General features: G+C 41.6%; 4 protein-coding genes across 7 annotated transcripts; 2 read left to right on the top strand and 2 right to left on the bottom strand.

Annotated features, from left to right (window-relative positions):
* The first annotated feature begins 25,038 nt into the window (after positions 1-25,038).
* Positions 25,039-26,605, top strand: noto (notochord homeobox). The gene is made up of 3 exons (XM_033643513.2): positions 25,039-25,780; positions 25,869-26,056; positions 26,173-26,605. The coding sequence occupies exons 1-3, from the start codon at positions 25,390-25,392 to the stop codon at positions 26,377-26,379; spliced, it is 786 nt and encodes a 261-aa protein (XP_033499404.1). The 5' UTR covers positions 25,039-25,389; the 3' UTR covers positions 26,380-26,605.
* Positions 26,606-43,239: 16,634 nt separating this feature from the next.
* On the top strand, positions 43,240-57,074 carry emx1 (empty spiracles homeobox 1). 2 transcript variants are annotated; one of them, XM_033641835.2, is made up of 3 exons: positions 43,240-45,218; positions 49,024-49,211; positions 56,004-57,074. In XM_033641835.2, exons 1-3 carry the CDS (start codon positions 44,870-44,872, stop codon positions 56,169-56,171), a joined length of 705 nt encoding a protein of 234 aa, XP_033497726.1. In that variant the 5' UTR covers positions 43,240-44,869; the 3' UTR covers positions 56,172-57,074. The 2 variants fall into 2 exon arrangements, with proteins under 2 accessions (XP_033497726.1, XP_033497727.1); XM_033641836.2 differs by having other exon boundaries at positions 43,249-45,218; positions 49,027-49,211.
* On the bottom strand, positions 48,859-92,616 carry sfxn5a (sideroflexin 5a). Of its 3 annotated transcripts, none has more exons than XR_013493424.1 (15): positions 92,397-92,616; positions 88,285-88,353; positions 84,634-84,711; positions 84,079-84,105; positions 81,403-81,457; positions 80,891-80,916; positions 80,655-80,708; positions 80,255-80,311; positions 80,104-80,169; positions 77,425-77,515; positions 73,655-73,770; positions 73,400-73,485; positions 66,201-66,318; positions 63,473-63,623; positions 48,859-49,200 (listed from the first exon to the last, which is right to left on the bottom strand). XR_013493424.1 is itself a non-coding variant. In XM_033641834.2 (14 exons), the coding sequence occupies exons 1-14, from the start codon at positions 92,442-92,444 to the stop codon at positions 63,546-63,548; spliced, it is 969 nt and encodes a 322-aa protein (XP_033497725.2). In that variant the 5' UTR covers positions 92,445-92,616; the 3' UTR covers positions 63,066-63,545. The 3 variants fall into 3 exon arrangements, 1 of the variants encoding a protein (XP_033497725.2); XR_013493425.1 differs by lacking the exon at positions 48,859-49,200 and adding an exon at positions 61,952-62,896; XM_033641834.2 differs by lacking the exon at positions 48,859-49,200 and having other exon boundaries at positions 63,066-63,623.
* Positions 92,617-95,145: 2,529 nt separating this feature from the next.
* rab11fip5a (RAB11 family interacting protein 5a (class I)) lies at positions 95,146-140,084 on the bottom strand. Its single transcript, XM_033643457.2, has 6 exons — positions 138,839-140,084; positions 112,219-112,730; positions 109,295-109,889; positions 103,565-106,012; positions 102,154-102,310; positions 95,146-100,689 (listed from the first exon to the last, which is right to left on the bottom strand). The coding sequence occupies exons 1-6, from the start codon at positions 139,213-139,215 to the stop codon at positions 100,432-100,434; spliced, it is 4,347 nt and encodes a 1,448-aa protein (XP_033499348.2). The 5' UTR covers positions 139,216-140,084; the 3' UTR covers positions 95,146-100,431.
* Positions 140,085-144,179: the final 4,095 nt, after the last annotated feature.

Here is a 144,179-nt window from a genome sequence, read left to right as displayed (position 1 = left end):
ATGAAAATTTGTGGCTGAAGCTGAATAATATTAAACGCTTGGCCGAATACCGAGTACTGAATATTGTTGTTTAGTTTTTCATTAGTTTTTGCAGATGAACCCTCCAGATTAGTGTTGTCACGGTACCAAAATTAGGACCCACTGTACGATACCAATGAAAATATCATGGTTCTAAGTAGTGTCACGATATCACAGCAAAACAGGCAGACGTGCCTTTTGTCATTTATAAAAAGATAAATCACTTTTCTATAATACATCAATGATATTTCAATTGAATAAATTACTTATTGACTTATTCATACTTCAAAAACAGCACCAATAAGTGATTAACATAGGGGGGATCAAAATAAAATAAATAAATAAAATAAGAATCAACCAGCCACCCTCCTCCCCTGACAAGTAAAGAACAGTCCCTTCATAAGTAAAGAACAGTCCCTAAAGTGCGGTGAGGTTTGTGGGCCGTGAACGGCTCGTTTCTCCTCTGACACGTCACATACATGTGTTCTGTTGACATTATCAATGTGTCCCCATCATAGTGTAGATTTACTGTAGCAACTCCACCTCGTCGTCCGTCCAGACAAATGTTCATGCGGTTGCGATTTTGTTTGTTTATACATCGCTGCTCTGTAGAAGGAAGCGTAGGCTAAGTGTCACACCGCCAACTACTGGCCTGGCGTGTATACTGCAGCATTTTTTTGGTCATTTTTGTGGCCCCGTGTGTACGGCGATTGTTTTCAAAACGTTGTTGTCTAAATGCGGAACTTTTTTCAAAATGATTCTGTTTTCAGTGGATCGTTTTCGTGTAAATGTGGCCTTAGAGGCCTGGTCTGGTTACAAAGCAGTTCATTTTTTTCAAATAGAAGTTCTTCAGATGTAGGTCTATAAAACCAGTTTGTTGGCTACCACGGATCATGTGTCCATTCCTGGATTACTCTGTAAGTTACTGATATTCCTTCAGTCTGTTAGAGTCCTCAGATCAAAAGAATCAGAAGGGTTTTTCATAGAAATTAATCCAAGTTGTGAGGATTGTTTTGACAGAGTTTCTGATGCTCTGATCAAATGATCAAATGAATGACTGATAATTAATATGTTTTTTAAAGCCTAATTTTTATACAGTAATATTCATACTGATTTACAGTATGAATATTAATAGTTTTGTGTGAAAGGCCTGTTGAGTTCAGTAATTTAGGCAAATAATAGCTCGGGACTATTAAATTAAGTTTTATGATATATGGTGGATATCTATCTTAAAAAGACACAGACTGAGGGACAGTTCATTACTTATCAGAGGAGGATGGTTAGAGTATGACTTCATTTGAAAAGTCTGGAAAATGTGACACGTGAAATCCTGTGACTTTTCCAGGTGTAAAAGTTCTGAAACAATAAAACAACAGAAAATAAGGTATAAATATGAGTATGAACAATAATATGCAGAAATGCATACGTATGACCAGAATGTAAAACAGAAACAAATCAATGTCACAATAATCCCTTAATAAATAATAAATAAATAGAGAAATGTGACAAATGCATGTCTTTTAAGCCGCGTCTCTTAAAGTGACTTTTATTTGCTTAATCAAGAAGATTTCCAGTTTTTAAACTAACCAGAAAACACTGGTCGTCCCTTTACACTCACACACACATATCACAATGTTCTCATACAACAGTCAGCCACAGTCCATCCTGTTTTAAACTCTGCAGGTTGCGTCAGTGTTTGAGTCGTTGGTGAGAACCTGTCACCGTCTCTCTTCAGATGTACATGTGCAGCAGGAGCTCCGCCCCACTCGCTCTGCTCTAAATTTACAAATGTGAGAAAAGGGTTTGGTGCGTTTGTGTCGAGCAGGTTGTTAAGTGTCTGTCTGTTAATTCCTGCTGCAGCAAACTGAAAAAGAAACAGGCTCAGTGTGAGAATTTGTGTGTGAATACACTCGCCTTTAATTATCTGATGGTAATCTCTGCTGCCTGAGTGTGTCGGGGGATGAAGGACCTTTATGTAAGATCAGTGTCATCAGTTACTGGTTTATGATTAAAGTCTACATTTTCTTAAATGTGCTGTTAACATATGTAGTTTTTTTTTTATCATGTTGAGTTTTCATCGTATGTCATATAACTATGGTTTGAACATGTTCTACATTAAAACATCAGAACAAACTCCCCCGACTGTTAACACTTTATATTCACACCCTAATTTAATATTTATCAGCAGTGTATAATTACTGACAGCTTGTTTATAACACATTATAATGTATTAATGTATTTAATGTATTTGTCAACCATCACAGCTCCTAATGTGATGGTGACCGATACCACAGTGTTACACAGCTTAATCATATTTAATGACATGTGAACAAACATGGAGACAGTGAGAATTCCAGTGAGAGTAGATTAAACTTTTAATTGATAGAAGCTTTAAAGAAAAGTGATGTTTCATTTGTTTGTTTGAAATAAATATGAATAAGTGGGCAAATACGACACATTTAGTATTTTGTTTCATGTCTGAAGGCTGATTTATAGTTATACTTACAGATATAGAAACAACATGCTAACGTTATTAGCGCCACCCTTTTACATCTTACATTGTATAAATTAGCCTAGCAGCTAGCAGAGTTTTCCTCTGCTCATATAAAACCAGGAACAACATTGAACAAAGGTAACGTTACAAAATTCAGCTCCATTACAGCTCACAAGGTTCACTGACAAAACAACTGTCTTACACTAAACACGTTTTCCAAACAAATACAACATGCTAACGTTAATAGCACAAGCCTATGGCATTTTACAGCAGCTCATTTCTCTGCTTATATTTCAGCCAGGATAAATCACACACAGTGTGTGGAGGCTTTATTGTCTTCACAATTTATTGTTTCTTATCTGTGAAATTAAAGTAAATCAAAGCTTTGTTTCCACTGAGGGAAATGGTTTCAGCTCACAGAGACAGACAGGAGGTCTGCGTCACTGTGACGTGTGGTTACATTTCTGGGGAGGTGCACGTCAGGCTGACACCTCGTTTCCAGATCTGTAAATATACAGATGATGCCTCTAGTGGACAACGCAAGAAAGGATGGATAGAAACCTGACAGAAACTACCTGTAGCCATGGGGGAGGGGCTAATGTCAGTTTTTCACCATCCAGTGGTTTGGAAGATGCACTTGGAATGTTACTGGGACAGAAACAAGACCAGTACTGCACAGCAACAGATAAGTAAAGATGTTGGCCTGCAGGTACGTAGCTTGTGTTGTGAAATAATTCATTAAAAAGACGTATGAACGTCTGAACGAGTCATAACATCATCAATCAATCAATCAGTTTTATTTATAAAGCCCATATCACAAGTAACAATTTGCCTCACAGGGCTTTACAGCATACAACATCCCTCTGTCCTTTGGACCCTCACAGCGAATAAGGAAAAACTCCCCCAAAAAACCCTTTAATGGGGAAAAAAAATAGAAACCTCAGGAAGAGCAACTGAGGAGGGATCCCTCTTCCAGGACGGACAGACGTGCAATAGATGTTGTTCAGAACAGATCAACATGATAAATTTAGCTGCTAGGCTAATTTATACAATGTAAAATGCCATAGGCTTGTGCTAATAATGTTAGCATGTTGTATTTGTGGGGAAAATGTGTCCAGATAAAGACACGTGTTTGTCTGTGAATGCTGCGAGTTATAGTGAAGCTGATTTGTGTTTGAAACTGTCTCCATTACGTCCGGTTATATACATCATATATATATATATATATATATATATATATATATATATATATATATATATATATATACAGTACAGGCCAAAAGTTTGGACACACCTTCTCATTCAATGCGTTTTCTTTATTTTCATGACTATTTACATTGTAGATTCTCACTGAAGGCATCAAAACTATGAATGAACACATGTGGAGTTATGTACTTAACAAAAAAAGGTGAAATAACTGAAAACATGTTTTATATTCTAGTTTCTTCAAAATAGCCACCCTTTGCTCTGATTACTGCTTTGCACATTCTCTCGATGAGCTTCAAGAGGTAGTCACCTGAAATGGTTTCCACTTCACAGGTGTGCCTTATCAGGGTTAATTAGTGGAATTTCTTGCTTTATCAATGGGGTTGGGACCATCAGTTGTGTTGTGCAGAAGTCAGGTTAATACACAGCCGACAGCCCTATTGGACAACTGTTAAAATTCATATTATGGCAAGAACCAATCAGCTAACTAAAGAAAAACGAGTAGCCATCATTACTTTAAGAAATGAAGGTCAGTCAGTCCGGAAAATTGCAAAAACTTTAAATGTGTCCCCAAGTGGAGTCGCAAAAACCATCAAGCGCTACAACGAAACTGGCACACATGAGGACCGACCCAGGAAAGGAAGACCAAGAGTCACCTCTGCTTCTGAGGATAAGTTCATCCGAGTCACCAGCCTCAGAAATCGCAAGTTAACAGCAGCTCAGATCAGAGACCAGATGAATGCCACACAGAGTTCTAGCAGCAGACCCATCTCTAGAACAACTGTTAAGAGGAGACTGCGCCAATCAGGCCTTCATGGTCAAATAGCTGCTAGGAAACCACTGCTAAGGAGAGGCAACAAGCAGAAGAGATTTGTTTGGGCCAAGAAACACAAGGAATGGACATTAGACCAGTGGAAATCTGTGCTTTGGTCTGATGAGTCCAAATTTGAGATCTTTGGTTCCAACCGCCGTGTCTTTGTGAGACGCAGAAAAGGTGAACGGATGGATTCCACATGCCTGGTTCCCACTGTGAAGCATGGAGGAGGAGGTGTGATGGTGTGGGGGTGTTTTGCTGGTGACACTGTTGGGGATTTATTCAAAATTGAAGGCACACTGAACCAGCATGGCTACCACAGCATCCTGCAGCGACATGCCATCCCATCCGGTTTGCGTTTAGTTGGACGATCATTTATTTTTCAACAGGACAATGACCCCAAACACACCTCCAGGCTGTGTAAGGGCTATTTGACCAAGAAGGAGAGTGATGGAGTGCTGCGGCAGATGACCTGGCCTCCACAGTCACCGGACCTGAACCCAATCCAGATGGTTTGGGGTGAGCTGGACCGCAGAGGGAAGGCAAAGGGGCCAACAAGTGCTAAACACCTCTGGGAACTCCTTCAAGACTGTTGGAAAACCATTTCAGGTGACTACCTCTTGAAGCTCATGGAGAGAATGCCAAGAGTGTGCAAAGCAGTAATCAGAGCAAAGGGTGGCTATTTTGAAGAAACTAGAATATAAAACATGTTTTCAGTTATTTCACCTTTTTTTGTTAAGTACATAACTCCACATGTGTTCATTCATAGTTTTGATGCCTTCAGTGAGAATCTACAATGTAAATAGTCATGAAAATAAAGAAAACGCATTGAATGAGAAGGTGTGTCCAAACTTTTGGCCTGTACTGTATATATATATATATATATGTGTATATATACATATATGTGTGTGTGTGTGTGTGTGTATATATATATATACAAACACATACATACACACATATATATATATATATATATATATATATATGTATGTGTGTATTGTGTGTGTATTACTCTACATGGTGATATAGTGACGTGAAAAATGTGATATATATATATATATATATACATATCACATTTTTCACGTCACTATATCACCATGTAGAGTAATCTGATGTTTGTAAAGTCTATAAACACAGTGATTGAACAAACATTACTATTTCTGTGTGCATGTTTTGTAATAAATAACATGGTTATCGTAGATTAGCCGGGCTAACCGTTAGCTGTTAGCAGTCCGTGAAAAAAATATTTTTTCCAGCGGATGTGTTAGTTACAACATGATTGAGCTAACTGGAGTAGTTTCATGTCGTATCTGACAACGGGAGGCTTTTAACAGATGACATCCTGTTGTTAGCTTTGCTGCTGCTGTTAGCTGTTCCTGTCAGCTGCAGCCCAAAACTGAATAAATACCACACATAGCAACACAAAACTGCTTTGCTAGCTCAATCATGTTGTAACTAAGATATCCGCTGGAAAAAAATATTTTTTTCACGGACTGTTCATTGAGTTAATGAGTCATTACAGACACCGCTAATGGGGCCAACAGCTAACAGTTAGCCCGGCTAATCTACGATAACCATGTTATTTATTACAAAACATGCACACAGAAATAGTAATGTTTGTTCAATCATTGTGTTTATAGACTTTACAAACATCAGATTAGTCTAAACGGTGACGTGAAAAATGTGATACATATATATATACATATATATATATTTGTATATATATGTATGTAGCTAAATGCTGCTGGTTTTCTACCTGGAAGTATTTGTAAACAACAAGGCGATTCCCTATTTTCAGCTGTGATCTGGCCCACTTTCTTCACCAATTGCCAAGAAGACTCAAACCTCGGTTGCAATCTAAAACGTTTTTGTACGCCTTCACCAAATCACATGAATAAATAAATACATTAATTAATACATATAAAATAGAACTAGGATGATAGTCTCTGATGTGACTGGTCATGATATGACTCGACCCCACTGCGCTCTCTCGGACTTGTACTGGTCCATCCGTGCGCAAGTAATTAGTTGTGATAGGGTCATATTCTGGGCCTGATCGGACTAGTTGTGATTTGATGTGATCACGACCCAATTGGGCTCTCTCGGACATGTCCAGGTCCGTCCGTGTTTGCTGGGGTGTGTTTACTGTGTGTTTAATGTGTGTTTTGAATCAGCTAAACTTTACAGCACTTCACAAAATCCCTGCCACCAAGCGGTGTTTTGGGGGTGTCACTGCAGAGTGACACAGACACACCACCACACAGGTATAAATGCTCACAATGGCTTAGACTACAGTGTAGGGTCTACATAGACACTTATAGTGTGGGCTAAGCATCTACACAGAGCCCACACCTCATATACGGCGTCAGTACCACACAGAAGTATAAATAGCCCTTAATACGCTGACTCTGAACAGTTCTCACTCTGTTAAACCTATTTGCTTTTCTTATGTAAATGATTTTCAGTGTCTCCGTCTCGCTGATGAACTAAAAGAAAAGAGGAACATCCTGTCCAGATGAACGGCCTCATGGCTGTGAGACTCTCTTTGTCTGACTGCTAATAAGAGTGATGGGCACATGTGTGTGTGTGTGTGTGTGTGTGTGTGTGTGCGTGTTCCATACATCCTGAATACTGCATGCAGAGCAGTTGGCAGCAGTTGGGCGGCCCATCTGTCAGAGGCTGAGCTGGGATCAGACAGACAGTCATGAATCATGGATGAGGTCAGGGATTAAAAGTTAATAAGTTCAACAAGTATCAAAGGTAACGTTATTAAATGTTCATAAACCCAACAATTAGCAGCGCCTGAATAAAACCTCCCAACTGACTGGTTCTTTATTAAAACTGGATTAATTGACTGCGATGTCATGTGACCCTGCAGGAGTTAAACGTCCTGTTCAGACGACACTCTGCCATCGTTTTATTCTCTACAGACAATTCATAAAGATCCTCAGCGGAGCATTCGAGGTCAGAGGTCACTTCCTCTGGGCGTTAAGAGGACAATCTCATACTGACTTAGTTACCATTAAAGTATGAATATATTATTGACATTAACAGTCAGACCACAGAACACTCACTGACTGCAGTACTTCACCTCCTTATTGTTATTCTTGAAGTACTGGGGACGGTCTTATGTTTTTATTTTGGCTGAGAGGAGGGGCATACATCTGGAAGTGTCTGTCCGTCTGTCCGTCCGTCTATCTATCTATCCGTCACTACAACTTGGTTTTATTTTCATTGTTGTGTGGTTCAGTTCATGAGAGACTCCTGCACTCTCACTGTTGCTGAATACATTCATCATTTAAAGTGAAATCTATACATACATATACACACACATATATGTAATGTATGTGACAGCAGCTGCCTCAGAGAGCCTTGATAAATCGTTATTTAATAGCAGGACGCCACCTGCTGGTAATTTGTGGAACAGCAGGTTGGGCACAATTTAGAATAGGACTACAACAAACCAAGGACTACAAAGATGGTGTTGTTTTTTGTTTGTTTTTGCTAAAGGAGATGAAAACCCCATTCAGAGGAGTCTTGCAGAAACATGCAGGTGTTCAGTGTTGATTATATGATTGGAAAGATCAAGAGCTTCTGCACAACATGTAAAACAGGAAGAAGAAATTAACAGAAAAACTTGTGTTTCCTGCTTCAATCGAGTTTATCCAAGAAAACTTTGGCATTTTTCTGTAAATCATGACCAAGTTACATTTGTACATTTCATATCTATCATATCAAAGTTTCTACAGTGATGTAGTGTAGGAGCTGACTTTGTCATCAGGAGGTGGAGGGGAAGGGCGATGGCGTGGCACCAGGAGAATTCACTGATTGAGGAGCAGCTTTTTAGCCACAAAACATGGGTGTATTTTTGGGGATCTGTCGCTGTGTTTTCACTGAGGATTGTGCCACAGAAAGTGTTTGATTTTATTTAGTCACCACTGTGTTTCCTTCTGGGACGGGGCCATTAAACCAGGTATTTTCCAACCCTTTCCTGACCAGTTGTATTTTTTACCTAAACCTAACAACACATTAAGCACAGCGTCAATGAAATGTAAAGCTTCAACATATCTTTTTCATAATCAGCTAATATCATACAAATGTAATATATCTGTGGTTTGTAGAAACGTACAGTGTCAACAATTATTTTGACCATTAGGCTGGTTTCACCTTTGTCAGGATTTCTGGTGGAAGAGTTGGATTATTTTTTGGATTATTTAAAAGACTAAACTAAATCTGACTAAAGTATATCTACAATGATCTAACTAAGTGCAGTTATGTGACAAAGCGTTAGATATATATATAAGTTAGGAAATGGGAATTAGGAATACAAAACTATAAATATATTTATAATAAAGAGGAGTGTGCTGACTTGGTTTAGGTGAATGTGCTGCAGACATGCAGAGGACGGTGTGTTAATGTTGTTCTGTGTGATGAACACATGGGGGCAGTGTTGGTTCAGTTTAAAGTGTTCACACCTGTCCGCTCCTCATCTTCTTCCTCTTGTCTCTCAGGTTTTTGAATACATGTATAATAAATAGATTATCAAACATCACATTGTTTCAGTGTTATTGAAATGTGTTATGATTGCCATTAACAATATAATGAAGAAGAGGATCTGTTCTTCACTTTGACTCCAGAAACAACTTCTGATATCTTTGACCTCTGCGTTGAATGTTCCTCATGTGTCCCATAAATGTCCTGCTGAGATCGCTTTCTGGTTTTATATCCCTAAACTGTGAACTCACCGCATCGGGATACTAAAACAACAAGCTCTCTCTGTATTTAAAAAGTAAATTAAGGACCTTTCAGTTTAATGTTTAATGTGGAGTTACACTGAAGTCTTAATTTTTAAGTCCTCATTTCATCCCTCCTGTTTATTTTTATTCTTTTTTATTTTTTTATTTTCTTTTTATTCTGTAGGACTTTTAATCATCTTCCTTTCTTGTTAGTTTGTTTTCTTTGGTTTGATTTAATTTTTTTTTCATATTTTATTGTCTTATTGTTGTAATTTTCTTGCAAAAAACTTCCAGCTGTTCAGTTGTTTGTGTTCTCCTTTAAATTCTGTCTGTGCCCAATACTAGTTTTGCCATGTGAAGCACTTTGGGCTGCATCATAGTATGAAAGGTGCTTTATGAATAAAGATGAATAGAGATAATCTTTGCTCGTCACTATGCTAATTTATCCAATGTAAAATGCCATAGACTTGTGCTAATAACGTTAGCATGTTGTATTTGTGGGGAAAACATGTTTAGTATAAGACAGTTGTTTTGTCAGTGAACCTTGTGAGCTGTAATGGAGCTGAATTTTGTGACATTACCTTTGTTACATGTTGCTGTTGTCCCTGGCTTCATATGAGAAGAGGAGTAGTGAAGGAGCTGCGATTGCTAGGCTAATTTATACAATGTAAAATGCCATAGGCTTGTGCTAATAACGTTAGCATGTTGTATTTGTGGGGAAAATGTGTCCATATAAAGACAAGTGTTTGCCTGTGAATGCTGCGAGTTATAGTGAAGCTGATTTGTGTTTGAAACTGTCTCTATTAAGCCATGTTTAATGTGTGTTTAATGTGTGTTTACTGTGTGTTTAACGTGTTTAAACACACAGTAAACACATTAAACACATTAAACGCATTAAACACACATTAAACACACATTAAACACATTAAACGCATTAAACATTGTGTTTCATGTGTGTTTAATGCGTTTAATGTGTGTTTACATTAAACACATTAAACGCATTAAACACACATTAAACACATTAAACACACATTAAACACATTAATGTGTTTAATGTGTGTTTAATGTGTTTAAACACACATTAAACGCATTAAACACACATTAAACACATTAAACACACATGAAACACACATTAAACACATTATTGTGTTTAATGTGTGTTTAATGTTAAACACATTAATGTGTTTAATGTGTGTTTAATATTAAACACATTAAGGCTCTGCATAGAGCTGATGCACAACTATAAACACGCCTTTAGTCTAAAATCTTCCAAAAATATTGGTGTCATTGGTGTGTAACCTGATGTCTGAGTTAATATTTGTGCACACAGGCACGTCATTAGATTGACAGATACTTTATTAATCTCAAAAGAAATGAAGACACCCAGTAGCTTTTTACACCACACAATGCATAGAAAAACACAGATACACATATGGGCAGAGACAATAGACAGAATAGAAACATAAGAATAAAAACACACAGTGGTGAAATGACAATCTTTTTATTTTTTTAATTTAATTTAATTTAATTTAATTATTTTTTATTTAATTAAAATTAAAATGAAATGAAATTAAAATATGAATGCAACTGAAGATAAATATATGTACAGATATCAATGCAGATACGTATATATAAAAATATTATTTATTTTGGTAAAAGGAGCTTAAAAGTAAAAAGTAAAGACTGTATGAAGTAAGGAATGCCGGAAAGTATAAAATATAAACAGCATAGATGGTGAAATATCAGATGCTAGCAGAGAGTGAATATCTAAATAATTACAAATGCACACAGGGTGTTAATATCTGAAGAAAATGTGAATGCAAATTGTGCCAGGTTAACATAACCAGTTATGGTCTGGGGGACACCAGACCTACTCAGTCTGTCTGTGGAGCAGAACTAGGAGAGCAGTCTGAGTGTGCTGTGCAGAGGATGGCGAACACTGTCCATGATGGACAGCAGTTTGTTGCGTGTCCCTCTCCCCCACTTTGTGCTTTCTATTACCGTGTTTTCCACTGATTAAATATTCTTGTTGTATCTTTAATTACTTTATGTTTGCCTTTAGTGAGGCTCTTTTTATCTTTTGGCAAGTGCTATATACATAATAAAGTTCAGTTTATTGTGTCAATTAAAATCATCTGAGCGACTCTGCACTGATAACAATAGGTTTTTCCTGCACCTCTCTTCCAGCAGAGGTCAGCAGATGTTCAACAGATCTGATGTCTGCCTCTGTGTGCGTGTGTGTGTGTGTGTGTCTGTGTGTGTGTGTGTGTGGTCTTGTTTGAAGTGTTCAGCTCTCATAAAGACACTAAATTAGCCACAGTGTCCGTCACTCTTTACATAAGTTAAAGACAGGGAGGTGAGGTGTCTGAGTCCATCACACACACAGAGGACAGAGGACAGACCTGTCTTTGTTTGGTGTGTCTCCATGGACACCGCTGCTTTGATCTGCTGTTCAGCTCAGTGTTACAAGGACGGACACAATGGACGACAACCTGAGGTGTGACAACTGTAAACTGGAGCTACATGACAACAGAGAGGAGAGAGCGCTAAAACACAGACCTCTGTTTTATTCTCTACGTACGAGCTCAGTGTGATCATAGGACATCCAACTGTAAATGCATCAGACCACCATGGACATCTAAGATTGAAACAACAGATATTTTAATGTTTTTAAATGCTCACCTATATGTTAATGTTTAAAGGAAAAGTGCTGATACTGTAGTTCTCTGATTATTGACTAATATCATGAAAAGGCCACAGGCTGGTTTCTTCATATCTGTCCATGTACATGTGTCAAAACCAGTGCAGCCTGCGCTCTCACTAAATTCTACTGATGTTAGTCCTCAAGGTTCAAACAGAACAAGGCAAATGAACTTTTAAATATGCTGCCCCTTCGTCCTAGAAATAATTTACAGAAGTACCTGAAACTGTCTGAGCTGATAACCACATCATCATCCTCACTGTGACCTCATCACATGTCCATGTTTGGTCATGGACTTTCCACGTCCACATATGATGTCCAAGGTACCCTGGGTGTGTTGGTTGTTGACATTCTGGGACGCCGTGTCAACTTCAGCCTGTTACATGCATTGTCTGTTTTCAAAATACACTTCTGGGGCCTGTATCACGAAGCGAGATCAACCTTTCCTGGGTTACCCAGACCTATCCTGGGTTGACTAACCCTAACAGTGGCAATCAGGATAATCGGTATCACTACGCTGGATATCAACTTGGTAACTCAACCCAGTGTTGCTTTATCAAGAGCCGTGAACACACACGCAGCGGACCAATCACAATCATGAGAGAAGCGCAGCGTCACTGAGCGTCCTCACAGAGCGCCGTATGTGAGGGAAAAAAGTATTTCTCGTGAGGATCAGAGATTAATTCTACTAAAATATGAGGAGGAGGAAAGCAACATTAGAGAAAAGGCCAACACCGTGGCAGCTGCAGGAGGAGGAAACATGCGTGGCAACGCATACCGGGATGAATAATGTTTAGTTTTAGTTTAGATTAGTTTATTTGCACATAATGTTAAAAACAGACAGTATAACATTTACAAGATTAAAAAAAGAAAAGTGCCGGAGAGGTTAGAAGCCACTAAAAGCTTATCAAAGAAATTCCCCTGTCAAAACATCAATGAAATCACATGATAGAGAAGAAAAAGAAACGGGTGAGGAAAGAAGAAATAGAGGAGGAGAGAGGGAAAAATCAAGACAAAACAAGGCAGCAAATAAAATGATGTGTAGGTTAAATGACTCATCACTGGTTCAAGTAGCTACAGTACCTGTACCTGTACATCTGACACTGATCACACCCTTGAATCCCATGAAATCAATGCTGCGCAGATGAATTGCGTGTATTACAATTATCGTTTAACATCATTGCGTCTGATAAATTGGTCTTCTTTGTCATAACGTTATATATGCTACAATAAAGCTTAAAGCTGACGTCACAATTAAATCATATCAACACCAAAGTGATAGTCTGAATAAAATCATCCTGATATTGAGCTGTGTTAGAAATTAACAGCTGTGCAAAAATATAGCTAGTGTCCCTCTTTAAAAAACAAAAAGGAAAATCCCTCAAACACCATGAAGTGTAGACATGATAGGCTACTTTCCACATTTCCAGCAGCAAAGCTGTCAATTAGGCCCGTTATCTTTAACAGGGATCATTTCCTCCAACAAAACAAAATGTTGGCACTAATTAATGGTGCTATTAAGTGTCTGCAAGTGATCAGTTTCTTTCTTATGAAGGGGTGGGATGAAAGTTCCACTTCTTTCCACTCCTTTTTGAACAATCTTTTCATTGTCTGTTGTTGTTGCTTTCTTTTCTTTTTTTAATGTTCAAAATAAACTTTCAAATCAAAATCAATCAAATGAATTAAACTTCCCGTCATTACTGGGCTGCATTTCTGTCAGCTGAGTCTTTTTTTCCGAACAGCTGATTGGCCAGTGGGTAGTGCTTTTTATAGGATCAGATTCAACCCTGAACTTACCCTGCTCCAGAGCAGGATAGCCGTTCAGAGTAAGTTACCATGGTGATCTACCCCGATAAGAACTGAACCGGCTTCGTGAGACCGAAAACCCAGAGTTAACCCTGAAGTTACCTCGCTAAGACATTAATCCTGCTTCGTGATACAGGCCCCTGTTTTCACAGGAAATGTACAGTTTGCATACAATCTCTTTCAAAATAAAAGCACTACGTTGGTACAAGACCACCAACTGATGTTTTTTTTCCTTCAACAACACACATGTGGTTACGTTTAGGAAAAAAGAACAGGGTTTGACTTTAGAATCTTACAGGAAGTGAACACCGGCCTCCTGGGTGAAAGTCAGTCAGACGTTGGGCACTCTTCTGCACGGAGTTAAAGTTTTTTCAACTCAAGGAGTTCAGAGTGCTCTGGAAGAAACGCCAGGCACCTAGGCGCCAGGCACCAGGCGAATAGCAACGCAAAAACAGCGAGCAAAAAGCTTCATTCTCATTATAAACTATTACAAAAAGCCGCCTCCAGCTGCTAAAACACTTTCTGTGAGACTCAGGCCCTGTTTAGATGACAACAGTTTCTCTAAAAATGGAAAAGTCTGTCCTTTGCGTTTTAAAAAACTTCTGTGTTTATATGACAACGTTATTGAAACGATCCCCGTTCACACGGAGCCGCAAAATCTACTGGAAATGCTGTAGTATGCACGCCAGGCCAAAGGGTGGCAGTGTAAATTTACAAAGCAACACCACAGCATGACGCCATGCGCCTACACTGAAGCGCCTTCCTCTACAACGCAGTGATTACAAACCAAAACAAAGAAGACACAACAGCGAAAGCATGCACAGATAACTTTGTCTGGATGGACGACGAGGTGGAGTTGCTACAGTAACAGATCTACACTTCACTTCAAATCAACAGGCTGAGCATCACAAACAGAGCTCGGCATTGTTGTTGTGACGGTCGGCATGCCTAGTGACTGGGACCGTAATGCGCATGTGCGAAAACTCTCCGTTTTCAGAGGAACTGCATATTGCAAGTTTACATGACAACGGAGACGCTGCCGTTTCCAAAAAAAAGCACTCTGGAACCCGTTTTCAAAACGTTGCGTTTTCAGGCACCCAAAATGCTGCTGTCGTGTAAATGATCGCCCAAAACCCAACTAAAGTTTACCATTTTCAGTCGAAATCGTTGTCGTATAAACGGGGCCTAAGCTTTTTGCTCGATGTTTTGGCGTTGCTACACGACACCTCGCATTTCTGCACTTCAGGTGCCTGGTGTTTTTGTCAGGGCGCTCTGAACTCCTTGAGTTAGAAAAACTTCAACTCAGAGCCGAAAAGCGCCCCGTGTCATCTCTGCTTTTCTCCTCATTGTCCAATGGGATGATTTGAGAGGCGGGCCTTCCGTGGTGGTCACGACAACAAGTTTACAGTTGGTAAACAATGGAGGAGAAACTGGTGGTAGTGGTTGCTGGATACGACTTCACCTTGTGTCTGTCCAGTTTAGTAACTGGCTACTAATTACTGTGAAAATAAGTTGGTAGTTTTATACAAAATAAACGGTAGATTGATTACACAGGAAAGTTAGGGTGAGGAGGTGATGGGGTGGTTGCCTGGCAACAACAAAAAGGCACAGCAAGTGTTTATTTACTGGTGGCATTCAATAAAAAGGCAGCGTGGTGCATCTGACATCATTAAACCTCCGTCACAGAGCAGACGGAGGCTCAATATGCAGTTTGTCATCATTTTCCTATAAAAGGCCTGAGGAGGTGTGTGTGTGTGTGTGTGTGTGTGTGTGTGTGTGTGTGTGTGTAGGCCTATGTGTGTGTGGGGGGGGTCGAGGAAGTGTGGCAGTAATATAAGCAAACAGAGAATGTGAAGAGAGGAAATGGCCCCGGAGCAGCAGAGCATTCAGCTCGCAGCGCCGGGGTGCTCGGGCGCTCTCTGTCTCCTTTCAATGCAGCCCAGTCCTGCAAGCAGCGCTTTATGGACGAGCCCTGACACCCACAGGAAGTGTAAACAGAGGTCAAGTGTTAAAGTCCAACCCGCCAATTCTCACCTCCATTAAAGAGGGTTAGAGGGGGGGGGCTCCACAGAGGCCTCACAGCACCTGGGAAGGGGCCCCTTTAAAACACTGCAGAGACTGGTTTCATGAAGCAACTTTATAAATCAGCAAACACGTGAAATGTCGACAGGAGATTCAGAGTTCATGCATTTATCAAAGAAACCGACAAGCCACCTTGACTGCAGCGGCAAAAAAGACTCAAAGTTTCACTTGGAAATGAGAAAACTACCGTGTGAGGAAGAATAAACCTTTTCGAAATAATTCATGAAATCTCTCTGGAGTCACCAGCCGACCTTTTCTCCTACAAATATCACCGTGTGTGTGTGTGTGCAGAAAGGAAAACAAAGACATCTCTAAAAGTAGATGAGAGAAAGTGTAGGAATCATTCAATACTTTATGAAAAGTCTGGTATTCGTTTTCTTTCTTCAGAGTAAAATGAAAAGAACATGATAATATCTGGATGGTTCATATCAGGGGTCGACAACCTTTAATATTAACAGAGCCGTTATTGGCCAAAAAAAAAAATACAATGAAATCTGAAGCCCCAAAACACATCTGAATAAAGGTAACAGCCTTTAAATCTGAATCAGCCCATCAACATTATGAACAGGTCTGAATGAGCATTAGTTAATATGATTTACGACAAGGTGGCTCCTCTGCAGTTAGTTACTGATCATTATTTAACATCTTAACTTTGCTGCGCTGGTGGTGAAACAAAATGAATCAGTCCACTCACTATTAAATTCTCTGTTTTCCTCCAAGTCTTCTTCTTCTCCTCTTTTGTATCTGGAATCCACGGCTAGCCATGATAGAGACACTCCAGGACTGAAGCTCAGAGAAATTTAGAGGAAAAGGCAGCAGGTTGTAGACTGATAACGCTCATTTTAGCTGATGAAATGTTTTGAAATTCAGTGTGTAGGCTACACATTCTGACTGTCGTATAATGCAATAACCACTTTAGGCCAACAGCAGCGACAAATGAAACTCTGAATGTTAACAAATAACTGTCATTCACTTCCAATTACTTTTATGTCACAGCCACAAGAAGCCATTGGAGCCGCAGGTTGACGACCTCTGGTTCATATGAAGCCACAGCCTGCAGCCGGTTAGTTTATCTCAGCAGAGGTGGTTGAGACAAACAGTTACACCGACTGAAATCAACTCAGACTGTCAGAGAGGACCGCCTAGTCAAAATTTATGAGTCTGCTTCAGCAACTGGGACTGATGGACACGTGCAACGCGCTCTCACTCAGAAGTCAAATACCGTCGCTTGGTCAGTGACTTCCAGCGTCAGACACCAAGGACAAAAAGACGTCCTTTCACGTCAGCATGGGACATAGCTGGTCTAACCACATGTGTGTGTGTGTGTGTGTGTGTGTGTGTGTTGAAGGAGAAAAACATCAGTTGGTGGTGTTGTACTGACGCAGTGCTTTTATTTTGAAAGAGAGTGTATCAAACTGTACATTTCCTGTGAAAACAGAAGTGTATTTTGAAACAGACAATGCATGTAACAGGCTGAAGTTGACACGGCGTCCCAGAACGTCAACAACCAACACACCCAGGGTACCTTGGACGTCATATGTGGACATGGACAGCTGACACGTGATGGTAACAGCTGGTATACAGTGAACAGGGGATGTGAAACCTCTGTAGTGATCACCTGAACTTTCCTCACCACTCTGGACCCTCAGGTCATCATCATGCTTGGATCCCCTCCGTCAGCTGAAACCTCTCAGCCTGCTCTGTCTCTCTGTAACACATGTTGAATCAACACCATCAGCTAAATGATGGTTAAAATTCTTGATTGTGCCTCTGTCACAGTGTCACTATGCAGACTGTGTGTGTTTTTCATTTACATGTGTGGCAGAGGGGAGGACCAGCAGTCGCTCCAGCAAGGGACTGTTCTTCACTCGTCAGAAGAGGAGATTTTTATTTTCATTTCTTTGACCCTCCCCGAAGCTCCAGATATTTCCCCATGACCCTCCCTGAGTGACTGGAGGAAAATCCATCACCCTCCCTCCACCATAAATGAGTTAAAACTTACCCTTTGATGTTTGAAAGTTAAATGTCTTAGGATGAAATCCTGGAGTTGGAAAAAGCCTCAATTTTTAACTCTTGTTGTGCAAACAGTTTATTTTTGGCCAAATTTTAAATGAGAATAAAGTGATTTTGATGAAATATCACTGTTTAAGTTCAGATTTGTTGTTGTTATTTTTCTGAGGGAAGCATTTGTCACACATGATGTGTCCAAGGACCATCGGAAATTTAGGAAAATCCAAAGATAATTTCTCTTTTTACAGTTTCTGGCTGTGATAAATGGTGTCATATCAGCAATTTAAAAACATGCCTTCCAAACCCACATATTTCCTTTTAAAAATGCCACATTTTATTGGCCAGAAATGATCAGCAAAATTTGTAAAATTGCCAACATTTGTAAGGCATGTTTTCATAAAATAAAAACAAAAATATAACCATTTTAGTTTATGTGCTCCTCCCCTGAGCCAAAATAAAAAGCACAATTTCTTCCTCAGTGCTAAGAACATTATTCGACATGCCTCTCTCTTTCTGCACCTCCACCCCTCCCCTCTCATAAATATGAGCAGTCCCTAAGTAAGCATTAGCATTAGCATTAGCATTGACACCAGTGCTGTGAAGTGCTACTGTATGAGCTGCTCTCTGCTGGGCTAACAGTGACCATTCAGACCACAGAGCCAGAGAAATGACCGTCCATGTCATTACCAACTTAATGAGGGATTAACTTTGTCCCTGAACGCTTTCTGTTGACTGTCATGACGACCTCGTCCTGGGAATGGAGGCTGTGTGTATTCGACCTGTCTGACACTGCAGGCCACTGCACCTCTGAGCTGAGGGAGAGGATACCTGCAGTGATGAGCTGCATGATGCAGGAAAATGAACTGAAATAGATAAATAGATAGAATTTGGTAAAAGAAAACTTCATCAAGAGACATAAAACAGAATCTGAATAATTTGACATGGTAACTTACTAAGTTGTTGTGACAGTCCATCACATCCTCACTGTGACCTCGTCACATGTCCACGTTTGCTCATGGACTTTCCACGTCCACATATGACCATGGTCCAAGGTACCCTGGGTGTGTTGGTTGTTGACGTTCTGGGACGCCGTGTCAACTTCAGCCTGTTACATGCATTGTCTGTTTTCAAAATACACTTCTGTTTTCACAGGAAATGTACAGTTTGATACAGTCTCTTTCAAAATAAAAGCACTACGTCGGTACAACACCTCTAACTGATGTTTTTTTCCTTCAACAACACACATGTGGTTACGTTTAGCCGTCACACACATGTGGTTGAGTTCAGGAATAAAGAACAGGGTTTGGCTTTACAATCTTACAGGAAGTGAACACCGGCCTCCTGGGTGACAGTCTGTGGTTGCTGGACCATCCACCACCCCTCCTGCTTTTGGCATTTTCGTGTGTCTGACGCCAGAAGTCACAGAGCAAGCGTCGGTTTTTGACAACTTTGCAGTGAGACCAGGTTGGATACTTCTGTTCTGTGTCAAAAAGCAAAGACTTCACAGCAGCTCTAAAGCTCCATCTCTGTGTAAAAAGGTCTATTGTCTTTCTGGTGATTGCAGCATTAACACAGCTCGTTATCAGTGCATTTAAAGACTCGACTAGAGACTTGTTTTGACGTGACTTCAGAGTTGGACCTGCCCAAAAATACTTTTTAATTCTCAGATAATATTGTTTATTTAATATTGGGATGTTTTCTTGAGATAAATCCTTTAAAAACAGCTTATAACATCCAGAAAAACTCCACAAATATTCATATTAAGCCACAACTAAAAGTTTAAAGTGCAGACAGGTGTGCACGTTCAGACATGTCTTCAGATTGTTTAGTGAGCCATCAAGGGTCATCCTCACAGACGGAGCATTAGTTCATTATCACGGTAAATTACAGTGAAAATAAAATGAACCAGATTTGTTAATTCACTGAAAAAATGTGTTTGTTCTTCTCTATGTTATAAGAATAAATGGCAGGTTTGTCATTTGTCTTTTTCTTTCACCGCCTGCAACTTGCATGAAATGCAACATTTGTTAAACTGATAACCATCTGAATTAAGTGGGAGATTTTATATAAAACAACTAGTAAGTGTGTTTTTGTTCCTGCAGCTTCAGAGCAGGTGTTTGTGTAACTTCCCATCACATCATCCTCCTCACAGTCCTGGTTGTGTACTGGAGCCAGACTGAGCACACCTGTCTTTATACTGGACTCCCATTCATAGTCAAGGTGAGGGCCAAGGCCCCACAGTAATGAGCCCTGGGCCCTCGGCCCCCAGCAGCGAGGTGACGGAGGCAGGTCGTTCTGGATCGTCCTGTAAATGGCTTCATAAAGTCATTAGCGATGGATGTGCGTGGACAGGAAAGGCCCAGATGACAGAGGCTGTTAAATGTGTCGGGCAGGTGAGAAAACGATCTCCTTTCACCTCACTAATAATAATGATGACAGTGTTTCTCTATTCTTTTGTTTCATTCAATCAGGTGTGAACTGAGCCTGGAGGTGACACAGAAAAGGAGAGTTTCTCCTCTGTCACGTCTCACTGCTCTGTCATGAACTCCTTTATGAATAACTTCACAGTTTGGAGATCATGACTTGAAGTCACTCAGAGCTGTTGCCTTAGCATGTTGCTCTCCATAAAACCAGGACATTTAACCTCCTGTTTTTTAGTTCAGACACTTTTCTACCCAAACGTTTATCGAATATATTTCTTGGAAAACTTTTGCCATTGATGGTATAAACCAACTCAAAGTAAAAGTCATTTTTGCCGTACTTATATACAACTTTTAAGGCATTCTGAGTAGTTTGATTTGATGTCACTGTTTACCTCAGCAGTGTAAAAAGTGAAGTGAAGGCAGTGTTGTTGCAGTGGGGCCTGTGGGGCCTGTGGGGCCTGTGGGTTGGGGCTGATTCAAATTGCCACCTAAGAAATACGACTGTGATCAAATAAGAACTCACAGTGAACTGACAATGGTGCCGTTCACTATTTGTGGCTTAAAAGCAAAAACTCATCCTCGTCATGTTTTTCTTTTTCTTCCTTTTTGTAACTTATTTTGGAAAATAGCTATAAATTACGAAAACTACTCGGTGGTACATTTGTCACGTACAGATAATAGACTGTAAAAAATAATGGACATAGCTGTGACATCACCCATTGGTTTGTGAACTCCTGTTTTGAAGCCTTGAGTTTGACGTTTCGGCCGTCACCATCTTGGTCATTTGGAGCTTGAAGTGAACATATTCGGGTGAGAGGTCGGAGCTGTGATGTTCTGGGACGCCGTGTCAACTTCAGCCTGTTACATTCATTGTCTGTTTTCAAAATACACTTCTGTTTTCACAGGAAATGTACAGTTTGCATACAGTCTCTTTCAAAATAAAAGCACTACGGTACAACACCACGAACATCGTCAAACACAGTCAAAGGAGGCTTTTTTTGTCGGTGTCTGACACTGTAAGTCACTGACCAAGCACCATTTTTCAATGACTTCGGACTGAGACCAGGTTGAATTCTAGTCTGCGAGAGCAACGCAACAGCCAGACGAAATGGTGGGTCTGTACATTTCGGCAAACCACAGATAGGTTACACTGGGAATTATGTAGTGAATATGAAACTTAACATTTCAATAACCCTGTGGTTAACGTGATTATGTTAAGGCACAAAAACCACTTGGTTATGGTTTGGAAAACGTCATGTTTTGGCTAAAATACTTGTTTTTTGGGGACACAATCCCTGCTAGAAATGCAGCAATGTCTCTGTAAAAAAAAAACAACCACATTTTGTGGCACTGTCTCCATGAACGTCCAAAACCAGCGCAGGAAGCTACCTTGTATTTTGGCGTTTAGGTCCACTGATGTAGCAGAGGTATTTGATGAGTTGGGATGAAAACGGGTTGAAATCCTGAACACTGGACCTTTAAAATAACCTGTTTTGGTGGCAGTATCTCCGCTGGAAACACAGCAACGGCTCGCTGAAACACAACCGGTGAGTTTGTCTTGAACAGCCTGCAGCTCAGTAGGCGTCTGGCCTACGTGACAGTCAGCTTACATTATATTAGGAATGTTAATATGGTAAATATCAGCCATGCAAATATAACGATTTACACACCAACATGTTCTCCTGATGACTGCGCTGACAGAAGTGTCGACCTGATGTGTATAATGTGATCTATTTTAGATGATATAACTGTACTTTGTTTGTAAGTTGCTTCAGTAAAAGTGACAGAGGGATGTTTGGAAAGTGAAAACCTAAAACTTTTTATCTGGACTATCTGGAGCTCCCAGAGCCAAAGACAAATCCTCAGCAGTGACAGAAAAGGAGCCACAGATTAGCATAGTGTAGCCAGCAGCAGATACTGAGAGAATGAGAGCTGATGAGGAGTTTCAAGCTTTCACTGAGAGCCTCATTAATGAAGGACGACCCGTAGAGCCATTAGGGAGCTGCCCCTCCAGCTTCTTTCTCCTCTCAGGACATGACTATGAAAGGAGGACTCTCTCTGGGACAATGGGCCATGTATTCCTTGTCTGGCTCCAATACACAAGGAGGACATGTTGGCTTTCACTGCAGCATCGTCGCAGGACACAGAGCTCATATCATGAAGAGGACAATTCAGATGTGCAGCAGGATGAATGTTAGAGGAGCAAATGACAACTAGATTTCCCTCTTGGTGTGGCAACAGGGTTCAGACTGATGAATATTTTCAGCACTGATTCATGTTTGTGCCTGTAGAGAAATCGGAAAACTTGGAAATATGTCCATCACAGGTCCCCAGAGCAAGTGTGTGAAGTGAACTTTGTTTTTATGTCTTACATACAGTTGTCCCTGTTTTTATGTATGGCATCAGGATAAAATCTGTCTCCCTCCTTCAGCTCGTCCAAAACTGCTGCCAGAATCTTGACTCAGACTTAAAACATGACATCACACCGATCATTCCCGACACTGGTTACCTGCTGCTTTTAGAATTGAGTTAAGATTTTACTGATGACTTACACAGCCCTGATGGGCCTCACTATAATAGATAATTTATTGCTATTGGCTCCCTCTTACCCTGAGGTCCTCAGCTACATCTTTTCGTGTTGTTCCTCAGGTTAATTCACAAAGGTGACGGAGCCTTTACATTCAGAGCTCCTCGACTCTGGACTGACCTGTCTGAGGAGATCAGAGCTGCAGACTCATCTTTGAAATCACTGCTGAAAACCTTTCTGTGATTTTAACTGTTTCATTCTGTTTTACTCTGTTGTTCTGCTTTTATTATTTTTATCTTGTTTTATCTGCTTTTTCTTTTATTCAGTTTTGTAACTGTGTTTCAGAAGGTGCTCTATAAATTAAGTTTATTATTAGTGTTATTACACTTATTACTTTTTTAACCTGCAGTATTCACATAACTGTACATAACTTCTTATGTCTATTCTTATTCTTACTTTATTCTATTGATGTATATATTTGTAGTGAACATTACAGCACAATACATAATTTAGATTTCTGACTGTAACACTAGTTTTATTTTATTTTGTTTTATTACTTTATATTTACATACTTCTATTTCATACTCTTTTTCTTACTTTTTATAATTCTGTATTCTTTGCCTGTAACGAATCATAATTTCCCCTTCAGGTATCAATAAAGTATTTCTGATCATTATTATTATTAATATTATTATTATAATTATTATTACTGCAGAGGGACGACAGTTGAAAATTAGCTAAACTGATTTAAACTTGCACATTTACAGAAATGTTAATGAATGTGTTCTGTCCATGTCATCTGTAACTGTATAAATAAATAAATAAAACTTTAACCTGCAGTTTTTTGTCTTTTACTTGAAAGATAAACTGGTTATCAAATTTTCTGTCAATCAAAACATCTGCAGGATTCTGAGAGGACAGATTAGGAGTTATATTCAGTCTGACAGACGAAAACGTCTTTAAAAGTTGAATTAATTCCACTTATTTCACTTATTTTAACACTTTTCTGAACATGTCTCTGATCTGAGCTCATTGTTGCTCTATATTAAAAGTTATTTAATATTTTTTCAAGCAGATTTGACTCAAAAAACATCTGAAATCTTGTTTTGTCCCACAGAGGCTTCAGCATTAAAAGGTGAATTCAGTGACTTGTCAGTACAGTGCTCAGCAGCGCTCAGGGGTCATGATGGGGTGGGTGGTCCGGTCGTATAAAGGCATCAGAAGAAACCTCCTCATTGTTGAGTGCAGGTTGAGAAAGTCTGTGTTTGCGCTCTTCATTAGACATTCTGGTGTCAGTGAAGCAGAATAAATAAAACTCAAAGGGACCTGCGCTTCGCTCCGGTGTTTAAATGTGTTTTAACAGTTACTTAAAGCTCCGCGGAGCCACTGTGCCACCTCCAAATGATGGAAATGAGCCGGGGACGTTTGCAGAGCTGGCAATAATCCGAGTTGAAAGAGACGAACGTCTTTGTGCTGAGACAGCAAATCACTTCCTTTAAAGAGCCGCAGCAACTTCAGACCTTTAATGAGAAACTAATAAAACAAAGGGGAGCATTTCCGGTGCAAAATGTATTTCAGAAATTATGGGTCTCTGTGAGCAGCCTGATGAGATGTGTTATATTCATACGCAATAAATAAATAAATAAATAAATCCACCATCTGATTTCAGGCAAACTTGTTTTAGGACTCAATCAGAGCTGCAGAGGCCTTTCTCAGTCTGATGATGGGATGGATCAGCCTGTGGATTAACGCAGTGTTTCAGATTAGTGGAGCTGCAGTTTGGTAAAAACCAGCAGCACCACTCTGTCTCCCCACCAGACCTGCTGAATCTGACGCCTCCATTACGCACAGCAGTTACTCCGCTTTAAGGAGCGACACCGCTGCTGTTAAAAGACACACTTTGGACACAGAGCCGTTCATTTTATACAGGAAAGAGGTGATGGGCTGTTTACACACAGCAATGAGTCTCAGTTTACAGCTGGTTGAGACAAACACAAATTTAACTCTTGGTTATGACTGAATCAGAAGGTTGAAGGAGTGCGTAAAGAGTGCGTCAGATTAAAGAAACAGTGGATCCTGTGTGCAGCTTGGAGTCAGCCTCCAGTTGTGAAGCGACTTGTTACGCTGCTTAAAGCATCTGTCGGCCAGCCAGGACTTAAAAGGCTCCAAATAAGATGATTCGGGAACATCAAGGCTCTCCCAGCGGTAATGATTACATTTGGACTTAAGATCCATGCAAGAATTTGTAGGGCCAGTAAATCTCTGGAGTTCCCCTCCCCCCGCCACTCTTCAAAAGCCTCGTCATTCAAAGGCTGAGGATGTTTGACAATCCCAGCTTGTACTACTCCACCAATTAATTGGATACGTTGTCGCGATGTTCGTTTCTCTCATCTGCTACTTAGAAAGACAAAGGGTCGGTGGGGGGCTGTTGACACCTCTGCGTCCGGCTGGAGTATAAATCAGGACTCTCCACAGAGCAGCAGCAACATTCACCTTCCTGCTGCACCTGGAGGAGCCACAGCCTGTTTCTGCTGAGATTGTATTTTACCACTTTTTAAAACCATCAGACAGAATGCAGGTGCCGAACAGACCAGTTGGAGCTTATGGATACTCTGTGCGTAATTACGCACCAGCATCGCTGTACCCGCAGTACCAGGGGAGCCAGTGCGCGCAGACAACGAAGCCTCCAAGTGGGAAATCTTTCACCATCGATGCTTTGCTCGCCAAGCCGGAGGAGACGAGCAGCTGCCGGGCGAGTCCCACACACTGCGGAGAGAAATATCAACCAGCAGTCCCGGTGCTGCCGCTCGCCGGACACGTGGGTTTACCGATGTCAACAGCACCTTACGTCTACTCTCCAAACGTGCTGCACTCAGCGCTTCACACACAACCCGGACACCCAGTGTACTGCTGCCCGCCTTTCACCTACCAGCCGTCGTGTCGTGGAGCATTTTACGCACAAGGTAAACAGAGTAGAACTACCAGAGCATGACGAGTCTGAAACTGTTTCCGTGTCGCAGTGTGATTAAATGTGTCCTCTCTTCTTTGCAGCTTCATTGTCCAAAGTGAACGCAGGGCTGCACTCGTTCAAAACTAAAGGTGGGAAGTCTAAACGGATGCGCACGAGCTTCACCAGCGAGCAGCTCTCCAGGCTGGAGAAGGAGTTCGCCCGGCAGCAGTACATGGTCGGGTCCGAACGGTTCCTCCTGGCCTCGGCTCTGCAGCTCACAGAAGCTCAGGTGAGAACATATGAATGGAATATAATGATTTAGACACTTAGAGTGGAGCCTCAGAAACATTTAAACGCGTTTCTTGTTCTAATATTTTTAACATGCGTGTTGTTTTTTCTCTCCAGGTCAAAGTCTGGTTCCAGAACCGGCGCATCAAGTGGCGCAAACAGAGTCTGGAGCAGCAGCAGGCCAAGCTGGCCAAACTGGGTCTGGCTGCTCCGCCGAAAAGTCCCGGATCTCAAGGCCACGGAGATGAAGGAGATGAGGATGAGGAGTTCTCCGACCTGGACGTGGACATTGACGTGTCTGATGATTCGGCTGATCACTGCTGACCGAACATCCCCGGACTGTTTCAGACTGTTTGTACATACTGCTGAGAAAAGAGGCGCGTGTCTCCAACTATGGATATTTAATAGATGTATAGTTATATATTTAATTTTCTACTGCTATTGCTCTTTGATAAGTTCACTTCATGTGTTTCAGTTTTTGTACATTTGAATGAAACATTCAGAAATATATTTTATGACATTAATTCAAACCTCGTCCTGTTCGTTCCTTCACATTCAGCCAAGAGTTAAAGATGTTTCACAGGTTAAAGAAATCCTCATTTATTATTATTATTATTATTATCAGTGAAGTCATTGAGGGATCCATGTTTAACAAAAGCCAAACTGTATCAAAACATCCCTTTACAAAGCAGTGTAAGGGACTGTTCTTTATTTATCAGGAGAGGGGGGTGGCTGGAGTGTGACTTTTTTTGGGGAAAAACATAATCTCGCTCCACCATAAATGAGTTATTAGAATTTTAAAACGTACAATTTGATGTTTGAAAGTTAAAAGTTGAAGACGAAATCCTGTTAAGACCTTTTAAGATTAAGACCAGGGTCTGGTAAAGATAAAAGTTATTCACAGAGCATCTTAAAAGAGCTCCTAAGGGGGGAAAAACAACTGTTGGGAGCAGAGAGGACTTTTAAGAAGAGTTTCTGAATCAGAGGAGAAAAAAGTGGAAACACAAAGAGGTCAGAGAAATATTCTCCAAACACTGGACGACAGTGAGTTAATGAAATGCTACAGATTAGATGGTGCAGGAATAAAATGTGTGGTTGATGTCATTAGGGATACGCACACATTTCCTACCTAACGATCAGGACACTGAGAAAACTGTAAAAACACATCAGTGATGAGTTGAGTCTGTCTCAACCTTCCATCAGCAGCGATCACACTGACACTTTCACTGTCTGCAGTTCATCTCATTTCCACCGGGTGTCCTCACATTACAGGGTCAAAAAAGGACAACCAATCACATCCCTTAAAAGAACACATCCCACCTGACAACAGGGTCAACCACACCTCCTCAGTAAGATATAGGTTTCTGTCCCTTCAGTGCTCAGAGCTGCTCTGAGAACTTTCCTAAATCACTCCTAAGCTACGACTCCTCACTAAAAGTTAGGAGCTCTGTGAGAGAGTTCACAGAATCCATCACAACGCCTCTTCACTCTGCTCATTAAAATATTCATGTCTCAAAATCTCATGTACATAGTTCAATAACTAATGGAGTATTAAGAAATATCATGTTTCTACATTAAGAGCTGTTTTGGATCAACATGTTTTATGCTTTGTAAAATCTGATAAAACAAATGTTTATTTTTTGCAATTTTACTTGATGACTTTATTTAAAGACTTTAATTATAATGTTTAAAGGGATAGTGCACCCAAAAATGAAAATTCAGCCATTATCTACTCACCCATATGCCGAGGGAGGCTCAGGTGAAGTTTTAGAGTCCTCACATCACTTGCAGAGATCCAAGGGGAGAGGAGGTAGCAACACAACTCCACCTAATGGAGGCTGACGGCGCCCCAGATTCAAACGTCCAAAAACACATAATTGAAACCACAAAATATCTCCATACTGCTCGTCCGTAGTGATCCAAGTGTCCTGAAGCCCCGACATAAAAAGTTGTTTGGAAAAACCTCATTTGAACTCTGTTTTTAGCCTCATTGTAGCCTGTAGCTTTAACTGTACACCGTGCTCACGTGTGCGCTTGTGCGTGAGACCAGTGAAAGCACGTGAACTCACACTTGAGCGCGGTGCACACTGGGCTTTTTTTCTTACAAAAGCATTTGTTGCACATGATGTGTCCAAGGACTGTCGGAAATTTGAAAATCCAATAATAGTTTCTGTTTTAACAGTTTCTGGCTGTGATAAATGGTATCATTTTGTGCCTTCCAAAAAGCACGTTGACTTTAAAAACTAGCAGTGAAATGAATACAAAATACAACCATTTAAATCTGTATGTCCCTCCCAGAAGCCAAACGAAAAAACAATTCCCTCTCCAGTCTTTAAAAAATGATTTGACATGCCTCTCTGTTTTTGCACCGCCCCCTCCCTTCTCATAAATAACAGACAGTCCCTAACCCAAGTCTCATTTATCCGGTCTCATGCACAGTACTTTGTAAACACATGCATTTTCACAGCTGAGCAGCATGTCTGGACACGCATGTGCGTTTGAACTCTGCTGAAGCTCATATCCTTACAAGTGCTAAGGCTCGCTCAGGTCGTGCTACTTGAAGGTGGAAGTGTTTTAAACTTGATATTTTTGTGAAAATGCATGTCTGTGAAGTACTAAACATATGACTGGATAGATGAGACTTAGATTATGCTGCAATGCATCAAGAATTTTCACCACAGAGAGTGCTGATGTGTAGGGTCCAGTATTTGCTGCTGCGCCCCTGCCTGAAGATGTGTTTTTTAAATATGAACTTTTTCTTTGAAGCCCCTTAGAAACTGGTCTCGTTCGTTTCGTTAACATTAAATTAGGATGACATAAGACTAAAAAAGTCACAAACAGGTTTATGTGAAATATCAGAGTGACATAGTCATAATTTTGTCCAGTCAGCAGCTGATGATGTCAAACTCATTTAAACCGAGAAACAACCGAAACATCAAAATTTCAAAAACAGTTTTATAATTTATGAGGAGTTTCACAATTAATTAAATGTACAGCACAAACTGCTCACTGAACCATCAGATGAGACTCTGGTTTAAATACTAACTGATCGTTTGCCTTGTTGTAAAGATGTTGGTTTAATAATCTGCACATCAATATCATAAACTGATTTATCTCTGGAGAGAAAACTCGTCTCCTCTCTAATGTACCACAATCAAATCATCATCATGACCTATGACCTCTCTTTATTGCTCCTTTCATCTCCCCCTGCGCCCGGTGTGAAGATGATGGAGACATGGCGAGACATTTCCTCCCGGGTTTGATCTGAGTTTCATTCTGGGACGGACTCGGGTTCCCCTCTGGTTTCAGCTAAGTAAATAAATAACCCTCTCAGGGATTATCTGTGGCGCTCTGTAACCCGGGGTCAGTCTGTCTCGGGGCGACAGAGCTGGGTCTCACTGTTTAATCTGTTTAAACGGTCAATATGCCCGTTCTCACTGCTCCTCAACACACAGGGCTCACACAGGCCCTCCCACCCCCGGCGGGCGTCCCGTCTCTGCTCTATTCAAACTGCACTTCTTTCCTTCCAGGTGGAAACATAACGTCTGCTGAAGCCTGCATGGCAGACATGAGGGATAAAACAGGAGGGACGACAGCGTGCAGAAAGGATTGGGATGCAGCAAATGAGTCCATCAGAGCAGCTAATTGGGGTGGTCAACCTGAAAGTCCAGTCTTGGATAACTCCATCATATTAAACAAAGAGAGTTGATGTGAACACAGAGCTGCGTTTCCATCTCTTTAATCCTCAGCAGCAGGACGTCAGGCCCACAGTTAATATTCTCTCTTAATAAATGTATCATCAGCGACTTTTAGCTTCCAGCAAACCAAAACCCCAACTCCACAAAAGATATGACGCTGTGTAAAACGGAAATTAAAATAGAATTATAATCTTTTTTTTTTTTACCTTTATTCAGTTGAATTCAGTCCAGAGACAAAATGTTTAACGTTCAAACTGATGAACTTTATTATTTTTGTTAATATACACTCATTCTGAATTTGATACCTGCAACAAGTACCAATAAAAGAGTTGTGCAATGCTCAGAAAACCTGTTTAAAACATTCCACAGGTAAACAGGTGAACTGGTGACAGGTTAAAGTATCATGACTGGGTATAATGGGGCGTCCTCGAAAGGCTCAGTCGTTCACAAATAAGGATGGTTACTTTATGAAAAACTGCAAACAGTCCGACAGTTTAACCGTACGAAACCTGCGGCGACATCACTTTTCTTGTGCTGCTTTCAGACCTGCCTTTCGCAAGTATTTAAACCTCTGAACGCTGACAAAATGTGGCAACAACCAGTGTTTTTCAGGCTTCAAAGGAGAAACAGGACTTGTTTCTAAAAATAAAACGTCAGCCTCAGCTTTTGAAGAAGATCATCAACCTGAGGTTTAAAAGAATCGAAGTCATCAAGAGGCTAACTTCTCTCCCTGAGCAGAAATAACATCAGGAGTGTTCACAGCCTTCTTCCCAGCATTTGCAAAAATAATTACCTTAGTTTTAATCAGCATTTAAAAGCAGCTTTAGTTGTGAAAGCTGAATCTGTGTAACGTTAAAGACAGCCTGCAGTTTAGCCACAGCCTCACAATATATCACTGTGTCATCAGCATAAAAATTAATATTGGTACTATCCAAATTTTGACCAAGACTGTTGATATAATTAAAAATAAGAGCGGACCTAACACAGAACCCTGGGGTACACCATTACAAGTGCTGAGCCAGTTAGAGAGGTTTATTTAGAGGTTTATTTACCCTTCAGTTACCCTTCTGAGAGGTAATTGACAAACCAGCCCATCACTTGGTCAGATATACTAATACTAGTCAACCTCTGTGTCTAAATAAGACGGTCAACCATGTCAAAAGCTTTGGACAGGTCAATAAAAAGAGCTGCACAGCTCTGTTTACACTAAATAAGTGTCCTCAGCTTCCAAACACTTAACGAACAGGAGAAGTCACACAGTGACATGTTTCAGAATGAGTGTATATACAAATCATTGCATTCTGTAGTTATTTATGTTTTACACAGCCTCCCAACTGGTTTTGAATTCAGCGTGCACATGTAACCTCAGCACACCACGTCTGTGAGCAGCAGAGGAGCTGTCGGAGGGAGACATCGGCTGGTAACAGTATCAAAGAGAGAAGTTTAATAAACAGTATAGGAGCTGATCTGGCCCCCCACCTGCTCTCTCCTGGTGTCTCTGCTCCGGCTGATTACGGCTGAAGGAGCAGAATTTGTGTAAAAACCCCAGAGAGCCGTTTCTGATGTGATCAGCCGGGAATCAGAGCTGCCCCCTCCTCTGCACTCTCCACAGCCCAACGTAATCCCATTGAGGGGAAGAAAGAAGCAGTCAGAGGCCTGGGAAAACCTGGAGAGTCCTGGAGAGGGGAGGGCGGGGGTCACCAGGCTCATCGTCCCAATTAGCACAGGGCACCTTAACGGCTGGAGACGAGCCAACGCTGGCTGGGCTTCTTAAGACTCTCTGCAGGGTCTGACGTGAAGCTCCGCATGAAAGGAAACTGTTACATCTTCATCCTGAGGACAAAGTCGGCTCTGATACTACGTCACTTAAGAAACACTGATATGATTTGTGTTCAACGTACAAATGTAAAGTATTCATGGTTTGCAGAAACGTACACTTCCACATTTCCTTCTGACGACTGGGCTGCAACGAAAAACCCGAAGATGCTCAGTTTACTTTTAAACTTGACAAAAGAAAGCAACAAATGCTCAGATTTCAGAAGCTGGAACCAGAAAATGTTTCTCATTTTACTTGGAAAATAGCTAAATAGTTTCAGCCTGGTACTAATGTGCAGCTTACAAACATACTTTTTGAGCTCTAATGTGTTGTGTGTCTTTTTGTCATCACTCCTCTGTGACCTGTTTTATATTAGATTGCACCTACTGTTATGTTATTCTAGTCTTTTGTACGGTGCACTCTTTGTTTCTGCACTCCTACAACTTTTAATTGCAAATACAAAACCGTACTAATGGACCTTCATTAATATAGGCCTATATTTTATCTCCAAGTGCACGTCACACACTGAGCGAGCCGCCTGTTAATGACGCTGTGGGCTAATGGGCATGTAGCTACTTCCATGTTTCAGATGATACGTCATGTTTGTAGTCGACCAATGAAGATGAGTTTACATATCACCTTGGGTTCGTCCTTCACCTTCTCAAAATGATCCCACACTTTGGATTTCCTGCCCGACATGTTATTAACTAGCCTGTGGAATAACCGCAGGTACCAGCCCTGGAGATTAACCTGACTCCTGTCTGACTGCTGAGCGTGGACACTTCCTGTGTCTGTCCTTTCAAATTAAACTCCCACATGGTTCAGTCATATAGGTTTGGATTTATTTTGACAAGGTGCAGCTCCTCATAGAGTTTCACTTTTTATCTGCGACCAAGCAGCCAGCGAAATCTTGCCAACTAATGACCTCTCTGGTCGACTGTTAGGGGGCAGCCCTGGTACTTACACACAGTCAGTGTATTACCTACAGTAGATGTCAGTCAGCATGCTCTCAACTTGGAGACGCAAACTGGAATGTGACACAGAAGCTAAGCACTGTACTGTGAGGACGATGGTCAGGTATTAGACGTATTTTAGCCACCTTAAAAACAGTCACACTTGAAAAAAGTTTATATCAGTTTAAGTGCAAACTATACTTAGAGTATTTTCACTGCTTTGTCTTTATGTCAGGTTTGGATCAGTACCTTTACATCCCCACTTAAAACATCTGAACTATCCCTTTAATCTGTCTACGTGACTCAGCCGTAACTTTAACTGCTAACGAACCAAACCTCTCACCAGCTTTAAGAGTCTGTATGTAAATTTAGATGCCGTTGGTCACGTGACTGAGCCGCGGTCCTCAGCGTCAGATTGTGATGCAGCTGTGTGAAGGTGTGAAAGTTCTCATGGAGAGCAATAACCTGCAGCTCCAATAGGAGAGAGCACTTCATTTCACCATCACGCGTTTTAGGGCAGGCGATTGTAAAGAAGAAGAAAATCCTCCTTTGCATTTTATTTGGACACCGAGGCCCCTCTACTCCATCTAATAGTCATTAGCTTTCATTACCAGCGTTTGAAGTACAAGCTGCCCTTTGTCCCGTCCTGAAAGGGACGCACAATGGCTCCTGACACGGGCACTGACCAGAGGAGCTCTCCTCAGCCCTGTGTGGGAGGACTGATTGTGTTTCTGTCAGGAAATAGCAGTTCCTGTTCACATCAGCAGACACACACACAGAGCGCTGAGGAGAAAGTTAAAGACCAAACAGAAGGAAGGAACCTGGAGTCTGCGGCTTTTCAAACAATGCGTAATTTATCCACCGTGCGTCTTTTACGCACACCAGCGCCCACGAGTAAAATGACAAACAAAAACATGTTGGATTGTGTCTCTATAATATTCCTGCAGGACTAGAGTCTGTTGCAGTTCACACTCTTATCTTCTTTATTGATGAACTGATTTCCTAATAAATCGCTGTTAAATTAATTTTAGACTCTAATTTGCTGTCTTGGAGCTCGTTTGTTGTATTTTAATGTTTTATTTAATAAAGCATTACACACATTTTGCTATATCGCTCATATGGGAAACTGTGTGTGTAATGTGGCTATTAAATATGTGTAAAACACGTTTTAGGGACTGTTCTTTACTTGTCAGAGGAGGAACTTGTCAGAACTTTTTTTACCCTCCCTGAAGCTCCAAATGTTTCCCCTTGACCCTCCCTGAGTGACTGGAGGAAAACACATGACCCTCCCTCCACCATAAATGACTTATTAGATTTTAAAACTTACCCTTTGATGACTGAAAGTTAAAAGTTGAAGATGAAATCCTGGAGTTGGAAAAAGTCTCAGTTTTTCTCTCTTGTGTGCAAACTGTTTATTTTTGGCTAAATTTTATACGAGCTGTCAAATAAAGTGATTCTGATGACATATCACTGTTATAAGATGAGGGCAGCCTTTGCTTCACATGATGTGTTCAAGGACGGTTGGAAATTTGAAAATCTAACAATACTTGCTGTTTTTACAGTTTCTGGTCGTGAAGAATTGAGAAATTTTGGTGATTTTTAAAAAAAGAAAACATACTGTACCCTCCAAACCCACCGACACTTTTTCTTTTAAACTCGGTGATAAAATAAATACAAAATATAACTATTTAAGCCTCTGGAAACAGGCCTCCTACAGGCGGCCGCAGGAGGGTTGTTGTTTTCATAATCCTGTTGAAAATTGATTTAACTCAAAAATTATGAGAGCTGAAGCATTCAGTCTTTTTGCAACAGAAAGTTAAGACTTCCACCTTTCATGCCATCACATTGTCCATGTGTGATGACGTCATCACGTTATGCTACAAGCGGTCAAAAGATGGTGAAAATGCACAGTAGCGCCAGCAGAGAGGCAGGTCGATAGGAGTGTCTGTTGTATTTTCTTTTTTAATTTATGACACAATTTCAATACTTTCATCAATTATTATTGTTTAATGAGTTAGATAAGCATTTAGCTTTTAGGTTGTGCAGATTTTAGGGATATGAAATACTAAAAAAATACCAACGTAGTTACTGGGGAAATATTTCTAAAGAATCAGACCATTAAAACAGGTTTTCATTCTGCTCATAAAAATGAACATATCTCAAAAAATAAAAAACGTACATAGTTCAAATAACTCAAAATGTTTTGTTTTTATTTCATAAAATCGGATTTAAAAAAACATGTTTTTTGTATTTTTTTATGTCATAAAATAAAGTCTTTAATAAATCATTATGAATTATTGACTTACATAACTTTTAAGATTGGTTGAACAGATTTCAGGGATATGAGGCATTTGAAGATACTCAGAGAAATGACGTCACAACATGCAAAAATATCAGTGTAGTCACTGTTGTTATTCTCACTGAGTCGAAAGAGATAAAGTGATTTTGATGAAATATCAATTTTAAACTCAGATTTGGTCCAAGGACGACTGGAAATGTGAAAAGCCAGCCATAATTTCTGTTTTTACAGATTCTGGCTGATAAATTGTTTAATTTGGGCGATTTTAAATTAAAAAATGTCAAGTCATGTTTTCTTTCAAAATACAACCATTGAAAGTTGTATGACCCTCACCTAAGCTAAAATGAAAATATAAGTCCCTCCCCAGTGTTTAAGAAATGATTTGACCCACCTCCCCCTTTAGCCCCCCTCATAAGTAACGAACGGTCCCTTAGTTTCACTCACTGTAACTAAACGGTTAAAAATCGACACTTGGACATGACCCAGCAGATACAGCTCCATAACTACAGATTAAACCTCCTCCTGATTGTTTCCTCCAGGCCGTGTTAAGGGGAGTGTTTGTTTATGCAGAGGAGGGGAGCCGGCGGAGGGGCGGGGCCAAGTACAGGTGGCTAAACGACCGCACTTCTCGTGCAGGTGACACAAACTCAGAGACGTGCGACTTTTCCCATCTCGTTATAACGGGGTGAAAATTTCCAACTCTCTAAGTGGCACAGATTAACTGAACACACAAAGCTAATGCGAAACAAAATGGCCAATTAGTTTATTAATGAAGGAGGGAGGTGAGAGGACCCCCCCCCCCCCCCCCCCCCCCAAACACCCGAGCCTCGACTCAAGGGTTAATCCACATCATCAGGAAGGAGGAGAGTTAAAGTAACACGTTAATAAAGACACAGTTTAGGACTAGTGTCCCTCTGACAGCTGATAGTTCATCACATAGCTTGTAACAAAATCATCTATCGGCCATATATCAAATTAAAACCGTCTATTAGATGAATCAGATTACAAGAAAGGCTGCTGTAGCATTATCAAATAAAGATTATTAAACCTGCCAAAATATAAACAGGTTGAGATATTTTTCTTTTTTTACCAGTTAACACTTTTTTTTTTTTAATTTAGCCTACTGGTTTATTTGACGAGGACAAATGCATGAGACCCTGCTTCATAGGTCAAATACAAAGCAGATGCATACAGGTTTGTAGCCATGGCTAATTTACACCCTCTGTCCCTGGTTCAGCTTTTAGAATTAAAACAGGAAGTGTAAGATCAGTGAGCATGGAGTCATTCAATACAATAAAACAACACAACATCTACAGTAAAATACAACCAAAGACTGAGTCAAAGTATGAGGTGTGTGTGTATTTGTGCACATGTCCACACATGTACGTCCGTGTATTGTGCTCAACACCTGTGCGCATGTGTTTATATGTGTGATCAAAGATTGCAGCGTGCACAGTCAGTGTTCACAGGCTTGCTTCAGTTTCAGCCATGTGTTTACATGTGTGTTAAAAACCTGGAGTTCAGTCAGTTTTTAATTCCAGATGGTAATGTATTCCACAGGTGTGAACCTCTGACTGAAAAATGGCTGACCAAAGTTGTTCTGCTTTCTGCTGCTCTACAGTTTCCACTTGTTTTGATTCCACTACGTTGTTAGTTTACCAGCTGACAGAGTATTTCTGGTATTTAAGTTGTTCACACACTTAGAAATTAGTTTTATAATGAAAAATGTACAAACCTTAATAGACTGTATTTATAGTATATTACAGTGGTGGAAAAAAGTTTTCGGACACCCTTAAAATTTTACACAATCTCAAATATTATCATGAAATATTTGTGGAAAAATCTTTTTTGTGTTTCAAAAGGTGTGGCTGCATTAGACAGATACAAACAAATACAAATTATATTTTTTTGTTTATTGTTTACAAGAAAAACTAACAAAACTAAATTCTTGACAGTTTCAATATGTCAGTTCTCAACATTGTCGGTATCAAAGTCAACAAATAACAGAGAATGTGTTCAAAACTGAACAAAAAATAAATAAACCATCACATCATCAAATTAATATTTAGTAGTCCTGCCATTGGCACGTAGTAGAGCTCTAATCCTGGCTGGCATGTTCCCCATGAGCCTTTCACACTGTTGAGGGGTAATCTTGTCCCATTCTTCTTGAATTACTGCTTTTAATTCTTCTAAATTCTTTGGTTTATGCTTTGAAACAGACCTTTTGATAATCCACCACAGATTTTCAATGGGGCTCATGTCCGGGGATTGAGCTGGCCACTCTAAGACCTGGATACTGTGCTCCTGCAGCCAAGTTCTACTGGCCTTGGATGTGTGGCAAGGGCCATTATCTTGTTGAAACATCCAGTTTTTACCTCGACGGAACAGTGCACGCGCAGAAGGGAGCATGTGGGTTTCAAGAATGGTACAATACTTGGTAGAGTTCAATGTGCCATCACAGACAGTGAGATGACCAACACCAGCAGCACTCATGCATCCCCAAACCATGATACTGCCTCCACCATGCTTGACAGTAGGTACTGTACATGCTGGAGATAATGCTTCGCCTGGCCTTCTGCGTACCCTCACATTAGTAGGAGGAAGATAAAGCTGGAAACTGGACTCATCTGACCACAAAATCTTCTTCCAGTTCCTGGCTGTCCAGTTCTTGTGTGCCTGGGCCCAACGACGCCGGGCTAACCTCTGTCTCTCATTGATCAGGGGCTTCTTGATAGCCTTGTAGGACCTTAAGCCATGATCTAAAAGTCGGCCACGTACAGTGCGGGTGGAACACTGGACACCAGTTTGGTTTGACCACTGCTGCTGAAGCTCCTGTGATGTCATTCGGCGGTTTTGCCTGCACATGCGGATCAGGATGCGGCCATTTCTTGCTGAAGAAACCTTTGGACGCCCAGATCTTGGTTTGTCTTCCAAGCTGTTGTTTCGTCTGTATTTCTGCAGAGTGTATCCAACTGCTGAAGGACTGCATCTGCACTTCCTGGCTATCTGGCGGCAGCTGTATCCTTCCTGGCTGAGAATCTTTATCTTCAGGCGTGTTTCCTGCGTTAGGTTCCTTGTTTTAGCCATTTTTGTGTCTGAAGAACTTTCAAATGTGCTGGCTTTATGTAGACACGAAGCTTGGCAACAAAAATTGTGTCTTTTAATAAAAAGAACGACCTTCATCACTGGTACCAAAATGACCCAATACTCAAAATTTCTTATGTATTTTTATGGAACCAATCAATTTTAAGTTTTTAATGGCTTTTTTAGGATTTATTTAGTATTTTGGCTGTGACTGTACTAAAAGAAATTGCACTTGAAGACCTAAGAGTGATTCTTAATGCAATATTTCACAAATGCATGGGGTGTCCAAAAACTTTTTTCCACCACTGTATATAGATAGAATAAGGCAGTGGTGCCATGAGGCAGGTTTCTGATCCTTTACTTCCGTTACTTAAACTAATGTTATTGTATCTGTTGTCATTACTGTCTGTCTTGCATCTCTCTCTCTCTCATCTCTCTCTGTCTGTCTCATCACATGATGTCAAGGTGACATCATGTGATGTGTATATAGAATTGAAGAAGAGCTGAAGAAGAAGGCGAAGAAGAAGACGATATACTTTACTAATCCCTGAGGGGAAATTACATTTTTTCCCCTCTTTAGTCATACACACTCTGGCCTGAAATACACACACATTCACAAACTGGCACCTCTCCAGCCACCAGTCCACATTTCATACTTGGTCCATACAGGGACCTAAACCGTTTACCCTCCGGTTCCCAACACAGATCCCTACAGACTGAGCCACTGCCGCCCCAGTGAACAAGAGTTAAGACTGAAGAAGACAGATACGTTTGTGACTGTGGAGTGAACGACAGCAGAGTTCCTGAAGTCACTGGAGGATATAAAAGGAAATGAGAATCACATTTTGTCTGAATGTCAGAGGCTTAATGAATTACAGAGAGATGTTTTATTATTTAAACTGCCGGTCTATGTTTAAATTAATTTGGTTATTAAAGCCAGACAGGTGATAATCCTCACTCTCCTGCTCTTAAACAACTGGAACAAACAACAACCCCTCTGAGGTCACAGACTCTGTTGACCTCTGCAGGAAATCTGTCATCCTACAAACACGCTCTGACTCCCTCCGACCACTGGATGGCAGCATTGCTCCTAGATTAGGTTTGTTCCCTTCAGAGGAACAATGACAGAGCAACACTGTGAAAGGCGCACACACACACACACACACACACACACACACACACACACACACACACACACACACCCCTTTATATCCAGTAGGTTACTGCAGAGGTCTGTTTGTAGGCGTTCAGCTGATTCAGGATGCTGCTGCTGCGCAGGGTCGTGACAACAACCAGGAAATATGACAACATGACTGCAGCTCTACAGTCCTCACACTGGTCACCTGTCACTCTGAGAACTGATCTCAAAATCACTCTGTGGCTCAGCGCCCAAATATATCTTTGACATGCTTGTAACATAAGAACCTTCTCGGACCCTGTGGACATCTGTGGACATCTGTGGACATCTGAGTTCGGCCTACTGACCGTCCCAAGAGTCAGAATAGAACAAGGTGAAGTATTGGCATCAGGAAATAACGACAGGCCCTAGTGCACGCTATCATGCACATCTCGTCTCGTCTCTACGCCACTGCATCAGACAGATTATAGAGCAAAAGACATTATTCACTACAAAACATTTTCTCCCAAATATCTGACTGCAGAGCTCAAATGCTGGAAATGAAGTTCGTGTGTTTGTGTCACTTTTTAAAAACATTTCTGTGAAGTTTAAGTTTCAGTCACTACAATGGCTCCTTGTGTCTTTCAGACATTATTTTAAAGTTGTTTTACATGTTTATAAATCTTTAGTTTTTCTATAATTTAATGTTCCAGTCAGGTCCCTGAGGTCCTCCACTTCTGTACTTTGAAATGTTCCTCATGTTCACATAAAAGTCCTGCTGAGAGCGCTTTCTGTTTTTATGTCCCTAAAGTGTGAAGTTCACTGCCTCTAGATATTATAGTGGAATATATTTTTAAATATTTTTTATTTCTAAGTTTAAATCACTGGTTTCCAACTTATTTTATCCCTTCTGTTTAAATGTTTTCTATGTTATCATATACTTTCTTTTTATTCTGCAGAATTTTGATAATCTGTTTTGTTTGGTTAATTTTTAAAAATATTTTATTGTCTTGTAATTTTCTACTTTCGCAAACTTTATATTCAGCTGTTTGTGTTCTCCTTTAAATTGTATCAGTGTCAATCCAGTTCTGCCATGTGAAGCACTTTGAGCTGCATGTTAGTATGAAAGGTGCTTTATAAATAAAGTGGAGTTGAGATGATGTAATGAGGGTTACTGTGTGTTTACTACACCATAAGATGAGACACGTTTCTGAATATTATTATGGACATTAGTTAAGTAATAACACTTAAAAAATACAGACTTAAAACAGACATTAAGTTCAGTCTGTTTAACTCACTCATACTGTTTCTTCTCTGAGGAGAGTGTCTGCAAAAATCAGATTCCTCTCAGTCATTAATCGTCACTGTTTCAGCCACTAGAGGGCAGCACTGTGTCATGTGTCTCCACAGCTCTCCTCCTATTGGTCCCTTATTTCCCCCCAAACACAAACTGTGGACATATAAAGCTGCAGCTTGCCTCGGGCAGCATCTCTGCAGAGTGAAGCTTCTTTATGTGACATTTTTTGGACAATTGTAAAAACTTAATGATGTTTGTCAGATAGATTTTTTTATAATAATAGTTCAGGTCAAAGTCATCTGTAACACTTCATATTATGTTTCTGATTTCTGACCCAGGACTCCTTTGACTGGATCATCCTGGTGAAATAAATCTAATTTAATTTATATAATTTACAGCTTCATGCCTTTGGGGAAATCAGTGTGTGTATTAAAATTAAAGTGTTTCATGTGCCTGTGATCAGCTGCACCAGGAAATCTGTGCTGCTTCACCAACATCTACATGTTTTCATTTTGCTTTTTAAATGATTTTAAAATGATATATTTTGCTTGATATTCACAGGCCACTGTTGAATGTTTTGTTCTTCACTGCACTGATTCAGGAGTGATGACGTGTGGTTCACTGTTTGCTGCTGTTTTTAGAGAATGAAAATAAAATTTAATTGAAGTTTACTTGTTGGGTAAAAACAATATGTTTTGCTATTGTTTCCCACAACAACAGTGTGTGGGGGTTAAATGTCTCTCTGTGGCTCCCTCCTATAACAACACTGTATTGAAAAAATGCAACAGTTTGGATGAATTAACAAAAGTAAATTTAAGTGTTTTACACTTGTCGGTCACACAGAAGCAGAAGTATCATCTGCTGTCTTAATGATCTGTTTTCAAGTTTACTCCACTGAGCAGTGAGTGACAGCTTTACTGTAGAAATCTTAACTGAAGGCATTAGGGACTGTTCCTTACCTATCAGAGGGGTGGCTGTGGTGTAATTTATTTTGTCCCTCGCTGAAGCTCCAAATGTTTCCCCTTGACCCTCCCTGAGTGACTGGAGGAAAACACATGACCCTCCCTCCACCATAAATGTGTTATTAGATTTTAAAACTTACCCTTTGATGTTTGAAAGTTAAAAGTTGAAGATGAAATCCTGGAGTTGGAAAAGCCTCAGTGTTTGTCTCCTGTCGTGCAAACAGTTTATTTACATTACATTACATTTCCTGTCTGTGATAAATGGTGTAATTCTGGCTGGTTTGGCAGACGTGTTTTCTTTGAATATTGTTGGTAAAATAAATACAAAATACAACTATTTACATTTTTAGGCTCCTCCCCTAAAGTGGGATTTTTACTTTTATGTCTAACTGACACTGTACCTACAGCGTATGCTCTGCGTAGATGTGTACCCTACACCATATAGCCTGACTGCACCTCCCCAGAGATGTAACTCCACAGTGTCACAGTGACGCAGACCTCCTGTCTGTCTCTGTAAGCTGAAACCATTTCCCTCAGTGGAAACAAAGCTTTGATTTACTTTAATTTCACAGATAAGAAACAATAAACTGTGAAGACAATAAAGCCTCCACACACTGTGTGTGATTTATCCTGGCTGAAATATGAGCTGCTAGCTGCTAGGCTAATTTATACAATGTAAAATGCCATAGGCTTGTGCTAATAACGTTAGCATGTTGTATTTGTTTGGAAAACATGTTTAGTATAAGACAGTTGTTTTGTCGGTGAACCTTGTGAGCTGTAATGGAGCTGAAGTGTGTAACGTTACCTTTGTTACATGTTGCTGTTGTCCCTGGTTTTATATTAATAGAGGAAAAGTCTGCTAGCTGCTAGGCTAATTTATACAATGTAAAATGCCATAGGCTTGTGCTAATAACGTTAGCATGTTGTATTTGTGGGGAAAATGTGTCCAGATAAAGACAAGTGTTTGTCTGTGAATGCTGCGAGTTATAGTGAAGCTGATTTGTGTACTTAATGTGCGTTTTGAATCAACTAAACTTCACAGAAACCCTGCTGCCAACTAGTGTTTTGGAGGTGTAACTGCAGAGTGACATATAGATGCTCACATGGGGTGTAGGCCACATGCGCAGCTGCCTTGAGCTGAAACACAAAAATCCGTCTGAAGCCAAAATAAAAACATGAGTCTCTCCCTGGTTCTTAAGAAATTATTTGACTTGCCTCCCTCTTCCTGCTCCCACCCTCATAAATAACGAACAGTCCCTTATGACACCCAGTGTGACACACACAGGATATTAAAGTAAGATTAAAGTCTCAAATAATCCCCTCTGACTGTCACACCTGGAATAAAAACATCTCAGAAATACTAAACTACATTTTCTCACAGTAAACCTAAATGGAGGTATTTCCACAGCAGACTAACACTCCGCTCATTTTTCCTGGTTTAAAATCACTCCTGTCTCAGTGACTGTGCTCCGGAGCCTCGGGCTGAAATCCGCAGCAGGAACAAAGGTGGACTGCTCCGCTTTGTTTTTCTTAATGCGCAGAGATTTGGACATCTATTAACCAGCAGAGATCAGGGTCAGTGCGTAAAGACCCGCAGGGCTTCATCATTAAACCAACCCGGCCCCAAACTTCCTGCTGCTGCTGCTGCTGCTGCTGCTCTCTGGGTAAAAACCCAACTGTTTAAATAAAACATCCTGCAATATACACATATGTGACCTGACACAGGTCGAGCAGACGCTGTATTCAGATATTATGGGAGCTGTTTTTATTATAGCCTGATGGTATTTATTGTCTTCTTATAGCCTCAATAATTATAGTCACAAATGATTTAATGTCAAATTATAAGAAAACATGATTATTTTAAACAGAACAAACAGATCACATCTTAAGTTTTGTATTAAAACAACTTGCAACAGTTATTTTTGGCATTTATTTAAATCCAGCTCGACATTAACAAGACTTTTTAATAAGATTTAAATGATTTAGGCCTGTGATTTTCAACACTTTGAGTCATACATGTGAGGGAAAATATTTCCTGTGAAAATCTGTCAAAACGTTCATATAAATAAATTCAGATGTTTAAATTTTCACAGAAACATATTCAATAGATACGCAGAATCTATCGGAGCTTTTCGGTCACCGAGTCCTTCTCAGACCCTGCTGCCGTCTTTAGGAGCCTTTAGCTCTAAACACCTAATCAACAACTTGTTTTACCTCATAATTTCCATCGGTAATGATTTTCTAATGCAGCCTGTGAGCGTATTAACAGGATAATTATTAACTTGGTTAGAAGCTGCGCGCCGAGGGATGAGGAGGAAGCCGGAGAGCTCCAAACACAATCAGAGGCTGAGTCCTCCTGCTGGACTCCTACTGCTCCATTGTTCCCACAGAGGACACAAACTGAGACACGCTTTCTGAGAAATAGCTAAAAACAGAGGAGTGGTTTAAACCTTAAAACTCCTTATTATTTTTATTTAATTGATGCATTTGAAATGTTTTTTCTTTGTGCGTCCTTCACACAACAAAAATCATACATTAAAATCACGTTTCAATTACGCAAAGAAAAGGAAAAATTAAGATAGTTTTTTTTTCGGAATTATTCGACTTTTGCGTCACTTTCTTTATTTGGAAAAGGGTGCATATTGCGCACACTAAGAAATGAATATTAACAGACCTGTAAAAAATATTAATAAAGGCGACAAACTGTGTTTTTTGGTGAGGAAATTGTGGATGAAATAAGATAATATTTCAATTTAATCTGATTTCACAGGAGAAAAGGAGCCGCTAAACATCTGGCTGCTTTCAGCCTTCATCAATATAAATTACATGCAGATTATAGCTGTGAAATATCGGCTGAGATGTTGGAGAACAACCGGAAGGAAACTTATAATAGTTGACCTTTTCCTGTTTTATCACAGACAGCTAAAGGCCACGTTCAACACAGTTTAAAATGGAAACGTTATTAAAGCCGCTAACAATCACCATCCTGCGCGTCACCGCTCAACTTTCCTATAAAGTTAAATTTTCTGGACATGACTCCATGTTTTGGACACTTCCAGAGAATTCCTGGGTTAAATGAAGCCGCACTGAAACAAGTGGAGCCGCTCCTCCTCCTCCTCCTCCTCTTCCTCCTCCTCCACAGGCAGGAGAAAGCCAGGCATTAGGTCTGAACAGGACACAATGAGCTTTAATTGGGGCACACATGTTTTCTCAGCGTGTGTGTGTAACTAAGCTGCCTGTGCCGCTCCTGTGGGATCCATCAAGCAGGTACTTGAGGAGACCTATTGGCAGGTGCTCTGGTCCAATCAGCGCCCTCCGTGCGCAGCGTCAAGCCGCACTGAAGCTCGGAGGCGCTTTTAGTTGGTGCGCACTTGTGCACAGAACCCGTGCGAGCGCGCGCAGACTTCATGGATCAGGGCAATTTGCAGCACTGTTGAGTTTTGTAGCAGCAGCATCTCGAGCTCAGAGCAGCCCTCCATCTCTCCGGTCATGGTGCATCTCTGAGAGGGAGCTCAGAGGAAGGACACACTCACATCTTCATTCTGCTGTTGGTTGGTGTGTGTCTCTCACACACACACGAGGTGCTCGATGATGTTTTCGTCTGCAGGAAAGCGCTGCTTCACCATCGAGTCTCTGGTGGCCAAGGAGAACCCTCTGATCGCTGAGGACCCGATCCGCCCCACGGCTCTGACCTACTCCAACCCGACCACAGACGCGTTAATGAACAGTTACCAGGCTCCGCCGGCCCGCTCCCTGTACCAGAGCCCGGACCTGGTGTTCCCAGAGACGGTGAACCACCCGTCCCTCACCGTGGCTCCTCACCAGCTCGGAGGATCCCACCTACAGCATCCGCACTTCTTCGGGACGCAACACCGGGACCCGCTCAACTTCTACCCCTGGGTGCTCCGGAACAGGTTCTTCGGACACAGATTTCAAGGTAAAATATAAAGACTCAGAATATCATGTGACTTAAACACCATGCGCAACCTGTGTGGATTAGTTATGTCTCAATATTCAGGCCATGAAGTAAACATCAGGATTTTACGCACAGAAAAAACTCATTAAAACAAATTCAGGCGCGAATATGACAAAATTAAAAAGGTGTTTGCATGAGACCAGATGAACTATTTCATACACGCTCTAACAGCTTCAATCTCCTACTTGAAGAGGTTTCCATATTTGGATCAGACACCCTCACACGGCTGTGAGCACTGAACACATTCCAGGCCCGCCGTCATGCAGCTCTCAGACTTCCAGTCTCGCCCTGCAGCGTCTCTCTCGCTCTCTCTCTGAGCCGCAGTCAGCAGATAAGCTCCCATGTAGATTTTTTTCCACACATGAAAACTCGCCCCAGGTGAGGCTCATTTCATCCTCACACAACAGCCCGGCTGTGGAGACACAAGTGATAAAATCCGGGATAATAATTAAATATAATCGGAGCAGCCTGCAGACATGTATTCACCACACAGACCTCAGCGCCATTACGCACCAAAATAAAATTTATTATTATGACTATTATTTAATTGAAACCTTGAGTTAAGCAGGCGGTGCCGCTGAGACTGAACATGTCTTGTTAAATGCAACAAATACAACTTAGAATACAAACATCCACAATAAAACAACAACTATTCAAACACAGCGGCCTCTCAAGACAAACACGTCTCTGTCACCACCTTCTTGATAATGACGCGCTGAAATCCATCAGTGGATATATGTGGATATGATTTTAGATGTTTTGGAGATTGTTTCATGTCCATGGTGCAGAGGAGGGAAATTCAGCTTTCCCCAAATCTTTTAAAACCCGGGCTTCATTAAAAAGCAACCAGCTGGAGACTACCTGACACTCAGACGGTGCAGAGGTGTTTGCACAGTTATTTCTTTGTAGATAAATTACATACCAGTGTGCGAGTGGTCAGTGACGTCCGGCCCAGCATGTAGATGCATCTACGGTGTGTTATTGCAGGTATATGAGATTTTATTTTATTGATTTTAATTGCAAACCTAAAGTTCTGGACAAAAATGTATTTTGCAATTAAGACAGAGTCATGTAAATCCATTGTCCATTTAGCGCGTAAATCCTCGTCACTAAAACACGGTCTGGATCGACACTAACAGTCTAATTGTAGCGGCTCATTCTGCAGAGTCCAAACAGGCCGCAGCTCACAGAGCGACTCAGGCTCAGGACACAAAGCGCTGCATTTTATAACAGATAATTTCCAGGATAAATAACGCTCCAAACAGGACGAGCTGAATATGGAGACTTTGTCAGGCTCACACTGGTTCAACATCATCGAATCATTTCCATAAAGTTACAATATAACTGTAATATTTCACAATAAATCACACTACTATCACCTGACAGGCTCCAACTGTGAAATTTAACCAATTTAAATGAAGTAATTTCACAGATAAATGACAGCATTAATTACCGTAATACAGTAACTCTACTGCTGATAAATCACAGTAATTAGCTGTGATAAACTGAAGTTACAGTTACATTCAGTAATTTACAGGAGCATACTGTGATATCAGTGAGGTGATGGGCTTTAACTGAGAGGTTACACACAGGCATAACTCCTGTGAGAGCACAGCTGTCAGTTCATAATAACTTACTGTAAAAACGACAGTAATTTACTGTGAAAGTGACGCGACCAACAGCCAGTAATTTACTGTACATGTGAATCGTCTTGTATCACCTGTACTTCTGTATAAAGTCCATGACGTCAGTTTATTACAATGATCATGTGAAAATGTAAGAAGGTAAAAAAAATAAGGTGTGAGAAATGTATTATGGTCTGTTTTCACACTGACAGTTTAATTATTATAGTAATTAATTAATATCTTATAATGAGCTGTGGTTTGATTATTAGGACACAAAAGGACAAAAAGGTTTAAATAATTAGCATATCATTCATATTTAAAATAGAAAAAGAAAAAGCAAATTCGTTTTTCCAAAATGTTTTCTCATGAAATAAAATCTCCTCAGAATATTTTCAGTTTATATTGTCAGTGTCTGACGGGGAGAGGAGGACAAATGTCGCTTAATGAACCTGAAATCAAAATAAAAATAATAATGACACAGACGTCATTTAATTCGCTGAATTTTTCTGTAAATTCAGTTTGTAAAATCAGACTCTGTGTGTGTGTGTGTGTGTGTGTGTGTGTGTGTGTTACAGACGGGTTGTCTCGTCAGTGTGACTCTCCCTTATTGTTCAGTCCTTTTTAATAATCGGCGACAGTTTCTCTGGTTTTATCTTTAATTCGCATTAAAGCACAGCGACCACCTGAGTCACGAGTCACACCAACACGTGTCCCCCACAAACAGTGTACGGTAGGAACTTTAGAGACTCATCTGAGGCTGAAACAGAAATTTAGAATAAATAAATGAAATGATTCAAGTGTTGTCACGATAAATGAATAATTTGCCTGCTGTGTGTAATAAAACACATGAATTAATAATGTGGAATTATTCCTGCTGAAACACTCACCTGTCCACAATAGAAATTAATTATAAACAACCCAAAAATATAATGTGTAGAGAAGCTACAGTTACAACTCATGTCCGTGTCAGTTTTTACCCGGAGCTCATGTGTTTGGTTCATTTGGAGAAACTCTTTAAATAAATTTAAGAGCATTTGGTGAACTTAGTGTCTTTATTTTCATGTGTTTATTATTTATTTAATTTATTATTTTTATTTCTTTGATTTTTTTTTAATTTATATTTTTTTCATTTGTTACAAATGATTTGGAAACGTTGTCCGTCTCCATGCGCCATGTTCAGATAATTTAAGGTCCTTATTCGCTTTATTAAAATGTGATTCTGCAGCAGGTTTAATGTGAAACTAAGAGCTGTGTGTGAGGAGCTTCTGATGGATTTCTTTTTCTTACCAGCAGCGTTTTATTAAAGCTTCTGCTCATTTAAAACAATATTCAACAAAACTAGTTTGAACAGGCTGAACACAGGTCCCTCTTCTCATGGACAACATTTCCAAACATTTGCAGGATTTTTTTAAGGACCCAAAACTTAGCGTGGCCGCGTTTTCAAACAAACTTTATGAAATAATATGACGAAAACACTTGATGGTGAATTTAACACTGACACACATGGACGCATATTAAAGCTACTCGACAACTAAAGAAAATTATTTTTTGTTTTTGTTTTAATTGCTTCTGTTTTATTTTTTATCATTTTAACATGTTCAGTAAAAATGAACTAAGACATTGCTGTTATGTTACATCAGGTGGAGGGTTATTATCTACACGAGATTGTTTTAGGAATTTCATCACACGCACATTCAAATAAATTCCATGAGTTCTCCGACATCTGTTCTGTCTCTGACTGTTCCAGGCCTGGGAAATACGACTGTGATATTCCATGACTTTTCCAGGTTTTCCATGACAGTGTGAACTCTGTTAATATTTAATTTCTGGCAAAAATGTCATTATAATTATTAACAAATAATAATAACAATGAATTATGTTCGATTAATTAGATTATTTCTAACTGGCACAATAATAATAATAATAATAATATGATTAAATATTAATATTTTTATGACCGTAATAATATAAACAGCAGCCTCGCTGTAATGTAACACTGTAGTAACTTCAGGCCTTGCTTGAACACACAGCTTGAACACTTCACCGTCAGTCAGACCGCTCTGCGCAGGTAAACTCTCAGGTGAGGTGTTGAGGTGATGACGGTACCTGTGACGTCCTGGCCTGTTGTGTGTCTGTGTCAGCAGGAAATGACGTGTCCCAGGACAGCCTGCTGCTCCACGGGCCCTTCGCCAGGAAACCCAAACGCATCCGGACAGCCTTCTCTCCGTCCCAGCTGCTCCGCCTGGAGAGAGCCTTCGAGAAGAACCACTACGTGGTGGGAGCCGAGAGGAAGCAGCTGGCCAATAGCCTGAGCCTGTCTGAAACACAGGTGAGGTGACGTCAGCACCGTGGATGAAGCACCTGAGAGACACACTGCACTGTTTACCAAGAGACCTATCAAAATAAAAGTATCTGATATTTACTGGACTGAGGGATCTTAATAGGCTGTATATATATATATGTATATGTATTTCAAAAAAATAACAATAGGCCTAAAATAATTTTAAAAAACGCCCAGATCTAATAAAGTGTCGTTTCGTTCATGCATAATAATAATAATAATAATAATAATAATAATAATAATAAATAAAATAAAAAATAAAACTAATCTGATATTATTGATCAGAAAGAGAAGCTCCGGCTCCTCTGTGTCATTAAAGCAGCGGATGAAGGAGGAGCTCATTTTAAATGTTTTATTTACTGCTGGATAGTTTTATCTATAATTATACATCATCATTTATTAGTTGATTATATGATGTTTTATTAATGTAAGTTTCCAAAGTAATTAAGGGACTGATCGTTATTTATGAGGGGCAGGGGGCGGTGCAAAAAGAGAGAGGCATGTCAAATAATTTTTTAAGCACTGAGGAGGGACTTATGTTTTTTTATTGTGGCTTATAGGAGCGGCAGACAGATTTAAATGATTTTATTTTGTATTTATTTTACCTCAGATTTTCAGAGAAAACATGGGTTTGGGTTTGGACGGCACGTTTTCTTTAAAGATCACCAGAATTACATTCATTTATCAGCCAGAAACTGTGAAAAAGAAATTATTCTTGGATTTTCAAATTTCCATTTGGCCTATAGGAGACACACACACACACACACACACACACACACACACATATTTAAATGGCTGTATTTTTATTCTACAGACTAATCTTATAAAAACATTCCTTCCAAATGTGTGCTGTCGTTAAAAATCATCAGAGCGACACCATTTATCAGCCAGAAAATGTCAAAACAGAATTATCATTATATTGTCAAATTTCTGACGGCCCTTGAACTCATCATGTGCAACAACCAGTCTGAGCTAAAAACAGTGATTTATTTCATCAAAGTCAATTTATTCTATGTCTCATATAACATTTGGCCAAAATAAACTGTTTGCATGTTTACCCTCCTGATGAGTTAAGAACAGTCCCTAAAGTGCACAAATAAATGTAGTGGAGTAAAAAGAACAATGTCTCCCTCTGAGGTGTCGAGAAGTGGAAGAATAAAGTCGCATAAAATGGAAATACTGAAGTACAAGTATCTCAAAATCTTCTAAATTTTAAGTAAAATAACATAAAATAAAATAATATATATATATATATATATATATATATATATATATATAATATATATAAAATATGAAAATAAAAGAAACAGTTTTTAAGGTAAATACGATGCCAGAGTGCATAAAAAGCATTAAAAAGAACAAACACGAGGTCATTTTCACAACTAAAGGATTTAAAGAACAAAATCAAAAATTTTTCCTCCGTCCGTCTCTTCTCTGTTTTGTAGTAAGTAATAAAGACACTTAAAGAAAATGTACAGGAGTTAAAGTGGACAGAGATAAAAAATAAAAATAAAAAAACAAAACACCAGGTGCTGTCAGGGACTGTTCTTTACTTATCAGGGAGGAGACTTTGTTTTTTAAATTTCACTGAAAACTGAATATTTGTTAAATATTCTAACGGACCAACTCACTCCTCGCACTGTAATGTTTTTAATGATAGCAATAACCATAACTTGAATTTAAAGCAGCAAAATTATAACCTGCATTTTGATTATTTTATTTTACTGTACGTTCAGAGTCGTTACTACAGGGCTCCTCTAATTATTTATTTAGGTTACAGCAGTTTGAATTACTGGGAATCATCTGAGTGTGTTATGATGCACAAGGTGGTTCTAATGTAAACTTTTACTGACCTGTCTTTTTCAATACATTAGGGACTGTTTGTTACTTATGGGGGAGGAGCAAAAAAAGGAGGGATTTATGTTTTTTTATTGTGGCTTAGAGGAGGGACACACAACTTTAAATGGCTGTATTTTGTATTTATTTTATAGCTGATTTTTTTTCTGACAAAATCTCCTCCAGAGGGTTTTACCTGACATATTGCACATGTGGATGAAGATTAATCACACAGCATTAGAGGACACACAGCTCCCCATGTGGACTTACAGCTGATTTTTAAAGAAAACATGCCTTTCAAAGACGTGCTATCACGGCCAGAAACTGATACAGAAATTATTGTTGAATTTTCTGAAATTAATTTCTCAAAATCACTTTTTTTTTATTTCTACATTTCGTTTAAATTTGGCGAAAAGCAAAGTGAACTAATCAGCACGTACCACAGGAGTGAAAACCCCAAGATTTCATCTTCAACTTTAACTTTAAACTTTCAAATATCAAAGGGTGAGTTTTAAAAATCAAATTAATGGTGAAGGGAGGGTCATGGATTTTCCTCCAGACACTCAGGGAGGATCAAGGAAAAATATTTGTAGTTTCGGAGAGGGTCAAATTTGTTTTAGAAAAATAAAAAAATAAATCCACACTCCAGCCTCCCCTCTCCTCTGATAAGTAAAGAACAGTCCCTTAATCTGTGCAGTCCAGTTTGGAGGACATATTCTGGCTTCTGGTTCCTGTCATAGTGCATGCTTCCTCACTGTCCCTGAACACAACAGAGTCATCGTCAGTGTTTTTAGTTAACACCTGAGCTTTTCTTATTACGACCAGTCAAATGTGTGCTGGGAGAGAGACAGTGTCTCAGGCTCAGGAGGTGTTTAATTCATGCTATAAGATAAAGGACTGTAAATATTATTGATGTTATGTTTAATGAGTCCACATTATCTGGGTGTAAATGAGGTCTAATGGGTGATATAGAGGGAGTGTCCTGAGTCAGCGATACAGATAAATGCTGCTTACAAGTTTTGTGTCAGTCAATCAGAGGCGTGCAATTAAGCACCAAGTGCATTATGCAGATTATAATGAGTGAAGTGAATATTAATTCAGTCTGCTTCCTCAGAGAGTGTTTGCTGGTCATCGTTTTCTCCTGCATCGCCTCCATTTTAGCTAAACAAAGAACAAAAATCCACCATCCCTCTCCAGGAACTAACGCAGGATATTCTGGCTCTTTAGGAGTGTCAGCCAGGGGCGGAGCACCAAACTCTGGGCCCCATGTTTCAGCAGCCTCTGTGGCCCCCTGCCCATCCTCTCTTCATCCACGTCTCTCTGCACCTTCTTCATTTTTTTTGTTTACAAAGTCAGTTTGAGTCTTTAAGCGTTCCTTTCTTTCTTTCTTCGAACCCTGATTTGCCTTTGTTCAACCTGATCTCACTCTGAAGTCGTCAAATACCACCGCTTGGTCAGTGACTTCCATGTTAGACATTGACAATAAAAGCCGTCCTTTCACGTCGGCACGATATGTGGCCTGTCGCCGTTATTGTTTAACAGCACTCAGCGAAGTCAGGGGCAGGACAACCACGAAAGTTAAGGGGGCGAAAAGTCCGAGTAGGGCAGGTGGGAGGGGTGGATGGGTCCAACAACCACCAAGTTTCCCCCGAGAGAGGGGTGTTCACTTCCTGTAAGATTGTAAAGCCAAACCCTGTTCTTTTTTCCTAAACCCAACCGTGTGGGTGTGTGTGTGTGTGTGTGTTGAAGGAAAAAACATCAGTTGGTGGTGTTGTAGCGACAGAGTGCTTTTATTTTGAAAGAGACTGTTTCAAACTGTACATTTCCTGTGAAAACAGAAGTGTATTTTGAAAACAGACAATGCATGTAACAGGCTGAAGTTGACACGGCGTCCCAGAACGTCAACAACCAACACACCCAGGGTACCTTGGACGTCATATGTGGACGTGGAAAGTCCATGACTGTCCAGGACTGAACCATTTTGCTCCTTTCAGGGACTGTTCTTTATTTATCAGAGGAGGGGTGTGACCTCATTTTTGTTTTGAAAAAAGTTCCACGTTTAGACAACAACGTTTTGATAACGATCACTGTGCACACAGATCCACAAAAATGACTAAAAAATGCTGCAGTATACACGCCAGGCCAGTAGTTGGCAGTGTGACACTTAGCCTACGCTTCCTTCTACAGAGCAGCGATGTATAAACAAACAAAATCGCAACCGCATGAACATTTGTCTGGACGGACGACGAGGTGGAGTTGCTACAGTAAATCTACACTATGGTGGGGAAGTGTTGATAAATTCAACAGGGTGAGCAGCACAAGCAGGGGCTGCCATTGTTGTTGTGATGGTCGACTTTCTCGCGCATGCCTAGTGACTGGAAGCGTAATGCACATGTGCGAAAGTCTCCGTTTTCACAGGAACTGCATATTGCAAGTTTACATGACAACGGAGACGGTGCTGTTTCCAAAAAAATGCACTCTGGAACCTGTTTTCAAAACGTTGCATTTTCAGGCACGCAAAACGCCGCTGTCGTATGAACGATCGGCCAAAACGCAACTAAAGTTTACCGTTTTCAGTTGAAATCATTGTCGTATAAACGGGACCTGAAGCTACAAATATTTCTCCTTGAACCTCCCTGAGTGAGTGGTGGAAAATTCATGACCCTCCCTCCTCCATAAATGAGTTGTAAAACTTTTTGAACTTAAAAATAAAAATAAATGAGGCGCACAATAAAGTAATTTTAAGTTGGAAGTGTTCATCACAGTTGATGTGTTCAAGGACCTTTGAAAATCCAACAATAATTTCTATTTTTACAGTTTCTGTGATTAATGATGTCATTTGCCAAACTTGCTTTCACTATTCTTTATAAACAAAGTTACATTTTTGAACTGATTTATTCAGCCAGTTTTAATTTAGTTGTGGCACTAGTTAATTAGAAATAAAGAAAAACCTTTTTATCTTTGAGGGGCCCCTCTCACTGGGGACCAATCAGTCCCCTTCTCCCTCCACTACGACACCCGTGGTTTCAGTGACAGCTGTTTTAAAATGAGCCTGAAGTCATGTACTCACAGAGGTGGACGCTAATATAAATGCTTGTGTTGCTATTTAAAAAATGCATCGTGCTCATGTATATGTTATATATAGGTCTGTCTGCCAAGCTCATATTCCAAGGTCACACCAGCAACACTCGTCAGTCAGGAAGCTGTTTAACACGCTGAGCTTTACCGTGCATTAATGTAACGCTCAGTTAGGAAGGCAAAGACAAGATGACAGGTTTTTATGCTTTTAAAGGAGCATTCTGAGCATTTTGAAAAAGAAGATGTCATGAAGCAGAGGGAGGAAAGTAAAAAGTACAAAGTGAAGACAACCATTAAAGCCTACACTGGTTTCAAGGGGCTGAACAGAATGAAATTTTGGGAGCCAATGAGACTGTTTCATTGTTTTCAAAGAGAAAATGAAACTGTGGCGTGGATGGTAAAAGTGTCGTCATTGGATCGTGCAAAGTGTCGCCATCAACAGGCAGATTTTACCTCGTCACAGTCAGAAAATCACAGGCAGACTGAAACAATTAGCTGATCAGTCAACCGACAAAAATGCCAAACCTTTTCTTTGTGCAGCTTCTTAGATGCTGTTTGTCTCTGAATTACATCATAAACTGAGCATGTTTTTGGTTTTGGACAGATGATCAAAGAGAAAACTCAAAGTGTTTGCAGACGTCACTTTGGATTCTACCTTTTGCAGTTTCCTAACACGAGCGTTTCATTGACTGACTGAGAAAATTCTCAGCAGATTAACAGATAATGAAAATCTTCAATCACAGTATTATTAAAATCATAATGATGGCTCCATTACATGTTGGCACAACACCAGGACCCTAAAACTAAAGTTACACCCTCGTCTGACGCGTCAAAACAACTGCCTTGAGAAAGGTCTGCATACTGTCTGTATTTAAAAGTTTTAAGTTTTAATTTAAAGTTTTTTGCTTTAACATCATTATGACGTAAATGTTGATCGCACAATTTACCAGAGATGAGAGAATAACTGCTCCATAGAATTAACGTTTAGACTGGCTCCTTATAAGCCTCACTTTCACTCTGCAATTCTTTCTGCCACCAGTTACGATCCTCCAGGAAAGTGAAGGCTCAATATATGTGCCACAAAGGAAGTGTGTCAACAACTAAAACAGGAAGAGGATTGTTCTTTTGTTTTGCCCGAGAACTATCGGTAGCTATTCCCGATTACCAAAGAGCATCAACCTGCATCACATCCTCACTGTGACCTCGTCACATGTCCACGTTTGGTCATGGACTTTCCACGTCCACATATGACGTCCAAGGTACCCTGGGTGTGTTGGTTGTTGACGTTCTGGGACGCCGTGTCAACTTCAGCCTGTTACATGCATTGTCTGTTTTCAAAATACACTTCTGTTTTCACAGGAAATGTACAGTTTGATACAGTCTCTTTCAAAATAAAAGCACTACGTCGCTACAACACCGCCAACTGATGTTTTTTTTTTTTCCAGGAAAAAGTATTTCCTGTTGTAGGGATGAATAAGATTATGTGTATTAAGGGTTATCATGTCCAGCTCATCAGAGACTGGGGAGGGATTAAGAGGAATATTGGATTTCTCTGTGAACAATCTCCTGGAAGATGAAGGCTTGATGTATGGCACAAAGAAAGTGAACCAACCATCGCACAACGTAAACAGGAAGAGAACAGCACTTCCGTTTTCCCTGTTAGATACCAGTTACCAAAGAGTACCTGTGTAAGTTCTTTCTGCCCGGGAGCAGAGATGATGGACATTGGAACGACAGAAGTAATGGCGAAAAGTCGCTGCTCGACTCTGAGGAAACAGAAAGCAATCTGGTTGTCTTTGCGTCAGCGGTGTTGACTTTAACAAATCGCACATCGTCATTATTAACCCTGTTTATTTTTCCGTCCAGGTGAAGGTGTGGTTCCAGAACAGACGGACCAAGTACAAGCGACAGAAGCTGGAGGAGGAGGGACCAGAGAGCCAGCAGAAGAAGAAGGGAAACCACCACATCAACAGATGGCGCATCGCCACCAAGCAGCCCAGCTCCGAGGATATAGACGTGACCTCAGAGGACTAAAACCACCGTCCAACCTCCGACAAGGCTGCCCCAAAACCCTGCGTCTCTTTGTGACGCACCAGAGGACCAACACTATTTATTATGTAATATTATTAAGTATAATTAGACACATTAGAGAAGGACTGAACATGTGACCGTCTCTTCATCGAGGTGCTATGCTCAGTGACACTGGAGAAAAAAATATTTAATGACATCCACCCTGAGTGTATCTGGATGAGGAGATCCGTTCATCATTTAATGATCTTTGGTGACGACCAAAGACGAAGAGAAACAACATCAACCTCCATCATAGTCTGTTTTTTAAATATTGTACATAGGCCATGAACAAAGGTTGTTTTTGAAAGAGGATATTTGTTTCATTAAAGCTGTTTTTACCACCTGCTTAGGTCATTAACACCTCACTGCTCACCCCACCCACTGCGTCACCTGTGCACCCTGTTAATTTCAATTTCTTCTCAAAGACGACAACATGTCGCACACTTTAATCCACCCAGTGACTCGGAGGACGGGCTGGTGACTTGCCAGAAGAACAAAACAGGAAATGTGACAAAGAAGATCTAAATGTGAAGCATTTTATTTTCACTGGTGACTCGACACCCAGTCCAATGCTTTGTTACGCTTCCTCACAGAGACTCTGCACAGAAAGGCGATTCATGACCAGCTGTGCGTGACTCCGGGACAGACAGGAAGCTGCAGAGACCTCTGGTGTTCGGGGCGAGTTAATAAATCACAGCTTTGGCGTGGGGTGACGGATGACGTCTCCATTTGTTGAATGTCTGCAGATTTCATTGAGCGCCGTGTGTCGTATAAAACATATATAAGAACATACTTTTCAAGCAGAACATGTAATTACAGAAAGATGTTTTAGAAATAAAAATAAAAAACTATTTCTCTCATGAGAAATGTGAGATTTTTGTGTAACTCAGGTTGTACATCACGTCAGCCCAGCTGCAGACTTTTATTCCGACCAGGTTTCACTCATTAGTCTGTCCTCTGCGGCTGAAAGTGCACGTGTGAATGAGTGTGAAAAATGCGGCTGCTGTGTTTGATTGGAATGAAAAGCTGCAGATGCTCCGGCAACCACGGCACATGAAGTGGATTTTCCGTTATCAGTTTTATGCTTTTAACTACAGCTAAAAAATATCCCTGCATGACAATTAAAGGGGGAACGAGATCAAATTAATTGGTATAATAGGTTTCAAAAGTTTGATTCCAACCGCATGTCATCCCTCTCACTCTTCCCCTTTCACTCCGACGTTGTCCAATCAAATAAAGGCAAAAAGGTGAAAAATAATCGGAGGTTCTGAGGTTGGGAACCAGGAGCCTTTTTTAAGAGACATGCAGCTGCAGACACACTCTGTTTGTAGAGTACAAACCACGCTCCAATAAATCGCTAATCGCTAACTTAGTAGTGGCATAAGTAACGAGATGTAGCTTTACTATTACCCTTACCCTAACCATAACCACCTATTTTTTTAAACATAATACTTCATAGCTAGCTAATCGCTAACTTAGAAATTTCATTGGGACTTCTGATTCTGGGCCAAGAAGAGAAGGGAGCTGATTGTGGACTGACGTGTAGGTATGCTGGGCGAGTCGTGTAGCTAGAGAAGTTCATATAGCTGCATGTGCTGAGTTATACCAACGCGCCTCTTATAATCCCTGTTCAAGGCAGGAATATTGCGCCGTTATGCTGCCTCGCTGTTCTGTATATGAGGTACGATCGCAGAATGGGGGAACAGATCGATGCCAAATCGATGTCTGTATAAACAGGACAGCTGGTCGACAGGTGTGACGTTTAGACGATGAATTATGCGTGCGACCAACTGCAGGAGATTTAAAAAGCAGCTCACAGCTGATAGCAGTTAGCGTCTAACTCAGAGAGGAAGAACAGCAGCTGTAAATGTCGGCGTATTGGGAAAACACTGAGGTCCAAGAGCTCCTTACCCTCCGAGCAGAGGACGAGATCAGCCGCCATATAACAGAGATGGCAAATGATTGTTATTGACATGTGATGTCAGAGTTACTGTTTATAAAGCACTGCACACGCATATGTCATATGTCACACGTCACACGAGAGACTGATGTGGTTGTGTTACATGCCAGCATACATGTCGGCATGCTGTCTAAAACCACCCCCTGCAGCGACATGATGCCCCTTCTGTGTAGAAATGCAGAGGAGGCATAAAGAAGGGACCTCATAGCGGCTCTGTAGCGACATCTCTGAGTAAAAAGGGCCACTGACGGAGGCGGAGGAATGCTGCAGGACAGTTGCACAGGTGTCAGGTGTGTTAGCTATCGGCCAGTACTTCCTCTGAATTCCAGCAGAAGGGGGGGACACAGAAATAATTCCCATCCAGAGGGTGCAACCTCTAAAAAAGGGGGAAAGTGGTAACTATTGTGCTGCGGCCCTTTCACCACACCGCCTCAGTAATCACCTGTCAAAAGAAAGCGGAAGGAATCTCCTCCTAATGACCCCGAGGCTTCAGAGCTGAGCCCTGACATCTGACCTCCATGTTTTGTTTTGTAAGCTCAGAAACAGAGAAAGAGCCCAGACTGGGGGGAGGTGGGGAGGTGACACACACCGCAGTACTCTCACCTTTTTACTGACATCTGCAGTTGCAGAAGGGGCCTTGTTTTGAATTCACAGGATATCCTATACTCCCCCGCAGGTGCAAATACGTGGTAAAGGAGATTCCTTATTGTCCAAATAAACAGCACCAAGGGTGTATTTAAGAAGAGCAGCAGTTCACTCTGACACTCAAAGCTCTGAAACCGTCCTCCTGACAAGCAGGTGTGCTTAAGGCCAATCACATCTCACTTAGGTAAAAGGTCAGCACGTTAACGGGAGCTGCACCTCTCATTTGTCTGTTAGGAAAACAATTAAAGGGAAAATCTTGCCCGTCTCCCTAAACGCTGCGTCTCCTGACGGCCGAGTCAGCAGAGAGGAGAGCTGAGGACAAGAGCAGGAATCCTCTGAGACAAGCGCTGTGAGGTGGGGGAAGGAGGCGCCACATCCCCGCTGCTGCTGCCGCCACTGCTGTCGAGGTGTCGGAGAGCCGAACTGAAAGACAACGGCTGGTTTAATCATTATCGTCTGATTACCTGTTTTCTGTGGGATAAAAGAAGCTCCCATCTTCTCAGCTAACACCACAAGTTACACGTGTTTTATTGTTGGTTATAAAATTGCATGTTGAGCGATAAATCATGCAGCGTCGTCACAGTTGTCACACTGCGTCAGTTTCAGTCGAGCAGCACATTGAATTACAAATCACAGGCTCATTACTGAAAACCAAAGACTGTCAGAAATCATTTTTCAGAAAGACAAAACAATCTGCTCACTGTGGAATGTGATTAACGAAGCTTTAATTACCTCATTCTAGATATTTTCTAACACTTGTACAATTTACAATCTTTCTGACAATTTAAATTGTGTTAAAAAGCTGATAACATTTTTTTCTCCAAAATATAAAGTTTGGTTAAATTTTTAGAGTTTTTGTCTGAGACATTTGATTTAAAAGTTATGACGAGTCCAGTGTCTCTGACAGTCTCCATCCATGTCAGTGAAAACATGGATGCTTCACACACAGAAGATCTATACAATCAGCACAGTTTCAAGATTAGAGTCACCAATTCAGTATCTGACCAAATGTCTCCCCTTCTGTTCCTGTGATATGACGTTAAAACATGATGATGTCACAGTCAAGCTGACCTTTGACCTTTTGACCTTCATTATTTTATCCTGTTAGACATTTGTGTCAAGTTTGGTCACAATTAGTGAATGAATTCTTCAGTTATGGCCGAAAACATGTTTTGTGAGGTCACACTGACCTTTGAATACCAAATTCTGATCAGTTCACCATTTAGTTCAAGTGGAAGTTTGTGCCAAATTTGAGATAATTCCCTCAAGTTGTTCTTCACATATCGTGTTCACAAGAATGAGACAGCCGCAAGGTCACAGTGACCTTGACCTTCAGCCACCAAAATCTAATCACTTCATTGTTGCGCCCAAGTGAATGTTTGTTTCAAATTTGGAAAAAAACCCTCCTGTTCACAGACTTGAAACAGACAAGGTCACAGTGACCTTGACATTTGACCTCTGACCAATAAATACAAATCACTTCATCGATGAATCCAAGAGGACGTTTGTTCCTAATGTGAAGAACTTTCCTGATAGTGTTCTTGAGATGTCATGTTCACGATAACGAGGCGGCCACTAGGTCACAGTGATCTTGACCACCAAATGCAGATCACTTCATCGTCGAGTCCAAGTGAAGGTTTGTTACAAATTTCAAGTAAAATCCCCTCAAAAAGTTCTTGAACTATCGTGTTCACAAGAATGAGACAGACGAAGTGACAGTGACCTTTGACCCCAAATACATTCAGTTCAGTCCAAGAGCAGGTTTGTTCCAGATGTGAGGAAATTTGTCGTTCTTGAGATACTGCACTCATGAGAACGAGACAGACGGGTGGACGACAACCTGAAAACATAATGACTCCAGCCACAGCTACAGCCGGCACAGAGGCATAAAAATGCAAAATAAAAAATAAAAAAATAAATCTGGTATTAAATCTGAAACGCTGCATAAATAAAACTGCTGAAGGCTTTTAATGAAGCATTTGGATCTTTTGTCTGATTCTTTACAAAGTTTGATTTTTCAACGCAGCGCCTGCATCAGTTTTTCAGATGTGCGTCCGCTGCACTCTGTTTATTTCTGGTACTGAAGCAGAACTCAGTCTGGATTATTACCTCCGCCGGCGTTTGTCTGTTTGTAAAAACAAAAAGGGAGCAGCACTTTAACCATGGACCTGTCAGAAACATTTACAGAATAAAAGAGAATAAAAATCTGCTTATTTTAGTTTTAGACTTTAAGATAAGATATTTTTTATATATGTGTCCAGTCTTTGATTACACAAAATGTTGTTTCTTAATAATTAGGGATGCACCGATATGAAAATTTGTGGCCGAAGCCAAATATTATTAAACACTTGGCCGAATACCGAATATCATTGTTTAGTTTTTCATTAGTTTGTGCAGATGAACCCTCCAGATTAGTGTTGTCACGGTACCAAAATTGGATCCCACTGTACGATACCAATGAAAATATCATGGTTCTGAGTAGTATCAGGATACCACAGCAAAAATGAGGCAGATGTGCCTTTTGTCATTTATAAAAAGATAAATCACTTTTCTATAATACATCAATGATATTTCAATGGAATAAATTACTTATTGACTTATTCATACTTCAAAAACAGCATCAATAAGTGATTAACATAGGGGGATTCAAAATAAAATAAATAAATAAAATAAAAATCAACCAGCCACCCTCCTCCCCTGACAAGTAAAGAACAGTCCCTAAAGTGCGGTGAGGTTTGTGGGCCGTGAACGGCTCGTTTCTCCTCTGACACGTCACATACCTGTGTTCGGCTGGCTCGGCTGTCGCCCGGTAAGCCGATGGCCGCCGTATTTGACAGGAATACATTACTGTCTGTGTCTGTGACCCCCGTTCAACCCACAATCGGTGGGATTCGCCTTTTGTTTCTGCTGCTGGTTGAAATCTGTAGGCTGCTCGCACAGCGTGCTGAATGATTTAAGCCTATTTTGCTCGCTCAAAACTATTTTTAGTCGCAAATGCGAGTGCGGTGACGGACGGATCGCCACACTGCCGACATTTTACTCCGCCTGTCACGGCACGCCGTTTGATTGCGTTATCAAAACACACCGCTATTATTCGGCCTTGCTTTTAACTTATTCCACCGAATACCGAATGTGTGTTGTTTTGCAATATTCGGTTACCGAATATATTCGGTTACCGAATATTTGGTGCATCCCTAATAATAATTAAATAGAGGCAAATCTAAAAGATAAATCCTTTAACATGACAAAAGCTGTAATTTTACTAAAAATACTGCAATTAAAAGTTACTGCATTATTAACTTTTAAATACCTGCTTTTGTGGTTTTGAGAAAAAAATAAAACGTAATCACAGTGTCATGATTTCACACTGATCTGTTCTGAACACAGTTCACAGCTTTTATTTATTTATTTTTTTACAGATTTAGCGTCACTTTAACAAAATCCTGCAGCATCGCTACATTTCCACTTGAATTTCTACATTCATGACATCGGTGGGTCCTGACCTCGAGGTCAGGAGCCCCGCAACGAGCCACAACCTAACTGTGCATGTGCATGAGCTCGTCATAGGTGCACTGCGGTACTTCAACAATTAACACGACACTCCTGGTGACAAGATGGTTTCTCAGGTAGGAAATAAGAAGAAAATAAATTCTGTTTGTTTTTCTGACTCTTTTATCATCTCGGATTCTTTCTTGTGTTATTTTGTAGTTTTACCTTTCAGGCCTCTTGTAGACATTAAAGCTGTGACAGTGGGTTGTTGGGTCGGGTGCTTTAACGCTCCAGTGTGTAAGATTTAGGGAGATTTACCAAAGGAGGATTGTAGATTGCAACCAGCTAAAACTTCTCCCAGTTAGAATTTCCTTAGTGTCTATTGTTCAGGAGGTTATAACCAGGAGCTGAATTTTCCTCAGAGGTCTCTTCCTCTCAGAATGAAACAGACCAGCTGATTAAAACCAGTAAGAACACTGAATGAAGCAGTTTGACATTTAAAAAATCTAGAGTCAGTGTTTGGTTTGTCTGTTCTGGGCTACTGTAGAAACATGGTGGTGCAACATGGTGATCTCTGTAGACGAGGACCTGCTCCCTGTGTAGATACAAACGACTCGTTCTGAGGTAATGAAAAAACAATGATTCTTATTTTCAGTAAAGAAAACAGACTGATTATATTATATTCCATCCCTGCCAGTTTATCTCTCTAAATCCTTCAGAGTGGAGCTTTAAATTATAAACAAGGAAAAAAAAGTTCATAAAAATACATTTTTATTTTTATTAGTTAATCCTGATTTCATTCACAGTGTTTATAATTCAGACATGACTACAAGCATGCTCCTGTCGTCACTCTCCTATTCCTGAGCATGTTTGTTAATATTGAAGTTAATGTTCAATGTTAAAAAGACAGACACCAGTGAAGCTCACTCAGCGATGCGTCTCTGCGGCACAGACGGAGCAGCTGGCTCAGATATTTCAGACCATGTCTTTGGTTAGTGTTCATGTTACAACAGTGATGATGCTTCCTGAGGTGTCATCATGTATGTTTTCCTATATCACAATATGTCTTCACGTGTTAGTGCTTATCTCACAGTCACCGTGTTGGTGTAAACAACAATATAAACAGCCTTGTCTCTGTAAACGTTTGTGAACTTCTCACAGCCAAATTTACCATCAGTCACTCTCTGGCAGCGTCGGCAGGTTTAACCCACGACGAGCGGCGTCTGTCGGGCAGCGGAGTTCACTCACAGGCCTTTATTGTATGTCACAATCTTACAATCTGTTGCCATGGTGATCTCAGGCTCAAGTTGATTCACGCTGATCTGTGAGAATCAAAGCAGAACAAAAAGGTCAAGAGTGCAGAGAGAAAGACTCGTCACAAGCTGTCAGATAAAACATGTTTACATACTGTACGCTGCAGATGAATCCGTAACCATCTACACGCGCCGCTGCTTAAAGATTTCAGACACTTTCATTTGTGACTAAATCGCTCTTAAAGGCTTTAAATGTTCTGTATTTACTGCTAATGTGCAAAAAGAGCCAATTTGGCAGATTAAAGTCTAATTTGAGGTTTGCATCTCCTAATATTTGAACCAGAGACAGATGGCTGATGGAGCTGGAGGCAGAATCCTAATCAGACATCTTGGTAGGTGTGAAATGGGGAAGTGGGACAAATTGAGTAGGCAGGGGGTCCTGGGGGGGGGGGGGGGGGGGGGTGCAGGGCATTCATGTTGCTTTTTGGGGAGTTTTTTTTTCACCTGCTATCTTTGCAAAAGTGCAAAAAGGACTTGTGAGAGAAAAACAGGCCCCTCGGTGGAGCGGGAGGCAGCTTTTCACAGGACTGTTGGCAGCACATATGTCTGAAGTTTTTTGCCATATGGCTGTCTGAGTTATTTCCAGTGGTAATTAAATCCTAAACATTTTAAAGCCAGAGCTGGTTGGCTTGTGTCAGCAAGTCACTTGGCAGAGAGGAGACAAAGAGAGGGAGAGAAGGAGGAACAAAACCACGCCGCAGCCATTTAATGAGTTGGATGACACATACTGAGGCAGCGAGGCTAAAGTTAGATCTCAGCCTGGATGGCATCAATGAATGGAGGCAGTGCACACTGTGGGCAGGTTAACTCTCAGAGAGCTACGCCTCATTAGGACGGAGCCTCTGTGAAGCTCAGTGTGGAACGTTAAAGAGGTCACGAGACTCCAGTCATCAACATCAGTCACTGACACGGCTGACAGCAGGGCAGCAGATATTGTACACAGCCAGGACGGGAACAAGCAACACAAGAGGCTCTGAGTATCACTGTCACGTATCATTCTGCTGTTTACAGGCTTCACACACGTTTTCATCGACAACATTTTAAAACTTTTCCATGACTTCTCAACGACCCATCATAACATGTCCATATAACACAATCAGAGCTGTTTAGTGTGTCTGTGTATGATGGTTAAACACCAACCAACCTGTTCCAGTCTCTAACAGTTGGTTCTGGTTATATTAGGACTGATCAGGACTCAGAGTTATGTCATGTTTTTCCCATGTAAAGTCATAAAGTTTGACCAGGGGACGTTCAGTGTGACAGCAGCATTCATGTAATAAAGCTACAAGCTAACTGCGCTAACGACGGATCAGAAATGTGCAACAACATTTTCTGCCGACACTAGATATGAAACAAAAACCAGAGACTGTGTCGTGTGAGTGTGAGCTGTAAATTCATCACTTCTGAGATAAACTGAGTTCAATTTTTCTTATCTTTCTTTTCTTCAGTAAATATCAGTGTGTGATAATATGGAGGAGAAGTTGATCATGTTAGTGCAGAGCTGTCAGAGCGTCACATCTGTCCTACAGACAAACAGGAAGTAGATCAGCTCTGACCTCAGGATTTCACGTAAACAGGCTTTGATACGGTGCTTCTCAAGAGCGCTCACTCTGCAGCAAAATCTGGGGACCAAAACAAACAGACAAAAAAAAAGACTGCTTGACTAGAAGCAATCTGAGGGGTCTCTGACTGATGAGTCCAACCTCCAACTTTGAGGGGGCAGTCCGAGTTTATACTGACCTGCTGGGACTACATTTTTTATTTTTTATTTTTTATTTTGACCCTCCCTCCACCATAAATGAGTTCTTAGATTTTACCCTTTGATGTTGAAAAGTTAAAAGTTAAAGAGGAGTTGAAAAAAGTCTCAGTTTTTCACTCTTGTCGTTCAAACAGTTTATTTTTGGACACATTTTAAATGAGACGTAGAATAAAGTGACTTGATGAAATATTATCTCATTAAGCTCAGATTTGGTTAAATGTATGTTGGATGAAAGCATTCGTCACACACGATGTGTCCGAGGTCCGTCAGACATTTGAAAATGATGATCATTTCTGTTTTCACAGTTTCTTGCTGTGATAAATGGCGATTTTATAAGAAAACATGCATTTTCACAAAACATTATGATTTAACAGACTTTAGTTCAAACGCACACACTCGCCCAGGTGGCTACTTGTTTGCAAACTATTCTAAATATTACGGTAGTAACAAAAACACACATGTTTGGGAAGTACTGAGAGTGTGTGGAGGTGTGTTAATGGATGTTTTAATGTAGTTTTGCTGTTAAAGGTTGACATCTTGTATTTCAGTTCATCATGAATGTTCTCAGCGTAACATGAGGTCAGTAACTGATATACACGTGGTCATTTTGTGGTTCAAGTATTCCTTTAACGAGAAGAGTGACAGACAGTTTGACAGGACTGAAAAACAAAGTGTCACCTATAGAAACGGAAACTTCAACAACAGAAAGTTGGTTTGATTGACAAAAAAAACCAAAACAAAAAAAAAAAAAAAAAACACAAAATAAGAATTCCAGACGGTGATAAAAGAATGTGAAGACATATGTTAGTAAAGACATGATGACGCACCTGTGACATCTGTGGGAAGAGACTGATGGCGAGAGGCAGAGCCAGGCTGAAGGCAGCGAGGCACACCAGACTGTGGACGGGCAGGACGAGTCTCCGCCGTCGCTGCAGCAGAGGAAGCCTGGTGACACACAGAGACACAAACACCCAAACTTTATTCACATCACAGGTAATGAACAGAGACAAGTGGTGCAGGCACTGCTGATGTGTCGCACACAGTACTCACTACAACACATGGTAAAGAAACAGCTGCAAAATCCAATGAATACTGGATTTGTTTTAGTGCAGACACCAACATTTAAAAAAAAGTAAAACTTTTAGGAACTAAAGCAAACACCACTTTAGTCCACGTGGACGTTTGCGCCAAATTTAAAGAAATTCCTTCATGGCGTTCTTAAAACATTGCATTCACAAGAATGGTACAGAGGTACGGACGGACAACTGAGGTCACAGTGACCTTGACCTCTGACAACCAAATTTTAATTAGTTAATTCTAGATTCCAAGTGGACGTTTGTGCCAAATTTAAAAAAAAAATTCCCTCAAGGGTAAGTTTTACTGACTTTAAAAAAAAGGAACTCCTGGTTCAATTTGTCATTAAGACACTGATATATTGATCTGTCTCTTGTTTTAAGGACATAATGGATCAATAAGTGACTCAGTGATTTGCTGTGTGATGACATCACATCACAGGGCCTGTTCAGTTAGAGCAGAGGCATTATGGGAACTCAAGAGGATGGAGACCGTGCTGGTCACCGCAACGAGGTATCCCTGGATGAATTTGGGGACTGGAGATGTTTTAAGTGGAACATTATGATGTCGCTGTGAAGCTAACCTTTGACCTTTTGGATATAAAACATCATCACTTCATCATTTTATCCTGTTAGACATTTGTGTGAAATTTAGCATAATTAGTGTATGAATTCTTGAGTTTGGGCCAAAAAGAGGTCACATCGACCTTGACCTCTGACCACCGAATTCTAATCAGTTCACTGCTGAGTCCCAGCGGACATTCGTGCCAAATGTGAGTGAATTCCCTGAAGGCTTTCTTGAGATATCACATTCACAAGAATGGGACGGATGGACAACCTGGAAACATATTGCCTGTGGCGGCGGCTGTCGCCTGTGTGAGGCATAAAAACTGAATTTCTCCTTTCACGTAGAGTTTGACTCAACAACCAATCGGTTGCATTTAAAACAATTAAAAACGGACTCAGCTCCTGTTTACAGTTCAGTCTTTGCTTTCATTGTCATTTGTTTGTTGTGTGATAATAATCCCTCACAAATACATTCCAACAGTTTCAGAAACTTATTGCCATCAGTTATAAAAGCTGTATTTTTCTCCATCTGCACAAAACAGACATTTTAAGAATGTTATCTCCAGAAATATATTTTCTGGTCTCAGCCCAGATTTCTGCTCCCTCCTCGCTGCCCTCCGTAGGATAATCCCCTCTCCAGCGAGTGGGACAGTGAACTCAGCAGGAGCTTGAGAAGGAGCCGCTCCGTCTCTCCTCCACCAGCGACGCCTCTCCCCCTAACGAGGAGAGCTACTGCCTAATGAGGGAGCTCATTAACACATATGGCTGCCATGGTTTAATTAGGCTACGCTACACACACACACACACACACACACACACACACACACACACACACACACACAGATCTTATAAGTGGGTTACAAAGAGAGAAGTCAATGGGAGAAAAGTTGTGAGAGTCATGAGGGGAAGGTTTGGGCAGTTTGAAAACCTCCAAATCAAATCAGGTAAGAGAAACTTGATATTATCCGAAATGAATGACACAATTTCACACAGTGCTGTCTGTGTTTACCTGCTCTGAGCAAACTGGCTGGTGGCCATGTTCTGGTGAGGTCTCAGTGGGTTTAACTGTTTACATGAAACTCTGACACCACGACTGAACCTCCCTGTCACCACAGCCTTGTTTCCACCGAGCAGTGCAGTTCAGTTCAGTCGTTCCTGTGGGCTACAGCAACACTAAACCCCTGAGCTTGCCTGAGAAGGACTAAATGCACAAAGCTGCTATTTTTAAATATCCCACTGTTGGTGGCAAAGGTACTGTACTGAAAGGGTTTGGTGGAAACGCAGCTTGTGAGATAAACCATTCTCACTTTGAAGTCATCAAATACCGCCATCCAGTCATTAGCCCCTTTTACACTGCCAGATTTTCCGCGAATGTTGGGCCATTTTGCCGGCAAGCTGCGAGCGTTTGATGTGACTTGATCCGAGGTGCCCAATTCTACACCTCGTAGGGTAGACATATTGGTGGAACCCTTTTAGTTTAAACAGAACGAGGCGACCTTCTGCAATAGAGTGTGCCAGTAAACCCGGAACTCCGTTAGCACTTTTAGCATTTCCGGTTCGCTCGTCTAAAAATCAATACGTTTTTTTAATGGGATTTTGGTAAAATGCCTCAAATAAGGTCTGTGGTTAACAAAAGCTTAAGTAAGTTTCAGGTTTTGTTCTACGACATAAAACACGTCAGTAAATACCCTACTTGTGAATTTTGAAGCTCTTACATGTCGTAAAAAAGGCGGTTGCTAACAAGTTGCTCAATACGAGTACAAACCCTGTCGGGGACATTAAACGTCATCAGCCCCAAACAGGCGAGAGTGCTGGCAGTCCGCCATTACAGCTTCTTATTTAGCTTAAACAGTCCGATTTCCCCATTATACAATGTTTTTAAAATAAAGCGGCCAAAATCAGTTGAAAGCTTAGTGGCGGTGACGTCAAGAGTCATGCGACTGTGGAGTAGTCATGTAGTCCGTTAAAGCCTAACGTTAGCTTTTTACTTCTGGCGATCGCATTTAAGCTTCAGATGTGGTATGAAAGGTGTTCATATGTGAAGATTATCTCGCTGAACAAAACCTGTAAGTATCATAAACTTGTGTTAGCCACAGAGCTTATTTTCTGACATAATCCAAAACACAATGCAAAAATCACATTCACTTTCTCTTCCGGGAACCAGCGCGATGCTAAACTTCCGGGTTTTGACGTCAGCCCTGGCACACTCTATAGGAGGGGCTGTTGAAGACTTGTGGGAGGGGCTGTTGATGACTTGTGGGAGGAGCTGTTGATGACTTGTGGGAGGAGCTGTTGATGACGCCACACGTGCGAGCCACTGGCGGTGGATAAACAGGAAACAGCTGATAGCAGGAATTAGTGAGCAGCTAGTAGCAAGAGGGAAACACAAACCTGACAGACACTGTAAAGATGAGCAACTGGGGAGACAAGGAATTGCGCACCCTCCTTGTCCTCGCAAACGAAGAGGCCATTAACCGTCAGATGACGGGGACGGTGAAGAACGGGCCGACTTACGAGAGAATCGCCGAAGGACTGACCAGCCGCGGCTTCCCTCCCACGTCACTGTTTGTTACTTGCTCACGCCCCCCATTGCCCCGAAAAAGGCACATTCTGTATAAACAAAAGTAGGTAGGCGGCATTTTGTTTTTATACTGCCAATGCTGAAAAAACACTGATTGGGCTTTCCTGCAAATTTGCACAACTCCTGTCTAAAAAGGGCTGTAGCCTCCAGCACCAGACACATAGGAATAAAGCCATCTTTTTGCAGCGTAACTGAAGTTGCTGGAAAGTGAGAATAACAAAACTACATTTCTAAATTCAAAAACCAACAACAGTCATAATAGATTCTACTTGTATCAATGTATTTTTCAGGACATTAATAATATATACATTTTTATGTATAACAGTGATTACACAGAGTTGCTAACTGTGAGTCTGTTTGCATTAAGAACACACATTAATGCAACAGAAATGAATCTGTGATCAGACATGGTGATTTCCGAACATTATTTTTGACCTTTTGTTCAGTTACTTTTCGTCTTGCAGAGCCTGATGTAATGTGTCTACAGAGGTATGTCAACAGGAACAAATGAACTGTAAACCAGGTTTCTAATTTCAACACGAAACAAACACCTCATGATGGAGGTGAGGGTGATGATGATCATGAAGATACAACAAAATGAACTTTAAGCCAGGAGGCGTTTGTGTTTCAGCTGCAGACGAAGTCAGAGTTTAATTTCTGTTCTAGAGATGAAGCAAAAGTAGGAAAGATGAAGACTGTAACAAAGCTAACATGGACATGAACAGTGCATAATTTAAAACACTTAAATTAGACCAGGCACTATAACTATGCCAGGGTCAGCCTTGCTGCAGGGTTAGTGGTTAGGTTTAGGCAACCAAACCTGTGCCTGTTGGACTCATCCATCTCTCCACCCACCCTCTCTCACACTCTTTTAAACAACGTTGGACACAGATGGGTTTTCATACGAGTTTGTGAAAGGTGCGTCTCACACAGAAGCTAAAGGGGACCCCTGGTGTTGCACAGGACGCTGCCCAAGCTCCAGATTTTGACGATGATGTACACAACCAAATTAAATCTGTAACATTATCTGCATGCTACCATCTAGAAAACATTGCTAGAGTCAGAAGAGTAATGTCATAGCAACACTTTGAAAGGCTCGCATAGCAACCTCAAATGCAACCTATTGCAGCGCTCTTGAAAGCTGGTAGAGAAAAGGCCCAAGGGTAGCACCCAGCTCCTCACGTCACATTTTCCAGGCGGTTAAAGACGCGGCATGTGTACAGATCCTAAGAGTTTATAAATTGATATTTTGATATAGTCTTGCTGTTGTTAGACGTGGAGCCCTATGACTTCAATTCATCAAGAATTTTCTTTCGTTTTGGAGTCTTTGTTTTTCTTGCATGTCCCAGTGTTGAGCAAAGTTTTGTTCATGAATTCAGTGTAACATGAGGTGAGTAACTGATGTACAAATAATCGTTTAGTGGGTGAAGTGTTCCTTTAAGACTCACTGAAACAAACAGAAGCTGTGAATATGTTTATGAGTCTGTATCCTCTCTCAGATGAGGGACAGAACCTGCTGTCGCTGCCCTCAGTCTGCTCTCAGCAGTGTCATCCATCATGGAGGGGCCGCGCAGGGACCCGTCTCTGTCCCCTTGTTCTCGCTCCATTGAGAGCCAGTGAAGGCGAGCTGACATGGAGGATAGCTGAGCACTTCTCACCTGCATCCCTCCTCACAGCCCCCTGCTCCCTCTCACATACACTCCCTCTCTGTCTCTCTGTCTCTTCCCGTTCAGTCATGCAGCTGCCAGGAATCCCAAACACACCTGGGCAGCCGGCGCTCGCTGTCTGAGCCCGCCTGCTCAGAGCGGTTGGGACAAGTGCTGTCAAGGATTTACAAAGATGGTTGCATTCCTCGGTACACCGCAGGCTCAGTCAGGCCATCGATCACAGGACGTCCGTATAAACACATTGCATCATTAAGACATCATTACAGTCATATCACACAAAACTGAATCTCAGCGCGGGAAAAGGTTCAGCGACGATGAAGGAATCTGAGACTCTGAAATACTGAATTGTCATTTAATTAGAGCTTGTTTGCATTTTTAATTAACCACACTTGTAATGTACGACAACACTAAAGCCTTCATCTCTTTCATCAGAGCATTAATTAACTCGTTTAATTAGGAAAATTCTCCTCTGACACAGGTTCTTGCTAACAATGATTTAACATATACAGAGTCTTAATGAGGCAATGTGTGCAGCAGTATCATTATTATTATTATTATTATCAGACATGAATGGACAAAGAAAAGGGTGCCACCTACAGAGACTACATCAGCTGAAAATCCAGGTTCAAGAAAGAAAACTGACAGAGCCCTCTAGACACAAAAACCATCATGAACAGAAGCTCTGCTCTCAGTAAATGTTTATTAGCTGCAGTCTAAACTGAGTGTTCTATTTTATGTTGTCTCCGTGATAACAGAGGCTGTAAAACTCCACAGCAAAGACCACCTTCTCAAAAAGTGACACTAAAACGCAGACCTTCATGATTATGATGTTAAATTATAAGTCTGGCCGGAGCAGTCTCTGATGGAGCTACGGGAAAGAGAAAGGCTGCAGATCCTTTTTATTATCCTATTATTTATCCTTTAAAAAAGATAACTTTATCATGGGTCAAACCACCCACACCCAACATACATCAACGGCAAGGACAAAGACGGGTTTTTAAACTGATCGGCTCCTGGAATAACTAACTTTAAATTGGCAATGTGATGAACTGCTGAACTTATTTAGGTCCCGATCACACAGAAAGCGTTTTGCAGGTTGCAAAACGTGAGATGCGCCACAGTGTTAGTAAAAAAAAAAGAAAAAGAAAAAGCGCTTGCTGCACCATTTTATTGTTGCCAGGCAACCACCCCATCATCTCCTCACACTAACTTCCTGTGTGATCAATCTACTCATTATTTACTGTGTGTATCCTGCAGTAATCAGTGTGTAGCTGCTGCCATGTTGAGGCAGAGGGTGCTGTCTGTAGCTCTGGTTGAGGGTGAGAGGCTGTCAGCAGATAAACAGAGATCTGTGTGGGTACATGAGACCCTAAAAAAGAGGCTGGATCATGGGGAGTACCACCAGTTGGTCCAGGAGCTTCTCCTCCATCATGGACATTTACAGTACTGCACTTATCTGCTGTTTTCTATTGAGATGGTGCTAACTGTGCTTTGTAAAGTCGTATAGCTCTGGGTATCCAGCAACCACTACCACCAGTTTCTCCTCCGTTGTTCAGCAACTGTAAACTGGTTGTTGTGACCACCACAGAAGCCCCGCCCCTCAAATCATCCCATTGGACAATGGGAAAAAGAACAGATGATGTGGAGCGCTTTTCTGCTCTGAGATGAATTTTTTTTTCCAGATGTACAAAAGTATGCATATGAATTCTTAAGTCATGGCCAAAAACATGTTTAGTGAGGTCACACTGACCTTTGACCACAAATTCTGATCAGTTAATTCTTCAGTCCAAGTGGACGTTTGTGCCAAATGTAAAAAAAATCATCTCAAGGTGTTCTTGGGATATCCATTCACAAAAATTAGACAGATGCAAGGTCACACTGAACTTGAACTTTGACCGCTGAAATCTAATCTGTTCATTGTTGAGACCAAGTGGACGTTTGTGCCAAATTTGAAGAAATTCCCTCTCGGCGTTCTTGAGATATTGTGTTCATCAGGATGGGACAGACGTACGAATGTGTGTAGAAGGACAACCCAAAAACATATCGCCGGCATGGAGGGATAAAAATACCAACATTTCCCTTTAACTTTGAGAAAACTGACCAGTTCATGGAAGATAAAAAATAACACGGTCTCTTACTTTTCCAGAACAGCCATGATCATGGGCGGGAGCATCAGGATCGGCATGGGCAGCACCACTCTGGTCAGAGCTGTCTCTAAAAGTGCCTGTCAGAAAAATAAGAGGAGACATTTAGAGAAGGACGAAAGAAATATCATGAATTTTAATTTTGTTCATACTGAGAGGTAAACTCCGCACCTCATCATATACAGCTGGCACTCACAATCATGACATCAGTCACTAAACAAAGTTCTCTGAAGATAAAAAGCCACGTACATGCCTGGCAGCCACTTTTGATGTTCCCACCACATTCCCGTTGTCGTCGAGGACGCTGATGCCCTCCGACAGCTCCGAGTGTCTCATGAGCACCACGTTGCAGACGTTTGCACTCGCTGTAGGAGGTGAGAATGTTTTTCAAACTCAAAGTGTCTCACCTCGAAGAATTTCACATATTTTATTAGTTCACTAATGAGCAAATTGTCTTTTCACCCTGCGGCGTGGTTAAAGATCAGACAGTCTGTGTGGAGCTGCTGGAGCAGGAAGACGCTCAGCTCCCTGCTCAACGGCACTGTGGTAGACACTGTGAGGAGGGATTACATCTTGGAATATTATTGTGTGGGGGTTTAAGAGTCAGGAGATCCAGTTTAGTGTCTTTCTCTGATCCATACAGGTCCTATATGTGTCAAAATACTGACTGCTTACAACATGTTGACCCAAAGACGTCTCCTAATACATAATATACTTGTGTGGTGGTGTGTCTGAGTCACTCTGCAGTTACACCTCCACAACACTAGTTGGCGGTGGGGTTTCTGTGAAGTGCTGTATGGTTTGACTAAAATGAACAATGACAGCAATATAGTCCACGATGAGCAGCGCTAAAATCAACCTGCGTAGTTGTCCCTCCATTGTGACATTAGAAAGTGTCACATTTATCTTGCAAGTGTACTCTTCTTCAACGTTTGCTTTACTTCCTGGATTTTTCCCACATGGAAATTCTGACCAATCAAGAGCAGCTTTCTCACACAAGGCATTTGATCTGGTCCTCTGGCTTTACTCTCTGAAAAACCCAAATTTAGACGACATCACTGCCGTGTCATTTGTGCCATAATACACAAAACTAAACGTGGAGCCTCTTCTCTTTGACTCCAGTCAGTCAAATCAGTGTTGAACACAGTGACCCCGGTGAGCGACAGGTCAGCAGACAGCAGTGTTGTTACCCTGTGATTTATTCACGAGAGCCAAAATGAACACAAATGTATGTTAATGTAGACGGACCGTTCTCCTTGACTCTAATAGGAATCAGAAAAACTCATTTTAGAGAGTTTAGTGGTGGCACCGCGAGCCTTTTTAATTTAAGACAACAGCGTTCAGAGTTATCTGTGCTGAGGGCCGCGGGGCTGAGGGCCGCTCTGTGAGGGGAATTCAATTGACTGAACAAATCACTCTTTTTTACCTACAAGGGATTTTTTTTTTATCCAGACCAATTAATAAAAGGACAGACAGGTGGACTTTGGTGAGGAATAACAAAAACTACAGGAAACAGATCAAATTTTCACAGTAAACATTTGTAATTAAATTAACAAAGGCATCAAAGTAATTATAAAATGAAATCAATGATTGTAAAGTGTGTGCAGCTCAGTGCTGAAATATACGGCTGTAATTTGTAATTATTTGAAATAATTACATTTATGTACATTCTAATTGTCAGCTAATAACGAGCGGCACACTCACAGAAATGCGCTAAAGAGTTTTTCACATAATTAATTAATAATAATTAAATAATAATAAATATTTTCAAAAGACAACAAATTAATTATCCCCATAATTTTCCTGCGGCGTGTCGTCCCCTGCAGTTGAGGTCTTCATAATCTAATTGAATGACAGGCTGCTGCCTGATTAGGTTATTACAAATAAATCTAGCCTTAAGTAAGCAAACAAAATGAAGCAGGTGAAAATTCAAACAGCACTTTGCTTTCGCTCGCTTCAATTAGCCATTTTAATTACCTTATATATGGGCCCAGCAAAACAACAACAGCAACAACAATGAACAAACATAAATCGGGTAAATGAGGCCTTGACATAGACGCCACTTTAGGGGTAATTATCCAATTTGTTTGCGGCAGCAGAGTTCTAACAAGCAGCCAATTACCAGGCAAAGGCTGCACTGCAGAAACCTGTTGATTTAATTAAAAGAGCCGCCATGGTAAGAGAGGGGGGAGGCAAACAATTTAATTATGAGCCGGCAGCATTGTGTGACACGGGTCTATACCCCTGGGTGTGTGTTTGTGGGAGAGCGGCATGGAAATCAGCTTTGTGGCTCCACACACGTCTGACAGAGTGAGCTCACAACACGTCTGTAACCCCGCAGAGAGCAGGACGGACTGTGAGGAACAGAGGGACACAAAGCTCTCAGCTGTGGTTTGGCTCTCGTACAGACAGTTATGATGATCACAGAGGAGTCCTGAAGTATGTTGTTCCCGACACATCATCTCCCTGATGTTTAACCCTCGACGAGTCGATGTGACTAAATGTAAGAAAACAGTCAAAACTGGGGAAAATTTAATGTTGCATAAAACATATATTTGAAATCATTAATCAGATTTTTCAGTGACCAAATTGTATTTTAAATGCACCTGAAATGTGTCACCTTACACTGTGCATTATAAACACAGCAAATCATCCCATAAAACATGACAACAACTCACTAAGGGACTGTTCTTTATTTATCAGAGGAGGGGGGCTGAGGTGTGCCTTTGTTTTATCTATTTATTTATTTAATTATTTATTTTTATCCTCCCTGAAGCTCCAGATATTTCTCCTTGACCCTCCCTGAGTGACTGGAGGAAAATCCATGACCCTCCCTCCACCATAAATGAGTTATTAGATTTTTTTAAGACTTACCCTTTGATGTTTGAAAGTTAAAAGTTGAAGATGAAATCCTGGAGTTGGAAAAAGGTTTATTTTTGGCCAAATTTCAAATGAGATATAAATTAATTTTGATGAAATATCACCATTTTAAGCTCAGATGTGGTGTTGTTGTTTTTTCTGGCAGAAGTGTTCGTCAACACGATGTGTTCAAGGACTGTCGGAAATTTGAAAATCCATGATAATTTCTGTTTTTACAGTTTCTGACTGTGATAAGTTGTGTCATTTTGGTGTTCTTCTAAAAGATAGAATACAACCATTTAATTTTGTATGCCCCTCCCCCCCCAAAAAAATTGCTAGTCTCCCCAATTGCTTGGATTATCGCAGCAAATAAAGTGTGACACTTGAAGGTTTTGTTCAGTAAGATAATCTTCACTAATGAACACCACTTTTATGATGTTTAAAGCCTCTCTGCAATCGGCGGAGGTAAAAAGCTAACATTACGCTATAATCAAACTACACAATGGCCACATGACTTCAACGTCAGCATCACAACAAGGCTGTAAAGTGATGACGTTTTGTAGTCTCATTGTTAGCAACTGTTAAAAGCTTCTAAATTCACATTGGGATATGTAGCGACCAGCATCACTGATGTACAAAGTGTACAACCACATGTCAGCAGGCTGAATCTAAGGTTGTTTCTAATCAGAGATCATCAGGATGAACTGAGAGGAAACTGTGTTCACAAAAAACAAAGATGTGTTTCAGTGTGTGGAGTCGATCTGTGGGATGGTTTAGAAACTGATATGAAAGTGTGTCATACACACAACAGGTTTAGAAAAATATTTAAACCGCTGTATTTGAGTTGTTGAAGTTAGAAAATGACTGAAATAAACTAAACTAAATACGTTTTATGTTATAAAACAAAACATGAAAGTCTCTTCAGCTTTGTGAACCACAGACCTTATATCAGACATCTGATCAAAACCTGCTGACTTCAAGACGAGGGAACAGGAAGTGCTAACATGCTAACATGCTAACTCATCCCTGGGTTTCAGGACTTGTTCCCGCAGCACTCCTTTGTGAACTCAAACAAACACTGATTGAGTTTAAAAAGGCCGTTTTGGTGGAGAGCGGGCTTTAATCCCTGTGAAGTGTTTCTCTGAGCTCTTTGAACTCACCCACTGCTGGGAAGGGGATGAACCTCTGCACCAGGAGCCTTGTCGTTGGGCTGAAGCTGCTCGCTCTCTGGATTAACACGTTCAACCCGACCTGAAGGAAAACCAGACGCACATGATTCAGACAGTCCCTCACTCAGATTAAACAAGCTGATGAGACACACGCTGAATGTTTGGAGTTAATGTTTGAATTAATAGGATTTAATCTTTCATGGTTTCAGCACAGAAACAAAAAACTTTTCAGAGTCAGATATAACTGGTATAAAAGCTCCCTGTCTCTGTGCATAAACAGTTAAACACAGTATTCTAACACACTGCAGGTCTGTAGTCAAAAGGCTCAGATAACACCAACATGTCACTTCAGCCTCCGGCTCTCCCCACCCCGGCGGGGGGTCGTCACCAGAGTGGAGGTTTAATTGGAGAGCTCCCGCCCCCCTCCCCGCCTGACGTTCCGCCCTCCAGACACCCCGTGATTTTTTTTCTGAGCTTGTTGCCGTTGTCAAGCCTGAGGGCAGCAGCCGGATGAGCGCCCAGTGGGACCAGTAATTGGCTCAGTTTGAGCCCTGCGTCCACACTGAGGCCTGTGTCAGGCAGGTGTGTGAACGTGTGTTACACTCTTTGACATTTGAGTCTTTGATGACGTGAAGGTCAGAAAAAGGTTCAGCTGATGAGGTGTTGTGATGCTGGTGTTTAAAGGTTTGTCCTGATACTGAACTACCTGTCAAATAATTAAAATTCTGTAAACGTTTCTTGTGGAAAAGAATCTGAAACAACAGTTAAACCTGAAACACCATTCAGTCTGTCCCTATATTATATTTTGCATCTTTTATTATATTGCTTTGTGTTCTGTACAGTTTACTGATCACACTGATCTGTGTCTCTCTCTTTACTGCTTCGTTCTGATTTACTGCTTTGTGTTTTTTCCTACTGATGCTTCCTGTTTGCACTCTCTCCCTTTGCTGCTGTCATGTTGCAAATTTCGCAGCTGTGGGCCAAAAAAAAAAAAAAAAAAAAAAAAAAAAGCATAATCTTATCTTATCATTGGCACTAGTCACCAACTTCTTGGCCGAGTTTCAGGCGACCTGATATGACACCAACAGTCGGCCTCTGTCACCACTCGTTATCTGTTGTCAGTTAGGTGTGTTTGGGCCCTTAAACTCAGCACATAAACCCAGATTAATAACATTGTTAGGGCGCCTCCCGAGTGTAATGGTTAGATTTTACTCGTCTTCCATGTGGAAGGTCCAGGGTTTGAATCCTGCTGGAGTCGACGTCAGCAAAGGCATGTGGTCACAAGAGGTTCCCACCGCCGAATCAAACAGGACCAGATTCCTTGAGGAGGCTTCGGGATAAGAGAGGAACTCTGGAATCTGAGCCAAGTCCTCAACGAGTGTGCGTCTCAAGTCCGTTGTAGACGGGAGGTTTCAGACGTAAAAAGCGGATTCATAAAGAGTTAACAGGGTGTCTGGGTGAGACTTTGGTATGTATCACAACGAGACAAACTAGAATCACCACCCTGTGGTTGTATGACTCCGCCCACCAGTCCACCCTGTGGTTGTATGACTCCGCCCACCAGTCCACCCCGTGGTTGTATGACTCCGCCCACCCTGTGGTTGTATGACTCCGCCCACCAGTCCAGTGTCTGTGACAGTCTCCATCCATGTCAGTGAAAACATGGATGCTTCACACACAGAAGATCTATACAATCAGCACAGTTTCAAGATTAGAGTCACCAATTCAGTATCTGACCAAATGTTTCCCCTTCTGTTCCTGAGATATGACGTTAAAACATGATGATGTCACAGTCAAGCTGACCTTTGACCTTTTGACCTTCATTATTTTATCCTGTTAGACATTTGTGTGAAATTTTGTCAGAATTAACGTATGAATTCTTCAGTTATGGACAAAAACATGTTTTGTGAGGTCACACTGACCTCAGTTCATAGTTGAGTCCAAATGATGTTTGTGCCAAATCTAAAGAAATTCCCTCACAGTGTGTTTGAAATATCACGTTCACAAAATGAGACAGATGCAAGGTCACACAGCCCTTGACCTTTGACCAACAAATTCTAATCGGTTCAGTCATGTGTCCAAGTGGACGTTTGTGCCAAATTTGAAGAACTTCCTTCATGGCGATAATGAGATAATGTGTTCACAAGAATGGGACAGGCGTACAGATGGACAACTCAAGAACATCATGTCTGCTGCCATGGCTATCGCCTCCACAGAGGCATGGTAACATGTATTGTGAGGTCACAGTGACTTTTAACCACCACATTCTATTCAGTTCATCGTTTAGTCCAAGTGAACGTTTGTGCCAAATTTGAAATAAACTCCCTAAAGGCGTTCTTGAGATATTGTGTTCACAGAATGAGTTGGACAAGGTCACTGTGATGTTGATCTTTGATCTACAACAACCAAATCTTATTTCTAGAGTCCCACACTATGTTTGTGCTGAATTTGAAAAGGGTAAGTTTTACAGACTTTTTACGTAGACAGTAACCTCCACTTCAATTTGCAGTCAACAGCAGTCCAGTATTACACTGATATATTGATCTACCTCTGGTTTAAAGACACTATGGATCAAAAAGAAACTCCACGATTTGCTGTGTGATGACATCACGTCATGTCGTGACATCACAGGGCCTGTTAAGTCAGAGCAGAGGCATGATGGGAACTCACAGCAATGGAGACCGCGCTGGTCACTGCTCCGAGGTATCCCTGGATGAATTTGGAGGCTGCAGCTGGCTGAGGAGGAAAAAACATGAGATTAAGATATGAAAGCAGCTCTGGTTATACACAGTGTGTGTGTGGATGGTCACGTCACTGTTACCTTGGAGGCGTTGCGGTTGCAGTAGTTCACACAGGCATTGTGACTCTGGTTTAACCACTGTGAGAGGAGAAAACCACAGAAGAAGAAGAAGAGGAGCTTATTATGTCGATGTGCTGACACACCTAGAACACGTATCAGTGATCGAATATTTAACCACTGACGTTAATCCTTTGCTTTTCCTCGTGGAACTGATTTCAGAAAAATAAATTTGTTGCTTTTGTTGAAACTTTTCCTGTTGAGTGTTTGTTTTTCTCAATCTGTCACTTCACTGGTTTTTACGTCTTCCCAGGACGTCAAGTAGGAACTGTCCGGCTGGAGAAAACTGGAACACACTGATGTGTTTTGTCCTCATAAATAAATAAATATAGATTCTTTTACAGGTGAAGAAGTTGGTATTTACCTGCCAGAAGACTGTTGACACCAACGTTTGATTTGGGAGAAGGAGACCAACGACCTGCACAAAGATAAAACACTTTTACAAAACTACACAATTACAAGTAGAAATAACAGAGCTTAAATGATGGAGGGCCAATTTTGGATTAAAACAATATCAAAACTGTGTGGCCTTCTGCATTTTAGATCAATAACAATAAACATGGTGACTGGATTTGCTTTACTGAAATGTAAACGTCTTACCACTGGTGTGCCGAACGGGATGAAACCTGTGATAAACAGAGTCAGTGTTATTAGAGCTACAGTTTACACTCAGAACAGTTTGTGTTTAAGGTTATTCTTCATCCAACAGTTCAGGTTTTCTTAATTAGTGTTGGTCTCCACAGGTTAGATGGAGCAGTAGGACTCGTCTGACATATAAGGAATGTTGGTCCTAACGTATTAATCCCTGGTGTGTGTCCTCCCTCCCCCCGTCTCTCCAACACATCGGAGTCGCATTGTAAAAAAGGTGCTTCGAGCCCGGACCAAAATACTCGTGTTTGCTTCTTCAGAGAACCTCGAGAACGTCTCCGTCACCGTGGGAGAGTGGTTTTAATCAGCGCCCAGCTGAGTGTGACCTTTTTCAGGCCCGAGACAACCTGAAGAGCCCCGTCGAGCCGTGACAGTTCCCAGGGTGAACGCCGCCTCCATGTTGGACCACATAACAAGCCCCGAGATCCCACTGCCCCCAAAGCTTCCACACCGAGCCACCGTACCTGACATCCGAAAGGGCATGAGGATCTTCTCCCCCGTGTCAGGGTGGATGATGGCCTGTAATCAGAACCATCAGACGATAATCAGATCTGAGTGAGTTCAGTTCAAATTAATTAAGAACAGAGTTTTACTGTGGAGATAAAAAATTAAGGAAAGTTTTAAGTGATACTGGAAACAAATTAATTTCACCTTAAATACAGTAAAAGTCTGGATGTAGAGTTTGGCTGATTTCTGGTTTTGATGGTCCGGTCTGATGTACAAGCTTAAACCAGTCTGATTTTATGCAAACAGGCTGAAGTCACCTACATCAGCAGCGTCACAGCACTAAATCCAACTCATTCTGCTTTAGTATCAAGAGATATGACAGCGTGACTGATATAAAATTATGTTTATATTTTTATAAACAGACAAACGGAGCCTGTAGTGTCTGACAGGCCGTGAGCTGAGCACAACATGAAGGAGATCACATGTTGGTGAGGTGAGGAGGCTGAGTGGCACATGTTGATTTTGTTTACCAAAAAGTTGATGTGTTTTTTTGGGGTGACGAGACAAAACATGGCACAGTTGGTCTCTCAAGAAAACTACAGCCCTGTTTCCACCGAGCGGTTCAGTTCAACATGGCTTCACGATGAAAAGTTGTGGATGGTCCCAACAGAAGCGTTCCTTAGCGTCCCCATGTTTGGTCCCCCCTCTGTTGGGGTACCTAGCACACAGATCTGGTACTAAAAGGTGGAGCTAGAAACCCTGCAGTCTGATTGGTCAGTAGAGGACGCTCACTCTGGTTTTATGTAACCTCTGTTCATACATCAGTAAACTACAACTATAAAATGAAAGAGAAAAAATAACTTCATTCACTGGGCCGACTGCCGGCAACTTTTAAGGTGGAACGTTAACTTGTAATGTTACTCAATGCATGAGTTGATGACGTGAATCCATCAGCACACCTTAAATTTCACTGTGACAACTTTGACCATCACTTTAGTTTTTATATGACACACACTTTTAGTAATGACTTTAAAAATATAGATTAATTTGGAGCGGATTATGTGAAGGTCATATATTCTAATCCTCACTTCCTGTGGGCTACAGCAACACTAAACCCCTGAGCTTGCCTGAGAAGGACTAAATGCACAAAGCTGCTATTTTTAAATATCCCATGGAGAGAGACTCTCACTGCAGCCTGTTCTATTTTGTTGTGAAAATGTGGGCGTGCAGCCTCGTTCTGTGGACGATAAACCAGGTGCAGACTTCCATCTGTGTCACCGCTGATGAGGAAATACAGCGAGTGCTGGACGGAGCAGTGAGTGACAACAACCCCGCCCACATTTAAGAGGACTGTCTGAACAGACCGAGGGTCTAGGTACCATGTCTGAAGGCTTACTGCTGGTTCCAAAGGTGCTGGACTGAAAGGGTTTGGTGGGAACAGGGCTTAGAGCTGCACCAATATGGCAACATTTTGGATTTAAAGCTGACGAATGAGGCGTCCTAACTGACCACGAGGAATATGGTGAGCCGTTTTGAAGTGAACTTTTGGTGGATGCCCTGTTTCTATTGATTCCTGTCACTTGCTTTGAAAGGGCTGCTGCTGATTCACTGAGGGGAAATGAGGAATTATTTACAACAGTGGTTCCCAACTGGTCCAGATTTCTCCTCAGTCATTAGTTCAAGGTCCACACAGTTAAATATATTCACCATCATACATGTGTTCTGCCATGTTATTGAGCTAGTTTTCTGTCTCTGTCAAGTATCTGTCTGTTAGTCACTCACTCCACAGCAGGAAACAGCACTTCAAAATAAAAGCTCTGTGCCAGAAATTCACTGTTTTAAAAAATAAAGTGTTAAAAGTGCTAAATATGGTGGCAGCTATCTACAACAACCAGTGATGATGAGGTGTGACTGTCCTGCCCACACAGACTTCACCACATGGTAACATGTAGAGCTGTAGTTGGAGCTTTGTTGTCATATCGTCTCATGCATGAACACCAAATCTAACTGTATCCAATTCTGCGTGCTCGCACTGTTGACACACAACAAACCTAACGCTGCGGCGCTTCACTGTGGTCAGGAGCGTGTTTACAGACTTTATTACACGTCCAACAGAACTAAGACTGACCATCTTTGTCCCTCGGTGCATTCTGGGTCAGATTTGGGTTTACTGACATCTGTATTCAGAACGTCTCATCAGATGAAGACACACGTTAGTGCCTTAGTTTAGTGAGATTTGAGGACTTTAAGATATTTTTTGTTAAAGTGAAAACAAAGTGGATGAGGAGCGACTCATTACATGAACATAATGCTAACGTGTACAGAAGAATAAATAATTGATTAAGATCATTAATTCTTATTTAAATGATTCATAAAGTCTCTGTTTCTATGTGACTGTAAATAACTCTGTGTTTGACCAGCTGCACCTGCAGCTCAGTTCACTGACTGTCAGACGACTTTACAGTCAGCTGTGACTGTTAATTAACACTGAAAACACTCGTCTGTTCTCCATCTTTATTATTTTAATAATAATTCTCCATTAAAGACGTTTATGTTTCATTTTCATGTTTTGTCTCTCTGCTGTCTGTTTGTTGTGTAAACTGCTGTGTGTGTGTGTGTGTGTGTGTGTGTGTGTGTGAGATTGAGATTGAGATTGAGAAACAGGAAGTGAGTTAAAGACACAAACATCTCACCTGTTTTATTTTCTGAGCCTGCCAGAGCTGTGGAGACACAAGAGACACCTTCAGTGAGAAAAACTGTGATCTGTAAGAACTCAACAGTTTCTCTGTCGGTCAGTTAAAGCTGGAGGAAGAAAAGACACAAAAACAGCCAGCATCTGGAAACACCTCCTCCTCCTCTCTGTCCTAAGCCCCGCCCACCAGAGTCACCAATTAACCTGCATGTCTTTGGACTGTGGGAGGAAGCTGGAGCACCTGGAGGAAACCCACGCTGACACAGGGAGAACATGCAAACTCCACACAGAAGCGCTCCCCCACCACAGAGTTCAAACCCCTGGGTGGAGGGCCCTCTGCACCACCGTGCCGCCAGCTTTAAATGTCTCTTTTTCAAATGAGTGATGTGAAAATATTCTATAAACCTTTATTTATCCAATGGAGACTGTGCAAAGTCTGTATAAGAGATATTTTGGGATGCACCTCCCGGCTCTCCTTCCTTCTCTGACGTCATTAACAGCTGGTTTTTCAGCCCTTCAGTGGACCAATCAACACGTGTGAACTCTGTGTGTTTACCTGAGCGTCCGTCACACCTGGAGGCAGAGTTCCCTGTCTGAAGCGGTGGAGCAGCTCCACAGACTCCTGCAGACGTCTCTGATTGGACCAAACACAAAGAGTCAGTGAGATGGGACGTGAAGTCAGAACACTCTGAGTCACTCCACAGATGTTTTTGTACTCCACTCTTTACGCCACACGGCTCGCTGCACACCATAATTGTGTTTCACTGAAACTTTCATGCTGATTTTCAGTTGACAAATGAGTTTCCTAAAGGGTAATGAGCAGCTTTCTGTGGTGTGATCATCGTCTAATGCCGAGCAAAATACAAGGTCATGTGGCCCAATTTGTACTAATGAGCTTTAGCATGTGTGTGCGTGTGTGTGTGTGAACTCTGTTAACTCTCTGTTAGGTGTGCACTTTTGCCTTGTGTGCACACAAGGTCGTGTGTGTGTGCGAGTGTATGCAAAATCCCGGCCATCCTTGCTCCTCTCTCGTCATTAGGGGCAAGTCGAGGCTACGCCGGCCCAGCAGGGTGCAAGGTGTGTGTGTGTGTGTGTGAGTGTGTGTGAGCGTACACACTCTCCGCCCCTCACAGCTGCCCCACATGTCCACACCTCATCACATCCCAGGAGCTGCCGCCGCTATTACTGTCACCAAAGAGGCTGCTAACAGCTTCATTACCCAGAGCAGCAGAGCTCTGATGAACAGAATCACAACACAACAAAGACCTGAAGAGACGTGACCACGAGCAGAGAGCGACCGACCCACCCACGCTCTGTGACCAGGAGACATACCTAAATATGGTCATACATTTATCATGTTAAAATGAGGTTTAAAGGTCCAGTGTGGAGGATTTAGGGAGAGTACCTTTGTTTTCTTTAGGAACTGTTTGTTATTTAAAAGGGCATGACAAATCATTTTTCAAGCTCTGGAGAGGGACTGAAGTGTTTTATTTCTTCTTTGGCAGAGACTATTTCTGGACATTTTTCAGCAGTTTAAAACATTTGTTAGAAAAGTTAGTTACTTCGATAAAGTAATTAAAATAGTTACATTACTTAGTTCATTTTTAACAGGGTAACTATTAATTAATCTGTAACCTGTTACATTTCAAAAGTAACCTTCCCATCACTGATCGAGAACAACCGGGGCGAAGCAAATTCTGTCACTGGTTGCAAACCAGTCTCACAGTCGTGACACAAACGTCACAGGTCGCTGCAGCTCGTAAACAAATGGCAGCATGAATGTCTTCAGCTACAGTCTGGATTTGAACAATGTGGAGATGTGGTGAGACCTCAGGGTGCAGGAGCTCCTGAGTGTCGGTGGCGAGGAAGAAAATAAGCGTCAGGTGACCACAACAGTGCAGGACAACATAGTGTGTGTGAACATAACGAGGCTGCTGAATGACAGAGACAGACAACACTCAGAGAAACAGGTCACAAACAGCCTGAGTTAATTACAGGCTTTGACGACAGGTCAAACCAGTCAGGTTAACTGTGGAGGAACTACAGAACACTCGTTCTGAACATGACGAGTCAACGCCACGCCTGTTTCCAGCAGGTGAGGTGACTGATGGGTTTCTCTCAGGTTGTGACCCACATGTTTCTGAACTGTCATGAGCAGGATGAGCCTGTGTTGAAGGCAGAGTCTAACGCAGGTCAGGTGACCCCGGACCGACCCTGGTCACTGGTGCCCAAGAGGTATATCATAGCAAATGTGTAGATGCCGACAAAACCTCAGTTCTGACAGTCATCAGTGATGGACAGACACTTCTCCTGCCTCACAACTGATGAGGTGAAATATCATAATTACCCATCAGGTGGCTGAAATACTGTTCTGATCAGCTTGTTGATTATGTCCACACCATATTCATCTCAGGAGGTTTCAACTTCCTGTTTTCTGGAGACACTTCTGGATATTTTGAGTCATGATGACAAATACAACAGGATATATGCAATGTGATTTAAATCATTGCTTTATTCACTGATTTGAGTTAAATGTTTATAAAAACTAATTAACTCAAGAAAGATCTATTTAGACTTTGTATTGTCATTTTTACTATCAGGTGTTTCTGCATTAAGATTCTGTTTCACTGGGATGGACAGATTGTTATTAATTTATGAGTGCATTCAGAGTAGAAATCAACCATTACAATATTTTATCGTGTTTGGCACATAGTTTGGTTCTGAACGGGTTTATACTCTGCACTTGTTCTGTTAAATGTTTAACTGATAAAACTGAGGTTCTCCTCGTAGGTACTAAATCTGCTCTGGCTCAACGCACAGTTTCTCTCCGACCACTGATGAATCCAAAATCTGTAGGTCCGCTCAGGTTCAGAGTCTGAGTGTCATCCACTGTCCGTTGAAGCCCACATGTGACTCTACTTTCATCTACGAAATATGAACAGTCTTTGCTCATCGTTTACACCTCAGATTGTAGTAGATTAATCGCCATTTAACACCTGTGAATATCCTCTTCTCATTTTGCACTATGTACTTTATGTACACATTACATGAAGACCAAATGAGACACGTGTGTGTTCTATCTGCCTCATTGCACTGCGCGCTCTGTAAGGGCGTGTGCACCTTGTATGATTGTTTTCTGTGGAATTGTGAGCACTCGCACTTTGGACGCTGTGTGTGCGTTGTCTCATGGATTTCAATGTGCTGTATTTTCTTGTACTGTTTCAGTCTGTCTTTTTATATGTCTCTGTAATATTTTAATTTTTCTTTTGTTATTTCTTCTTTTGCCTGCCTCTGGGACTGCAGATGGAAACTAGCTGAAAAGCTATAATCTGGTGCAGTGCATCTTTACTCTGTTGAGTCCAGTGTTCTCTGTACATGGTCCCTGATAAAAAATAAAAAGAGTGCTGTTATACTCGTTCACTTTTTGGTTACATCTGGTATTGATTATTTAAATTCTGTCCTCTCAAGTGTCTTCGTAAACTCCAGCTGGTCCAGAATTCAGCCTCCTGTATCATAACCAGAACCTCCTCCACAGATCATATCAGTCCTGTTCGCCAGCAGCTTCACTGACTTCCTGTTAAATGTCACATTGGCTTCAAGATTCTGCCTCTCACCTTTAAGGCCCTTCATAAGCCACGCCCATCATAGGCCACGCCCTTTCCTACCTGCCTGAACTCCTCCATACCTACACACCCTCCTGAACTCTGAGATCCTCTTCAGCTCACGTCACCATCTGCCCTGGACTACCATGGGCTCCTTCAGATTTTACCGTGACTCTGGAAGTCTCTCCAACATGACATTCACAGTATTGACTCCTTTTTAACTCCCGTCTGAAAATGAGACGTTTTCTTTCACTGTGTCTTGTAAGGTGTCCTTGAGTGCTTTGAAAGGTACCTATACATAACGTGTTATTAATATAAAGTCCAGTAATATGGTGTCACATTGGCTGGAGGACAAAAATGAATCAGCGTGTTGCCTCTGACACAGTTTTTTATTTTAATTCAAGGTAAATGTGAATTTTCTTGATCAAATTAAAGTCAGACTTGAATCTCTGAGTGAAAACATCTGTTCCTCCCTGAAAAACTGCAATCAGACGAGACACACAGTCCCTGTCAGCTCAGGAGGATCTCTCCTCCATGGTTCAGTTAACGTTCATCACATCAGATCCATTAAATAAATAAAATATAAAATAAATAAGTTTGTTTACCTCGGTGACGAAGAGCGTCCTGGGGTCAATCACATCCAGGAAGTGCCTGAACCGACCGAAAAACGTGTTCTAGAGGAGGAGGAGAAATCCATCGTTAAAAACATTATCTACGTTCATTTTTAATAAGTTAATTAAAAATACATTTTGTTTACAGCAGTAAACAATTATTTATCATCTAAACACTTTAAAGTTTTCAGTGTGCTGAGTGAAATGAGTCCAGATGAGAAACTTCAGCAAACCTAACTTTCATCTGATGTGAAGGTAAATAAATTTAATTTAGTTAAAATAAAGGAGCCAAATCTGAACGTGGACGGTTTCTGTGGGCGCGGAGAGATTCCAGTTGTCACCCAGTAAACAGTGAGATTACAGCGTGCCAGCTGTTTCTACACAGCAGGTGGAGCCTCCTCATTAATACCTCCGACAAACTGTTTCCTATCTGCATCTTTTAGGGGCCCGAATCCTCTCACACCATCCGCAATTAATTTCTATAATGACTGTGCCAGAAATACCTTTCCATCATTATTCAGAACGGAGCAGAAGGAATGGTTTCGGCGTGGAGCGGCGCCCGTCCCTCCCCAACTTCTCTTTAATTACACTAACTGCTAATTTGGATGAAAATCTGGTTTGTGCGGCGCCTCGTGACTTCCTGAACATATGGATGGTTAAAAACACGGCGTGGGGGAAGAGTTTTTAAAAATCTGTTAAATTCAATTATTCACCAGTGACTCACCAACCTGACCAGTGAGAGCTGATACTGGGGATACTGGGAGAGTGGACTCATTTCAGCTGGACTCATCAGTGTCACACTGACCTCTATGACCTGTCAGAGTCTGAGTGACCTCATGTCTACATTAGAAAGGTTTGGTCATATAACATTATTTTTGATCTGATATTAGTCCTTAAATTCTCCCTGAATATGTTTTATAAGTATTGTTTGGTTTTAAACTCTGCGTCATGAATATATCCAAGAAATACTGAACTATTAAGACAATTATTTTCTTGGCTGAATTTCACATAAAGTAAATTTACCCCTATTCTCTCTTTTAAAATCAGAATCAGAAATACTTTATTGATCCCTGAGGGGACACTGTGACTCGTTACAGTCGCTCTGATGTGAGGGGCAGAGAATTATAAGATGAAACAATAAGGGCATAAAATAAAGTAATAAAATAAGATAAACAGTAATTAAAATGTCCATAATGCTTCATCAACACTTGTACTAAGATATCAAGAATAAATGAAACATCTTCACTGTGCTGAGTCTGTAAGAATATACAGCTGGAATCTTAGTTTTAGGATTTCTGGATTAAACTTATTCTACTTATAAACAGGTAAATAAACATTTGTAAAAAAAAAAGTAGTTTTAGATGAATGTCTGAATGTGTAAACAACAACAACAAAAATAAAAACATGCGCTCCATCTCTGTGACTGATTCATTTACAAACAACATCACTTTAATAATCTAAAAAACCTGACATATTAATTAACGTCATGGGAGCGGAGCTGGACTGTGAACAAAAAAAATCCAACCTCAAAATACAGTTTTTATTTTAAAAAATGCAAAAGCTGCTTTTATGTAATTTATGTATTATTATTATTATTATTATTATTATTATTATTATTATTATTATTTTATTTCACCTGTTCTTGAGATGTGGACAAATCCTGTTCCACACTAGGAAGAATTTCCCCGTTATAAAAGCCTGTAAACAGCAGCAGGGTGTCGACTTTATGTTACTGTGAAATTAATGTTTTTACCGTCACTAAAACTGATGGTTTTGTACTGTTAATGACAAACACAGTATGAAGTGTTTCTCGCAGCACTTTACAGTTCACTTGTTTCATAAAGCTGTTTTTCTCCTTTTCTCACAGTTTACTGATTCATTTTAATGCTCTGTTTAGTTTCTATATTTTACACACCTTTTAATAAACCTGTTATTCTGACCTGAATTAATACTGGCTGAGCAGCTTAGACACAGCAACAGTGACACTGCACCATTAAAGGCACTTTTTGGTTTTAATGGACTTTGGCTGTCACTCTACCCAAAATCACAGAACACAAAACAAAATTCTATTTGAGGGAAAAACAGTTAAATTATTGATTTTTCAATCATGTAATTACAGTGTGCAAAGTGATGTGAATTATTCAACCTACTAGACTTTTCTATTTGTTTTAACGCTTTCCTTCAACCACTTAGTCTTTATATCCACATTATTGATGATTATTAATAAAAAATCTCAGTGTTAATCATTTTTATGACAAAAATAAATAAATAATAGTCATCCCTAAAACTGTGTCACGTCAGAGAGAGTATTTGGTCAAAAACATTATGTTCTGTTCAATTTTGTCTCCCAGTCCTGACGCTGATGAAATGCTTTGAGCAGATAAAAATATCAAGATATATGTCAATATAGCCGAAAAATATCATGATATAATTTTCAGGACAGATCACACAGCCCTATGAATCACCAGCTCTCTCAGGTTAAACCCAGTCAGAAGGTCAGAGCCGGTTAAGGTGTCGTGGTCGACTGTTGGCAGTAAAAATAATCAGGTGTGCAAACTCTGAATATGTGTGTTCGCTGTGTGAGGGCAGGATGTACCTAGTGATGACAGTGGAGCTCAGCCCCGCCCTGTTAGTGATAACCGGGGGGTCGACCCTGAGGAGGCTGAGGTGAGAGAACAGAGACTGTGAAGTGGAACTTCTGTAACAAAAGGACTGTTTAACCCTCGACCTCATTTCCTGTCACTCCTTATACTGAGACCTTTAGTGGGTGTAACACACCGATCAGCTAAAGAGCACTGGAACACAGAGGAGAGTAAATGTCTCCATCCACCCAGCAGTGCACCACCTCATCAACTACTGTTAGACATGTCTCGTTTCGTCTTCTTCAGCCGCTGAGCAACTTTCACACTTGGTCCTTTTCAGCCCTCTGAACGGATTCAGAGCAGTGACTCGGCATTTTTTGCACATATGTGAACACTCCAAGAGAACTCAGACCCTCTGAAGCAAACCGATCTCAGACCACATCAGGTCACTTCAAGTCAGTGCATCTTCATGTAACCAGTGCCCTGTGAACACAAAGTGCACAGGTTCACTTTACTGTTGTATTCAGCCCTCTAGATCACATGACGCTGACCTGGGACGCTTGAAACAACAGATGAAACCACGCTTGTAAGGACGCAGGACGAGGAGGAGTGTGGTCCATGAAGATTCTGCACGTCTCCAGATGTTAATGTAGAATACATCACACAGAAACAGTCTGCAGCACAGACACACTGAGGTTTCACCCCAATATTAAGATCATCTGAAAGTGAGCAGCTTCATCACCTCACTGCAGCGGCGCGTCAAAGTAAAAAATAAACTACGTCAGTATATATAGGGTATAGTTACTAGAGCTGAGTCCTTTTTCTGTTGGTCCACTTTCTGGTCCACTTCTAGAGGTCTGAGTTTGGTTTGTTTAAGAAGGACTACATGTGAAAGCACCCTCAGTAATAACAGGGTCCCTCCTTTAACTCTGGATCCAGGTCTCTTCACACATCCATGGATTATAAACCTCGCGCTGCGTTCAAAGGTCAAACTCTAAATGATGTGAGGAAACAACAGAGTGCTGCTGTGTGTCAAAGCTCTGTGTGGGCAGGCGTAAAAACATCAGTTAAAGCGCACACCTGTTTCTATCTCACACCCTGATGAAGACTGTGTTTTATCCAGGTACCAATAAAGCACTTTAGCAGCAGTCAGAGAGCCTCAGGTGCATTAAGGACTGTACCATGAAGTTAACACTGAGTCAGCTGGACAGATTTTAATCTTTAAATCTCATGAACTGGACTTTACAGGTAAAGTTGAGCAGGTCACATGAACACTGACACAGAGGAAGGTTCAGAGTTCAGTTAATGTAAAACAACAGTAAATGTATGAGTTTGACAAACTTCAGTGTTGTAGTTTACACAGACACAGTGAGTGTGTGCAGCTGTTTGTAAGACACAGACTCAGAGCTCATACCTGTGATGATGTCATTATCTGTGTTAACACACCTTTACCTGTTCACCAGGTGACACAGCTGCTGCTGCAGCCTGGACTCAACACATGGAGAGAAAGTTTAGAGACAGTACCTGGTCGTATCGGGACCTGCCGAGCTGGAAGGTGTCATACTCAGACATGTTGCTGCAGACACACACACGCGCGCGCACACACACACACAGCTGTGCTCCTCTTCCTCCTCCTCTTCCTCTGTACGGTTATAAAAGCGGTGTTTGATCAAACTTCAGGCTGCAGAGCTGCTGCGCGGTCAACACTCAGCTGTTCACTGACCCCGCTGCATGACGGGTAATGTGGTTTCTCTCGGGCAGGATGTGGTTTGAAGCTGCTGTTAGAGGACTACACTTCCCAGGAGCACACGGTGTGTTTACAGGAGTTTAAAAAGGAAGTGAACAGGGTGAAAGTTTGGTGATAAACTGCGACAGTTATAGTTTTACAGAGGGTGTGTGTTCATGTGTTCATGTGTTCATGTGTCCGCTCTGAGAGAAGCTGTGAGAGTTTACAGAGTAGATGAAGCCCTCTGGTGGTCAAACTGAGATAAAACCTGTGCTGGTGACATGTGGACAAAATATCATGAACATCTCAAACTCATTACAAGACAAGAAGCAGCAGAACATCAAGAACAGAAGTGTTTGATTTTATTCCACATGTTCACATCTGTATCATCCTGTTCATCCTCTGTGACGGAAAATAACTGTAACAGTGTGGTGAGTTGTCTTTAATCATGGACACTAAGGGACTGTTCTTTATATTTTAGAAGAGGGGGCGGCTGGGGCGTGACCTCTGTTTTTTTTTTACCCTCCCCAAAGCTCCAGATATTTCCCCTTGACCCTCCCTGAGTGACTGGAGGAAAACCCGTGACCCTCCCTCCTCCATAAATGACTTATTAGATTTTTAAAACTTACGCTTTGATGTTTAAAAGTTAAAACTCAGACTTGGTTTTATGTTTTTGTTTTTTCTGACAGAAGTGTTCGTTGCACACGATGTGTCCAAGGACCATTTTGAAAATCCAGTAATAATTTCTGTTCTTACAGTTTCTGGCTGTGATAAATGTTTTCATTTTGGTGATTTTTTGTTGTTGTTGGAAAACAGACATGTTTTATAAAAAACAACAGAATTACAGCCCCCTCACTCTGACATCTCTCCACTTTGTGCATGTATAGGTCCTGTTTGTGCATGTGTGTGTCTTTTGGACCTGTGTGTAATTGACAAGCAAGAGTGAAAACATTGAATTTCCCCTCAGGGGATTAATAAAGTAAATAAACTAAAAATTGGAAAATCACCTAAATCTGGAAGGCAAGTTGTCTTTAAAAGGTGCCAACATTTAGTGCCAAAATCAAGGAGGCAAATTTTCTAAAAACAAAACAAAATAAAACATTAAAATGAATAAAAAATACAACAATTTAAATCTGTGTGCCCCTCCCCTCAGCCAAAATAAAAAACACAGAATTCCCTCCCCGGTGCTTGAAAAATGATTTGACACTTTTTTTTTTTTTATCTGACAGAAGCATTTGTTGCACACGATGTGTCCAAGGACCGTCGGAAATTTGAACTATTTATCTATTTTTTTTATTTTTTTTTGTTTACAGTTTGTGGCTGTGATAAATGCTGTAATTTTGGTGATTTTTAAAGATGACAACAGAAGGCAGGTTGTCTTTAAAATCTGCAGTAAATGATTCTCACTAATTTACAGCTTGATAAAATCCGATTTACACCAAAGACTCTTTCAGGAAATTTAAAAAGATGGAGTAAAATACCTTCCTGCCTATCCACAAATATTATCCTACTCAATCCTATCTACCTTTTATCCATATCTTTACTCTGACCTTAAAGGCGAGTTTATTGTTTACTGTAATAACATTTAGCTTTTTACTGCTGCTGTCACATTTAGGCTGCAAAAATCATGAAGTGTTCCTGTGAGTGTTATAAATGTTTGTTACAGAGATTATTTTTTGCAACAATCCAAAATGAACCAGGGCGACGCTAATCTCTCAAGATAGATTCTGCAATTTACATTGTAGATTGTAAAGGAAGAAAAAAAAAGTTTTTTTTTTCTTTTTTTTAACCGATGGATTTCCAGATTGGGGTGACGCTAACTTCCATGTCTGCCTAAAAAAATGTCATCCCTTCAGCACTCTGTAAACCTGACAGTAGGCAGGACAGGTGTGATGTTTTGATGAGGTGTTATGCGAGTGACTCACTGAGGGAGATTTAAAGACTAGCTGTTAGCAGTTAGCAGCTAACTCAAAGAAAGAACTGCGGCAGTAAATGTCCACAAACGTTGAAAACAATGAGGTCCAGGAGCTCCTTACCCTCCGAGCAGAGGACGAGATGAGCCGCCATATAACAGGGACGCTAAATGATTGTTATTGACATGTGATGTCATTGTTATTGTTTATAAAGAGCTTCTGACACGCATGTTATATGTCACACTAGAGGCTGACGCTGTTGTGTTATATGTCACATCTTGATTTCACAATGTCAGCATATTGTCTACAATCACACACTGGAGCCACTTGATGCTGCTGCTGTTTGGTTCTGTGTAAAAATGCAGAGGAGGGATAAAGAAGGGACTGATGACAGGAAAGTAACTAATAAGAAGCTCCTTTAGTTTATAATTACTAAAATGTTTTATACATTTGCAAATAAAAAAGAAGAGAGAGCAGGTATTTTACCAACTTGTGGCTGGAAATGGAGCTGATGATCAGAAACAAACTCTGAATCAAACAAACACTGAATCAGTGCTGTGGAACACACACACACACACACACACACACACACACACACACACACACAGCCCAAAGAAAGATTAACAACCAAACATACGGTGAGCAAGAAACACAAAATATTCTTTATTAAATATACAAAATTTGTGAAACAGAATTGCATCACGAATTGTAAACTTTCCAATCTCGCACACTACCTTAAGCACATTCCACCAGCTACACACTCGAGGACAAAATACAATCAGTTGAAACTTAAATAAAAATGGAAGACATGGAAGAGGACGCTAATTCTTCATAAGTGCCGAGTCACACTGAATATGTCTCTACGTCATCTATGCACTTGATACTGCGATCGCACAGCAGAACTCAGATGACAAAGACGGTTTCGGGTGTTTTTGTATGCTTCAAGCTCAAATCGTCGTTGTGGTGTTGAAGTCAGCCAAGTGCTTAAATCACAGAGCGGTTAGAAAGTGCAGTACGGAGTGAAGTAGATCTAACTATCCCGACATGGACAGACAGGTACAGTATGTTCGTTATGCTCTGACGGATAAGTAGTGCAAGAACATCCACAAATGCTGTTAACAGTGGCATCAGAATACTGTAAGGTGTTTCCATCTGCTCCACAGATTACATTTCAAGGCTTGGTTTTTTTTTTGGCATTTCACAGGAAGTCACTGTTACTGCTCGTTTTCTATGCATACAGTTTATTTTGTGCAGTGATCGAACATAAAGCATCAACACAAGGTAAAAAGTGAACAGATGGCTTTCTTCTTCCAAACCTGCCCCGAGCCCCGACGAGGAAAATGAAGTGTTAGATCAGAGATACTCAACTCGTACTGCCCGGGGCCAAAATGTGAGGAGGTCAGGGGCCAGTCAGAGGCCCCGCACATGAACGCAGGGACGTTTCTGGGATTTAAGGACATTTTGGGCTCAGCCCGGACGTTCGTCAGGGGATCCAGGGGATTCTCCTCTGGCACTATGTTTGATAAACAATCTATTTTGATGCTTCTTAATGAACTCTGGTGCCTTCAGCTACTTTCGCACCACCTAGCAGCAACTGGCAGCCTCCCGTCGTTTCAATAAGAGGAAGTGGTTTAAAACATGGCAGTCGGGGTATGAAGCAGTCGCCGCCAACGTGAACGCACACAGACCTACAAAACTCAATAGCTCCTTTTACACTTCGTGTTCAAGGCAGGAATGTTGCACCATTATGTCGCCTCACTGTTGAATATATAAGGTACGATCGTGGAATTGGGGGACAGAGTTGTGTCACCTTTAAGCTGCCATGGGAGGTAATAACAGCGCCAAGACAACGTATGCACAGAGTGCCCCCGGAATGAGTTAGCATGTTAGCACTTCCTGTTTCTTCGTCTTGAAGCTTTTTTTGTTGGATGTCTGAAATAAGGTCTGTGGTTCACACAAGCTGAAGAGACGTTCACTTTATCTACGACATAAATTACATCAGTAAATATTAGAAGCTTTTATGCGTCTTAAAAAAAGTGGAGGCTAACAGGTGGCTAAAGAAGTCTACGACTGCCGAACGCAGCTTTACAGCCTCGTTGTTGTGGCGACGTTGAGTCATGTGGCTATGGTGTAGTTTGTTTATAGCCTAACGTTAGCTTTTTATTTCTGGTGATTGTATTTAGGGCTGTAAAATCATTAAAGTGGTTCATTTGTGACGATTATCTCGCTGAACACACAGATTTAGCTGTGCTGCAGAGTTCACCTGGTTGAACTTCTGGCTTTGGACGATCAAAAAGGGGAGGGGCATCCTAGAGACGGAAAGACTACAAGATGGAGGAGCTGATAATGTTGGCGTCCAACCTTCAGATGATTGTAAATTCTCCAAATATGTAAAAATCTTTGGTCATTTCAATGATTGCCGTCGTCTTGCTACAGTATGCAGTTATTAACATGACGCTGCACTAGCTTGCACGTCACAGCCCTGGACTGTAGCTGCAGCTGCTAAAAACGCTTTGCTTTTTTTGGGGAACATTCCTGTGGGTAGGAGGCTGTCAGGACAGTTACCGCACAGCGATGTGAAAGCTGCTTCCTGTATATTAAAAGTACAAAAAAAATCCCAGTGTGAGACACCTTACCCTGTGAATTAAAGAACATTTCAGGGAGGCCTCCTGGCACCGTATCAGGGGCCAAATTTGGCCCACGAGCCGTACGTTGAGTATCACTGTTCCAGTTTCTTGACATCCAAACAAAACAAAAATAAGGCAGCATTTGGCATTTCAATATATGCTGTAATGCGGTATATATCCCTTTGTAACACCTGAAAGCGTTAGCGATATGCGTGCTGGAGCAGAAGCAGATGTGACACGCAGACACTGAGGGGCGGGGGGGGGGGGGGGGGTAGGAGGAGTCAAGAACCGGCACGTTCGCAGGCATTTTTTCACCAGTGTGTTGATAACACACGTGAAGGAAGGCAGAAGCATGAGATCAGAGGAGCTGTGATGGCTGATCTTGATACTGAGTGATACTGTCTTCACCTGATAACACCGTGACCCATACAAGAATCAGTTAGCTTATGTGGCTGAGCATCATGGGTAATTTCAAGACATGCCCATAAACAGAAAGAAGAAAACTGAAGGAGCAAGCAAAAGATAAACAGCACTCATCGTGCGTATGAAAAGAAACCATTCACTTGCTGGCTAAGAACACTTTGAACATTCGGAAGCTACAATCAGTTCCCAGTGAGGTGCACAAGTCTCACAGCGCTCCGTCGCTTTGTAGTTCCTGTAACTAGTCAGAGCACTCGGTATTTATCAGGGAACATCTGTAGAGTGTCAGTCCACAACAACATGAAGCTGCACGCAGACAGGAGAACATCAGTGTTCTGGAAACACAGCGGTGGTTCTGCATGAATCGACCTCACGAATCAAATATTCTGTAAACTTTCAAATAAAATTCCTATTTTCTAAAACACACCTGAAGATTGTTGATTTATTTCCTTCTTTCTCAGCAGCCATACCTCCCTCACTGCTGTCAACCTTCTCCTCTAAGGGACTGATCATTATTTATGAAGGAGTGGTGCACAAAGGGGGAAATATATAAAACAATTTTTAAGCACTCAGGAAGGACTATAGTTTTATTTTGGCCTATGGGAGGAGCATACACATTTAAATAGTTGTATTTATTTTACAGCCGATTTTTAAGGAAAGTGCTGTCCAAGTTTTGGCAAACTCTTGGAAAGTTAAAAAAAAAACTGTACTGTAATTTTTCAACCTGGACCCTATTTTGCCATGTTTTTGCGTCTGAGTGACTAATAGGGACAACGATTTTTGAATCTGGTCTAGGATTTAATGAGAGCGCTGCAGCTGGCAGCAGCGGCAAAACACACTGCAATGTAACCACTCAGGTCGTGTTCACACCGTCAGTGTGCGTCCACTAACAGTGTTTGTTTTTGTCACTGACAGGCTCAGATTGTTATTCTAAGTGTGTGACAGCATTATGAAAGGATCCCTACAGAGACAGCTTTGTGTTAAAGAGTCAGATCCTTTTTGTTTAACCAGGAACAGCCCTGAAATCACCGTCACCAAACCCACCAGACTGCATTTAAATAAACAGTCATTTTATCATCATTAAACACACTTCATTTAAAGTCGACAGAAACAAAATAAAACTCACAAAAGCCATCTTGGTCCGTCTTTCCACTGTTCCAACAATCACCAGCTCTGGTTTGGTTTAAATTAACCCTTAATTCACCAGTTAGATGTGACAACATGCTGCCTCTATACACACTAACATGACTGTTCATTTAAATGCAGTCTGGTGGGTTTGGTGACGGTGATTTCAGGGCTGTTTCTGGTTAAACAAAAAGGATCTGACTCTTTAACACAAAGCTCTATCTCTGTAGGGATCCTTTCATCATGTTGTCACACACTTAGAATAACAGTCTGAGCCTGTCAGTGACAAAAACACTGTTAGTGGACGGACACTGAAGGTGTGCACACACACCCCGAGAGGTTACGCTGCAGCCTGTTTCTCTGCTGCTGCCTGCAGCGCTCTCTGTTAATACTGAACCAAGTTAAACAAATGTTATCATGAGTCACAGAGACACAAAAACATTCAGACTGAAAAACAGCAGAAGTTTGAAACTTGCTCGAGATCCACTGCGGTGAACGTTTTGTCATGTGTATTTATATATAATTGAACTCCTTTTTTGGCATATCTTGGACGCTGCGACATCCAAACTGCTGCCACATAAAACCAGATTTATAATTATCTATTGATTTTCTGACAAAACAGAACAGCTGCAACAATTAGTCACTTTATAGATTTATCATCTGACTGGAACTGTTCTGATAATCTGTTCATTGTTTAAAGCAATTATCAAGCAAAAACACAAACGTCTGATATTTCTGTCTCCTTTGTCTTACATTATAATAAACTAAATAACTTTGGATTTTAAACTGTTCTGACAAAAACAGGCGATCTGATGATGTCACCTCTCACCATGATATTCTGTAGATGAGATGATTGAGCCATTGATCAAGATAAACTAAAAATCAATATCACAATGGTTGCAGACCTCCAGTAAAGCTCAAGAGTGCTTTTATGTATCTGAACTTCACGTCTTAGATATCAGAGCATTTTTACACTGATTGAAAAAAGCTCTCTGCTGCCTCATGAAACTGAAATAAACACAAAAGTGTCAAAATGTTCACGGTGACAGATTTTTGTCTCGAGCAGGTTTCAGTCGCTGCATGATGAGTTTCCTGCTTCTCTGAAATGAGGTGAAACCAGCGGCTGCCTCGAAGGTATAAAATCAATCTAAACCTGTTGACATGTGACAGAAATGTGCAGCGTTGATCTGAAGTCTATGTAATTTGCAGTTAATGGTCTGAAACATGCAAACCCACCAGAGTGTCCCTTCAGGTTGTTCGCTCCTGTTTCCCCACAGAGCTGCAACACTGACAGAATATTCTTTGAAACGCTGTGTGAGGAGGAGCGAGCTGCAATACGACGTGCAGTGTTGTGGACTGACACTCTACCATTTCTCTCTGTGTGATAAGGTGATACACGTGAGGTGAGGTGAAGAGGAGGAATCATTGTTTCTACAATCAGGATCCCAAAATGGAAGCATGGGTTTTGAACTTACTGGGCTCTCTCCTCTGTGAGCTCAAACCCATCTGGCTGAGTGAACCTGAAAACAACCTGAGGACCCGCTACATTCAGAACCGCCCGAACCGAATCCTTCTCCAAGGACGTGTTTCAGCACAGTAAAGCATGCCGGCTGGAGAACGCCGCCTCCACATCTCTCAGTGCCTACAGATTTGTATCAAAAAGGACAGCATAGCAGTGAAAAGACTAAAGAGCTGTTGTGGAGGACAGAGTGAACACGGCTGCAAACCCTTCTCCCTCCGCGCGGTTGTCACTTTAACTTGGAGCGCACTTGCAGGAGGGTGGGCTTCTGCTCCATGATGCGCACCAGCAGCGTGTCAATGTAGTCCTCCAGATCTTTGACCTGCGGCTTCAGCTTCTTCAGCTCCACCTCCCGCTTCGCCAGCAACACTCTCTGTCGCTCAAACTCCGCCTTCTGCCTCTCCAGCTCCGCCTCCCGCTGCACCAGCAGGGTGACCAGTTCACTGTGGTTCAGGTGGTAGTACGAGCCCGCTCCCTCTGTCGCAGACTGACAAACAGAGAGACAAACAGAGAGACAGGAAGGAGAGCAGAAGTGTAACAAAGATAAAAACAGAGTGGTGTCTTCTCACTAGATTTCCTGTTGATTAAATTAGGATGGTCTGTTCATGCATCTTGCATCTTTACTGTCACTCTAGCCCCCTTTTACGCCGCCTGTTGAAGGCTGAAATATCACGCTGTTATACCCCATCGCCATTTTGGTACGATCGTGGAATGAGGGGACAGAGTTGTCTCGTCTTTAAGCTGGCAGCAGAGGCGAATCGACGTCTGTATAAAAGTGGACAGCCATCAGGAAGGACCGTGGGCTGGAGGGGTTTTATGTTTTGATGACGTGTTATATGTGCGACACACCATGGCAGATTTAGAAAGTAGCTGATAGCAGTTAGCAGCTAACTCAAAGAAGAAGAACAGTGGCTGTGAATGTCCAAAAACAGATAAACAATGCGGCCCAGGAGCTCCTTACCCTCCGAGCAGAGGACGAGATCAGCCGCCATATAACAGGGACGCTAAATGATTATTATTGACGTGTGATGTCATTGTTATTGTTTATAAAGAGCTGCTGACACGTGTGTTATATGTCACACTAGAGGCTGACGCTGTTGTGTTAAAGCCACGACACACCAAGCTGATTGGCAATGTTGGGTCGTCAGTAAGCGTCTGTCGCCCTAGTTGGTGTGGTGTGTCCTGCACTGTTGACCCTCGTCAGCCCTGTCTGCATTTTTTTTTTTTGGTTAATTCAGCATGTTGAATAGGCGTCGGCAATGGTGGAGCCCGTCGGTGAATGAAAGGAGGAGCCAAAGTCCAGAGGGGATGAGACCAAAACCAACTTGTTCCATGGGGTCAGATTATTTTTCTCTTCAGCAGAAACGTTTCCTGATGGTTTGTGTTCTTGTTCACTGGCGCACGGTAAATATGCTCTGATTGTGTTGTTCATGTGCTAACTGGCTAACTAGCATCAAGACGCTCTTCTTGTTTCCCTTTTTGAATGACGAATACAGACAACCGCCGTCTGCTGCTGTGGAGAGTCATTTCCTCTCAGCAGGAGCAGAGCGTTATGCGCTGATTGGCTGTTGGCTGGAGTCTTTGTGATGTGTTCATGTGCAACTTTTTGGCTGAGACACAGCGGCGTGATCCGATGCAGCAGGGGGCCTTTGATAGTTCTGACGCCATTTTGGTGTGTCTGGGCCTTTATACATCACGCCCATCACGCCTCTTTTGATAGTGTGATGCCGGCATGCTGTCTAAAATCACACACTGGAGCGACAAGATGCCTCCGTCATTTGGTTCTGTGTAAAAATTCAAAGGCAGCATAAAGAAGGGGCTTTGTAGCAGCTCTATGGCGCCACCTCTGTGTAAAAAGGGCTTAATTATTCAGGGGAGAGAAACCTGTCTTTCCCTCTGCAGGGCAGCTCTGCAGTATTTCTACAGTATTATTACTATAAGCTGACCGTACCTTCTTCCTTTCTGTCTCCTGCTCGCTGAGCTGGCTGCTCCTCCCCGGGTGGATGGTGGACTTGAGCTTCTCCAGGCCGGTGGCCAGCACTGACCGGCCCTCCGTCCGCTTCTCCTCAGCCTGTATGGCAGTGGTCAGGGGCTTCACTGGGTGGGGGCTGGAGGGGACGACAATAAGCAGCACGCACACACACAGTCAGGTATCACACTTCACACCAGCGTACGACCCCTGTGGCCTCTTTACACCGAACACCCTGATATAAAGACGTCTGGCTGCCGTTCTGGAGGTCCTAAGCTCTTTGAAATACAGGTATCACAACATCTGTGTTTTTTTCACAACACAGAATTTTACAGCGGCTGAAATATGCCGCTGCCTCGTTGTTCAGGTACTAAATTAAGTCAATTTGCCTGCTGGTCGGTGCACCAACAAACAACCAGAAACCAGCTCTTTGTTCAGGTCAACTTAGACAACCTTTTCAAGTCAACAACAACACAGGAAGGGCAGTTTCCTGTGTCAGTGACCTACATTTACAAGGAAATCTGTTATCAGAACACCTACCCACTCAGTGCAGTGACTTCCACTCATACAACCACAATCTTTGTCACATATCTCGCTCTTTAGCTCAGGTAATAAAGGTTTCAGCCATTATCTGAGCACAACAGATCGTCCTCTGGACCTCCAGGACGACGCCACACACAGACGCTTCAGATCGACCCTTTAACATCCCACAAACACTTCACGTCAGTGAACAGGAGTAAGAGGAGGTTAGACATGTGAAAAGTCCTCATTAAAGGAAGCACTGGTGAAAATTGAAATTAAATGAGCTCCAAACTGAAAGACTTAATTGCATGCATCGGTGCAATCAAACATGTAGAATTGTGTTAAATGTGTTATTACCCTGAGGTGAAAAGGAAACGCTATCAGTGACACAACAACACCTTCTCTGCCTCGTGGAAAAGCCTGGTTCTGGTTGAGGTTTTGGCAAATGAGTGTGGCGGTGTGAGAACACGAGCTGGCCCTGAGGGGAGGGAGGGGGTTAGTGTGTGTGTGTGTGTGTGTGTGTGTGTTGGAAAGGAGGGGATGTGTGTGGTAGGAATCAGGGCAAAATAATAACTGCTAATTGGCCTGAGGCTCTGTTTCCCCTCCCGTCACCACAGAGCCAGGACACACAAGACACCTGCAGAGGAGTCCTGTTAACACCAGTGTGTGTGTGTGTGTGTGTGTGTGTGTGAGAACAAAGTGATAAAAAAGAGAAGGTCACACCACAGAGGAGAAACCCCTCGAGAGTCGGCAGCACAGAAGAAAAGCAGGCGGAGGGAGACTGAAGAAACGACAGGATAGAGATTTCTGGAAGTGGGAAAAAGTGCTTCCTCTCCACCTTGTCACCGCGCACTGAGCATGTGAACCTCACCTGTTCTGCTGATTGGCTGCCTGCTGCTGCTGCGTCTCCTGAAGCGTTGGCTCTGGCGCCGCAGCTTGTGCCGCGCTGGGTGGTGATGTCGACGTAGCGCCAGCAAAAGAAGGGAGAGAAGAGAGCGCTACAGGGGAGCTGCTACTTAGAGGGGTTAGGGAGGGAGCAAAGGAGGTCAGAGAGGGGAGGTCAGGGCCGGGCGGAGCTGAGGAGGACTCCTGTATCGAGCCAGGATCACTCCCAAAGGAGGGCAGGAGGAGTTCGTCAAAAGCGAGTGTCAGTGTGCCTTCAGACTGGGAGCGGTGAAGCGTGGCACTTTGCGCTTGAGGGCAATTTGAGAACACGTCACTGAGGACGACATGCTGACTTTCCACACCTTCTGTGAGGTTCCTTGGATTACAGCTCATGTCAGAGTCGGTTGATGCTGCAGGGAGTAAACTGTGATCCCCCTTCATGACACTCGGCTCAAGAGTTGCCGTCTTGTCCTCGGCTGCACAGACGGATCCTTCAGATTGGTCGGTTTGGTTGATTTCTCCATTACATGGCTTGCGTGCATTGGTTGAATCTTCTTCAGTCGTCTGACTCTCACTCAGCTCACCGCACAGCGTCGAGGTCGCAGAATGCAGCGTCTCGTTTGGCTCCAAGCTGATGGAGCATTTGGAGGACGGGTGAGACTCACAGGTTTGGTAACCCTGCGAGTCGGCGCTGACGTAAAGGCTTTGGAAAAAGCTGCTCTGATCGGACACACGACTGTGTGACAGTGTGTCGTCAAAGTCTTGGCTGGGACTGTTTGTGATGTGAGTGGTGTTGAGGAAATCACCAAAAAGGTCAAAAGGTATCGGAGAACGCTGGCTCGCATCCTGCCCTCCTAAACTTGTGCTCTCCATGGGTGAGTCTGACGAGCTCTGCCTCATGTCAGGGGAGGAGGTTATGATGTGTAATGACGGGTGTGTGGAGCAGAGTTCATCATCTGGAGTCGTAGAGGTCATCACGTCTGTGGTGTTACTTACAGAGGAATCATTTAACACTTTGGAAAAACTGTCTCCATCCTCTGTGTTGTCGGGCTGTGAAGAGACGTCTGAGTGTGGCTGTAGTTTTGGTGATAAATCAGTGTTGGAAAAGTTTGTCGAGTTAGTGACTGCGTCTTCACTTCCTGTCTCTGCTGCAGTGACCACAGGCTGCTGGTGTGTGAGCACCGGGGACTGCCGCGCCAACGACCCCTCTGAACCGTTTAAATCTACCTCTCCATCTCCATCACTGTCCCTGTGCTGAACAACAGTGTGCTGGGCTGCTTCCACTACAGACACATCATTGCTGTCAGTGATGTCGTCTTCAGACTCTGAGGCCTTTATTTGTTTTGAAACAGACGAGTCAGAGGAGTTCTCAAAGCCGAGGATGTTTCTGTCAAAGTTCTGTGCCTCGGCTTCCTCAGAGGAGGATGCAGAGAATTTATCGGAGTAAGATGAGAGACAGGAAAGGAAATCCTCTTCTGCTGAACTGCCGAGACCTGAAGATCCAGCATCAGGGGAGCTGCTGTTGAGCTGCAGCGACGAGGCGTGACCGGGGGCGTGATGCATATTAGTGTCGGGTAAATCGTCTGTGTTGGTCGGACTGTTAGCTTCATTAGTTTTAGTGCAAGCATCCAGTTTTGGTGAGTTAGTGTTTAAAGTTGTGTTGTCACTTTCAAAGCTCGTGTGCTCCGGGATCGTCTCCAGGAATTGTGCAAATGTGTCAGCATGATGTGTGTGAGTCGCCTGGCTGATGGCTTTTTGTGCTTCGAACACAAATCCTGTGCAAAGTCGTGCGTCGTTCACATTTGTGTTGTGATCTGCTGTGAGTAGTGATGCTGCTTTATCGTCGCAGTGTTCTAGTGGACGGTCTCTGGGTGTGTTGTGCTGTGTTCTGCAGGCTGTGGCCAGATCCTCAGGAGACTGCAGCCTGCCAGCTGCAAACGCTTCAAAGGATTCGTCCCACTCTGAGTCTGGGTCCAGCTCCCCGCCAGACGTAAAAGGGTTGGACAACTTCCTGCTTAGAGGTTCCTCCTGTTCCGTGGGAGCCGGAGGAAGAGGTCGTTTCTCCGCTCTGCTCTCTGCACCGCTGATGGAGTCCTCTGTGGTTGGGCGGATGTGAGTCAGGGTGGGGTTAGGGTTACTCGCCTGAGGAAAGAGATGAGCTATGGGGGGCCGGGCGCTGGAGAGATAGGGCAGAGGAGGCAGCGGAGGTTTTAGGGGCTGAGGGGTTAGCATGTCGTCATAGAAAGGGTTGTGCTGGAGCAGAGAGAAGAAAGGGTTGCAGGGAGATATGGGGGGTGGTGTGCTCTGTGAGGGGGTGAAGGGGTTAGTGTGATGCAGTGGGGAAACCTCAGAGGGACCCGGGGGATGGTGACTGGGTGAGAGGGGTGGTGGGTGGGGGTCTGTGCTGGGCTCTAGTTTAGGTGACACCACCAGGCTGTGAAAGAAGGGCACACAGTCCTCTTGGTTAGTGAGGAAGGTTCACACAGCTCAGCTCCAGGCCTGCTGCAGGTTTCTGTCTCAATCACATCTTATTCATTCAGTTCATTCATTTTAATTCCGTTATTTGTAGCAGTGGTTTTCTTTAATGGTGCTTCATTGGCTGGAAAAACACCTTTAGACCTGCAGTAATTTTTTGGCCTCTTGGGGGCAGCACAACAAGCTGTAACCAGACTTTCTTCAAATAATAATAAATATTTATTATATTATATTATATTATACATTTGTAGAAAATCCTTTTGAAGCCTTGAGTTTGACATTTAGGCTGTCGCCATCTTATTTTTGGAGCCAGAAATGACCATATTTGGATGAGAGGGTGGAGCTGTGGAGGAGCGAGGGGTGGATCTGACTGACACTAAAGACACTATCAGCAGACAGCCCGTCACTCAAAGCGGCCATGGCCTTATTCATGTGCAACTCTGAGCCTTAATAAAATGTAAACTGGTGAGTCGCTCCTCTTACAGTTGTCACAAACGGGTAAATTAGCTACAGAGACCAAAACTGTATTTTTGAACCAGGCTGTAAACATCTGAGCCGAGACTAATGCCCCAGCTGGCACCAGACGTCAATATGACGTCAGAAAGACATTGAACTCTAACGTCTGACAGGCGTTAAATTTTGGTTGGACTGAAAATTGGGCTAGCTGACGATATTTTAAATATCTAACGACATTTGAATTTCTCGTTGAGTGGACGTGAACATTATGACGTCTAAGTTTGTTCTTCATACCTTACAACCAAATGTTGTTATTCTAGATGACGTTGGCATGAGACGTTTGGATTTTGGATACTTAAAACCACAACTTAAAAACAACAAAATAAAAACGTCATCTGTCGTCGTTATTCTACATCAGTTGACGTTGGCATTAGACATGCTGACATTGAATCTCGGTCACCTGACGATGGCGGTGTCCAGCTGGGCGTGTGCTGCTGCCGTCCACAGATCCAACATAAAATTCAACACTTATTTTTAACCTGGATTTTCTTTTGTTATCTTCACACTACACTACAGTTTTCCTCTGGAAACAGTATTTACAACCTATCGTGATAATATCGGATCATGGATCCTCTGGTGATTCCCGCCCCACCTCTTACTGCACTGAGCATTTTTCTCCTGTTTTCAGACACATTTTTTTAGTGACTGTTGAAGTAAGAAAGTTTGTGCAGCTGGTGGGCGGAGCTTATTACTCCTGTTTAATTGTACCCAACATGGCGGCCGGAGAAAACGTTCTCATTTAACAGCTGAACAGTGACTAAAATATGTTTCTGAAAACATCTGAGGTGAGAAACAGAAAATCGACCATGATCGACCCTTCTCAGCTCTGATTGGTTGTTTTTGTTCATGTGCAGTGAGGCTATCACCACAAGGTGATGGAGTCGTCAGAGGAGTATGATTTTTTAAATTTTTTTTACAGATTATCTGTCTCATGTACGACTGTGTGAATACTGTGACAGTTTCAGTGAATTTAAAAATCTTACCAACTGCAGCTTTAACAGTAACTGTGATGCTAACACTTTGAATCAAAAATTGTACTTTCATTGTTGAAATCGATCATACTAAGAAAAACAAAACCTGGCACTGGTCCACGTCCCAAACATCCGTCTCTGAGCCTCCTGTGTGTTCACTGGGCCACGATGTCAGAAAAGTTGATGCAGCTGGTTGTAATGATTACTGAGTGCTCCTGGTGCCAACTTGGCACTTTTCCCCAAGGATATAACAGCATGTGGGTGTGTAGGCTGTGGAAACGTATAGTTACAGAGCTGGCAGAAACGTATTGAGTGTACTATGGTCCAGAAAAGCTGAGCTCGCCTCAATCAGCAGCCGCTTATCAGCCCAATACTCTGTTTACGCTCAGTGTGGAGAAACACTGCGATACTATGGTTTGTTTGTTGGTCTCAGTCGAGTAGATTGATAAAAATAAAAAGTAAAGAAGCTGTTTAAAGTTCTTTAAGGCCTGAATTTAAGATATATTTTACACTGCAGGAGCAACACACTCATCACAACAGAGACAGTTACAGTACAGCAGGTGACTCACACACAACCTGTAAGAGAACAAATGTTTCAGTCAAGCATGCACGAGGCCTCGGCCTGATGGAGCAACCTGACGGAGCTGCAGCCTGATGGAGCTGCTCTCCTCCATCTGCATTGCAGGTACCTGCTGTAACCAGACTGAGACCAAGAGCTGAGGAGGAAAGTGTTCAGAGCTGGAGGCAACTTCCAGCTGCCATGTTGCTCCACAGGAAGTGAAAAGTAAACAACCACTCTGATAATGGTCGTCACAAACTGCTCCTCTGCTCTGGAAATATCTGACTCAGAGTGAAGAGTCTGGGGCCGGCTGCACAAAACACCTTACGTTAAGATTTTTCTTAAAGTCCTAGTTAAGGTTTCCCCCAAAAAACTGGTTGCACAAAACACCTTTAAGTCTTCTCCTTAAGGTTTCCTTAAAATGTTCAGTTAAGTATTTATGGTTTTCTCCTTGTCTTGATCTTATACTTCAGGAATCCCTAGATCGTTGCAAAAAGACCTTAGCAACCAAAGCAAGGTAAAAGAAAATAACCTTAAGGTACCTCTGACTTTATCTTAACTGCAACATGACCAAGTTTAACACACCCGGAGAAGACAACGGATCAACTGAATTCATTTTCGTTGCTTCGTCCTACAGCTGTTTTCTGTTTTCTGGTATTTGGGATCAGATTTATTTTGTAGTTTGTTCTGTCTATGATCATATTCCTCCAGAGGTTTATTCTTTTCCTCCTCTGACCAATACAGTCAGAGTCTTGTCTTAGTTTCTTCTGCCATTTTTTCACTGTCTAACTATAAGACAACTTTATGAGATGTTAACAGGCGTCACAGTGTGAGTCCAAGCAAACAAACAATCTCCATGGAAACATATACCGCTGTAAAATCTCTCTCAACACAGTAAATAAGGTTTTCTTAACAAAGGAAACTTCTTAAGGGGTTCTGTGCAACTGTCTAAGTCCCTCAGCTAAGGAGAAAACCTTAAGTGTCATGCTAAACTTAAGGTGTTTTGTGCAACTGGTCCCTGTACTTAACGAACTCTGCTACTCAGATAGTTTTTTTTTCCTTTAACCCTCCTGATTCAGCTCATTAGTACTGAAATGATAATTAATCACCTGTCTGATGTCGTGAGTCGTGACCCTGTCAGTGATTCATCCTCTCTGTGTTTTAAGTGTGTGTGTTCACAGTGTGTGTGTCTCACCTGGGTTTGCTGTGCGAGTCCTTTGATCCGAACCATCCCCTGTGTTTCTCCTCGGTGGCGGCGGGGGCCTGTTCAGACTCATCCTTGGACTGACTCTGCCCTTTCCCCGCAGACTCACTCCTCCCGTGGGAGAAAAAGTCCTTCCTATGCTTTTTCCCCTGGCTCTCCGACTCCACTGTGGAGGTGGAGGACGAGGAGGTGGCTTTGGGCGGAGCAGCATGTCCCAGCGGCTCCTCCTCGTCACCCAGCATGGGGCCACTTAGCTCCAGGGCCGCCGCTATGGCTGCCTTCTCCTCCTCGTCGGGCCTGTCAAAGGACCAGCGGCGCCCGTCTCCGACGGGGCCTTTGGGGAGGTCTGTGGAGGGTCTGAGGTTCTGCAGGGACATGGAGAGAGGAAGAGACTTCTGCAACAGTCCCAGGCCTAAAGAATCCTTAGGTTTTCCTGAGCCTGGGTCCAGGGGCTGGACGTTGTAAGAATGGCTTCCATTAACGCACACTGTGGGCTGAGGCACTGCGATGGTGATCTCACCGGCCTCATCATCACCAAACTCACATTTGAGAGAGGACGATTTGGGCGACGTGTTCGCTGTGTGCTCTGCAAGAACAGGGCAAATAAAAAGAAACACAGAGGACAGAGAGACAAACAGAGATGCAGATAAACAACCACTTTACGAACCTTCCAGCAGGACTGGGATCAAAATAACTGAGTACAAAGTAGCACTGAAACATCTCCCAGTGAAATGATATCTGCAGTCAAGACAAGCTGTATGGTTTTCTTGCAGCTGTGTGATTGGTCCACTGCTGCAGCAGCTACAACCCACAGTCTGTGGTGTGGGGAGGGGGTGCACGGTGTGTCTGACAGAGTTGGCAGTTCAGTGTGCCGAGACGCCACCAAAACACCTTAAAGTAATTAAAGTAGCGAACTGAGAGCTTCTATTCACCTGATGGTTATCGACTGATGCAAAAAAGTAGAATTACCTCCTCACAGATGTACGCCTGCGTGAACCTGCCAAGTGTCTCTGACAGTTTATGACCATGTCAGTGAAAACATGGATGCTTCACACACACAGACTCTATACAGGGATGCATGATCATATCTGCATGTCATTAGTATCATTTGACCTTCATTATTTTATCCTGTTAGACATTTGTGTCAAGTTTGGTCAGAAACACGGTATGCATTCCTGAGTCATGGCCAAAAACATGTTTTGTGAGGTCACAGTGACCTTTGACCTTCAACCACAAAATTCCAATCAGTTTATGTGTGGATGTTTGTGCCAAATTTGAAGAAAATTCCCTTAAGGTGTTCTTGAGATATTGCTTTCATAACAATGGGACGGACACCCCGAAAACACACACAGCTATCACCAACAGAGGCATAACAAAAGCCCCGAGTGTCTGTGGCAAATGTTTGGAACATTTTACTTTAAATCCTTTAAATTCAAGAACTGTGAATGACAACATCTCCATGCTGACAAGACTTTATATTGTTTTATACATTGTTGTAAATACATTCATCCCTCTTTGACATAAATCAGCTCACAAACGAGGTAAAAACATAAAACCCATTAACCTTCATTAAGGAGGAAATATGGAGTATGTTTTCATCTTCCTGTTTTATAATCATCTCTCCTGCAGCACAGAGATAAAAACGTTTCACAGTCAGCCACCCATCAGTTTTCTCAACAGCTGAGCTTCCTTTCACAGTTTTAAATATGACACCATATTTTATAAAGAAGAACAAAACCTCAAACTGCTCCTGCTGTTTTTTCACACTTTGAGTGAACTGGTGTGAAATAACTCTGAGGAAGTGGTTTATTTTTATATATTCTACATAAATGAACCTGAAACTTACACTTTCCTGTAAGTTCTGCAACACAAATGTATGGTGGCTTTAGCTGAAACGAATAAATAGATTATTATTTATTTTAAATATGAAAGAAAAAAAAAAAAAAATATATATATATATATATATATATATATATATATATATATATATATATATATATATCTTTTAGTCTATCATGATAATGCACAATATTTTAATAATGGATTAATCATTTTAATTATGTTATTTTAATTATTAAGTTCTGATGTCAGATTTCCATATTTTTAAAATTCAAAAAATAAAAAGGAACCTTAAAGCTCACCTTCTGTTCCTGAGATTTGATTGTCATAATTAGCGTACATTCTTGAGTTATGGTCAAAACAATATTTTGTAGGTCACAGTGAATTTTGACCACTAAAATCATTGTTCATTGTTGAGTCCAAGTGAATGTTTGTGCCAAACCGGAGGAAATTCCCTCAAGATAAGATATCACATTTGGAAAAATGAGACAGACAAGGTCATAGTGATCTTGACCTTTGACCACTAAAATCTAATCACTTCATTGATGAGTACAAGTGAACATTTGTGCCAAACTTGGAAAAAATCCTTTAAGACATTCTTGAGATATCAAGTTCATGAGAATGAGACAAACAAGGTCAAAGTGACCTTGAACATTGACCACCAAAAACTGATACTTCATTCTTGAGTCCAAGTGGACGTTTGTGCCAAATTAGAAAAAGTTCCCTCAAGGCGTTTTTGACATATCACATTCAGGAGAATGGGACGGACAACCTGAAAACAAAATTTCTTGGTGACATAAAAAAAAAAAACCCAAATCTGATTAAGTACGTTTAAAAAAAAAAAATCTCCTACTGTATCGTGATACACCGTTACCATGAAATACAATTAAATATTCCGTGATGGAAGATTTTGGCTGTATTACCCACCCCTATTATAAACAAATGAAGTTAAAATTCACAGAGTTGTCCCAGAAAAGGTAAATCTGACTCTCTGTGTACCGACTAAAGAAAGGGATGACTGTGAGTTTATAGTGATGAATATTCTTCAGTGAGTGATGACGTGGTCTCAGACTCACCTGGGCTGTTGTCGGCTGTCAGGTTGCTGCTGTTACTGGGTGAGTTGGAGAGGTCAGAGACCACCACACTGATGCCAGCCGTGGGACTGAGGCTCCCACCCCGTGATGATGACTCACTGCTCTCTGAGCCTAGTGATGTGCTGGAACGAGTGTCTGAAGACTTCCTCAGCTTCCCTCTCAGGAAGAAGGTCCTCATCTTGCTCCGCCGCACCTCGCCCCCCTCGTCGTCCTCGTAATCCTCCTCCCCGCCTCCGTCACTCGGTAGCCGGTGCCGCATCCGGTAAAGGGATGCCGAACCGCTCGATACGATGGCCGATGCCGAGTCCTCGTCACTGGATCTCCTCTTGGCCCTCATGCGCTCTTTCAGCTTGACAAAGGTGGAGGCGCTCTTGTCCTTCATGACGAGGTCGTACATGCTGGCTGTCAGGTTGTTTCGGGTGAACTGGACGGTGACCTGAATGTCTCCTCGCTCCTTCTCCTTCTTCCCCGTCTTAGAGTGGAGCTTGTACCACCTGCAACAGAGAGCAAGCCATTCAAGCGAGATCAACAGAAAACACTCTATGTTCATCACTCAGCACTGACACAGTCATTTCATCAGTTCGTTAGCTGACAGAAAATCAATTCATGGTTGTATTCATTTATCAAACAAAATATGCAGAACAGTTCAGCTTCTCCAACATGAGACTTTTGATGTTTTCTCTTCTCTGTTGAAGGGTGGGTTTTTCAAACACCCACTCTGCTGTTAGCAAAGAGCAGTGATGTAGGTCAAGGCTCTGAAACACCCAGCCAGCGGTCGGTCAATGTCAGGCTGTCATTGAGCATCTGTCGCCCTTGACGCTGTGGTGTGTCCCACACTGTGGCCCCTCGTCGGCCCCCCTTAGCTTTTTTTTTGCCCGATTAAGCATGTTGAATCAGCGTCAGCGATGGCCGAACTCGTTTGTGAGTGACATCATTCTGATTGTCAGTTCAGCTCAGCGCACGAGAAGAGGAACTGAAGTGAGGAAAGTAAACAAAGAGTTAAAGTCCAGAGGGAGTGAGACCAGAACAAACTTGTTCCATAAGGTCAGATTATTTTTTCTCTTTAGCATTGGATTGTGATGTTAATGTGCTAACTGGCTAACTAGCATCAAAACAGTTTACCTGTTTCTCCTTTTTGAATGACAAATACAGACGACCGCCATCTGCTGCTGTGGAGTTATTTTCTCTCATGCAGGTGCAGAAGGTACGTGCTGGTTGACTGTCAGTTGTCATCTTTACGGTGCGTTGATGTGCCACTTTTTGGCCGATCAAGAGCTATACGGCCCGACGATAAACAGCAGGTTGTCAAACTGCCCCTGAGTCATCCTAAAATCTGCCTGTAAACATCCATGATGGAGGAGAAGCTCCTGGACCAACTGGTGGTACTCCCCATGATCCAGCCTCTTTTTTAGGGTCTCATGTACCCACACAGCTCTCTGTTTATCTGCTGACAGCCTCTCACCCTCAACCAGAGCTACAGACAGTACCCTCTGCCTCAACATGGCAGGAACTACACACTGATTACTGGAGGATATATACAATAAATAGATTAAAAATACATTGATTACACAGAAAGGTTAGAATAAGGAGGTGATGGGGTGGTTGCATGGCAACAATAAAAAGGCACAGCAAGTGGGCACTGCGGCGCACCTCGTGTTTTGCAACCTGCAAAACACTTTCTGTGTGATCTGGGCCTTTGTCAGACCCCATGTGTTTCCATGGAAACTGAGACGGTCACAAAAAGTTTTTGGTTCTGAGAGCTAACTGCCCCTCATCATGAATATATTTTGATTACATATTTTATTTGTTGGTCAAAGTTGTATAATCACAATATTACGCCTCGGCTCTGACTGCATCACTGATGCACCGCAAACACGCCAAGTACAGAATGAGGAAAACAAAAGTCCCTCCCACTTGACACATGTAACCCTTCAGTGTAGTAATATGTAAATGTCAAATAAGATTCACAGTGTGGGAGAAGTATTAAACTACAAACGTTCACATATTTTGAAGTATCATTTTAAGGTGCACTGACACAACTCTTCACTGAGTCAGTTCAGCAGTATGTGTTCTGGTCATGAAACAACATGAAGGACTGTATTGTTAGCATGAATGGGGCTAATCTGTCCTCACACAGAGTGAGAGTGTGCATCTGTGTCCCACTAACACCACAAGGCTGCGTGTGGTCAGACATCCCACAATACCTCAAGAGACCACTTGTTTTCTGTCATCAGACCGGATGAGCACGAACAATGCAGTGAAACAATGCTCATTTCTGACTGAACACTGAGTGTCCTACATAAACATGACAGGAAAACACATTTCACCAGCTGTAGACTGGTTTACTGGACATGGCACAGGGGAGCAGTTCTTAGAAACACTGCGCACCTCAGGGCGTAACACCGCCAACAAGTCCGCTGCACCGTGACTCATGGGAAAGTCTCATCTGCTGTGTTGTGACCAGTTTAAAAAAATGATATGACTGAGAAAAATTCCCCGGTTAACATGTGTTTCTGACACTCTGAGCTGCCAAAGGGAAGTTATCAGAGCAGGGAGCACGACTCAACACTGGGCCTGAAACCAAGACCTGCTTATATTCTCTCACTTCCTGTGCTGCTGTGCCATTTTCAACTCACACCTCGACCACAGAGACTTTCTCTATTGTTCATAAATGAGCTCTGCGAGGCCGACTGACACATACCTGGACAAATTCACAATTAGAGTAAAGTTTCATAGTGCCACATGTAGGTTACACTCTAAATCCAAGGACCAGTTGACTCCAGATAAAGAAGCTTGAAAGAAATATGATGTAATTGTATTAGTGAAAAACAAACTAATATACATGGAGACAAAAAGGCCTAAACTTAGAAGGCAAATGCAGAAGGCCAGCTACAAGGCTACACGCCATAAATACAGACTCCTTTACCAAACACAATGCAGTTTAAATTAAAACATTAGACCCTGATCACACAGAAAGTGTTTCAGCAGTTGGAGGCGGCTTTTTGTAATAGTTTTTAATGAGAGTGAAAATTTTGCTCACTGTTTTTGTTTTTTTGTTCTGCACTTTAGGCACCTGGTGTTTTTGCGGGAGCGCTCTGAAGTCCTCGAGTTGAAAAAACTTCAGCTCAGAGCAGAAAAGCGCCCCACGTTATCTCTGCTTTTCCCCATTGTCCGATCGGATGATTTGAGAGGCGGGGCTTCTGTGGTGGACACGACAATAAGTTTACAGTTGGCAAACAATGGAGGAGAAACTGGTGGTAGTGGTTGCTGGATACCCAGAGCTATACGACTTTACAAAGCACAGTTAGCACCATCTCAATAGAAAACAGCAGATAAGTGCAGTACTGTAAACGTCCATGATGGAGGAGAAGCTCCTGGACCAACTGGTGGTACTCCCCATGATCCAGCCTCTTTTTTAGGGTCTCATGTACCCACACAGATCTCTGTTTATCTGCTGACAGCCTCTCACCCTCAACCAGAGCTACAGACAGCACCCTCTGCCTCAACATGGCAGGAACAATAAATAGGTGCAGCAAGCGTTTTTTTACAAGTGGCATTCAATTAACAAAAGAAAAAGGCAGTGCAGTGCTTCTTGTGTTTTGCACAACACTGTGTCTTTAACTGAATTAAATGTTCTTAAATGTAGCTAATGTTTTAATCACTTATATTAGCTGTGAAATTCTGACAGACGTGAATTCAGTCACAAATATAAAACAGGATGTCAGAGGAGGTACAGTAACCTAAATTCTGCTTCATGAACAACTCAAACATCCCCGTCTGTTGAGTCAACAAGAAAACCCTAAATGTCATGCTGTGGAAAGTCAGATGTTGAAAAGAAGAGAAGTCAGAGAAACGGAGGAATAAACCTCAAAGACGAGACATGAAAGAAAAGAGAGATTGAAGCAAACCCACTGAGGTACGCAGGATCTGAGAAAAGGAAGCTCACACATTAAGTGCTCAGTTATCTTAGAAACCAGAGAGCTTTTCATCCCCCCCAACATTTCCTCCTTTTCTTTTCTGTAAACCTTCAGTATGACTGCGCAAAAACTCAGCGAGGCACAAAATTAACACGAGGTACAACCCAAGCACTGCTAACTCAAGGCTGCAGATGGTGTGTTCACTGAATTCTGCAGCTCGTTACAGTGGTGATCTACTGCTTCAACTAAAATGTGATTTTAAAACTGATGAAGTGAATTCATTTTGTGTTTTTAGGCTGCAATTATTGTGCTGTTTTTTATAATCAAATTCCTAATTTTTCTATTTATCCTCCACAGTTTTACAAAGTAAATGTTTGTGAAAACAAAGCTCGGAGAATCATGGGAAACTAAAAAACCCCTGTAATTATTAAAAAACATTTATCTTGATTTGCAGTTTTGTAGGCAAAACCTATCACTGCCCAAACTCTTGGTAGAGGTTTTGTTAACATTCAGCTGAATGAACAGCAGACACTGTGTCTAACAAGCCTGCACTTAGCATTGTAGCATGCTAACATAGATAACCATTACCATGTTAGCGGGCTTGGATGTAATATTTAGCAGGAGAGCAGGGAAATATCGTCAGGATAATAATCACCAGTTCTTGAGAACTGGGACAAATCATCCTACCAAAAACACCATTAAAGTTATACCTGATTGACAAACTAATTTCATTTCTGAGCTGAAACATTATTTCTAAAGATTTTTTATATGAAATAAATATAAAATATAAAACATTTTGATCTGCTTTCACTTATTTAACATCTAAACGCGCAGTGTCAGAAAACAGCCTCGTCCCAGAATTCAAACTCTGTCAGATTTCTACACAAACATAATTTATTTGGGTATAAAAGGGGTGAGCTACAGAGACAGAGCAAAACGGGTCACACTCTATAAACCACACCCACCAGGGGGGAAAACTTTCAGCACTATAATATGGAACGAAGGGCTGAAACGCTTACAAAATGGCTGCTTTGTAAATGCTGCTCAGGTGCTGGTGAGCTTTTTTGATACATTCATTAAATAATATTGCCATCAGGTGTGTCTCAGCTCAACAGATCAACTCCTTAGCCCTAAATCCAAATCAAATAAGAATTACGGTTTAAAAATTAGTCTTTTTATTAGTACTATGGGAACTCTTTGCAACTTTGAAAAATAAAATGGCTCCTCACTACGACTGCTGTAGAATAATAATAAGTAATGTGCATTTTTTAATTTGGCAGAAAGTCAAAGTTAAAACGACAAAGACATGGTGGGTTATAATTAACATTAAATGCTAACGTTACAAGTTAGTATGATAACATGCTATTGTTCGCATATTGCTAACATTGTAATGTTAGCATGCTATGTTAGCATTAATCTCAAACTGCATGTGAGGCTCAGTAGAATTCATTTTTAGAGATTATTCTGCCAATGAAATAGTGTTTTAAAGAGCGGTTTAACTGTGTGGCACTGGATAAAATATTTAAGAGATAGCTAAAACTTTCAGGTTAATCCTGTGGGGGCGAGGAACGTCTATCACATTAAACTCAAGATATTTCACTCTGGACCAAAGACTGATAAACTGATCACGCTAACTGCTGTAGCTACAGTACAGCTGGGAAGCTAACGTGACTAGAACATTACTACAAATATAAAATGAATGGAAGAAATGTCACATAAACAACAACAAAATTAAGAAAATGAACCTTTCACTTGTGATGACAGAGTAGGACTGGTCGTCTGATATTTAGTAAAAGGCCGTTAACTTTACAGTGGTCTAAACCCAGTGCCCTCATTCCCAAGTCCTGCTGGGCTCATGTTGTTTGATTACATAGACAGGAAAGAGACAGGAAGTTCCCTTCTCAGGCAAAAACACTGGCGTAATTGTAGGCTGTAGTCCTATAATTCACAGCACAGGCTGTTATGTAGTCATCATCATCATCATCATCATCATCCTACCACTGACCTCGAGTTCAGCCCTGAAAACACGGTAACACCCGAGACGAATGCCAGTGAAAACAATTAGCAGACGAACTCTGACAACCACAGATACCAAGCAGGTGGAGCCCGGCGCTCCGAGCAGAGGAACGCTGATGCTTTTTATAGCTGCTCAGGAACAACAAACATTACACATCATAAACAGTAAACAATGGAAACGTGCCACACGAGCCGACATGAGGAATGTGAGTTGTTTTCACTAATCCACACGTCATGCGCAGGCTGCTTTAAAGTGACACTCCCATGAAGCAGGGATTAGCTGTGGTATTAGGTTTCTGTATTTGCATAAAAATCAATTTAACAGAGGCTGAATTATTCTAATCCAGATATTTACTTTGGAGCATTTCATCAAATCAAATCCTGTTACCGGATTATCAGCTCGCATGTAAACAGAGTAAATTCCTGAGCTCTGAACCCGTCGTGTCGTCATCTTCTTTATGTCCAAAAACCTCTGGCTCTACTATAGTAAAGCAGTGTTTCTGCCTCACATGCCTGTTAGGTGTGGACTCAGGTTTCACATCGATGCTCCAACAATGGTATCAGGCCTCGTCCTGATTTGGCAGCCAACTCCCTGCAGTCAAGGTGGGGTTCAGATTCCAAACACAGGACCTGAGAGCTATGTCAGGGTTTTCTTTGCAAAGCGCCATCATACCGTCAGTGTAATGTAGGATACTACTCATGAAGGAGGTCTCCCTCCAACCATTTACTGTTTGTTTTTTAGGAAGGTCATGGAGCATATTAATGATTTATTTACATTAGAGTTTGGTATTTATTTGACTGAGGCAGACGGACCCACATTAAAGGTCCAGTGTGGAAGATTTAGGAAGATATACTGACAGTTTTTTTTTAAATGTGTAATAACCTGAATGAAAGAATCATTGTGTTTTCTGTACCTTAGAATAAGACATTTATATCTATACACGGAGTGGATCCTCAAAAGTAGGTATAACTGCAGCTGGAGCAGCTACGTGACCTCTAGTTACATGACTCGCCTATCATACGTCAGTCTGCAATCAGCTACCTTCATTCCTTGGCCTGGAAGTTGAAGTCCTGGTGAAACTGCTAAGTTAGCGATTACGCTAGCTATAAAGTATAACATTAAAAGACAAGTGGATATGGTAAGGTGATGGGAAGGCTACTTCTCATTAATCATGCTAATGCTAAGTTAGCAATGAGCTAACATTAGCTTTGAGGTTTATTATAAAAGAAAGGCAGTTAAGGTTAGAATAAGGGTAATGGAAAAGCTGCCTCTCAGTACTTATGCTAATGCTAATTCAGTGATTAGCTAACATTAGCTATGGAGTATTATGTTAAAAGAGAAATGGTTAAGTTAAGGGTAAGGGTTATGGGAAGGCTACATCTTGTTGATTATGATTATTATAACATTAGCTATGAAATACCTACAAATCAGCCACCTTCGCCTTGGCCTGCAAGCGGAAGTGCCGACAAAATTGCTAAGTTAGCGATTAGCAAGCTATGAAGTATTGCATTAAAAGAGAGGTGGTCAAGGTTAGGATAAGGGTACTGGGATGGCTAAATTTTGTTGCTTATGCTAATGCTAACTCTGCAATTATCTCGCTAAGAAGTATTATGTTAAAAGAGGGCCAGTTAAGGTTAGGGTAAGGGTAACTGGACAGCTACATCTCCTTACTTATGCTAATGCTAACTTAGCAATTAGCTAGCTATGAAATATTGCGCTAAAAGAAAGGCAGTTAAGATTAGAATAATCACGCAGGTCCAGTTGCCTACGATATAACACTTTAGATTACCAAGACCTGGATGACTGAGAATCTTCACCGGCAGGTTAGGGTAACTTATGCTAATGCTAACTTAGCAATTATCAAGCTAAGAAGTATTACGTTAAACGAGAGGAGATTAGGGTTAGGGTAAGGGTAATGGGAAGGCTACATCCCAATACTTATGCCAATGCTAATTTAGCGATTAGCTTACATTAGCTATGAAGTTTTATGTTAAAGGAAAAGTAGTTAAGGTTAGGATAAGGGTAATGTGAAGGCTACATCTTGTAACTTATGTTCATGCTAACTTAGCAAATAGCTGGGTAAGAAGCTATCTTGGGTTGTAGGGGTGTGCTGCTACAAGTCTCAGTCCTTCTCTTGTGCCACCATGTTTCTACAGTCGCCCAGAACGAATAAATAAAACTCTGGCTCTAGACAGGGCGGTTTCTGTTTTCGCATTGGCCGTCATATTTAGAAGCCCCTCTGCGACAAGCCAAAGAGCATTGATTTTTTTTTTTATCTTGAAACTGATTTATTTGGTGTTTCTAGCAGTTTTAATCAGCTGGTCTGTTTTGGAGAGGAGGAGACCTCTGTGGATAATTCAGCTCCTGGTAGAAACTTAAACACTGAAGGAATTCTAACCAGGGCCCGTATTCACAAAGATTCTCACAGTTTCTGAGAGCAACTCTGAGCAAGGAGGGGACAGAAACTTTTATCTTAGTGAGGAGGTGTGGTTGACCCCGTTGCTAGGTATGACGCAGTCTTCTGAAAGCTGTGATTGGTTGTTACAAAAAGGAAAAAAAAAGAAAAAAAAGAAAAACAAATGCGCTCCTAGTAATGAATAGACAGTGAAATCAACCGATCATAGAACTTAGACTGTATTAAGAAATGTGTAATCGTGAAAATAATTTTATGTCATGATGATGAAACTCAGCAAAATTAAATTAATTGTTACACAGCTTCAAAATGTTTGAATGTATCTCATTCACATGCCGATTATTATATTGATTTGCTTATTGTTATGTTTACTCGCCATGCTGGTAATTTTACTACTTAATCTATTTGATATTAATGGTGGACGCAGACTCAGCTGTCAGCAATTACTGTGATTGCTGGCCTCCTTGTAAAAAGCGGTTTGATTTGGCAGAATGACCAAAACAACAAATGAAACAGAGGAAAAAAAGAACGAGAAAGCCGAACTGGACAGAAGAGCAGTGCCTGCTGTTGGCACAGCTCGTGGAGGAGAACAACGGAGTTTTAAGAGGGAAATTCGGTCCCGGGATCACAGCACAAGGGAAGAGGTAGACTTGGGAGCGCATTGCCCGACAAATCAATGCGTCATTTCCTCTCCTTTTACGCACAAGCGATGAGTGTGATAAGCGCCGGTACATGCTAACATGCGGGCGTTATTGCGTTACTACGCTGGGTGGGAAAAGTAAGCTCATCCCTGATGAGATCAACCACAAACATTATCCCTGCACGATCAAGCCGGTAGCATCTTATTAAATCACTGTCGTTTGATATACGGAGAATATCTCTCCTTCCTCTCTGTCTTTCCACCATCTTCTCTGTTTAAGACACTCTTAGGCTTCTTAAAAGTCCTCCTCCCTCCTCTTAACAGTTTTTCACCTTAGGAGCTCTCTTAAGGCCTAAGATGCTTTGTGAATAACTTTTATCTTACCAAGACAAAATTGTGACGTCACTAAGAGCTACTTTTAGTCTTAGGATTCTTTGTGAATACGGGCCCAGGAGTTCAGGCTTGGCACATAGAGATGTTTCAGCTGGTTGCAATCTGCATTTCTCACTGCTAGATGACACAATATCGCACATACTGCTCCTTAAAACTGTTCATATAACATGATTGTGAAAAAAAAATGTTTCTGCTGACTAAAAACATTTCAAAGCTGTTTTCACCACACAAAGCGTCTTGATTTTCAAAGATGATGCAAAAAAAAGTTACAGGCACCTGTGCTGGAGGGTCATGTGACTCAGAAGAAAGCCTGACAAAAGGCCTAAATACAGAAAGTGCAACACAGACAAAAACAGCAGCCTACAGTTTGAAGCCCACGTACTCGGAGAGAGAACAGTCTGTTACCGAAGAGGACCCAGTTTCCCCAAAGCACCGTCCCACACAGACGCCTGTACAGTTCAACAAGGCCACTCTGCTGATACTGTAAAACATTTGGTTATAAACATCCACAGAGAAGCGTACGAACATCCCAGAACCACAACAATCTTCATAACCGAATGTTCTGCCTGTTTTTTTTGGAATTGGTGGGAGTCTGCACAGTCAACAGTCCCATTCCTGAGCTGCAGAGCATGACTGCATATCTGCTTCCCCATCTTGCAAAAACAGGAAATCACAACACTCCACCCCATCCCTGCATGACACCATCTCCCCACCCTCACCTCCCTTATCCACTCAGGAGCAGATAGGAAAATTTTCTCTGAGCTGCCGTCTCATTCTGGGCTTCATCTTACAAAGTCTTGTGTGGAACAAGTCGATCCCTAGAAACCACCCTTCAAGGCAGGACAGGGCTGAAATTACAAGACAAGTAGGCTATCAGCTTATTTTATCCAGCGTGTGCTCAGAGTCTCTGTGGGGCTCTGTGAGCCTGGGTGGTATCAGAGCCACACTCAACTGACTCTGAAATAAAACTGCTGCCAAGGGCGCAGGATCTGTGTCAACTGTGGGATTTAACAGCACTTTACTCACCAAACATGTTGGTGTTGTTGTCTGTTCTCCCCGGGGAGTCAGAGGGGTTTGTTGTGAGGCTCAAGGGCCTCTACACGGACATCTTCACCACTCTGACACACACGTCACATTAGGAAAGCTGAAGTTACCACTCCGCCCACCAGTCCACCCTGTGGTTGTATGACTCCGCCCACCAGTCCACCCTGTGGTTGTATGACTCCGCCCACCAGTCCACCCTGTGGTTGTATGACTCCGCCCACCAGCCCAGTGTCTCTGACAGTCTCCATCCATGTCAGTGAAAACATGGATGCTTCACACACAGAAGATCTATACAATCAGCACAGTTTCAAGATTAGAGTCACCAATTCAGTATCTGACCAAATGTCTCCCCTTCTGTTCCTGAGATATGACGTTAAAACATGATGATGTCACAGTCAAGCTGACCTTTGACCTTTTGACCTTCATTATTTTATCCTGTTAGACATTTGTGTCAAGTTTGGTCAGAATCAGTGAATGAATTCTTCAGTTATGGACAAAGACATGTTTTGAGAAGTCACAGTGACCTTTGACAGTTAATCTTCAGTCCAAGTGGACCTTTGTGCCAAATTTGAAGAAATCCCTTTAAGGTGTTCTTGAGATATGGCCTTTACAAGAATGAGACGGATGAGGTCACAGTGACTTGTGACCAAGTGGAGTCCAAGTGGACATTTGTGCCAAGTTTAAAGAAATTCCCTGATGGTATTCTTGAGATATTGTGTTCATGACAATGAGACAGATGTAAGGTCACAGCAACCTTGACCCTTGCCCACAAAAATCTAATCAATTCATCCTTGAGTCCAAGTGGACGTTTGTGCTAAATTTGTAGAAATTCCTCAAGACGTTCTTGAGATATTGCGTTCACTCAGATGGGATCGACGGCCAACCTGAAAACATAATGCCTCTGGCCACGGCCAACGCCAGTCCGGAGGCACAGTAACATGTCTGTGGTATCAGCTCTGTGAGGCTGTACTGAGGCAGAACAGCGCTAAATGCTAACATCATCATGCTAACGTGCTGAGTTCAATATTTAACATGTTCAAGCATGGATTTGTGGCGGTGCTAACGGCATCCAGTTCTGACTTATCAACAGTGCACAAATTGATTTTGTGAGTGAATACATAAATACATACTTTATTTTGAAATATACTGAACATCTGGCACAGAGCTTTTATTTTGTAGTGCCATTTCCTGCTGTAGAGAGAGTGAATAAAATACAGCTACTTAACAGAAACAACAAACTAGCTCAACGACATGACAAAACACAAGTATGATGCTGAATATATTGAACTATGTGGACCTTGACGCGATGACTGCGGACAATTTTGGACCTTGTGGCTGAACCAGGCGGAAACCACTGCCTTAGATCTTATAAATGCATTTACAGGAGTGTCAACCACAGAGTGGTTGGACAAGGGTTTATTAATAGTAAGAGTTTAATCACACTATTTACCGACAGACACTGTCACTGCCAGATGGGCAAAGTGGTTCCTTTTTTTTTTTAAGTTTATCACCACCATCAGGAGGACTTGTCACTGTCACTGATCAGTGCTGAAAGAGAAGGAAATCAGCTGTTGATTTATATACAGAGATCCCAGAGGACATTTTTAAAAATGTGTAATTAGTGGTAAATTTGATTTAGTCGTACTATTACTAACAGAACGAAAAAATGGTTTAAAAATATGGGGACAAACATTATGTCTTTGATAAATGTAAAATATCTGATTCATGAGGATAAACAACCATTCAGAGAGCTGATTCAGCAAAACAGTCCCCAACAACATGCTCCAACTAGAGCCAACATGCTGCATAAACTACAGACCAGGGTCAGACGCTCAGTGACGGCCCAACAGTGGCCCAACAGTGGCAGGTAATCGGCTTAGTGTGTCAAGCCACTTACAGAGGACGCAAGGTGGGTGAGTGGTGCGTCTTCATATGAATTATCAAGTGGACACTTCCTGCTACACCTCCATCAACATTACGAGCCAACAAACCCTCCAGGAGCTCTGTGCTGCTAACATGACCTCGATCCTGCCTCATCAGCAGAAGCAGCAGACGAGCGGCGAGAGGCTCAGACCACATTCCACATCTGGATGTGATGAGCTCGAACCTCACTGCCAATTTCCCTCCTCAAACTTTTACACAACAGAGCATTGTATCTTTAAACCACACCTCCTCAGGCCCACGCTGACACAAAACCAGGGAGGACGGGCTTCTTTTGATTTATGAAAAGTCGTCATAAAAATAAAAACCAACAAAAGCCACCAGTCCTTCTGAGAACAGGTCATCTAGAAAGAAATCAAATGTGTTAGTAGCCAGTTGTAATGCTCTTAAACACAAGCAGCTTTCTATGTTGTACAGGAGATGAACTTGGCTGATGACAGTTAAACAGCTCAATATTTTTTGTGGTGACAGACTTAAAGCTCCAGTGTGTGGGATTTAGTATTTAGTTTTCTTAACTATGTTACTGCCCCACGCAAAGGACTTCAAGTATCTCAGGGTCATGCTCACAGGTGAGGGTAGAATGGAGCATGAGATGGATCTGCAGTATGGCATGGCGTCTGCAGTGATGCAGGTGCTGCGCCGGACCGTCACGGTGAAGAGGGAGCTGAGCCAGAAGGCAAAGCTTTCAATTTCCTGGTCCATCTCCATCTCAACCCTCACCTATGGTCATGAGCTCTGGGTAGTGACTCAAAGAATGAGGTCACAGATACAAGCGTCTGACATGAGTTTCCTCTGTGGGGTGTCTGGGCTCAGCCTTAGAGATAGGGGGAGGAGTCAGACATCTGGAGGGAGCTCAGAGTAGAGCCGCTGCTCCTTCATATTGAGGTGGTTCAACATCTGATCAGGATCCTCCTGGGCGCCTCCTGTTAGAGGTGTTCTGGGCATGTAGCACTGGTAGGAGGCCCCGGGGCAGACCCAGAACACGCTGGAGGGATTACATATCTCATCTGGCCTGGGAACACCTCGGGATCCTCCAGGAGGAAAGCGTTGCTGGGGAGAGGGACGTCTGGGGTGCTTTGCTCAGCCTGCTGCCCCTGAGACCTGGCCCTGGATAAGCGGTTGAAAATGGATGGACTGAGGTCTGTTTTCTTTAGTGTATAATCACCTAAAAATAAGAATTGTTGTGTTCTCGTTACCTGGAATGAAACGTTTATAGTTACAAAGGGAGCAGGTCCTCGTCAGCAGAGATCACCATGCTGCACCGTCATGTTTCTACAGAAGCCCAGAATGGACAAACCAAACACTGGCTCTAAACAGGGGCACTTGTGTTTTCCTCTTCAAGCTAACTGCGGTAGCTGATGTGAAGAGACCTCTGTGGATAATTCAGCTCCTGAACAATGAACACTGAAGGAATTCTAACCAGGAGAAGTTTCAACTGGTTGCAATCTCCAGTCTTTAACGCTATATGCAACTGAATTAATAACTTAATTCTTGCTCTTCAAAACGCCAGCTGGTTTTCTTGACATCACTAACTGAAGATAAAGAACTGACTGTTTAATGAAAAGTCTGTGTTCTTGAAATAATGTGATTGCAGGATATTTATTTTGTCACTTCAACATAATGACAGAATCATTTCTTATTATCACAGGAAATGAAAAAGTCATAATAAAAGAGAAAACTAGGCTTCTTCTGCCAAGATCACAAAATGAATTAATAAATAAATGCCTGCATCCTCTCCAAAACACAGGACTTGTGAAAACATGTATCAGGTGGGTGTTGATTTTGAAGTATTAAACAACAGTAAAATGAGCAGATCAGGAGCTGCAGCTACATCCTGATAACACAGCTGCTGCTGCTGCTGTTTGCTTACAAAGGCTGCAACAAATAGTTCAGCTTTCAACTTTCTATTGGGCTGAGCTTTTATGAGACAAGACCATCTTATGTGAAGGTCAAGGCCAATGTCTGCTTCACAAAAGGCTGATTCGAGTTAACTTTGTGTCCTGATGCTTCTGTCTGCAAAGTAGCAAAATTACTGAGACATGTGAGACGAGATGCAGTGTGGCTGTTTTTCTATTTGAACAGACTTTAGTCCTTTAACGACTGCGTGATGTCTTCAGTAGATTTATGTGCAGCAACCTTAAATGAAGTGTTCATCATTATGGAGGACTTCAACTTCAGTATTGGACAGCTGATGGCATTTTCTAAATGTTCGACTTCGCCCTCTCTCAAAACAATTCATTTTACTGCTGACACTGAGTGGAGACTGCTCAATTCATCACTGCAACCAAGCCCACATCACATCAACACAATTAAAGTCAAGATCCAGATTTTCTAAATGAGGGAGAAAGTCGATGTCCTGCAGCTCCTTTTCAGAGTTTGTTTTTCCCTCCACTTTTTATGTGGAACAAACCCTGTTAAACAAAATATTAATCTAAGCAGAGTATTTACGCACTTAAAGAGTGTCTGATGGGGGACTGTAAGTGTTTGAAATTGTGATTTGTTTCTGCATTTGAAGTAAACATGAAAAATGAAGGGAATAAGGGGTGACAGTGGTTATAAAAACTAATAAATAAATGATGCTCCTATCCATTAATTATACAAATACTTTTAAGCGCATTTGGAATCAATTAGAGGACACATATTGTTATTTTGCAGAGTCTACGGATAAATTGTGTACCTGCTCAGCTAAAATCATAGATGTGTAATTAGGGTTGCAACGATATGAGATTTCCATGTTACGATAACCGTCTCAGAAAAGATTGTGGTTTCATGGTATCACGGTATTATAGAATTTATATTATCATCAGTCAGAATGAGCATTAAAGGAATGGAAACAGAAGGGTCATTTTTGGTTGAACAAACGTTTTATTACTATAATTTAAATTTGAAACCATTTTGTTAATGGAAGTGTGTTTCAAAAGTCTCCCTTCAACAAATTACTAAAATAAAAGGGAGATTTGACGTCCAGATTTTTTCTTTTACCAATATCGTACATGAGCAAATGAACATGGTATAATAACCATCAACTTTTACATCACAGTGTACCGTGAGACTGGTTTGCTGCAACCCTATGTATAATAACACCTCGACCCCAAGATGGTGCCTATTTATTCCAATGGAGGTGCTCGCCTGGCGCATACGCAAAAAAGTTTCTAGGTCCCTGGTTTTCTTTTGTGGTATGCAACCCGCTGAATATGCTCAGTAGTGTTTCTCCTGCTGGCCCCACCTGCCCACGAGTTCCCGCTTGTAGACTTTACATTGTGATGATGTCTTTTCTTGTAACTTTAAAATGAAACTGCATACATTGCAAAGTAAAAACAGCAGAGCTATACAGGTTGATGTTTATTTTATGTCCAAGGTAACGGATATAAAAGCAAGAGGGTCAAAGTTCAGGGTGAGATGTTACAAAATGGCAGTGTGTCCTGATTGTGTGCATACTACATGCCACAGTACGTATTTTTTAAGGGCAGCTGCAGGACCTACTAAAAGGAAAAAGATAAAGTATGCGATTCGGAACGTACCCATGATTTAATTCATTGCTAAATCCTGAAGATGCTAACGGTGGCTAACACTAGCATCCCTCACACAGGCTGCCTTGTTTTAGACAGATCATTCTGACCTGAACTGAACTGAGCACCAACAGGAAGTAAAGAAAAGACAGTTCAGGGCTGCTGTGTCACAGTGACCCAGATCTGGAAACAACTGATAGGTAAAATGTCCTTCGCCTAAACCACAACCGTCTTTTACAAGTGTCCTCTTCTTGTCTCTGCTTCACTGTGTCTCCATGACGATGACAGACAGGCTGATGTGAAATGCAACAACACAACCTCCACATGACTCAGGGATACGAGTTAGAAGCAGTATGTGTAAAATGTCAGCTGCTGTATATCCTGCTACCTACAGGATGTGTTTTTACTCAAGATAATCTGATAAATCTCCTGGTTTTCAACAACCTGACGCACAGTTATTTTATCTGGGACTGTTATGTAACGTCTAATATCCATTAGACTGTATTCCCTCTGGACAGCAGCTACTGAAAGTCAGTCTGCTCTTAACAGAGGATTTGTCTGGATGTACATCACACACACACACACACACACACACACAGTCAGCAGATGGACGTTCAGCTCTCAGGCCTGCCTCAGTAACACTCACTTTTCTGAAACAACTCCAGAGCTTTGCTTTTTTAAGATAAACAACATGACGGGATGTGAAACTGAGACAGCGATGGCGTGAAGAGGAGTGTCTGTAAAAACACAAATCTAACATCTAAATCATGATATCAGCGCTGAGAGAATCACCCGACCAGCACCGTGAAGAATCACTGATCTGCAGAAAAAAAGAGCTTAAACTTTAAATTACTCTCTGGGGACGAAACTTGATTATTAAGGAAAAAATGTGCATGACAATTTCAATATTCAGCAAAAGTATCGCAACTTAAATTATTTTTGTTAAGAACGTGGGCTGGTTTGTCCGCAGTGTGTTGATCTGGCAGTGTTTATGTGGTTTCCTCCTGACAGACCTTGCAGGGGAATTCACCCAACGCCCACCTTTCCAGGAATCTGCTCTGCACCGATAGCTCAACATGCAAATACATCACGGCCACTGCATCCTCCCGTGCCACCCGTTACAGAGCAGCTGCTCTGCCTTCAAATGGCTGAATAAAGATCAGACATGTTGGGACATGTTTATTATGAAGCCTTTGTGTGTTGTCCTGCTGCTCTCACTGCTAATCTGTGAAGTCAGAGCCCTGGTACATGCTTACAGCAGATGGTCTGATGTTGTCAAAAATACTGATTCATCAATATATTAATGCTGAATGTTTGCAATGGATTTAATACTCGTTCTCCACAGTATGATACACTTGACCATTTACTATAGTCATTCTGCTGTTCTCTGCTGCTAACCAAGAGAGAGAAAAGTCATTACTGCCATGTTACAGCCTTGTTATGTTTATCTTTTAAGACAAAATTAAAATTGTATCCTCTCAATGTCAATTTTTTCCTGTGTGGTATCAAAAAGTCTACCAAATATCGATATTTTTCAAGGTATTGTATGGGAGATAGAAATTCCAGTATCATGACAACACTATGCTCATTTCAAGTGTTTCTATGTTACCGTAAGAAACCTCGGAGTAATATTTGATCAAGATTTGTCTTTTAATTCTCATTTAAAGCAAACCTCACGGACTGCATTTTTTCATCTGCGTAATATTGCGAAAATTAGGCCTATCCTGACCCGAAAAGATGCAGAAAAATTGGTCCACGCTTTTGTTACCTCAAGGCTGGATTACTGTAACTCTCTATTATCAGGTAGCTCTAGTAAGTCCTTAAAAACTCTCCAGCTAATTCAGAATGCAGCAGCACGTGTACTAACAGGAACTAAGAAACGAGATCATATTTCTCCTGTTTTAGCTTCTCTGCACTGGCTCCCTGTAAAATCCAGAATTGAATTTAAAATCCTACTGTTAACTTATAAAGCTCTAAATGGTCAAGCTCCGTCATATCTTAGAGAGCTCATAGTGCCTTATTATCCCACCAGAACACTGCGCTCTGAGAACGCAGGGTTACTCGTGGTCCCTAAAGTCTCCAAAAGCAGATCAGGAGCCAGAGCCTTCAGCTATCAGGCTCCTCTCCTGTGGAATCATCTTCCTGTTACGGTCCGGGAGGCAGACACCGTCTCCACATTTAAGACTAGAGTTAAGACTTTCCTCTTTGATAAAGCTTATAGTTAGGGCTGGCTCAGGCTTGCCCTGTACCAGCCCCTAGTTAGGCTGACTTAGGCCTAGTCTGCCGGAGGACCCCCTATAATACACCGGGCTCCCTCTCTCTCCCTCTCTCCCTCTCTCTCCCTCTCTCTCTCTCTCTCTCTCTCTCTCTCTCTCTCTCTCTCTCTCGTATTCTATTACTGCATCTTGCTAACTCGGCCATTCTGGATGTCACTAACTCGGCTTCTTCTCCGGAGCCTTTGTGCTCCACTGTCTCTCAGAATAACTCATACCGCAGCGGTGCCTGGACAGCGTGACGTGTGTGGTTGTGCTGCTGCCGTGGTCCTGCCAGATGCCTCCTGCTGCTGCTGCCATCATTAGTCATTAGTCATACTTCTACTGTTATTATACACATATGACTATTGTCACACAAGTATACTGTCAGATATTAATACATACTTTCAACATATTGTACCACAGTAGCCAGAACTATAACTATAATATTATTACTTTCATTAATGTTGTTGTAAGCTACTGTCATTACCTGCATCTCTCTCTCTCTCTCTCTCTCTCTCTCTCTCTCTCTGTCTCATTGTGTCATATGGATTACTGTTAATTTATTATGCTGATCTGTTCTGTACGACATCTATTGCACGTCTGTCCGTCCTGGAAGAGGGATCCCTCCTCAGTTGCTCTTCCTGAGGTTTCTACCGTTTTTTTTTTCCCCGTTAAAGGGTTTTTTTTTGGGGAGTTTTTCCTTATCCGCTGTGAGGGTCTTAAGGACAGAGGGATGTCGTATGCTGTAAAGCCCTGTGAGGCAAATTGTGATTTGTGATATTGGGCTTTATAAATAAAATTGAATTGAATTGAATTGAATACTGTGCATGACTTGCTGAGGTTTTGTTAGCATTCAGTTAGCATAGCATTAGCTAGCTTATCTTTGTCTGAATGATAGTGTAGTTGGTATTTTGGCTTGTAGATCTGAAGGTCCTGTACCAACTGTCTGTAAATTTGACATGGGCCTCTCAAGATTAGATGTTTTTTGAATCTCTTGCTACATTAACATGCAAAAACTATTCTGGTTAATTGCCCTTATTCCCAAGAAGACAATACTCCTACAAAGCTGTTTATGTGGATGATGGAAATTAATAAAAAACTCCAATTGAGACGCTTATTCTTAATGCGCCGTATACATGTCTGAGTAATTTTATTAAAACATGAATAATACCATCAAATAACTTCAGTTTAGTATTATTTCACTCATTTGCCTCTGTCAGGAGCTTCTCTTTACATCAGTATTTGCACAGTAATTGCACACTTTATCATACATTTCTGATGATGAATGATTGACAGATGATAAATGATTAGACAGGAAGCTTCCATAGCTGAGGATGCCTATCCTTATCCTTAAGATGGTGATGCCACTCCCAAAATGCTCCGCGATTCCCATTTCCCATAGAAAAGAGTTGCTAACGTTATCTTAAAATCTGATAGCATCCAGTACCAGGTAGTGGGAGAATACTACACAGTTTGTTATTTAAACATAACCTGTAACAACACAAATTAATAAGGATAATTAATTAAGTGCTCCTTTAAACTTGCACTTGGTTACAACTGTATGTAGTAAGCTAGTTAGCCATGCATGCTAAAGTTTGCAGCTTGTGTTGCAGCAGATCAACACACTGTTAGTCCCGTATTTATGATTTTGTTTCATGTTTTTAGTTTTAGATAAAAAATATAAGTCCATCCATGTCAAGTGAAGTTATAAGTAACTGGTGTTTACATCAAGTTCAAGTCTTTTTTGATCTTATCTACAGTCACCAGGTTCACTGCTCGAGTCTTCACCTCTGGCACTACCTCACTACTTTAATCATCACTTTTTCTTCATCCTCTCACTGCAGGATAAACTCATCTTCTCCACATCTAAATTTAAACCTCATCCTTCATTTCCACCGAGTGTGACTGGAACACGCTGATTCAGAGGAACGCTGTGTGAAAACTGATGAATTCTACAGAGAATAAAACAAGTCAGAGGCTCAGAAGAAAAGAGCCGTTTTGACCTGACGTATCTCCATTTACTGAAATATACGACCCAGAGCGCTACATCGCTGTGACGCCCCCAGCCTCCTCTAAAGGGCTTTATAAATATTAGAAACTGTAAAGTGAAGGAGTCTTGGCACAGTCCTCAACCTCTGCAGTACCAAGTGTAACACAACTGTCCCTGGAAAACATGTACTGGAAATACAGGTTTCTGTGCTCATCCGTATGTAAAGTGACTTTAATGCTGCTTCATTTGTCAGCTGGTTTTCAAAAGCACCTGTTTTTCATTCCTACGTCTCACCTGAGAGGTTCACTGATTACACTTTTATTATCAGATTTTACTGCCACCATTTATTCCTCCTCCTAGGTTTTATCACAATGCAAATAAAGCTCACCTTAACCAGTCTGAAGACTATCATGAGAGCCCAAAGATATATCACATTAAGGGTGTTAATGGGAACAGCCCAAAACCACAAATCATCCTGAGGTGAAAACATACAGTTTTATATTACTGCTAAACTCTGCAGTCTTTAGAGTCAGTTTTTAATCATGTTAAAAGATAAAAACCAATCATCCTTTTTCTACCTGTGAACAATTTTCTGATCTCAAAGTATTTTCAGGTGTGAAAAAACAAAATAAATGCTGTGTCACTACTATGGCTGGGATCTGAATTTTAATATTTAACTCACTTGTGTGTGTGCGCTCAGCCTGTACAACATGGCTGAGCTCGACATGAACATAAAATAGCATTAATTAGCTAAAAGTTATGGATAATTGTTTAAACAGATAATGTTAGCTAAAAGTAACAGATAATGGTTGAAATAGCATTAGTTACTAATAAACAGTTGAAATAGCATTAGTTAGCTAAGAGTAACTAATAAAGGTTAGAAATAGCATTGGATAGCTCAAAGTAATGGATAACAGTTGAAACCATTGGCTAACAGTAACTGATAAACGGTTGAAACAGCATTAGTTAGCTAAAAGTTATGGATAATGGTTAAAACAGTTAGCTAAAACTATCTGATAAGGGATTGAAATGGCATAAGTTCACTAAAGGCAATGGATAACGGTTTAAATGTTTGCTAAAAGCAACCAATAAGTGGTTGACATAGCTTAGACATAGATTAGTTCACCAAAAGTAGCAGATACTAGTTAAAACAGATAGCTAAAAGTTATCGATAAGCTGTAAAATAGCATTACTAAGCTTAAAAAAAATGGATAATGGTTGAAATTGTTAGCTAAAAGTAACTTATAAATGGTTGAAATAGCATGAATTCCCTAAAAGTAATGGATAATTTTTAAAACAGTTAGTTAAAAGTAATTAATAAACGGTTGAAATAGCATTAGTTCCCCTTAAACATATAATGGTTGAAACAGTTAGCTGAAAGTAACTTATAAGCAGTCAAAATAGCATTAGTTTGCTAAAAGTAACTAATAAACAGTTGAAATAGTATCAGTTAGCTAAAAGTAATGGATTATAGTTAAGTAACTAACACACAGTTGTATTAGCAATAGTTAGATAAAGGTAACTGATATGGGGTTGAAATAGCATTAGTTAGCTAAAAGTAATGGATAATTGTTAAAATAGTTAGCTTACAGTAACTGATAAGCCGTAAATAGCATAAATTTGCTATAAGTAATGGATAATGATTAAGTAGCTAATACACAGTTGTATAAGCAATGGTTAGAAAAAAGTGATAAACCGTTGAAATAGCATTAGTTAGCTAAAAATAACAAACAATGGTTACAACAGTAACTGATACGCAGATGAAATAGCATTAGTTAGCTAAAAGTAATGGTTAAAAGAGCTAGTTAAAAGTAACAAATACACAGTAGAAATAGTAATAGTTAGCTTAAAGTAACCGATAAGCAGTTGAAATAGCATTAATTCGCTAAAAGTAATAGATAATGACTAAAACAGCTAAAAGTTACTTATAAGTGGTTGAAATAGCATTAGTTTGCCAGAAGTAACTGATAAGCAGTCAAAATAGTAATAATTAGCTTTAGTAATGGATAATGATTGAAACAGATAAAAATAACTAATAAAGAGTTTAAATACCATTAGTTATCTATTATGGTTAAAACAGTTAGCTAAAAGTAACTAATAAGCGGCTGAAATAGCATTAGTTCACTACAAAGTAACTGATCAACAGTTAAAACATCTCACAGGGCCGTTAACACAGTACTGTTTTTTGTGAAATGCCTGTTAAAACGATCAAATTACATATTCCTTTGTGTCTATGTTAAACTAAGGTATCCCAACAGATTTTAACATTTTGCATGACTACTTACAAACATAAACTTAGATTTATGGGCTTCTTTCCCCCACTGGTAGCAGCCATGTTACTTGTTTACCTTAGACTACCACAGTTTGCAAAGCATTCTGGGAATTTTCTTCTCCCACCCCATTTGGAGGGCCACCTTGAGGGCTACCTGGAGGGCTGGATGACCATGACCCCTCCATCCCACAACAGAAATGGGACACCCTAACATATGCAGCAGCACTCAGAGCAGAGTGGTAGGGTTGAGGGAGGAACTGGGATTGGGCCTATAAGTCTGATAATAAAAATATCTTTAGATGCGGAGTTAGAAAGAAGTGAGACCTCTGTGGCCCCATAGACTGCAAAAATAAGTGTGGCCCACTCCTCACCATCATCTCTGACCGAACTGCTAGAGATCGATGTGCATTGTGGGTATTATGTAGCCCCCAAACTTATACATAGAGGAAGAATGTGTGGACAAAACAAGATGATATCTCTGGTCCTGCTGCATCGATTTTCATCCTTTTTTTAATTAGCAATGCTAAAATTGATACTCTTTCATGTAGATTATCTGAATAATGTTAATAATGTGCAACATAATCTTCAGTTTACTGCTCAAAAACATGACATATTTGTACAGATATTCCAGGCTAACAATCTTCCTTGAGCCAGGTTTCAAATCTCATTCACAAAATAAATGACTGCATCTGTACATAGGTTAGCACGAACACGACACCGTCTCTTAAAACGTGGCTCATGTTTTGGTCGATGTTCTCTGTCAAACCCAAGATATTTTCAGGGCTGACATACATGAGCGGTGTGTAGACTGTGGGAAGTGTTGACCAGCCCAGATTCACTGAATACCACATGGAGACACTGAATGTACCACAACGCCAGAGTGCTGACACTTCAACATCACAGGCCGACTCTAACCTTCAAGTGACCAGCTCCACCAGAAGGAGACTGGTTCCCCTTTAATCTCATATTCACAGGTGTGTCTGAGTGAAAGCACAGTCGGGTCAGCTGGTCGTCACTTCTTATCAAACGGCCACAAACAACACAGAAACTAAAGAGTCAGAGGAACGACTGTGTTCATCAACAAGCCCAAACATTCAATCTGTGTTCAGTGAGCAGGGTGTAGGGTAATGGGGGATGTCCTGGATCAGGTACCAGTTCTGATGAATACTGGACAGAAAATACTCTGGCACTTGAACAAATACACCTACTGATGATGCTCTTTTTATTGATAGGTCAAATTTGATGATTGCTGGTGTAATTTACCTCTTCAACATGACTCGTGCAGTACTGACGAAAGAGCTTCAATGGTTTTATTAATCTCAAACAGTTTTTAAGTCAGCTTTGACAGAAATATGATGCTACTTGTGCTGAAATTGCCTTTAAAAAGACCAAATGTCCTTTTCAAGTTGAACAAAGTCATTTCGCTCTGTCTGGGAGAATGTAAACACAGTGCAACCACATCTCATTATGGTTTGATGGCAGGAAATGTTTCAGCTATCTAAAACTTAAGCAGTAAATGCCAGGCTGTGCTGTCAGTCTCTCAAAATAACATAACTTCTTTGTGTGCTCTAAATTTTGCACCAACCTAAAATCACACAGGGGGAAATCAACTATAGAAGAAGTTTAATTTCTCCACTGACAGTAGCCTCGGTTGACCACAATGCACTGCTGTCATGAGAAATGTTTGAGTTTTTCATTTTTATATCTACAATATCAAACTTACAGCTGAAATGCAACAAGTTCATGCCTGTTCTCTGGGAGGTGTTGAAAGGGATTATGGGCATTGTAGGACATCACAAACAGAACTATGTAACTGACATTAAAGGAGAATTGATGCACCTAAACACTGCTGTCCTTCACCTCTACATAACTCCACCAAAATGACTGATCACACTGATCCTAAAAAACAGTTATCTAAGGGAGCTCTTATCTGTGGTGCTGTTTATCAGTCTGAATTGCTTTGGTGTGAGTTGCAGAGTGTTGCAGATATCGGCCGTAGAGATGTCTGCCTTCTCTCTAATATAATGGAACTAGATGTCACTCAGCTTGTCATCTGAAAAACTCAACATCAACGTCTCTTTCCAGAAATCATGACCCGTTTTCTCGATATAATCCACAGACCTTGTTGTGAGCAGTTTCATGTGGGAACTATTTTCTTCCTATCAAACTACACCCGCAGAAGGAAGTGTGCATCTTCTCATCAGCGAGAGGGTCGTGCTCATGACAGGGTCAGATGTAAACAATAATGGCGTCCTTCTTGGCTGAGCTGTCAGTTAGCCAGCTCAGTGGTGCTAGGTGAGCTAGCGGTAGATGTGTGCACCTAAAGGCCCTGACACACCTACCCGATGGGCGGCCATTAGTAAGCGTCTGTCACCCCAATTTTGCAGTGTGTCCCGCACAGTTGGCAGTAGTCAGCCCTTGCTGGGGTTTTTTTTGGCGAATTCAGCATGTTGAATAGGTGTTGGAGACGGTGAAGCCCACCGGAGCCCTTCAGTAAATGAAATCATCCTGACTGGCAGTTCAGTTCAGCACACAAGAAAAGAAATAGAAGTGAGGAAAGTAAACAAACAGCTAAAATCAAGAGAGCACGAGATAGAAACCAACATGTTAGATTAAGTAAGATTATTATTGTTAGCCAGCTGAAATGGTTAGCCCTTGTTTGTCTTATTGTTCTCTAGCATCTAGTTGAGTTGTTAATGTGTTAACTGGCTAACTAGTGTCTTAAATCCGTCCTGTCAGTCTTACGGTTTCTCTTTTTAAATGACAAATACAGACTACTGCCGCCTGCTGCTATGGAGGGTTATCTCCTCTCACGCAGGTGCAGAGTGTACCTGTTAGTTGGCTGTAGTCTTTGCTCCAGGGTTGAAATTAATATTTCTATTCACCTGCCTCTGTGACTGGTCGATTCAAAAATTTTACCAGCCATTCAACAGATTACCATTCTAGTGTTTTGGGCTGGTGAGTGGAGTAAATCTACTAGCTACTTGCATATCTTACCAGCATTTTTGACCCAGGCAACGTAAGGCGATCTAACAGTCAGCCGTTGTCGCCACTACTTCTTTGATCTCAGTTGGTGTGTCTGAGCGTTAACATTACAGCTCAGTCAAGGAGGGCGCCATTAATGTTTACATCTCACGCTGTCATGAGCACGAGCCTCTCGTCCATGAGTAGATGCACTCTTCCTTCTGCACATTGATATCATTGGTGGGTATGGTTTAGTAGAAAGAAAACAGTTCCTACATGAAACTGCTCACAACAACGTCTGTGGATTACCTTGAGTAACCAGGTCATGATTTCTGGAAAGAGAAATTACTGCTGAGTTTTTCAGATGTATTATCTTGGTACTTTGAGCGACACAAGCTGAGTGCCGTCTGGTTTGATCAAACTGGAGAGAAGGCAGACATCTCTACGGCTGATATCTGCAACTCCCACCAAAACAATCTAGACTGATAAACAGCACTACAGGAAAGAGGAAAAACATTTATTTTTGTTTTTAGGGTGAATTGTCCCTTTAGGGGATTGTAGGACATCACATGTAGAACCATATAACATCAATGACATATAGATCATAAACATGAGTTATCTGATGATGGAGGTTTCCTTTAAAAATGTTTAATGTCTGCAACATCAATCTTTACATCCCACACTCCGATGGGAGAGCTTTAGTAAAACAACATGTTATTCTAAAAATACCTTGGAGCTGTGGGATCATGAATCTGTTAGATAATCCCTGGAATTGGGACAGCCATTAATCCCCCCCTGCTCTACGTCAGGCCTCGGCTACTGGGACACAACATTTTAAGATCCCACAACAAAGCAGCACCTAATGTGGAGGTGAGAGTGATGTTTCTAGAAGGTCTGGTTTTTGGGGGAAGCCTCCAGCCTCAGTGATGTGAACAGTGTTCAGATGAGTTAGTTTGGTGTCTGTGGGAGGAGGGAGGGTGTGTCTGCAGGGCCCTGATGCAGCACAGTCCTGACAGCTGTGTTTATATCTCACAACAATGTGTAGGAACTGAAACAGGACAAAAGCAGGGCACAAACACCCTGATGAGTTCACTGAACATGGGAAATAAGACATCGGAGTCATGGCTGGTGGAGCACATGCATGAAGCTTTAGGTCCCCTTCATCTGCATGCTGACACCCCACACACACACACACACACACACACACACACACACACACACACGCATGTACACACAGCTGAACTTACTCGTTTTTCACGCATCTGGTCTCGATGAACATCTTATCCAGCTGGATCACCGCCTGTCCGAGGAACACGTCCATCCCGATCAGAGCCCGGTGCATGACGATGAGGACCAGCTCGTTGCTCCCGGCCGGGAAGCTGCTCCGCCCGCTGTTCTCCAGCACACCGGGCTGCAGCTCGAAGGAGCACTCCTCCCTCCACTCCGGCTCCGTGGTCTTCTCCACCACACCGGTGGAGTATTTCTCCTTCCCCAGCTGGATGATGGTGTACACGTCGCTGGTGCCGTGCTTGCCCTTGCCCCGTAAGCCCCTGCCTCTCAGCACCGTCACCTGGACGTGTGTCGGTACCCATTTCTGGTCCTCCTCCACGGTTAGCGAGGACATGTCCCCCTGCAGACAGACAGACAAACCGACCGACCTGCCGCGACGAGGCAACCGGGGAGAGGTGGTGGTGGTGTCCGCCGCTGCCTCCCTGCTCTGGGTGTGCACAGTCACATCAGCTCCGGGGTGTGCGGGCGGTGCCGCATTATGGCTGCGTGTCGTCTCTGCGAAGGTGCCGGTGCTGGTGAGCCGCGGCTGCTCCCCGTGTCTCACAGCTCTGAGCTCTGCGGCAGCAGCAGCGTCCGTCCCCGCTCGGTGTGTCCCTGCCTCTCTGTGCTGCTGCACGGGCCTCTCTGCGGGCAGCGACGTCACGCCTCTATCCTCCTTCTTCTGCAGGACGAGGAAGTCGAGCTCAGACACAACACATGGCTGCGTGCACACAGACAACAATACAGGCCTGTGCTGGAATGTAGGGTGTGATGTTTCAACCAAGGCAGCTCCACTCCTCTGTGTCCTCTGAGACTAGACTGTCACACTGGTCTGTGTGAAGGCTGCACACTCCCTGATGGAGGCCTCTGTAACACCAACTATTACAACACTCCTTTTTAAACTATGAAGCCAGATGAGGCTGCCTGTCAGGGCCGTAATCACCTATGTAACATGTGGGGGCCATTTTCACTGTGTGCCCTCTGCACAGGGGTGGAGAGTAACAGATTACAAGTAACTAAGTTACATATTCAAAACACAAAATATGAGCCTGGTCTCACTCGGCAGTCGTCGAAATCCAGTGCTTGGGCAGTGACTTGCAGCGTCAGAAACCAAAGCATAAAGGCGTCCGTTAACATCAGCATGATACTCGTCCAGTTGCTGTTATAGTAACATCAGGGGAAAACACTGCAGGACAAGGATGAATGTTAAGGCAGCGAAAGTCCAACTGGGGTCGGTGGGAGGTGAGGCTGGGCGATATAACGTCTATGTACGATAGAGCGATATATTGTCAAGCAAGATATAAATTAAGACACTGTTTATATCAATATAGGGTCAAGTTGCGTTGCATATCACATTCCAGTGTCCATCTCTCCTCTCTTACACTCTCCACACAGCTCCGCCCTTTAGCAACACTTTCTAGAGCCGTAACCTGACGTGCACCTCCCCAGAAATGTGATAAGTCACAGTGACGCAGAGCTCCTGTTTTTATAAGCTGAAACCATTTCCCTCAGTGGAAACAAAGCTTTGATTTACTTTAATTTCACAGATAAGAAACAATAAACAGTGAAGACAATAAAGCCTCCACACACTGTGTGTGATTTATCCTGGCTGAAATATGAGCTGCTAGCTGCTAGGCTAATTTATACAATGTAAAATGCCATAGGCTTGTGCTAATAACGTTAGCATGTTGTATTTGTGGGGAAAATGTGTCCAGATAAAGACAAGTGTTTGTCTGTGAATGCTGCGAGTTATAGTGAAGCTGATTTGTGTTTGACACTGTCTCTATTAAGCCATGTTTAATGTGTGTTTACTGTGTGTTTACTGTGTGTTTAATGTGTGTTTACTGTGTGTTTAATGTGTGTTTCATGTGTGTTTTGAATCAACTAAACTTTACAGCACTTCACACAAACCCCGCCGCCCACCAGTGTTGTGGAGGTGTAACTGTTGTTGTGCAGCTGCATATTTTCACACAGGGGAAATGCAACATAACTCATGGTGTATTGTTTGTTTGTGAAAATCTTGATATTATTTTGGGGACAGTGACACGGCTGATAGCTCGCTGTCTTGTTGTTAAACATACTGTCACATTATATTTACTGTTTGTTACTGACTTTGAATCTTGTTAGCATAACGTTAGCTTTCTGGCTAACAGCTGGGCCAAAGGGTTCCATGAGCTGAGCTGAGTGGACTAGAATATCTCCTGCTGCTAGGTCGTATTTAAAGGGACATTTCGGTTTATTTCAACCTGTCTCCTATCGTCCTAAATTTGTTTCAAGTGACTAGTGACGAAAAATAATAGTTAGCATGTTAGCCGTTAGCCTAGAGTGTTACCAAGGAAACCGAGTTATGGTTTGTGAAAAACTTTAGATTTTGACTGCAAAAAGTATAAAAATATGAATGAATATTATTACTTTTTATTTCCTTTGTAAGTGACCATGGTATAAGTGGGATGATGCCTGATGAGGTGTCCATTATCACTCCACTGTGTGTTGGACAGTTCATGCCTCCACGTCGGCTGTTAAAAAGTGATAATGAACACCTCATCAGGCATCATCTCTCACATAAAACACCAGAACACAACAATAAATGCCCACAAAGACAGCCAAAGGTGCTCGAGTGTCTTGCTTTGTCCAACCAACAGTCAACCCCCGACGGCACTGACCGAGCTGAACTTTTAGGACTTCTTTTCCACGCACATTTAGGGTTAGGAACGAAAGTTAATCCTGGACAAATAAATCTCAGCTCACGGTCCACTCACTGGCTTTCAGCTGCATCACATTGTCTTCATCGGCAGTTTCATTGCCTCCACATTCCTGCAGGAGGCTTCTGCCAAAGTCTTTGTTTTTATCTTTGATTTATGATCAATCCAAATTCTCTTTATCTGGATATTTTAAGTACGTACAAAGAATATTACAACCTCTTATGATCCATCAGCTCTGGAGGTTAAGTTGCCTTTTTAAAGCCTTGTCATGTTTCATATTCATGTAGGTTCAGTCCTTGTTCTCTGAGTGTGCACTGGCATTTAAACTGTGGTATATTGTGGTATATACGCTGCACCGTCAGGCCAAATGTCACACAGAGTCATTGACAGCCATTTTTGTGGAGCCTTGTTATGGCTGAGTTTGGTTTCTCTGTCTGAGAGCAGACAGTCCTCACATGATGAGCAGATAACAAGAGCACATTAGTGCTAAAAGGCTGTTTGTACTGAGGGCAAAGATTTTAACAATAAACTTCTGATGTCTCTGATCAGCCCTCCACTCTGTGCTCATCTCTACCTGTTTCCCTTTTATTAGTTTTATCTGTTATTTTCAGTTCATGCCTTTTCATTTTCATGCACCTGCAGACCTCATGGCTCGTACATCAGGTGCAACACCAGCTGTCTGGAACTGATTTTCACCAGCTTCTCCTGGAGTTACTGCGAACCAGACTGCAGCCTGTTGGATGTTCGAGCATCAGTTGTTTTCTTGCTTTTACACATTTATGTTACATCTCTCACTGTACATGGCTCTGAGGATGGAAAGGTCTCTGTCGTCCAGACTGAGAAATCCCAACAACCATTTGATGGATCACTGGTGGAATCACCCCTTTGTGCTCCCATGATCAAACAAACCACAGCAAAGTGTCCTCTTGGTTCCCCTATGGTAGATAAAACATGGCAGATTGCCCTGCAGGATGTGCCTCTAGGAGAGAGAACGTGAGGAAGAGCCCTCTGGGTGGCTTTAAATGGAGAATGGTGCAGAGTCATACAGGCTGCCATATATGGTAGTAAACCCTCTACATGCCACACCACATGCAGCAGGTGCACTTTGTATTTATTTATTTGGCCCAGACCCTCAGACAGTCTGAGTCCACCACTGTGAAGGAATGTTGTGCAGACAGTCTTGGTCCCCAGAGGATGGATCTTAACAACCCTGACGTTTCGTGTACCGTCACCATAACGTTCACATTTATGGCTTCAAATGAAATGTCTTGAGAACTACTGGATGAATAAAGTTTGTGCAGACTTTAATGTTCCCCTCCAAATAAACTGTAAAAACTTTGGTGAACCTTTAGCTTCACCTTTAGCGCCATCATCAGGTCAAAATTTGATCAAAACTTTCACTGGTTTCTGATCAAATACCTGCAAGTTAAAAGTTAACGATGAAATCCTGGAGTTATAAAAAGGCCTGTTTTTCACTCGTCGTGTAATTTTTGTTTTTTATTTTTGGCCAAATCTTAAATATGATGTTGAATAAAGTGATTTTGATGAAATATCTCTATTTTAAAGGAAATGGCCACTTTAGAATGAAAACACAGACAGTACTTACTGACCCTCATGCTGACAAGAAGTCCAGTGTAGTTTTTAATCCACAAAACTCGTTCAGGGTATCAGAGGAAAACACCTAGCCAGATTTGTCCATACACTTGAAGTGCACGGAACCCACATTTTGAAAATGTAATAAAACTCCGCTAATGCGGTTCAAAAACGTCAGAACGGCTCGTCCGTCGTAATCAAAGTGCCCTGAAGCCGCGGATTGCAACACTGACTTGAAAAGACGTAATTTACTCCACTTTTATAGCATCATTTCTCACCGTGGTCAACACATGGCAACTCGCGCGAGACTAGCTGCTGGCTAGCGGTGAGGCTAGTTCTCGAGTCTTGCGTGAGTTGCCATGAAAACACAGCACGCCTGCAAGTTAACTGACCGCGGTGAGAAATGATGCTATAAAAGCGGAGTAAATTACGTCTTTTCAAGTCAGGGCACTTGGATTACGATGGACGAGCCGTTCTGACGTTTTTGAACCGCATTAGCGGAGTTTTATTACATTTTCAAAATGTGGGTTCCATGCACTTCAGTACATGGAAAAATCCGGCTAGCTGTTATCCTCCGATACCCCAAACGAGTTTTGTGGATTAAAAAACTACACTGGACTTCTTGTCGGCATGAGGGTCAGTAAGTACTGTCTGTGTTTTCATTCTAAAGTGGCCATTTCCTTTAACTTCTCGGGGATGTCTTGTATTGTTTTTAATGTGTGCCTTTTCTTAAATGTTTTTATTTTGAATAATGACAATACAGTTTCATTCATTCATTCAGTTTCTATGATAAATGGTGTTAATTTTTGAAGAAGACATGCAGGTTTGGGAGGAACATGTTCTTTAAAAATGTTTTCTTTAAATATAAAAACAAATTGCAGTTTCTGGCTGTGATAAACGGTGTACACTTGGCAATTCTTAGAGGAAACATTCCCTCCAAACCTGCCCAGCACTAAAATAAATACAAAATATAACCATTTAAATTTGTATGGCCCTCTCCTAAGCCAAAATAAAAACATAAGTC

Source organism: Epinephelus lanceolatus, chromosome 15, assembly GCF_041903045.1.
Source record: "Epinephelus lanceolatus isolate andai-2023 chromosome 15, ASM4190304v1, whole genome shotgun sequence".
Classification (NCBI taxonomy): Eukaryota; Metazoa; Chordata; class Actinopteri; order Perciformes; family Serranidae; genus Epinephelus; species Epinephelus lanceolatus.
Note: the sequence above shows the minus strand (reverse complement) of the source record. Positions and strands in the feature narration are given on the sequence as shown.

Coding starts and splice junctions, on each gene's coding strand:
- noto (XM_033643513.2), top strand. CDS start 25,390: ATGCAGGTGCCGAACAGACCAGTTGGAGCTTATGGATACTCTGTGCGT. Junction 25,781..25,868: donor TGGAGCATTTTACGCACAAG/GTAAACAGAGTA, acceptor TCTTCTTTGCAG/CTTCATTGTCCAAAGTGAAC. Junction 26,057..26,172: donor TGCAGCTCACAGAAGCTCAG/GTGAGAACATAT, acceptor TTTTCTCTCCAG/GTCAAAGTCTGGTTCCAGAA.
- emx1 (XM_033641835.2), top strand. CDS start 44,870: ATGATGTTTTCGTCTGCAGGAAAGCGCTGCTTCACCATCGAGTCTCTG. Junction 45,219..49,023: donor CTTCGGACACAGATTTCAAG/GTAAAATATAAA, acceptor TGTCTGTGTCAG/CAGGAAATGACGTGTCCCAG. Junction 49,212..56,003: donor TGAGCCTGTCTGAAACACAG/GTGAGGTGACGT, acceptor TTTTCCGTCCAG/GTGAAGGTGTGGTTCCAGAA.
- sfxn5a (XM_033641834.2), bottom strand. CDS start 92,444: ATGTCTGAGTATGACACCTTCCAGCTCGGCAGGTCCCGATACGACCAG. Junction 77,516..80,103: donor CCAGCGCGGTCTCCATTGCT/GTGAGTTCCCAT, acceptor GTTTTCCTTCAG/GTCGGGTTGAACGTGTTAAT. Junction 63,624..66,200: donor TCTTCCCACAGATGTCACAG/GTGCGTCATCAT, acceptor TGATTCTCACAG/ATCAGCGTGAATCAACTTGA.
- rab11fip5a (XM_033643457.2), bottom strand. CDS start 139,215: ATGTCCTCGCTAACCGTGGAGGAGGACCAGAAATGGGTACCGACACAC. Junction 106,013..109,294: donor GACTCGCACAGCAAACCCAG/GTGAGACACACA, acceptor CTTCTTTCACAG/CCTGGTGGTGTCACCTAAAC. Junction 102,311..103,564: donor GCAGCCAATCAGCAGAACAG/GTGAGGTTCACA, acceptor CGTCCCCTCCAG/CCCCCACCCAGTGAAGCCCC.